The 121896-nt window shown below is 37.0% G+C and overlaps 6 protein-coding genes across 8 annotated transcripts in view; 2 read left to right on the top strand and 4 right to left on the bottom strand.

The window, feature by feature from the left end:
• Positions 1-7723: 7723 nt before the first annotated feature.
• LOC117405361 (potassium voltage-gated channel subfamily E member 2-like) lies at positions 7724-10117 on the top strand. Its single transcript, XM_059030551.1, has 2 exons — positions 7724-7943; positions 8892-10117. Exon 2 carries the CDS (start codon positions 8905-8907, stop codon positions 9232-9234), a length of 330 nt encoding a protein of 109 aa, XP_058886534.1. The 5' UTR covers positions 7724-7943; positions 8892-8904; the 3' UTR covers positions 9235-10117.
• A 16072-nt stretch (positions 10118-26189) lies between these two features.
• On the bottom strand, positions 26190-32866 carry timmdc1 (translocase of inner mitochondrial membrane domain containing 1). Its single transcript, XM_034007961.3, has 8 exons — positions 32776-32866; positions 31766-32029; positions 30958-31123; positions 30378-30466; positions 29224-29291; positions 28577-28655; positions 27377-27487; positions 26190-26968 (listed from the first exon to the last, which is right to left on the bottom strand). The coding sequence occupies exons 2-8, from the start codon at positions 32005-32007 to the stop codon at positions 26818-26820; spliced, it is 906 nt and encodes a 301-aa protein (XP_033863852.1). The 5' UTR covers positions 32008-32029; positions 32776-32866; the 3' UTR covers positions 26190-26817.
• Positions 32867-34430: 1564 nt separating this feature from the next.
• LOC117406369 (protein O-glucosyltransferase 1-like) lies at positions 34431-39982 on the bottom strand. The gene is made up of 11 exons (XM_034010345.3): positions 39780-39982; positions 39017-39107; positions 38771-38914; positions 38415-38550; positions 37907-38028; positions 37652-37711; positions 36200-36299; positions 35833-35891; positions 35542-35709; positions 35166-35222; positions 34431-34869 (listed from the first exon to the last, which is right to left on the bottom strand). The coding sequence occupies exons 1-11, from the start codon at positions 39847-39849 to the stop codon at positions 34713-34715; spliced, it is 1164 nt and encodes a 387-aa protein (XP_033866236.3). The 5' UTR covers positions 39850-39982; the 3' UTR covers positions 34431-34712.
• A 5585-nt stretch (positions 39983-45567) lies between these two features.
• On the top strand, positions 45568-58611 carry LOC117405348 (calsequestrin-2-like). Its single transcript, XM_034008324.3, has 11 exons — positions 45568-46002; positions 48145-48229; positions 49294-49394; positions 50103-50214; positions 51604-51677; positions 52755-52885; positions 55032-55077; positions 55799-55853; positions 56190-56290; positions 56372-56446; positions 56938-58611. The coding sequence occupies exons 1-11, from the start codon at positions 45769-45771 to the stop codon at positions 57214-57216; spliced, it is 1293 nt and encodes a 430-aa protein (XP_033864215.3). The 5' UTR covers positions 45568-45768; the 3' UTR covers positions 57217-58611.
• An 11275-nt stretch (positions 58612-69886) lies between these two features.
• Positions 69887-102349, bottom strand: LOC117405819 (vang-like protein 1). 3 transcript variants are annotated; one of them, XM_034923372.2, is made up of 8 exons: positions 102160-102349; positions 90568-90832; positions 85570-85699; positions 77581-78188; positions 75216-75349; positions 73328-73460; positions 72406-72640; positions 69887-72177 (listed from the first exon to the last, which is right to left on the bottom strand). In XM_034923372.2, the coding sequence occupies exons 2-8, from the start codon at positions 90636-90638 to the stop codon at positions 71917-71919; spliced, it is 1572 nt and encodes a 523-aa protein (XP_034779263.1). In that variant the 5' UTR covers positions 90639-90832; positions 102160-102349; the 3' UTR covers positions 69887-71916. The 3 variants fall into 3 exon arrangements, with proteins under 3 accessions (XP_034779263.1, XP_058885961.1, XP_058885960.1); XM_059029978.1 differs by lacking the exon at positions 102160-102349 and adding an exon at positions 101566-101585; XM_059029977.1 differs by lacking the exon at positions 102160-102349 and adding an exon at positions 94654-94673.
• Positions 102350-119774: 17425 nt separating this feature from the next.
• Positions 119775-121896, bottom strand: part of LOC117972839 (helix-loop-helix protein 2-like) — a 3608-nt gene continuing 1486 nt past the window's right edge. The window contains exon 2 of the mRNA XM_034923169.2: positions 119775-121597. Within this exon, the coding sequence (XP_034779060.1) occupies positions 121201-121569 (369 nt within the window). The 5' untranslated portion in view covers positions 121570-121597 and the 3' untranslated portion in view covers positions 119775-121200. The remainder of the gene's footprint in view (positions 121598-121896) is intronic.

Raw genomic sequence — 121896 nt, 5'->3', positions numbered from 1 at the left:
GAGGTGCAGTTTATTTTGCTTTTAATCTGCTGTCTCCAGTAGAGGGTGTATTTCTCTATCAGGGCAGATCCTACAGCTTTTCTCAGTGCCCTCTGGCTGCTGGGATCAGTGTCAGGGCTATTGTGGATGTTGATGCTGGTGTGTGTGGACAGGGATGTGATGTAGGACTGTAGCAAAGGTTTAGCTGTACTGCCCTGGGATGATTCAAGGGCTTGGAAGTGGAGGGAGTTTGGGCTGCTGTGTCTCAGGTGGAGCCAGAACTGGGTGATTATTTTCTGGATGGGGATCAGCAGAGGCCCTCTCCCTAGTCTGTTGTTGGGGGCTTCTCTGTGTCAGTGCAGTAGCTCTTTACAGAAGCGCAGGTGTGTGGTTTCTGTTGTAGTCTTGTCCCACTGTGTGTACTCTGTAATCAGGGTTGGGTCACAGACTTCACTCCCATAGAGCAGAGTTGGCTGTATGATGTTGTCAAACAGCTTTAGTAATAATTTGGTTGGGGATTAAATGCGGCCAGTTGTTTTTTTTAATAGTGTAGTACGTTCTGAGCGCTTTCTCTTTTAGTGTTTTGATTGCCAGTTTAAAGCTGCCTGATGCACTTAATGTGAGTCACAATTTTTGTTTTATTCAGATTAACCTCCAGGGCCCATGTTTCACAGTATGTCTCCAGCAGTGTCAGGCTGTGTGTGGGATAGGATGACTAAGTCATCTGCCTACAGTAGGCTCTTCACTGTGGTGTGGCCCAGGCATAGGGCTGGTGTGGGCGCTTGCTCTAACAGACCAGGCAGATCATTGATATAAATGTTGAAGAGAGTGGGGCTGAGGCTGCAGCCCTGTTGCACTCTTTTCTGTTGCACAGAAAACTGCATAGAAGTAGTTGCTCTGTGCATTAATGATTCAGACAATTGCTTGCATCATCAATGATGAAGGTTACATAACGAAGACGTGGAGTTCGGTGATTTCAAATCAGATAATAGAGATTCCGCAGTCTGATTGATTGCGCTTTCCTGTTTTTACACGACTTCTTACAGAGAATATGTAAAGCCATTTATTTTAGTGGACCGAATTTTTCACGTGTTTATATATTTTTTAAATGTAGATACTTTTATTTTAGCATTTTTCATGATGTGCTTTTGCACTGCACACTGCAGCTTTAAAGTTTAATGTTTGTTTTGTGAAAAGATTTGAACTAACAAAACAGAAGACATACTGCAGCAGCTTTGAGTTGTATTTCACCAGTCATTAAATACAGTATGTTAAGTGCACTGGAATATCATTTATTTATTTTTTTTTTAAATTAAGCAAAGCGATGATTCTGACAGGGAACTCACTTTAACTTTAGATGAAATCATGTAAATATTAAGCATATTTAGGCACGTCCAATACCAGACTAAATCGGCAATCAAATAGCTGTTTTGTCTAATATGTCCAATATGTCCAATATGTCCAATATGTCCAAAGATTGGCAAGTAGAGGATTTAAATCTTACCTTAATCCGTCCCCGCTCCTCACCAGAGTTCGCCTCCTTCTCCTCAGCCTCCACCTGTTTTTTTGGCTTTGTCTAATGGGGATGTCAGCTATCCTGTCTCCTGGCCATGGCTTCCCTATGGCCAGCCTCCCCACTTATCTGCAAGCTAATTTATTGACAGGGATACCTCAAAAGACGAGGCCAAAGGTCAAAGAATGTTGTGTAAAATATGTATATTGTAGTAGTTTTGTTTAGTCTTTTTCAATAAATAATCTATTGCATGAGTTTTCAGACTGAACCACAGATGACCTGCTTAAATAATGCAAAGTCTTCTTTCACTTAGACTAAAAGCAGGTGGTTACAGGTGTTGTGCTGCTAGCTTCAACTGAACAGAACAGACATGTGTCTGCAACCATTTACATCAGCAGTGTATTGAAAAAAATTAAAAAATGAAATCAACATGTACAACTTTAAAACAAAAAAAACTTCCAGTCTAGCAGTCAGACTATGAAAAAGACGCATCTCAAAATGGTTGACTTCTAAGGTCTCTTTGAGTGTTTTTGTTTTTTGTGCAGACTCTGTACTTTGTGTAACGCCTAGTACTGCTGATATCTCACAAAACCTTTGAGCCGACAACTACATGCATGCTTTCAGGGTTCTGGAAACCGCACCCTTCACTTCGACCTGCTAACTTGTGTGACCGCTGGCAAATTTTAAGTAGTATAGAAATATATACAGTATAAGCAAGTTTTGGTCCAAGGATTTCAATAATATATTATAGATAAATATAATATGACTTTTATGTGGGAATTGATTTTTTTTTAATAAGGACAATTTTGCTGGATTTCAAATATGTTGTATTTATAAACTGAATTTTATGATACAATAGAAAAAAAAACCCCAAAAAAACACCTTATATTAAACAGGCAGCATACACCAGCGCTGGTAGGTGTTGAAATGTCTATCAGAGATCCTGGAAAGAGAGACAGAAACGTACACAAGCAGGCATTAACATTGCGATGTGGCCTTATTTTCAGATTTGAATTGAAGTTGAAAACATGGTTCAATTAATGCTGTAGGCAACAAGTGTCATTTAAAATATATATTTGTATAACTGGTTTAATGTCTGTTTAGATCATCTCAGTAAACAGAGAAGAGAAAACAGTTAATAGCTATCACTGGGGAGTATGTGTATAGCATACACACCCACTTTTTACCTGAAACAAATTACATGACATAAGTAGGTATTTGCCAACATGTGATTGAAAAAATCTGCTTTATGTGCATTTAGAAACACTTCTTAAAATTACTGTACACACTCATAAACGAGAACACAAACCTATAAACAAACATTCTAACATGTATATAATAGTTCTAATCTATAAAATCTACAAGCTAAAAAAAAAAGTGATATATTACGGATAAAAAAAGAACAGACGTACTTGATAGCCATTATACACTGCTGTATATAAAAATAAAAACAAAAACAAATATATCTAAACATTTGATTCAGAGACATTGACAAGCTTTGACTTTTGAGTACATTCTTATTTTTTTGTTTCAATTTTAATTAATTACAATCTGGAGTATAAGCTTTGAAAATGTTCACCACAGGTAGGAAACTAACAGAAAGCCACAGATAGGAATCTGACAGTGAAGGTCTGACATGGCTCCCTAGTTTAACCTTCAGAGCCCAAGATAGACTTTAGGTGAAGAAGGCTAATCAAGCAAAACTTGACTGACTGTTGTCTTGTCACTGCTTCAACAGCCAGAAATTGTCTGGGATTGAATTCCCTGACAACCCCTTTCATTGGCACCCTCGAAATACCTGTGTGGAAAGTGACCTTATTTGTTCATGCATGCAAAATTAGGCAAAGAAACCCCAATGAACTCAATTTACCTTGAACTCTCTTTCAGCAAACTGCACAGAAAAAACATGGAATCCTGAGAACTTGGCCAGACATCTGAGCCCATTTATATGAAACCCGCACTAACCACAGACTGAATGTTTGGATGTCAATAACACATTTTATATAAACTTGTTAAAAAGAAAAAAAAAGAAACCTTGGCTTTATATACACTGGCTGCTTTTCTTTTGCAATCACAAGACTTGACTGCTCAAAGCAAAAAGTTAACATGTTCAAACAGAACACACGCGGTCCTCTTACAAGACTTGTTTTCACACATCTCCCCTCAAATGACTGGACTCAATAAACAATGTAGGTGCGGGCATACTGAGCATTTTATATATCCCCATATAGACTTTACCATGGGAAATTTGCAATGCAGTGTCCCCTGCTTATGCTATTTATTGATGTGCTTTGGCATAGTTTACCAATATTACCAAACATTATCATACCTTTTCTGTATAAAGGTTAACACCTGGGTTGTTTATTTATAGTTTAGCTATAATACATCATCAAGAGGAATGTTAGAGATGAATGTCTTTACCCAGCTACCTGGTAGGGCATGTGGTAGTTATTTTAATATAGATTTTACAGTCAACACCTGCTGTAATTAAGCATTACATTAAATATTCAGTTTTTTATTTCATTTTTTTTTATTCTTGTTAATGTGAATGAAACTGGTTCATTGGCACAGGCACGAGCCAAATTGCCTGTCTACATGACTTTGTGAAATTTGAGGTGGATTTGCTGAAGTGAATAAATATGTATTTGTTTATTCATTTGTTTATATCCAGGTAGACACAGTCAAGACTGGAACAATAAATCACAATCTCCCCAGCCATCCACTTTGAAGGATAAGAGAGGACTTTCAATTACAGAAGAAATTACTGCTGAAAATTCAATGGGCAGTATGACAAAACGGAATGTACTGCATGGTAAAATGAGAGCAACATGCTCAAACATCGACCATAACACCAATGAAGGCTCTAGAACCTTGATTTAGGATTTACTGCAAGCATTTAAAAAAATGTAATCTCAAGGACATCTTCTGAGACTGTTACAAAAAATTAAACGTATACATACATACATAATGTACAAACAAAATATTCAAACTGGGAAGACAGTTCAGTGTTGAATTCCTATCACTTGCCTGGCAGTCTGCAGACATGGTCTACAATGCTACCTTTACAACAGAAACATGTTACTGATTATGTCTGCCAAGCTTTGCATTCCTGCATCCACCCGTCCAGCTATCTGTCGATCCATCAACTTGCCTGCCTAGTCAGTCGGATTGACTAATGCATATCACATAAACTGACGATTAAAAAACAAACAAACAAAGAAAAACTGAAACGTACAGGGATTACAGAAAAACATTTCTTACAACTTTCAGGTAAATTTTCTTGGCAATAATCTGGCGCCATCTAGTGGAGATCTGTAAAATAAAATATTGCAGGTTACCTATACAACATGCTGGATTGTAGCTCTCCAGGACCAGGGTTGGCCACCCCTGAGCTAATGCGTTAAATAAAGTTTCATGTTTGTAAAACTAGTCTTTGTTGTTGTTAAACACCTAAGAAATAATAAAATCCATGTTGGAGCCAAAACTGCGACCACAGGAAAGTTTGGAACGCTCGGTTTCATAAGTTTTGATTTTCTATATAATACGACACTAATGATATGCAAATATCTTAGTATTGCTGTATCACTGTCTAATACAGTTTTGTTTTTACAAAGTTAATTAGCTAATTTAGCTACTGCCTTATTCTCTGCTGAACAAAATCCTGGTAATATGCTCCAGTCCAATACACTGTGAATAACATACTCAAATTTGCAAACCATACATTAGTACTAATCTACAATGTATGTCACGAGTTACATACACGGTTAACCCATGCATTTATTTAGAAGATGGAAAGTCACGGTACCTTTGCAGGGTGTGCTTGTCTGTGGTCGGTGATGTGATGTATGAAACTGTAGTGACTAAAGCTTAATGTTCATAATGCCTTTTTTTTTTGGTTCAGAACAACTCACTGGATTTGCCATTCATATTTTGTCCCCCAAAAGGTAAGCAGATATTATTATTATTATTATTATTATTATTATTATTATTATTATTATTATTATTATTATTATTATTATTAATTCATACCACAATATGTGTGTCGTATATGTTACAGTTATTCAAATAACACAATTTAAATCATGTTAAAAAAGAATGCCAACTTTAACAGTACAATATAAAATGCATGTTTCTAATTTAAAATGATACACTCACAAAGGCTCTGAAAAATACATTCAAATTTGCTCTTTGTTAATTTTATCCTACCTTATAGTTATATTTTTGGTAGGAAAATACTACTGCACATAAAAACACAACACTGTCTTTGTTCATAACGTCTGACAAGGTATTTTAAATACTATAAGGGTTAGTCATGTTGATGTTACAAAATTAAAATTAAAAACACATTGATTGTGCTTAAGAGAACTTTAAATATAAAACATCATTGTGTTTTTCTAGTTTTGTAAAATATTAACCAGCGTTTTACCTTAAAAATAGGAGTTTTAAAGAATGTAGTAAACGCTTTGGAAAGATGGCTCTGAGCCTATAATTGTAGTTTTCAGGATTCATGGTAATTTGTTTGTTAGTGAATATGATTTAAAATAATAGTGTTAACCAATTTTAGAAAACAGAAGAAAAAACCCCACAGATTCTAAGGAACACTGTTTAGTACACCCTGAAGTCTGTCCCAAGGATTACATTTGAAATATAGCGCCTTCATCCTTATAGTGGCCTTTTTGTTTACAAAAACATTAACAGTTGTAAATTTTATGTTTGCAATAAATAAATACAAAAGAGTTATCATAGCTTTTGTTATTTGGTACTATTTTTAGTGGCATCATAACTAAAATTGAATCTTCCGGTATGTTAATAGATTTGCACCAACCTAAAACCCTAAATGCACACATTGAAAAATAGAGACACAAACCGCAGACAGATTAATTTGTTAAATAAAATTTGTTGGACGAATGGCATCGCAACGTCAGGGCCAGTTAAGAGGCCCTGAGCCAGACCCTTGAGACCCAGGAGTGTCATGGCTCTGATCTGTACGTGGTGTTGTTCATGGGAATCCTCTCCTTCTTCATCATGGTCACGCTGGTGAGTGCGGTCAAGTCCAAAAGGAGTGAGCATTTGGAGGATCCCTACCACAACTACATCGAAACGGACTTGGGTGTCAAGAGCTATGTTCTGTACCTGGGGGATCTCAGCTGTCACATCCAGGAAAACAAAGGAGCTCAGGAATGTAATGATGTTGGAACCCCTTCTCCATAGCATGCATGTGCTTTCCTTAGCTTCAGTGTCCAATTCTTACTGTTGATATTTCCTCCCCTGTTACATGTGACTGTAATATATAACAGTTTTATGAACTTTATCAACACTGTAACCTACTTGTTTACCTCATTTGGGATTTCAAACATTGTATATGGATAATATGGTAGATTTTAAAATATTTCACAGAGAAGACTGAAACATTGGTTTTCAAGTGCAACATGGAAGAGACAGTGTCCATTTTCCAGTACTGTATTAAGCCATTTTGTCTGAACATGCCATGTAACTCATAGGAGAGAACGGACAGAACAGGGTTAAGGACAAACACACTTTGAGAATATTTTACCAAGTGGAAGCAGCTGTGCCGTTTCCCAATCTTCATCAACCATGGTCATTAATGGTCAAACAACATATTTTAACATATGGTGACTGTAACTTCATAGGGGTCATGTAATGGATGGAAATAAGGAAAATAAATATGATTTTGAGTAGGCTTTGTTAAAATTGACATTTTCAACACAACCATATTGGGCCACTTTCAGTGTTCTGGAGTGTATATAAATATATATTATAGATGATGCTGTAACTGCTGCTCCTTCTACACAGAACCCTGCAAGGTGCCCCTCAGCTTATCAGACAGTGAGATACCACACTGTGAGGGTGAGGTGAGTCAGTGTGTTTTAGAAAAGGATAAGTGGGTAAGTGCTTTATATTGTAGAAAAGAAAACACTCATTAAAAACCTAAAACGAAAACTCTGAAGTTCCATGTTGCCTGACTCCAAGTGTGGCCATAACTCTTTACACACAATCCTAAATATGAGGGAGCAATGAGTCGTATTTAAATTTAAAATCAAATGAAGAGAAACATTTTGATGCAATTGAAAATGACAACCATTTAAGCATGTTAAGTTTGTTTTATTCGTTTTCTTTTTTGGGCATGTGATAGAGCATTGTTCAGACAATCTTTATCAGAATTGTAACCTTGAAAAATCTTTGTTGCAACATACCTAACAGGTTTCAACACTCTGAGAACAAAGCCACTGACCAATAATACCTTTTCTGTGTGACATATAAGTAAACAATGCCTACGAGATAAACGAAGAGCCATACAAACGAACCATTCAAACTGCGGGATACAGTACATTACTGCTTTCATAGGGAATAGGTCACCACATTCCTTGCTGCTGTTATACTGAACTTCCCGGTGGGTCTTAAGTATTCTAAGTTGTTGTTGCATTTAAAGGTAAGATTGAGCCATTGCCGATGACTACAAAGTATTACGTTTTTAGTGCATGCTTTTGATAGGTGTTTAGGCTTTTGTTTAAATCTTAAACTTATGTTAAAATTCAATTGCAGGAAGTCATTTTATTAGTAAATGTATAGGAGAGATAGGATGATGGACAGCTCAACATATTATTTTTTTTTTAAGATATATTTTTTTAAAATCATACATTGAATTGAAATGTAAATGCCATGAATGCTATGTGTTGAATAATCTTTTAATTATAGTTCCAGATTAAGAGCAGTTCTAGCAGCATATACTAGTCTAATCCACTTTTATGCAACCGGCTCCTGGACTTTGCTTTATCTATGTGTCAGATTATTCTATTAAAATAATTATTAAAAAACCTCATGATTCCGATAAGCTTTACTGCTTCTGAAAACTTAATTTAGAAAAGACATATCTAAAGCTGCATTTATGTGTAGATGTACTCCACAAACATCTTTTGTAAGCTTGTGGGGTTGTTTATAAAATAACCAATTCCATCACTCATAGTGTAACCCAGGGCAAGTTGCTTGATCTTCTTGTCCCACTCCTTCTGCAATACTGAGTAGAATCAGGGCCAGTTCTTGAACGCCATTAGCTGGATTTTCCATCGTCCCATCATTAAGTTGCATTGATCATTTTAGGTAAATCACCCAGTTAAATGTATATGCAATAAGAAAAATGCATGTATTTTAAGACTCAAAGGAACATACTGTGTGTAGCAAGTGTAATTACAGCAAGTGTGATTATAGCATCATATGTGACCTTGCTAAAGTAAATAAGACATGCCTTATCTTCATAACACAAATGTGTACCAATGTTCCTTTTGGGCTGATAAATAACTGATTGTGAAAATACATTTAAATAAACTCCCTTGGAGAGCTGTTAGAAACTGCTGTAAATAAATTAATTGTCTCTGTGCAGAACTTCCTGAAAGATGTCAGATTTTGCTAATCTCACGCAGACCTTGGAAGATGCCTTTAAGAAGGTCTTTACCAACTACATGAACAGCTGGCACATGAATGAAACAAAGGCAGAGAAGGCCCTGAGCGACAGACTGGCAGCAGAGAATTTCAACAATGTTGTCTGGTACCTGATGGTCATGATTGGCATGTTTTCCTTCATCATTGTGGCAATCCTGGTGAGCACGGTGAAATCCAAACGGAGGGAGCATTCCGACGACCCTTACCACAGGTACATTGAGGAGGACTGGACTGCCAAGCTGAAGAATCAGATCTTGATCATGGAAAACCCAATGGCGAACTGAGAGCACTGAGAATCAATAATACAAAATAAAGATTGAAATGTACATCCATTTAAAAAAAAAAACACACTATGTGGTATTGTATATTTCTGCAGAACCCAAGAATTACAAACCTGCTGTACAACAAACTGTACTGTAATGGAGAGGGCATGTAGTATTTATCCAATATTTATATGTCTTCCATGACTCTATCCTTGCCAAACATGACAAAGGTGGCCTGGTGTATGTGAGCTTAAACACATAACATGTGATTTTAAATGTCATAAAGATAATGTGCTTAATTTAATTGATCTACACAGTGCTGGATCTAAATACAGACACTGCAATCATTGAAATGTGTGTATCAAGGTTTTGAAATTCAAGCATCTTATCAGTGCAAGTTACATATTTCTGCTCTTTTGGTTGACTAGGCTCCTTTTTCTTTGGATGTCCAATGTGTTTTCATTTTCTGTAATCGTAAATACAACTCCTAATGATTCAGATGTTGAAAATTCAGCAAGGACTCCCATTATACTCTGTCTGGAACATTTTAATGTGGTGATAATACGCAGAACGGGACAATCAGTAAGTGAGTGACTGGCAATTGACTTTGTATCAGAGTTTGGAAACATAATGATTACAAAAAAATATTGTAATAGCATTTAATTTAAATAATCCATTATGGATATAATATTGTTACTTATATGAAAGGGGTATATGTGACAATTGGCCTTTTATTTGTATGTTGCTCTTATTGTATTACTTGTATTGTAACACTTGAAATGTATTTGCTTACGATTGTAAGTCGCCCTGGATAAGGGCGTCTGCTAAGAAATAAATAATAATAATAATAATAATAAATATAGAGGACTATAATAAACAACAGCCTTTTATCTTGCTATCAAAATGTCTGGTGTTTATATACCTTTATTGCCATCAATAAAGCAACAGTAAATGGTTCAGACTGCAATGCATTTATAGTTTATGAATACAGACCTACATCTGCATAATTAACCTTTTTAATTACTGTACATGCAAGGTCTTAGCAGTAGATTAGAACATTTCATTGCACGTAAGCAGAACGTGACCTTCATTGTGTTGTCCTTTCCAAATGTAATGCTGAAAGTCATTTTAAAAATCGAGAATGTTTACATATACCAAGTACATTCTTACAACTTATGTGTTATTGCTTCATCTGATGCAGAGAGTGCAAACACTAAGCTGGCCTAATGTTTGTTCTTCATTTCAAACTGTGATCTTGCATTAGCTCAATGTCTGGTTTCATTATAAAATACAATACCCAACAGGACTGCCTTGACCTTTTAAAGAAATCAGTGCCCCCTTTACAGTAGCGGACAGTATTTATAAGACATATACATTCAACCCCTACATGTGAAACTTTATCACAACATTTCTGCCAGCTTTCTTCTAAATAATATCAAATTGAACAAAAAATGCCCAATTTACCAAAGGCATATTTTGTAAAAAGGAAGAAAATTATTTGCTAGAAATCCAAGCCAGCCTTTAAGACACCTGTTTCCATCTGGTGATCCCCCAGTACAATCTTGTGATCCTCCTTTGTAAGCAGGTGAGGAGTTTCACATCCTCCAGGGCTATCCGGTCACCCCCCCTGGAATGGAATGGTTTATTTTGTGTGCACAGTAATATGATTAGTAAGAAAGAGAGGGAGGGATGGTCAATGAGTGTGGAAAGGAGTAGTTTCTAATCATTTTTCCCCCATGGCTATTTTATGAAGTTAGAAATCATTCTGATTGGTCCATGTTTTATTTATTTATTTATTTAGCTCCAAATTGAGTTAGCACTTTTTTCTCTAAGTCTGCCTTTACCTTTCTTTGAGCTTGTCTGGGGAACCAGATAAGAACATTAGAAATGTTGTACAGCAATGACTTTTGCTGGGCAATAGAGACTGCTCTTTCACAAGAGGCCACAGAGCATCCAGTACCAGGCAAGCTGAGGAAAAGAACGGGTCCATTTGAATGAATCACAGCTGCTTAACTGGAGCAACATACAAATTAAAATACATTCTGGTCATTAATATTACACAATACTTAAAAGTACAGACAGTACACCAGAACATATCCCCTGAATACAAAAGATACAAACAACCATGCTAAATTAACACCTGTTTTTTTCTAACAAGAAAAGAAAAGGCTGATTATAAAGTTAATTTTATAAGCTCCTACATGCACTTTAATTGTTTTTTGCAACTTCTGTAACCTAGCAGTTTGATTTTTGCTTTCCAAAAAGGGGTGCCAACTTAGTAGGGTGGAAAATGCATTGTGAATATGGCTTCATCTTTTAAACTGTGTGGCCATCTTGGCTCTACGCTGCTCCTCCACACCTGAGCCAAGATGGTGCACCAGCCACAAAACACATATCTTTATGTGTGCAGGGCCTCTGCTCAGCCACAAAACACATATCTTCATGTGTGCAGGGCCTCTGCCCAGTCACAAAGCCCTTCTAATAATAGTAACACTGAACAAAACTTAACCACAGCAGCAAAAATTCTATCTATGCACACTGTAATATAATATACTGTACATTGGTGTGTCCACATCCCATCCCTTACAACAAAAATAAAACTTTTAACAAGCTAATGTGTTTTAAAGGAGTCATGGAATAAAGCAGGACTGTTTTTTATTAAGAACGCAACGAAAACAATAATACTGTATATTGTATTTATTTAAATGCATATGAATTGTTTTAAATCAGCAATTGCACAAAGTAGATACATAACAAAAAGTACTGACTTACCTGCGGGGTTGGAGGAGTCCGCGGGTGGACGCCAGGATAGGAAAAAAGAAAGACAAACAGAAACAAAAAGTTATTTTAAAGCGGTGCTGAATGCTCAGTGGGTGTTTCCCCGTGAAGGTGTACATTCACAGGGAAGTGCGTAGTTTGTTATTCAGTAACCTAAATTGTCTATACAAGTAAAACTGAATTAAAATAGAGATTAAAAGCAAATACCATTTTGTTAATGGCGTTTGCAGGGCTCTATGTTTAGATTTTTAACTACCGGCCTCTTGGGCCACTGAGCTAGTGTTTTTACTGGCCCGGATGCAATTTTATCTGGCCCAGCATATTTATATATTTTTTCATGATGGTTTTTATTTTCAGTATGTTTCTAACTGTGTATGGTAACCAAAGAGAGCCCACGTCTCAAAAGAAAGTGGCTAAACGAAGCCTTCAATATATGTTACTTCAGCCATTTAACATACACATATTTGTGTGCTTGTCGGAAAATGAAAATACTGTATTCAAGATTTGAAAATGTATGTGTACAAATTATACAGATTTTTCCACAAACAAACATGCAACTGAGCTGTTACCATATGGTCACAGCAATGCTAAAACTGAATTATAATAATCCTAATTAGGAATCCGTGGGTCAGTGTAGTCAAATACACGAGTACACGAAAATAAACTATTTGAATAGCATATTACATATTCGAGTACACAAAAAAGCCTTATACATTAACTACTAGTAGAAGCAAACACGTCTTTCTTTTATTTATTTTTTAATGCTGATGCTTAACAAGTGTTATGTCAGTCTTAAATCTGTTGTTATTTGCATATTAAACGTAAGGACCCTAATTAATTATGCAATGCTTGTAATAGCAACATTCTACAGTAATCGTATTCTGTTTGAAATTGTTGCCAATTTTATTGCCTTGTTTTTAGCTAGTATTAACAGATCCTTGCATGAGTTCCGCTGTAATGACTGTACACAGCAGCTTCTGCAGCTGTTGCTAGCCAGTCATGAAACAGCTTCTGGGAGCATGGCACCAGTGAACTTTGAATGTGTGATCTAAAGTAAAATAATGTATATTATTATTTATTTCTTAGCAGACGCCCTTATCCAGGGCGACTTACAATTGTTACAAGATATCACATTATTTTTACATACAATTACCCATTTATAGAGTTTTTACTGGAGCAATTTAGGAAAGTACCTTGCTCAAGGGTACAGCAGCAGTGTCCCATACCAGGGATTGAACCCACAACCCTCCGGTCAAGAGTCCAGAGCCCTAACCACTACACCACACTGCTGCCCTCGAGTAACATTGAAATTAGAGAGGTAATTTAACTTTATGATGAATATAAAGACACTGTTAAAGGTGGGATGCAATGATTTTTCTTTTTTTTTAAGAATTCACTTGTATAGTACTATTGGTAGGTCAATAAAAGTATCTGTGTAGTTTTAATGTATAGGTTTTAACGCTAAGTGTATAAAAAACAACTCTGAAGTTCACACCAACTGAGTGATACCAACAAGGCCTGGAAAGATTGTGAATGGCATTTTTGACCTGAACACATCGAATCCCAAATCAAAAAGTTAGACAATTCGATCGTGTATCTTGGTGTCGATGAGACTGGATATGATGAAAAGTTGAATTCACAACAAATAAAGCTGCTGTTTTATCTGCAAGTCTGGGAAACTGATGCCAAACAAGGCAAAACATTACTTTTTTTCACTATCATAATGAAGCCTCATGAAGCCTCCACTCTAAATGTTCATCTTCATTTTTTTTCATAATTACTTTCTTTATGATTTATTGATTTCAGCGCTTTCCTTTGGCTTATTGGTTGCTTAGTTGTAGAAAACCCTATTTGTAAAAGATTTGCCATGTCGCGGGAACAAGTACCATCAACACAGCACTTCGGTACGTACTCTCAGATTCTTACTGTACAACAATTATGGTTTGTAAAAAAATGGTTTGTAAATTAGTTTTCAGCATTTTTGGCACACTGGCCCATTTTCCTGTATTCATGACACAGAAGCCATGTGCACTATATATATATATATATATATATATATATATATATATATATATATATATATATATATATATATATATATATACACACACATATATATATATATATATATATATATATATATATATATATATATATATATATATATATATATATATATATATATATATATATTATACTAGTTTAATGTAACTGGCCCAGTCAGGCCTGTGGTGCTTCGTAACTACAGGCTAAACTGCGATCTCTACCAGCTCCATGCATCAGTGTGGTGCATAGTCGGCGCCATGTTTGTGCGAGCAGAGCAGTACAATAAGGCGCAATGTTTGTGAGGGGCAGATCATACCTCAGTTGTACCATAAAGCCTGCTTGCAATGTGCAAGCCAAATTGAACGTTACGTTATATAACTTTGTGATATATTTATATAATAGTTGCTAACTGTATGTAAATGGTTTTAAAAAGTTAATTGTTTTTATTTTGGTTTCTTCTAAGGGGAGTAGTGATTTCAGCCTCAGTATAAAGGGAGGCTGTGATAGAGTAATAGGAAGAAGGGTTTAGAGAAAGATGGGTGCTGCATGAGTGTCCAGGCTAGACATAGCAATATATATATCTTTGCTGTTTTACTGCCAAAAACAGTTTAATCATCTGCACTTAGGATTTTTTTACTTTTATTTTGTAAAAGGTTATTTATTTTCTTTGAAAATTTGTTGTGTTATGATTTTGTTCTGTTCAGTTCTTGAAACTTTAAAAAAATAAAAAATAAAATCGAAAGTTTGCAAACGAAACTTCTGTTGTCCGTGTGCTAGCCTGCAATAACATCTTTGGCCACTTGGCACATCCTAACAATAGTGTCAGAGTGGGATTTCCAGTGGCCAGCAGGGGGGCTGAAATACCATCTCAACACAAGTAATGTTGCAGTGGAAAAGGACAGCAGTGAAACATGGCACTCAAACATCCCTGAGGAGCGCTGGCAGAGGAGAGTGATGGTGGGGCGATGGCGGCAGACAGTGAGACTGAAGAGGTCTGAACTCTGAGGCTAACTACACCTGGCAGCAGAGATCCATTAGTGATAGAGCTGACCAATATGTTCCAATCTTACCCCCATGTACAAGAGAGGCGAGAAGAAAGGATGGAACGGGAAGGAACTAGACAGGAGCAACGCTGGAAGGCAATGCAACACCAGTTCACCCAGCTACAAGAGGAGGTGCAGCAGAGTTACCAGGTAAAGGGAGATGGGGAGAAGGTAAATAGCCCCAATACCTGTACTGAGCAGTTGGCAGAGCCATGGTGAAGCTTGTCTATCGGCTGGAGGGAACTGGTACTGCAGAGGCTGGAAGCAACTGATGACATCGGACAATACCTAACTACCTTTGAACACATAGCAACCGCATATACTTGGGAAGGCAAGCTGGGCTATCAAGCTAGTACCTTTACTTACCAGCAAGGCATGCAGCTCTTGGCTATGATTACAGAGGAGACCATGGATTATGAAAAAGTGAAAGAGGCGGTGTTGAAAAAATATGAAATAAACAGGGACACTTATAGACAGCATTTTATGTCTGTTTGAGAGATTTACATAAGAAGTGGATCAAACAAGACAAGCACACTAAGCAGGAGATCAGACAGCTACTCATACTGGAGCAATATCTGCACATGGTGAACCATGTACGTGTCTGGATTAAGGAGCACAATCCCTCTTCTGCCCTAGAAGCTGCCAGACTGGATGGAGACGTTTGTTACTGCTCGAAGACCTACTACTACAGTCGAGGGACGCGCGCACCAGCTTGGGGTAAGTCGGTTTGGGAAGGGTGTTGGTCATGTAACGGAGCTACCATACTATACTAAACTCAGGAATTTGGTACAGCAGTCCAAGCCCTGTAGTCTGATGATTACTAGGTCTAAAAGTAGTCAGTGCCAGGACGAAGAGCATACTCTAAAGGACATGCCATTTTTTAGTGAAGAGCTGGAGGGAGGTCTTGTTAAATCCTGTAAGAGTAGGAGGGAGAGACGTCGGGAGCGAATAGGAAGCACAGTGAAGAAGAATCAGGAAATAGAAATGCTCAGTGAGTCTGTGGGAGCTGAAGAATTTGATGTACCAGGCAATATAGAGGATTTGCAAAGGGCTGATGGCACATTACAGCATCTCTATGAGAAAGTAGAAGAAATTGAAGGGGAGGTGCAGGAAGGTGGTGTGAACCTGAAATAAGAGCACTATGTGATGACTGGGGGCCTTCTGTGTAGGAAGACAAGGGAAGAAACTCAGTTAGTGATACCCCAAGTACTAAGGAGTACAATTCTAAATGTTGGACATACTGTGCCATGGGCCGGGCATTTGGGAAAGCATAAAACGCTTGCTCGAATTCCAGCTAGATTTTTTTGGCCTGGTTTATATTCTGAAGTGAGTGACTATATTAAATCATGCCCAGAGTGTCGGTTAGCTTGTTCAGGAGGGAAGGTAGGAAAAGCTCCATTGATCCCCTTACCGATTATTGACATACCTTTTGAGAGGATAGCGATGGATGTGGTAGGACCTCTTGAGAAAAGCAGATCAGGTAACCGTTTTATGTTAGTTATCTGTGATTATGCAACCCGTTATCCAGAGGCTTTTCCCTTGAGAAATGTGAAGGTAGCTACTGCTTTACTGAAATTATTCTCTAGGGTAGGAATACAGAGAGAGGTTTACCAGTTGTTGGGAATGAAGGTCATAAAGACCACACCTTACCATCCTCAGACCAACGGGCTAGTTGAGCGTTATAACAGGACTTTGAAGAGTATGCTATGCAATTTTGTGGCCGATACTGTCTCAGACTGGGACTAGTGGATTCCATATCTACTCTTTGCTTATCATGAAGTTCAAAATCAGACTAGCATCTCATCTGTACAACACCAGACACAATTTAAAAGCACGTACATCTTTAATCACACATTTTAGGGAGACTGGCCTAGACTACCTACTGATGAAAAGAGGTGGAATTACACCACTAGGAATACATTAAATAAATCTTCCTAGAACCTCAACAACATGTTTATGGTAAAGTGGAGAACTAATGTATTTCCTATTTTCAATAACCAAATTTAAACACCAATCTTAAAACACCAATCAAAACCTACTTAAATAAATAAAGGGGAATTACACAATCACATGTGGACTGGCCAGTGCCACCCATTTAATCAAACCCATAATCAAACCTAACCCTAACCCTAACCCCTACCCTATCTGTAAATCTAACCCTAATCAAACCCAACCCTAACCCCTACCCTATCTGTAAATCTAACCCTAATCAAACCCAACCCTAACCCCTACCTTATCTGTAAATCTAACCCTAATCAAACCCAACCCTAACCCCTACCCTATCTGTAAATCTAACCCTAATCAAACCCAACCCTCACCCTAACCTCTACCCTATCTGTAAATCTAACCCTAATCAAACCCAACCCTAACCCCTACCCTATCTGTAAATCTAACCCTAATCAAACCCAACCCTAACCCCTACCCTATCTGTAAATCTAACCCTAATCAAACCCAACCCTAACCTCTACCCTATCTGTAAATCTAACCCTAATCAAACCCAACCCTCACCCTAACCCCTACCCTATCTGTAAATCTAACCCTAATCAAACCCAACCCTAACCCTAACCTCTACCCTATCTGTAATCTAACCCTAATCAAACCCAACCCTAACCCTAACCTCTACCCTATCTGTAAATCTAACCCTAATCAAACCCAACCCTCACCCTAACCTCTACCCTATCTGTAAATCTAACCCTAATCAAACCCAACCCTCACCCTAACCTCTACCCTATCTGTAAATCTAACCCTAATCAAACCCAACCCTCACCCTAACCTCTACCCTATCTGTAAATCTAACCCTAATCAAACCCAACCCTCACCCTAACCTCTACCCTATCTGTAAATCTAACCCTAATCAAACCCAACCCTCACCCTAACCTCTACCCTATCTGTAAATCTAACCCTAATCAAACCCAACCCTCACCCTAACCCCTATCCTATCTGTAAATCTAACCCTAATCAAACCCAACCCTAACCCCTACCCTATCTGTAAATCTAACCCTAATCAAACCCAACCCTAACCCCTACCCTATCTGTAAATCTAACCCTAATCAAACCCAACCCTAACCCCTACCCTATCTGTAAATATAACCCTAATCAAACCCAACCCTAACCCTAACCTCTACCCTATCTGTAAATCTAACCCTAATCAAACCCAACCCTAACCCCTACCCTATCTGTAAATCTAACCCTAATCAAACCCAACCCTAACCCCTACCCTATCTGTAAATCTAACCCTAATCAAACCCAACCCTAACCTCTACCCTATCTGTAAATCTAACCCTAATCAAACCCAACCCTAACCCCTACCCTATCTGTAAATCTAACCCTAATCAAACCCAACCCTAACCCCTACCCTATCTGTAAATCTAACCCTAATCAAACCCAACCCTAACCCCTACCCTATCTGTAAATATAACCCTAATCAAACCCAACCCTAACCCTAACCTCTACCCTATCTGTAAATCTAACCCTAATCAAACCCAACCCTCACCCTAACCTCTACCCTATCTGTAAATCTAACCCTAATCAAACCCAACCCTCACCCTAACCTCTACCCTATCTGTAAATCTAACCCTAATCAAACCCAACCCTCACCCTAACCTCTACCCTATCTGTAAATCTAACCCTAATCAAACCCAACCCTCACCCTAACCCCTACCCTATCTGTAATCTAACCCTAATCAAACCCAACCCTCACCCTAACCTCTACCCTATCTGTAAATCTAACCCTAATCAAACCCAACCCTCACCCTAACCTCTACCCTATCTGTAAATCTAACCCTAATCAAACCCAACCCTAACCCTAACCCTAACCTTGATGATGGAGGAGGGTGATGTGGTCTGTGTCTGCTGCCAAATAGTGTTAGATAGTATTGAAGGTTGCTCTTGAGGAGTCTCACAGGTCTTAGATACACTCCTTGTAATGTCTGAAATATGAAACTCAGAATTCATTGCTGTGGTGTTGCAATGAAGCCTGGATCCAAAGAAAAGTTTTGTATTCGTGGCCTACCAGCAGATGGTAGCAGAGGACATGAATAACAGTACTGTTACTGGTAGCACTGCCAGTACAAAGAGTATGCCAGGCTGACAATGTGTTTTGTTAGCATAGATTTAAATCCCTGAAAAGTAGGTGGGAGCATCGATACTGATGCATTCCAGTTCAGGTCTGTTCTGATGACACAATAAGGTCACTCCATTTCAAGACCTTCTAAACACCATCTGAACATGAAAAAGGCTATAGAAACCTGTAAAACCTATAAATTATAGCAATTTAAACCAATGTTGAATACTTAGAGTCGTTTAAAGTATCTATAGGGTCCTGTCCTATTCACGAAGATTTAACTAATTTATTGTGCAACATTTAAAGACTGCTTTAGATTCATTGTTATCAAATCTCCATAATCCACGTGTGGACTGCAGTTTATCAACAGTAAACGATATTGCTTTGGAAACCGCTATAGAATACGTTAACTACAGGTTGTACTTATTTTATTTTAAATAAATGTATCATAAAATAGTTAATGACTAGCTAACTCAGAGAGTATCTTGGTTTTGGATTTGGACATACTCTTTGTCCACACAGTGGTTGGCAGCCTTAGACCGGAGACAGCTGGATAGACCTGTCGCTCCTGCCATTGATATACAGACAGATGGTCAAGATACTAGCAATAGTGAATACTGCAAATGATTTCATGAATTATTGAGAAGATGTGACCAAACTCTTCACAAACATTCTTAAATGATTGTCATTATTTGGATCTGTTAATGTGATGCAAACCACAGCTTTAAAAACGATTTTCTTACCTCTTATTAGTTTGATTAACTTCATTACTGGCACCACTTTTTATTGTGCTGACAATCTTTTGGTTGAGAATAGGAACCTACAGTAAGTGGGGGATTCAAATCAGTAGCCCACCTACGCCACTACCAGTTCTACATCGGTAGAACTCAAATAAATTTGGATAACACACCAATTAAGTCACTTTATATTGCACACAGGTTCATTTTATACGGCAGTGGTGGGTAACTGGGGTACAATGAGTGGAGAAAAGACACAAAGACAAGAATGAAAAGTCAAAATGTTTGTTAAGATCATGGACACCAAAGGTAGGAGGGTCAGTCCAAGTAAGATAGAAAAGTTTATATAATCAGCTATTTACTATGAACAATCAGCAGCAGCTTCAAGAGATCCAGCAAATCCAGCAATGCAGTAGTGTGCTGTCCTGGATAGTACAGAAAGTATAAGAAAACTTGGAGCTCAATGTCAAGCATTAGTAAAGTTAATGCAACCCGCCCCAGGTGCTTTGATCTGTACATACAGTATGTGATCATTAAATTATAATCTCTATTAACAGCTTTAGGGGGGTCTAAATCTCCAACAAAATCTATTCTCTTGAATGGCCAACTTTAACATTTTTTTCATCAGCCTTACATTATCTCTTATGGAAATGCTGTCATGTAAACCAAGCAAGAAACCGACTTGCCTAATACAATATATTGAGCAATACTCATCAGAAAATTTACACAAGTGTGTATGATACACATACCCAGTATTTCTTTTTTCCCCAACCCTTGTATATATTCACATTTTATATTCATGCAACAGTGTGGAGTAGTGGTTAGGGCTCTGGACTCTTGACCAGAGGGTTGTGGGTTTAATCCCCAGTGGGGGACACTGCTGTTGTATCCTTGAGCAAGGTACTTTACCTAGATTGCTCCAGTAAAAACCCAACTGTATAAATGGGTAATTGTATGTGAAATAATGTATAATGTGATATCTTGTAATAATTGTAAGTCGCCCTGGATAAGGGCGTCTGCTAAGAAATAAATAATAATAATTTATTTTTTTTTACATGAATTACATGGTGAATTTTGAACTACTTCTACCCAACATTTTAATGTAATAGTAAAAGCAAAAACCAAAAAGTTTATGGGGCACTTTGTTCTTCAAAGCTTCAATCGACTCTTTGCGATGCTGACCAATGGCTTGTTTGAAGATCCACTTTTTCAATCATCTGTTTAAAAAAAAGAGAACTGTATAACTCAATCCACTTTGCACTTACTGTACTTAACCCTTGTTTTCTGGCAGGCAATCACCTGTGGATGGGTTAGTCGGACTGGTGTGTGTGTTATATATATATATATATATATATATATATATATATATATATATATATATATATATATATATATATATACAGTGCCTTGCGAAAGTATTCGGCCCCCTTGAACTTTGCGACCTTTTGCCACATTTCAGGCTTCAAACATAAAGATATGAAACTGTAATTTTTTGTGAAGAATCAACAACAAGTGGGACACAATCATGAAGTGGAACGAAATTTATTGGATATTTCAAACTTTTTTAACAAATAAAAAACTGAAAAATTGGGCGTGCAAAATTATTCAGCCCCTTTACTTTCAGTGCAGCAAACTCTCTCCAGAAGTTCAGTGAGGATCTCTGAATGATCCAATGTTGACCTAAATGACTAATGATGATAAATAGAATCCACCTGTGTGTAATCAAGTCTCCATATAAATGCACCTGCACTGTGATAGTCTCAGAGGTCCGTTTAAAGCGCAGAGAGCATCATGAAGAACAAGGAACACACCAGGCAGGTCCGAGATACTGTTGGAGAAGTTTAAAGCCGGATTTGGATACAAAAAGATTTCCCAAGCTTTAAACATCCCAAGGAGCACTGTGCAAGCGATAATATTGAAATGGAAGGAGTATCAGACCACTGCAAATCTACCAAGACCTGGCCGTCCCTCTAAACTTTCAGCTCATACAAGGAGAAGACTGATCAGAGATGCAGCCAAGAGGCCCATGATCACTCTGGATGAACTGCAGAGATCTACAGCTGAGGTGGGAGACTCTGTCCATAGGACAACAATCAGTCGTATACTGCACAAATCTGGCCTTTATGGAAGAGTGGCAAGAAGAAAGCCATTTCTTAAAGATATCCATAAAAAGTGTCGTTTACAGTTTGCCACAAGCCACCTGGGAGACACACCAAACATGTGGAAGAAGGTGCTCTGGTCAGATGAAACCAAAATCGAACTTTTTGGCAACAATGCAAAACGTTATGTTTGGCGTAAAAGCAACACAGCTCATCACCCTGAACACACCATCCCCACTGTCAAACATGGTGGTGGCAGCATCATGGTTTGGGCCTGCTTTTCTTCAGCAGGGACAGGGAAGATGGTTAAAATTGATGGGAAGATGGATGGAGCCAAATACAGGACCATTCTGGAAGAAAACCTGATGGAGTCTGCAAAAGACCTGAGACTGGGACGGAGATTTGTCTTCCAACAAGACAATGATCCAAAACATAAAGCAAAATCTACAATGGAATGGTTCACAAATAAACATATCCAGGTGTTAGAATGGCCAAGTCAAAGTCCAGACCTGAATCCAATCGAGAATCTGTGGAAAGAACTGAAAACTACTGTTCACAAATGCTCTCCATCCAACCTCACTGAGCTCGAGCTGTTTTGCAAGGAGGAATGGGCAAAAATTTCAGTCTCTCGATGTGCAAAACTGATAGAGACATACCCCAAGCGACTTACAGCTGTAATCGCAGCAAAAGGTGGCGCTACAAAGTATTAACTTAAGGGGGCTGAATAATTTTGCACGCCCAATTTTTCAGTTTTTTATTTGTTAAAAAAGTTTGAAATATCCAATAAATTTCGTTCCACTTCATGATTGTGTCCCACTTGTTGTTGATTCTTCACAAAAAATTACAGTTTCATATCTTTATGTTTGAAGCCTGAAATGTGGCAAAAGGTCGCAAAGTTCAAGGGGGCCGAATACTTTCGCAAGGCACTGTATATATATAAAGAGATAGTGAGAGAGAATAAGGTTTTTCATATTATGTGGGGTATTATTTATCAATAATAATTATTACTTAATTTCAATTCTCTAGGAAACTATGTCATATGTAATTGTGTCATCCATGAGTATCTGTTTGTAACAGTGTATACTATTTTAAATAAAAGAAGTGCACTGAAGATGGACTACAAGCTGTCTTAGGCTTTTTATGGTATTTTAAAAAGTGTAAAGTGTAGTCAACAGATATAGGCGACACCAAACAATACTCTGCTAATAGATTTTAATTCCCACTTCATGCTCTTGTTACAAGGATAATTGTATCCATTGCAATCATGCAACATTATAATTTAAGGTTAAAAAATATATTTTTAAAGTTGCATGTATTTTTTAATGATAAGCATTTTCCCTTTTCCCCCTGCCCTAATTTAGAGGGACATTTATGACACACACACAAAAAAAAAAAACAACTGATTGAAGTCAAAGAAATGTTTTTTAATATTGCATGTTTAAGCTGTGGTGTAATAAACACATAGATAAGAGATATTGTATATACTCACCCAAAATGTTTCAGTGTGTAGAATAAAGTATACTGTTGTTGAGAACTGCATGAGGACAACAACGTAGAAAAATGTGCCCTGTACATTCAGGTGCTGGCATTTAATTAATTGAAGTGTTCAGTAGGTTGGGGCTTCATTGTTCATTGGAATGCACAATTAGTATCCAATCACAATAGGCAAAAAATCCTCAAAGTGAGATATAATAAGCATAGTAACATGATAGTTTGGGAAACTTTGTTTTTTCTGAATACAGGTACGTTTTTCACCATTGATTAATTTTCTCGATAAAAGTATTAAAGTAAAATAGGCAAGTGAAGGGATACTTTTTACAGAGTGGTCTCACAGATCCAAAATATCAAACAGGTCCTCAAACAGCTGCTGAAAGTAAGAAGCTATACTCCAGTGTACTTCAAAGAATAAAAGTCAATCTTAGTGTTTAAAACATAAATGAAACTACTCTTTATTTGGAAAATGAACAGGTGTTTTTATCCTTTCAAGTTTTATAGATTGGAGTAAAACTTTGATACATTGGGCAGCAGTGTGGAGTAGTGGTTAGGGCTCTGGACTCCTAACCAGAGGGTTGTGGGTTCAATCCCCAGTGGGGGACACTGCTGTTGTACCCTTGAGCAAGCTACTTTACCTAGATTGCTCCAGTAAAAACCCAACTGTATAAATGGGTAATTGTATGTAAAAATAATGTGAAATAATGTATAATGTGATATCTTGTAACAATTGTAAGTCGCCCTGGATAAGGGCGTCTGCTAAGAAATAAATAATAATAATAATAATAATAATACAGGCCCACAGGTACTGCATCTGACAAGTTATCCATATATGCAGTTTGTTATTGTGCAAGCCTACAGTATATATCTTCAAATGCAGTGTACTAGAATGCTGTGATAGTATTGCATGCTGGGTGTTAAGCCACAGTCTTTCCTCAATGATTATTCAGTAATGAGAGTAGAACTGTAAGAGGGATTTACACACAAGCAAACACATTAGAACATTCCGTAGATGTAGGTGTTGTTCCAAACCAAACATCTTGGTGAAATGAAGTTACATTGGTTGCATTCTCCCAGCTTATTAATAACATGTGACGTGATTAAAAACATCCACATATGAAAAGCACCTGCTGTCTTTTCAAAACAGCCTCAGTTTAAGGGGCATTTTCTTTTTAATCTGCCTGCTTTTCAGGATGAAGAAATCTCTTTGCAAGCCTTCTTTCCTGTTATTACCAGCCTGCTGTTTCCCCTACTGACTGACATGCTTTGCAACTAGTAACATACATGGCACCAAAGACACTGCTCAGGGGAAATGACCTAGGACGAGAAACAGTACCAGACTTCCTGAGTCTAAAGGCAAGAAAGCAGAGAACTTTATTTAACACACTGTAGTACGAGGCATCATGTTTTTAAATGAACATGCATGCTGTTTGCTTAACATGTGTTACTCTAAAAAACGTACATTGGAGACCTGTGCAGCTAATTGAAGGGTACAGCACAGAGGTTCAGGATTCTTTTATTTGACACAACGACTTTAAAAGACCTGTGCTGAAAATTGCAGTGTCCCAAGTGCATTACTCTGGTACCATACCGTACTTTAAGGATGGGGATGTGGTACCCAAAGTGGTTGAAAAGTCTTTCTACTGCTCATAGATGGCATGGCTGGATGATAATTTACATACTGTACCTATTTATATGGTCCTTGTTAAATGGCTATTGGAAATTATGTGTTCACATATGGAGTAATGGAAAAATAAAAATGAAATGGACATTTTAAAATAAGGACCTACTTCTCTCCATAAAGTGTTATCCAAGTATAAAAGTCCTGTTGTTTTCATTAAGCTACATTATATGCTTTAGCCAAAAGGAAGGAGACTGAAAAAGATGTTCTGCATCATGTGCCTTGAAGGCTATTGGCTTTCATTTCACCATACAACTAATTTCATGGGTTATAATATTTCTGTACCTTGTACACATCATCAAGCAATATATGATGGACAAAAGGCATTCTTTGTCAAATGTTTAGAGAAATTAGAGCAACATGGGCTGGATATATGTCAATGTTTGTTCAGATACTTGTCCAAACACTGCTTGAAACGGCGGATTCTGTTGAGATGGTGACCCAACCACAGCATGAGCTTTGAAAGTCACGAGTAAAAATCAACATTCAAAACCTACTTCCAATTACTTTCACTATAACATTATCAGAATACCAACCCTAAAAGTACGATTTATTTGGCCAGTTGAATTACCGTATAGATTCCTCCTTCTTGGTTCAGTTGTGCAAACTTGCATTACAATAGTCCCATTAGATTTCAATATCAGAATTTTGACGGCATTTTATTGCAGTGCCAATCTACATTGAGGACTTGGTCAAACTCACACCATCAGTAAACTTCCATGGTGCCCGTTGTATCATTTTTAATCTCTCACTGAAAACATTGTTCTTTTTTGTTCCAGGACAATCTTAAATTCTCTCGCAGGGTTTTCCATTTTTAGTAATTTAATTTCAGAATATTTGAGAGGGAGGAAGTTGATGCTGTATCACAAAGTTAAGATATGTCATGTCTTTCTCTGTAGACCATATCATGTTTTCCTAGAAGTCATGGACCTCATCTGGTAAAACTCTTCTATGATTTTAAAACACCCTTCCTCTTCCTGAACCACACTGTCCTGCTACTGATTTCTGAATTAAACAAACATAAAAAGAACCCTTCGCTTTTTCTTGCAAATGATTTATTTGTTATGAATAATGCCTACCAAGACGCAATTTACTGGCTAAAGCTTCAACCAAGTTATGACAGATATGAAGGGTCTCCATCAAAATGTATTACTATTATTATTACAACCCCTCCTAGTTATGATGAATTGCGTTCTTCAGGTTGCACTTGTGTGCCAGAGGGTCAAACCTTTCTAATCAAAGGGATTTGATGAATTAAGTATTAGTCCATATTGACAAGCTTTTCATAACAGATGATGGTTTTGTTTAAGAAGTTAGGGAGATATATTTGAATGGCCATATCTGAGCAACAAAAGATGAATCCTCTAGTTACAGCCATGTGACACATACTTGGGATTTATCCTTTTAAGGTCCTGGATTTAAAAAAAAAAAAAAAAAACAATGACAAATTAACTCTCTTTCGTTCAGCATATTACTTCAAAAGAATGAGTTGTTAGTCATCGTCAGGTTGTGTGCTATGAATGAGAGCCTATGTGACATCTGTTTATCAAAACTGTACCGTGTCGTGACAGTGTTATGACAGATTCCACTTGTCATAAAATTAAACAGCCCCATGTAACCGGCTTCATTTCTGATGTAACCGGCTTCATTTCTGATGTAACCAGCTTCATTTCTTGCCAGAGTCCCCAGGTAGTTCTTGATTTCTTGGAAGGTTTAAAAGTTCCTCAATTGTTTCCAGGTCTGACTCTGTTGAATTCTCCTCTATTTTACTGTCCATTTCATCAATGAGTCCTTCTGTTACATGAAGCCTGGCACTCCTATGAGAAACACAAGAGGCAAGTGCTGAATCACATAGTTAAGTAGTGATACAGTCATTACTTTTGAGCTAATTAAATTGTCCTTGATGCGTGTAAAAAAAAAAAAAAAATGATACTAACTTCAATACAACCCATCTCTTCCAATTTATCTGATAAAACTGCGCCTGAAAATTAAACTGTCTATCAGCTTCTTTGGAGAGCGATCCAGGTAGTTATCTGTGGTACTGCAGGTAAATGTTAAAAAATTGCAATAAAAAGGTGTTTTCATTTTAAATGCAGACATACTTATTCCCATTGTTGGCACATAAGGTGTCTTAATACAGGTCTGTGTCCTGTGTCACTATCAGAAAGCATGTTATTAATTGTAATGGTTTTTATAATCTGTTTAGCATTACTCCAGTCGCTTACCATTCAGCAAGCTTCAGCTCATACATCTCTCTCTGCTCCCTCCTCTTTCTCTCTCGAAGGGTTTCGCCAGCAGCCTTCTGCATTGCCATCATTAGCACTCCAGCTGGAATACTACAGGGCGCAGTAAGAACAGAGAAGTAGGTCAGACACTCCAGCAGCCAGCTTTCATATGTGCTCAGTTTTAAAACACATACTGCCACTGGAAAAGACACATTGCTTGAAGAGACAAGACAGAGACCAGAAAAGAAGTGGTTTCACTGTTATGACTGTGCGTACTAGCTTAGATAGTGCGGAGTAAAAGGGAAGGTGACTTTGGCAGATGAGAGACTGAAAAACAAATTCTCTTTTACAGCTTTTACAGTCATTAGGGTCTGGTGTGCAGGTGTACCCAAGTTTCTGTATGCCAATTTGGGGTCAACTTTAATGATTTGATTTAAAAGATGTTTGTGAAACAAAACTCATTGAATTGACTGACCTTCCGCTGAATGACTGAGTGAAAGAGGATTAAAGCTATGTATAAAATCTTGTTTAACAGATAAATAAAGATCAAATCCACAAGGATCAGGAAAATGAAATGAAAGTTAAATGAAAGCTTACGAAAGCCCACAAACGTATTTGAGCAAGTCACTATGTCAATGACATAGTACATATGCATTCCCAACAGAGTCTATCAGTTTCAAAAGGAAGGAGAATACGTTTACTTAGTGCTCCTGCAGTTTAAATTGACAATGAACATTTTGGCACAGATGAAACCTTTTCAGCTTTACGTACTGGCTGTTTATATATCTGCAGCTGCTGTTTCCCGGATTTTGCCCTTCTGCGTTGCAGATGGGCTACTTTGAGCAGACTGCCCTGAAGATGAGGACTTGCTTGCCTCAAAACATCCGCAGACAACTGCTTCATTTGCTGACTGGGGGCAGGAGATTTGACTCCACACTGCAGGGCCTGGAGTCCACCTGAGAGCCAGAAGGGGCAGGGAGAGCAGCTGGCTTCCAGGAAGCTAGCAGCTATTCTTTTCTCAGGGAAGGCATCTGTGAGTGGCAGCGTGTTTGAGCAGTGAGCACTTGTGCTGAGATATGAGGAGTAGAATCCAGAACACCCAGAGTCTGAACCCCACGTTGTTCTATTCCCTTTTGAACAAACAGAGGAACTAATGAATTTTATGTTGAGCTACTAGTAATCTATGGAAAAAACACTTACCCTAGTACTGCTCCGATGGCTGTGCCGGCTAACATGCCACCTAACCCCAAGTTCACTCTAAACAATCCCCCTGTAATGGCTACAAATAATAATGATATTAATAAAGATACAACACCTGTAAAATGTCTATAAAGGAAAATATTACTGACAGCTTCACATAACAAACTACTCACAGATAAAAACTCTGTAACACAAAGTACTGATGGTAATAAAAGCTGAATCGTTAATTAGTCTCATTCACTGGAAGACTGTATAATAGTTTATGATTTCTTTAAGATTTTTTAAATAATACACACTATAACATGTTGTGACATTTACCTTTATCTGTCACAGAAAGGATGATGCTAAATCTGATCATTCACTGCAGTAATGGAAAATAATGTATATGTTCAAAATCAATGGTGCCACAAACTGGTTTAATAGAAGAAAACATCAACCGCGTACACTGTAAAAAGAATTGCATACTCACAGGTAATGTATCTATTACTAAGCACCTTCAATTAAGTTTTCAATAACAGTCAATGCTGGAGTTAAAGTCGGTGTCTAGTTATATGGAGAGCTTAATACTCAAAGCACTACCATATGAGATCATACATACACCCTACTATAAAAATGACATGAATGTAAATACAGTAAAGCATTCTCACCTCCTGCTGCAGAGTAGTGACTAAGCACGTACTTATCTCTGTACACAGACAGACCAGTGCTCATAGAACTGAAATTAACAAAAAAGAAAAGGGAAACTGAATTATATCCTTAATCTAGTGGTCTACCACATTTACAAATATTTGTAACTGCAGTAAACGTGACTGCAGTTTACACTTAGATACATATTGATTGTAACAAAGGACATAAATATCATACTGAATGAATTTAGTGCCAGACATCTCGAGTTTAATTTAACTGCTGATTTCTCAGATCCCCATTAGTGCTAATTTTGGAATATCTAATGTCATCTCAGGTAAGGTGGTGTGGGTATGTGAAACCAGAGATAAATGTTTAGTGAATTGTTAAAGGTTTAACAGTAATATACTAAACTGAACAGTCATATCCGATATAACTGGTTTCAGGGGTCCATAGGATATGTAAAGATATTGTATCTCAGTGGGAGTTGTTATACTGCATTGTACTTGCTTTATAAACGTCTGGGAATTATAAATGAACAACATCAGGTGTGTCAGTGTGTCTAAAACACCAAAGTACGGTACTTTGTGTTTACAGTACTATACAAAACAATTACTGAAAATTACTGCAAAACAAAGCACTGTAATAGAGTACTTGGCAATTTACAAAACAGCATTCCAAAAAGCACTTCCAGTACTCTATGCCAAAGTAATCCGACAAGGTTTTTTTTCAGCGTGCGTGATAACCCGAGACAAAAACAAGAAGAACGTGCGCACACAAACACAGACTGGCTTTGGAGGTCAGCAAAAAAAAAAATGGTTTCAGCTTTTAAAGGTACAGAAATTATATTAATCCTTGCTTTCTTGTTTTCTTTTATTTAACATGGTTAAACTGGGCATTTAAAAAAAAATCTGCAACTCAATCCATTCTGTCCTGCTAAGACAGAATTTACTGTTTTAGATCCATAATAAAATGTGCACTGATCAGTTTCCATCAGTATTGTTCAGTTGGTAGCAACATGTGTGAATGACACACGCCAGAGGTCCCTTGGTTAATAGAGGGTGTCGGATCCTCCAGGATTGGATATGACAGGCTCTACTGTATGCTTCCATCATTCTTGACAATGGTTTTGATAAATGGTTGTATTTTGCGAGCGCAACCTTCATAACCTGCTTACTTGAACAATGTGACAAAAGCAGCCACCCTCCAACTCCAACGCCAGCCGTACCGTATGAACCCTCGGATTGCAGCGTTGTGTGCCGACCTCTAATAAAACAGAACACACTTATAAGCAGTCTATAACAGTGCTATACGCGTATCATTTGCAATTTGTATATAGAAGAAAATGACATACAGTAATACACTGTCATGTAAAGAAACTTTTACAGTTAGAAAAATGTTTTGGTTTGAAAAAACAAAACAAACAAACAAAACAGTACTTTGACAGGAGGACCAGTTTTGCAAATGTGTCTATTTCAAAAAGGCCAATATTTCCTGGAGTGATTATGAGATTGTGGAAAAATTGCTTTTATAGTGATCTTCAAAAGTATCTTTGCTCTTGACCTTCAGAATAATAATAGCATACAGTTACCAAATAAAAAGCCACTATCTCAAAGTGTATGGTCTTTAACATATGGAAACCAAATTACTGCAATGTATCAGCCACATTATGTGACATATCAAAGTCAATGGTACCTTTATTAAATCACAATTGATTGATACATGGTTGGGGTACAGACATGCCCAACTGAACTCACCACAGCCTCTACGCGGTGCCGGAACACCTCTGCCTGGCTCTGCTGGATAAAACGTTCTCTGGCAGCTCTTGCAGCTGGTAACCCGCCGTACATCATCCCTACTGCAGCTGCCATTACTGCACTCTTTACAATGTTGGTGACCTCCTCTGAATAAGTCTGCATCTCACTTTGAAACAAATTATAAAACGGTTTATACATATATACATATCCCTCACCAACGATTTAAACAACACACATGACTAGGATTATCATGTGACTCCATATTCACTGGGACAGTTCAAGCTTTTTAACTCACACCTCAATGCATTCTGGTAAGTGTAGTCCTGCTTTTTCTTTTTTTTAATAAAAGAAAAGAAACAAGTGAAAGATACCTGAGACAGTTAAAATGCTGCGAGCTGAAAAGCCTGAACTGTCCCAGTGAATGTGCATTTATATGGTAACCCTAAGTGACATGACTTAAATCATTAGCATGTAGAATAGCTTCTTATACACAGCTTAATCAAAAACATACAATTGGTGCCCATGATAATGCCTTCAGTGAATCAGCCAGTACTGTGTAGTTGTCACTGTTTCCTACACTGACAGCATGAGGAATTGGACATAAACATTTTCATTAAATTTGAGAAAGCTATCCATATAAAGTTCTACTATAGTCCCTACAAAAACTAAAAAGGTATGTGTTAGATACAGCAAGCTGCAACTTATTCTGTATAAAGAAAGTCAAATGCTGACCCAGAAAAGCAGCACACCTCATTACAGTACATTTCTTTACAGGTTATATCATGCATGTAGTATTTAGAGCACCCACTCTCTATCAAACAGCTCTTTAATCCGCTCCCAGCCGTGTTCTGGAAGCTCTGGTTTGCCGATGTATCGTGGCAGCGGACCCAGATTCTCTGTGGGCACATCTGAGACCGTGCTGTCAGCTGCAAAGACACATGGGAAGGGGGCAAAACCCCAGAGGACTCTGGTGCAGAAGGGTCCCGTTGGGTGTTTAACTGATCTTTGACATCCTGATTTAATTGCTGCCGTCCTTTCTGGATACATCATGCATCACTGAGCTCAAATCACCCTGCAAAAAACAAACAAAACAAAAAAAAGAATTAGTATTAAAAATGGATCAGTCATTTTTTTTCCTTGAATACAAAAAACAAAACCCTTTCTTTTATATACCGCAATAGCTGCCTCAAATGCTCTACAGAACTCTGCCACATTACTGTAAATGCTAATATGTGGAATCATATGGAATATGTGATGAACATATTGTACAAAGCATGGTCCTGACACTGGTGGTGGGCAGTGTTTATCAGCACACCTGGCTTGTTTGTAAAAATAAATAAATAAATATTGTTGTTAAAGGCAACTGTTCCCCTACATTTCAGCAATAGGTTTTATTGAACTATTCTCTTCAGTCCCGATAATTTAAATTCAGGTTTTAATTTATAAATTACACACGCGATGTCTAATTGAAAAGGGTTCTAAAAACACATAAACATTAACGCATACAGATTGCAAATCCAACCAGATAGGTAAAACTGACTGTCGAGTAAACCACATTACATAAACAGACGCCTGCAAGGTCAGTTTATAGTACATTGTTGGTAATTAGTACCGTATATTCTTAAACCGCTGTGTAGATGTGAATGCATAACATATTTATTATCCAAGTTACGATACAAGCAATATACACGACAACACCAGATACTAATTAACATTATATTTTATTTGAATTATTTGAATGCAGTTAACACATGTCTGACTGAATTTGACTGAGTATCTTGAGTGTTCCATCTGCCACTGTCACAAAACCTTCCCTACCTGATCAACACAGCACTAACACAGCGTCCTCCAATGTCAACTACCTCATGTTTTCAACGAGACGCTGAGCTACACAGCAAGAGCAATCATTAGAGCAATAGAACGTGTAGCGGTATTTTAGAGCAGCACCTATTGGAGGATGACCGAAATGCAATATTATTATACGTTTCATCTGGTTTATGCTTGTTCTGCAAAAGCATACGGTTAACCGATCTGAACTACTTTTTTGATTGATCTGAAAATTTGAATACGGTTGGGGTTTTTTATTTATACAAAATCGTTATCACAAAACATCGTAAAAACCCACCCGCTGATTTTCATTAGCGGTCATTTCTGTTTTTATTTATTTTAATGTCTGGATTTTTACGGTACCGTTATTTAAAACATGTGGTGCCTGCTATCTATTGTACCATTTTAAAATGTATACAAAATACAAAAACAAAACAAAATAAAACAAAAAACCGTCATGTTTTATTGCATAGAGAAACATTGGGGAGTGTCTTTGTGACACTCCCATATGATATTTATAATGCAGCAGTGTGGAGTAGTGGTTAGGACTCTGGACTCTTGACCGGAGGGTCGTGGGTTCAATCCCAGGTAGGGGACACTGCTGCTGTACCCTTGAGCAAGGTACTTTACCTAGATTGCCCCAGTAAAAACCCAACTGTATAAATGGGTACTTGTATGTAAAAATAATGTGTAAAAAATTATGTAATTATGTAAAAATAATGTGATATCTTGTAACAATTGTAAGTTGCCCTGGATAAGGGTGTCTGCTAAGAAATAAATAATAATATTAACCCTAATACTACTGATATGTTACTATATATAAATGGTTTCTGAATACTTAACTGCTAAACCTTAGCAAAGGAATGAAAACCAATTTATGGGGAATGCAACACAAATAAAATAAAAACAAACAAGTATATTGTATAAAAAAAGTTCTAAGGATGGCTAATTGGGAATATTTTGTCTACAATGATCATGGTAGCCAGAACAAGTTGAAAAGAAAAGCTGGAACAAACCCACCCAGACCAGATTGTAATGCACCTGTTCCACCTCCAACAACATGTTTTAGGGCTAAACGAAAAGATGGTCTAGCTTATTTTCAGTCATTCCCAATGGCTTCTAGATGCCTTTCGATTTTTACACATGCTTCTAAAAAGACGACTGCACTGGCATGCGGATATGTTTGATAATACATGACTGATAATAACCATTACTAATAACGCTTACTCAAGCACCACAGATGTAGTATTATACAAAATATATAGGTCGTTTAGTTTATAATTTATTCACCTTGTGCTTGCAGGGCGAGCACCGGTACATCTACACAAAACTTAACTATATAAAATATATACATTGTTACAAGGCATTTCTATGGAGCCCGGGGTAGTAAGACATGACCACGAGATATATATTTTTTATATTATGTCCCCTCCCGGGCTCCATATATTTCCATACACATACAAATATGTTCTGCAATAAACATATTTAAAGAAGAAAATGTAATTATTCCAATCAAATAAACAAAATACACACATGGTGTACATTTCCCAAAAGACAGCAAACACACCACACTCCCTAAAAGCAACAAAAATAATGCAGGCTGTGTTTGTTTTAAAAAAACGTTATTTTATTAAAAACTTGAATTATTTTAATACAAATTATGGAAAAAAACTTTATACTTATTTTTTTCTGAAAATTCAAAAATTTAAGCCATGGTACACTTAAGTTAGTTCCACTGCACAGCAATGACAATTTGACAGAAGAATCAATTAAAGCCAGTCACAACTAACACCTCTTTGCAGTCAGTCACCACCTGAAGCTTAAAGAAAAAAGCTAAAAAATGGTCAATGGTGAATCCTACAAAAATATTAAAATGCTAGACAATAGAACAATCACTTCTGTATAACAAAAAATGCTCTTGAACAAGATCACAGTTCTGTTTTCCCCTGTTTTCGCGTGATCTGGATGTAGTTATTCTTCTTTTTTGGTTGATATGTGAGGAGTTTGGAGTATTCTGTCAGCAGTCTCTCCCAATAGCAAGTAACATCCTCTATTCGTAAATTATCTAATATAAATTGGTGCCCCCTGTGGGAAAACAAAAGAAAATGCACTGTATTAAAGTAACCACCGTTGCCAGTGCATAGAGGAGTATAGAGGGGTTTAGTCTCTCTACAATGGCCTGTTTTAAGGTATGTGTGCTTACATTACTGTATATAAAATAACATTCCAATAATGTTAATTTGCAAACAGAGATTTAACACTATACATTAATAATGTAAAACTTGTAATATTTATGCAAAACATAGGGATATAAAAGATACTTAGGATTCTGCTTGAAGCCAGAAATCGAGACTGATTGTTCAAAACATTTACAATTTTACCTCTTGGCTATTTTCTGTGCAAAGTTATCATTTTCTTTCACAAACTGGAGCAGCTCCCTGAAAAACATTGAAATTAAGTTAACAGAAAAGCACTTCTGTTCTATCTGAATAACATCAGTCGCTGCTTTATAGCGCCTTCAATAGCTTACAAAGTTTTATCATGAAAGGGCACATAATTGTATTATTAGTACACTGTTAACCAACTCAGTACAGTGTCAATACTGCTTGTTAAGAAACTCCATTCCTGATGCCCACCTATCTATCCCTTACTAATAAAGCTTCAGATATCAGGAATTTTTACCAATCCTGCTTAATTGTCAACATCTGGTCAGGCTGTAAAATTACTATTATGATTATAATAAAGAAATCTTTTTACCCGAGATCAGAAAGATCTTGTTTCACAGGTATGTAATGGACCCACGGTTTCAGCTGTGGGTAAAAGAATTCAAGCCACTCCTCTCCCACGTGGAAAACCAGCGAGCCACACAGAAACAGATGTTTCAACCGGAAACTGGCAGCCACACCTCGGAAATTAAACAGGTACCTAAAAAATGAGAAATACAGTATTCAAATGTTTCAGTTCTGGTCTAATTTCAAGTCCCTACTCAGAAATGTCATTTAAAATCAATGCCTATAAAGTGAAATGGAGTATTACTGCAGGTCTTACTTGTATTTGCAGTGGTCTACTAATGGGACTTCTTTGGCTGGAGGCCTACCAAGCGTGTCCTGAGAGTAACAAAAAAAGCTTTTATATACTTTCAGAAATTTCATTTTACAAAAATAAATAAAAACAACATTCCTATCTTTAGTATAGAACACAACAGCAAAATGATATAGCCCCGAACACACTAAACAAAGATTGTTTGGCATAGTCTTCACAGTAATTATTTTAGCTTTTATCTCCACAGTTGAATCAATATCCAATATAGACCACCACAACCTTAATTTCTCTGCTGTTTGATGCAGTATGATATTCTTCAACAGAAAAGCAATATACAAGATTGTTTTTGTACAAGAAAGCACACACGTTATACCTTTTCTGACTTCCAGGCTTGGTTTTTAGTGTACTCAGCATCCACCAGTTCTGGATCCTCTCTTGATAACAGAATAAGGGGGTCTCTCTCTGCACTTGTTCTGTTTTGAAAGGGAAATTATATATATACAGACGTGCTCAAATTTGTTGGTACCCTTACAGCTCATTGAAATAATGATTCATTCCTCCTGAAAAGTCATGAAATTAAAAGCTATTTTATCATGTATACTTGCATGCCTTTGGTATGTCATAGAATAAAGCAAAGAAGCTGTGAAAAGAGATGAATTATTGCTTATTCTACAAAGATATTCTAAAATGGCCTGGACACATTTGTTGGTACCCCTTAGAAAAGATAATAAATAATTGGATTATAGTGATATTTCAAACTAATTAGTTTCTTTAATTAGTATCACACATGTCTCCAATCTTGTAATCAGTCATTCAGCCTATTTAAATGGATAAAGGTAGTCACTGTGCTGTTTGGTATCATTATGTGCACCACACTGAACATGGACCAGAGAAAGCAAAGGAGAGAGTTGTCCGAGGAGATAAAACAACACCATACCTACAGTGAAACATGGAGGAGGCTCGGTTATGTTTTGGGGCTGCTTTGCTGCGCCTGGCACAGGGTGCCTTGAATCTGTACAGGGCACAATGAAATCTCAAGACTATCAAGGCATTCTGGAGCGAAACGTACTGCCCAGTGTCAGAAAGCTCTGTCTCAGTCGCAGGTCATGGGTCCTCCAACAGGATAATGACCCAAAACACACAGCTAAAAGCACCCAAGAATGGATAAGAACAAAACATTGGACTATTCTGAAGTGGCCTTCTATGAGTCCTGATCTGAATCCTATCGAACATCTATGGAAAGAGCTGAAACTTGCAGTCTGGAGAAGGCACCCATCAAACCTGAGACAGCTGGAGCAGTTTGCTCAGGAAGAGTGGGCCAAACTACCTGTTAACAGGTGCAGAAGTCTCATTGAGAGCTACAGAAAACGTTTGATTGCAGTAATTGCCTCTAAAGGTTGTGCAACAAAATATTAGGTTAGCGGTCCCATCATTTTTGTCCATGCCATTTTCATTTGTTTTCTTATTTACAATATTATGTTGAATAAAAAATCAAAAGCAAAGTCTGATTTCTATTAAATATGGAATAAACAATGGTGGATGCCAATTAACTTGAAACTGACAAAAGTATTTCAGAGAAAATTGTGCATTCTTCATTTTTTGTGGAGGGGTACCAACAAATTTGAGCACGTCTGTATATACATATATATATATATATATATATATATAAATAAAGAACCAAAGCACAATCTCTAATGTTTAAATAAATACAATATTTTGACAGAATACAAACTGCACACAAGAGAGACAACTATTTCCAGGTAAATATGGTGATATTCATTAACTTGATATATTAAAGTTACATATATAAAAAAAAAAAACTAACCTTGATCCTCTGAAAAATCCCTTGTGGAGCTTCTTCCCCCAAGGCCAATTTCTTGCAGCTCTGATACAGAAAATAAATACAATTAAGAATACAATTTAAGAAATCAGAAAGAAACAAAGAAAGACAGCCAACACACATGGTAAAGCAGCATCATGGGCATACAGATATTCACACACAAAACAGAAGCATTTACAACCTCCAGTGAAACGCTTTTATTTTTAAAATGAGACATTAACATTGTATTTGTTTTCCTACTTTTCTAGATCATCTCTCATGAGATCCCAGCGTCCTAAACCAGTGGGGTAGATCGGCCACACTGCAGGGCCTCCTTCCCAAAACGTCCATGCTGGATACATGATATCTTGGTATTCAGATGTCTGTAAATACAAAATATTGTATACTTTTTATGTTTTTTTTTTTTTTACATTTTAAACTGAATAACAGTCTTTGGCTGGCAGAAATGTACCAAATTCCAAAAAACTGTAATGAAGACAATTTTCATGAAGTTAAAAATGTTATGATAAAACTGCAAACATTTGTTCCACTGATTTTTGGAACTTCTTTAAAGCCACTATAGCAAATGGGGCTTAATATACACATTCTACAGCCACAACATATCCTTCCATTGAAGACTGCCTGAAAATCAGAATGCTGTGAGGTGAGCTTGACAGGGCAGTCTCCTTTTCTGATTCTGACCTAGTTTTTTTTCACAGGTACTCACACCTCCATTTTAACATGTGTTCAGCATTGTTACACTTTTCACCTTGCTAAAAGAGAAGACTGGCTGGATCGGCTTCATCCATCTGGGCACTTGTGGATAATCCCGGACATTGATCACAAGCTCTGTATCAGGCAACCTGTCAATCACCTCCAAAATAAAATGCTCCACTCCGCTACACCTAAGCAGAGAGAGAACACAATACATGTACATATATAAGCAAGCATCGTGAATGCAAGATGTATCCCTTTAATTTCAATTACACATGCGCAACAAGTTGCCCTGTAAAAATAAGACGTAACCTTTTCTGTGCTCTTAAAGTTGCCCCTACTGTCCCAGAAAAAAAGGAAATGTCTGTCTAAGCAGACAAAGTTATTATTGTGTTACAGTACCCTTCTTACCTGGCTGGAAACATGCAGTTACCCTCCCGGTACAGTTTGTTCTTGATGACTTGGTAGTGTGTACCAACCCCGCGATTAACAGTGTCCCAAAGCAGAGCCTGAGAGACCCCCCCTCGGAAAGGCAAGAGGTCATTCTCCAAAACTCTACAGGAATCAAGCACACAGAACGAAGACACATCATTTCTCGGATAACTACTTGTGTTTGAAATGTAGGCAGTTCAACTTTAAAGAACCAATCTCTCATACCTGTAATAGCAGCTACAGTTGCGTTGTTCACAGGGCTGATAGTTCTGAACACCTTCAGTGATTTTATTAATGTAGGTCTTCCACCTCGCATCTAGAAAATCAGAGACGGTGATAAGACAGAATTGCATCATAAACGTAGTCGTTTGTTGAACAATAATGTATTTTTCCAAGCAATCGTGGCTGTTACTTCCAACTTAAAAAATAAAAGTATTGTATTTGCATACTGTGGCAATGGGAGTACGGACAGACACTTTGAAAATGGTATGACCCAATGATTACTCAAAACTCAGTCAGTAGCACAGTCACCATTATTCCTAGACACACACATACAAGGTGCACAACAAATATTGTGAGGACAAACTGTATACAAAAAATAAAGTGACACACATCCCAAGTGGAGACAGACATCCCAAACACGTACAATATAATGTGACGGAATCTTTACTCGTTTCACAGACCCCGATTAGCACCAATCTTAGACTACTCTGTGCTCATTAGGTAAATTAATTCAAGAATACAGCTTTACAAAAAATGAAGAGAAATAAGTGTTGGTAGTAACATACGGAAAATGATTTAGTTACACGTTTGTTAAAATAGTGTTCCCAAAAAAACATTTACCAAATCATTAGAAATCTGAAAATCGGAACTGCGTTTTACAGACGTCGTAACCAGCACAATGAATGAAAAGAGTGTTACTGCACTCATCGCATGCCGAAGTGCATATTGTTTCATTGTAACACAATTATCCTGAAAGATGCGTTACCTGACTCGCTGAAACCAAACTTGAAAATCTCAAACACCAAAATAACCACCAGAAACCTTATAGCATCCATATTTATTCGATAATTTAGTTATGACTGCCCGAATCTACCAGCACCTAGTAAGGTCTGGAAAGTCCCCGCCCCACATGGCATCTGCCTGGACGCCAAAGCTACAAACAGTCATGCCCCGAACAGTCATGGCTGCTTGTGTCAATTCTCTACTTTACAAAATATTTGATATTCGCGTTTTGTAGCCTCCCTGTTTCAATAATAATAATAATAATAATAATAATAATAATAATAATAATAATAATAATAATACCTTCATTTGGGAAATCTATCGTTAGCGAATGCAGTCGAGAAACAATATTAAAATAGACGTTTTTCACCTGTCATTGTAATTTTCCTTGAAGTGAACTTCTTATGAGCTCTACCTACTTAAATTTATTTCTAAAAATAATTAAATTGAACTAATCAGGTGTGATTTTTTTTTTTTTTTTTTTTTTTTTTTTGCAATTCCAACATCAAGATGATAAATTAGCCATTAGATGGTGCTAGTAAACTGGTAGATTTACCGTACATTTAAAAAAAAAAAAAAAAAAAACACAAGCCAATATGTCAGAACGGCCAAGTCGATTTCTGCACTGCTATAGTGCCTTAAAACATGGTGGTATTTGCAATGTTTACTAAGCTGTCAATTAACAACAATTCCAGAACATCTTATTTAGCCTTTTGCATTAAAATAAAATTAAAATAAAATAAAAATCTAAAGAGTGGTGCACTTTTTAACACAAACCTACGTGCTGATATTCTTTTAAGGAGAGATGATTTAAACTGATAATAATGATTTATAACTGCTGGCTTAGCTATCATGATGATCATAGAGCAGGCTTGTTTATTCTGTGCTGCCAATCCACTACCCTTTAGCACTAAAATTATAAGGCAAGTCTATTAAGTCAAATTAATAGTTTTACCTTAAAATTTAGATTGTGTTTTGAAGCTATGTTTGGGTACCGAAATAAATATAAAAGTGTGTTAATTTGCAGTCCTACAAAATAATAATAATAATAATAATAATAATAATAATAATAATAATAATAATAATAATAATTGTTACCAGAATTACATCTCAGAAGCCTTTTAACTAACAGGTCTACATTTGGAATACAAAGCCAAGAGAATCTCTCGCACTATGCTTAATTCTGGGGATGATTCCAAGCCATTGGTGCCCTTGTGGCAAAATAAGTCTTATTTTATCTTTGGAACTGAGAATTTAATCCCAGAGCCTACCTGTCTAGAGCTTCCCTAAACAACATGCTTAAAAATGTACTTGGGAAGTCTTCAATGCAAACCTAAATGAATGTATGGATATTTAAAAATCCCAAATGTTGCAATAACATGCATTGATTATGTGACTGAGTGTAAAAAGGACAAGGAATTATGGTCTGTAATTATTTGGAATGTCTCATAGTACATACAAGAAAAAAAACACGTGTTCAAATGAAGGCATAACAACCTAGCTGGTTTTCCCTCCTTAGCCCGGGTTAGCACAAATACTAATGCAGCACTCCCTATGGGACCCCAGCCAAGGTCAGCAGTGTAGCTACATTAGAATTTGAAATTGGGAGCTCTGGATTGTATCTCACACTCAACATGGCAGTTTACCAAATGGAGTTCATTCTCATTAGCTCCTGTTTTTTGAAAACATGCCAGTTTTATTTCTTGGTAATGATGACAGATTTTTTTCCCCTTTAAAAATATATATTTTTTTTCTATAAACTACTCAAATTCATACTGTTGACAGTATCTTGCAATATTGGGATTAGAATGTGTAGAATGTGTAATATTATCATTTTATATATATATATATATATATATATATATATATATATATATATATATATATATTTTACTGTGCCCACAAAGGGGTTATTTTTGAAACTAGGTAAGAGAATTTGGACTTGCGTTCATCAATTTCAAAAGCATAAATCTGCTTAGCTTGTGTATTTCAGTTTAATTATACAGACGTGCTCAAATTTGTTGGTACCCCTCCACAAAAAATGAAGAATGCACAATTTTCTCTGAAATAACTTGAAACTGACAAAAGTAATTGGCATCCACCATTGTTTATTCCATATTTAATAGAAATCAGACTTTGCTTTTGATTTTTTATTCAACATAATATTGTAAATAATAAAACAAATGAAAATGGCATGGACAAAAATGATGGGACCACTAACCTAATATTTTGTTGCACAACCTTTAGAGGCAATCACTGCAATCAAACGTTTTCTGTAGCTCTCAATGAGACTTCTGCACCTGTTAACAGGTAGTTTGGCCCACTCTTCCTGAGCAAACTGCTCCAGCTGTCTCAGGTTTGATGGGTGCCTTCTCCAGACTGCAAGTTTCAGCTGTTTCCATAGATGTTCGAGAGGATTCAGATCAGGACTCATAGAAGGCCACTTCAGAATAGTCCAATGTTTTGTTCTTATCCATTCTTGGGTGCTTTTAGCTGTGTGTTTTGGGTCATTATCCTGTTGGAGGACCCATGACCTGCGACTGAGACAGAGCTTTCTGACACTGGGCAGTACGTTTTGCTCCAGAATGCCTTGATAGTCTTGAGATTTCATTGTGCCTTGCACAGATTCAAGGCACCCTGTGCCAGGCGCAGCAAAGCAGCCCCAAAACAAAACCGAGCCTCCTCCATGTTTCACTGTAGGTATGGTGTTCTTTTCTTTGAAAGCTTCATTTTTTCGTCTGTGAACATAGAGCTGATGTGACTTGCCAAAAAGCTCCAGTTTTGACTCATCTGTCCAAAGGACATTCTCCCAGAAGGATTTTGGCTTGTCAATATGCATTTTAGCAAATTCCAGTCTGGCTTTTTTATGTTTTTCTGTCAAAAGTGGAGTCCTCCTGGGTCTTCTTCCAAGGAGCCCACTTTCGCTCAAAAAGCGACGGATGGTGCGATCAGAAACTGACGTACCTTCACCTTGGAGTTCAGCTTGTATCTCTTTGGCAGTTATCCTTGGTTCTTTTTCTACCATTCGCACTATCCTTCTGTTCAATCTGGGGTCGATTTTCCTCTTGCGGCCGCGCCCAGGGAGGTTGGCTACAGTTCCATGGACCTTAAACTTCTTAATAATATTTGCAACTGTTGTCACAGGAACATCAAGCTGCTTGGAGATGGTCTCGTAGCCTTTACCTTTACCATGCTTGTCTATTATTTTCTTTCTGATCTCCTCAGACAACTCTCTCCTTTGCTTTCTCTTGTCCATGTTCAGTGTGGTGCACACAATGATACCAAACAGCACAGTGACTACTTTTCTCCATTTAAATAGGCTGAATGACTGATTACAAGATTGGAGACATGTGTGATACTAATTAAAGAAACTAATTAGTTTGAAATATCACTATAATCCAATTATTTATTATCTTTTCTAAGGGGTACCAACAAATGTGTCCAGGCCATTTTAGAGTATATTTGTAGAATAAGCAGTAATTCATCTCTTTTCACAGCTTCTTTGCTTTATTCTATGACATACCAAAGGCATGCAAGTATACATGATAAAATAGCTTTTAATTTCATGACTTTTCAGGAGGAATGAATCATTATTTCAATGAGCTGTAAGGGTACCAACAAATTTGAGCACGTCTGTATGTTCTGCTTTTCGTAAGACGTTTAAGTAAAATATAGCACAAAATACGGTATTCTTTTTTAGCTCCACGTTTTACTCAACACACTTTGAAAATCACCCCTCTAAATCTACTGTGTCAAAAATGTTTAAGAAAAATGAATACTGAAAAAATCAGTTGTAAAGAGCAGTTTTGCAGGTAATCCAGATTAACTGGTCACATTGCACTTACAGTGAGGTCTGCATGAACTGAATGCAACAGCTGTTCAGGACAGGACTGAAGTACAAGGAGGTCAGACAGTTAGAGACTTGGGATTCCAAGCCCTGTGTTACCAGCATGGTTTCACATCACATTAAGGCACTAATCATGCTCCAGAGCCACTTTATACTCCTTCTTAACCTTTTTTCCAGACCTTTGTTAATCTATTAACACCTTTTTAATGGAGTACCTGAAAAGTACTGTGTGTAAGCAAAAATGTGAAAAGATACAGGGTAATGATGCAGTTATTATTATTATTATTATTATTATTATTATTATTATTATTATTATTATTATTATTATTATTATTTATTTCTTAGCAGACGCCCTTATCCAGGGCGACTTACAATCGTAAGCAAATACATTTCAAGTGTTACAATACAAGTAATACAATAAGAGCAAGAGTAATACAATAAGAGCAAGTCCAGTATATTTGTACTATTATTATTTAGCTGAAAGTATATTTTGCTCTACTAATTAAAATACAACAGCAAAAATAAATTCCTGCTTTAAACAAATTAGTATCCCATATTATATTTGACCATGGTAAATGTGTACTGTAATTCTGCTTCCCAGGCCTAAACTACATACAGTATGTACTCTGTCTTTGCAATTTTTTATTGTACGATTTGTTCACTGATAATTTCACTAAACAGTGCTAAGCACTTACCACATAATACTACAATAAACTTTTATAATTGCTCTTTCAAAACGTTTTTCAGTGGCAAACATCATTTTGTTTCTGTGGTGGTAATGTCCAATATACAAAAAGGAAATACAAAACTGTTCTACTGGAATAAACAACGTGGTTGTACTTAAGTAATTTATAAGAACATTTTGAGGTATTTATTTGCAGTGTCTTTTTATATATAAATACTATTATAAGAAATGCTTTTGTGTGTGTGTATGGGGGGGGGGGGTCAGGTTATATGGCATGACTAATTTGTCACTGTCAGTGAAGGGCCTCATGGTTTAAAACCTGCCTATATTAGCAGTAACAATCCAATGCTCTATAATGCACTCTTGCAGTTACGAGGTCAGTGGTTCAACTCTTAGTCAGCACACAAGTACATTTTATACAAGTGTATAGAGAGATGCCTTATACTCCATGATGCATTAGTATATAAGGAAGGGCCTTTATTTTCACATTTTTACCTGGAAACCTGGCCCACTCAAGCATGTAGGAATGTTGATCTTGAAGGTACCCAAGAGCTTATCTCATATCTCAAGAAATGACATCACTGAGTGCTCATCTGTAGAGTGTAGTTCACGCTTCATGAATCTGGTGTGGCTGTCAGATGCATTGGTGGTCCAATGACTTTAGTTGGGAGATAATATTAGTTCCCACTTTTAGTGATAAGTTGAAAAACTACTTGATTGTGATACCCCCAAGCTTGTGACATTTATATACCAGTGATATACCACAATCTCTTTGTGCTATTTTAAACAAGAACAGCTTTGATCCTACATAAGGAATGGATAGTAGGACATATCAGCTGTGTCACTTTAGCTTTCGTTTATGCACAGCTGTACACAAAGTCTCTCCAGAATCTAGATATCTAATGTCCAGTTGTCTTTTATTTTACTGTTTTAGACTTGATGCACACACATATTCCAAAATACATCTGATGCTTAATGGCAACTGTATTCCCATTTCCCTCCCAGACCTCATTTTAATTAATTAATCAACTAATTTCCGTTTTATCTTTTCTTACAACTGGTTCTTTGGTTTAGCTGATAGAGAGGCTTGGTGAATCCCTCATGGTGTAATCTCTGTCCTCTTTTCATTGCTTGGTTTATTTTTAGCCTGAAACAACTGCTTCCTAAAAATGGTTTTGAATTGGCTGGGGAGTGGGGACAGCTATGTAAGATATCCAGGGTTCAGCCTTGCAGATTCCTACTGCCTTTTTTTGTCTTTCTCTTTGTCTTGGGCAGAGAACTACAGCGGCAGGCTGGCTTTCTCTGTTATGAAGAGCATCCAGTAAAACTTAAACTGAGGAGATAAAACTATAGGGACGCACTGCCGCTCCTGTCTGTGTCTTACTGCCCTTTAATTTAATTTGAATTGCATTTTATTATTTCTCTCTAGCAATTGCAAACATGCGGATCATTTGGTTCTTGTTGCCGTGTCTTTATCTAATCTCATTTTGCATTGCGGAAGAAGGGCTTGAATTTCCCACTTACGATGGAAAGGACCGGGTGATAGACATTGATGCAAAAAATTACAAGAAGGCGCTGAAGAAGTATGACATGCTGTGTCTCCTCTACCATGAGCCCATTCCTTCCAGCAAGGAGTTGCAGAAGCAGTTTCAAATGACCGAGCTGGTGTTGGAGGTAAGGGTGGAAATTGCAAAAACAGATTTGCCAAAGCGTGCAAACAAAGGGGCCTTTTTTTTTAGAACTGAATCCACCAAAAAGTTCAAGGCAGCTCACAGTGGGTTGTTTTCAAGGTCAGGCATTGCATGGGCTGCAACAGCGCTGTACTCCTTAATTGCTGACCTGCTTGCAGTCATTTATGACAGTTGTTATCTTACAAAGGTGCAACCTTTGAAAAATGCTGTATTGTAGGCTTCTACGACCACGATGTGGGACCTTCTAGAAGTATAATTAGAAACTGAAATACATTAGAAATACATACAAAGGTTGCATATAAAATACATTATTCTAACTGACCAGCTTTGCTGTTTGGTGTGTTTTCATTATTATAGCAAATTGATACAAATTGGGAATAAAGCAGATACAGGGAACTTGTCAGTTTGGGTTCAGAATGTAGGACAGACACAAAATCCATATTTAATTAACCAAACAATATAGTTTAGTTTACTGAAAAACTGAGTGTAGCATTAACCACACTCAACACAGTACTTCAGTAGTTTTCTGCATCTGTTCAAACATCAATTTTGCTGCATTTGACTATGTATGCTTCTACCTACGAGTACAGATTGTCATGGGTCTGCTAATCTCATACAGTACTGTAGTCATGAATTAAGGAGCAAGAGAATATCATCACAACATGAACACTACAAATTAAAGCAAGGTACAGTAGTTAGAGAATAAGATAGAAATAGATATTAATTTCATTTCAACCCTTGTGCCTACAGTGTCAGGAAAGCTGATCGCTTTATTATTAGATTTGGAAATTGACTTCTGGCCTTCTGTGAAGGCCCAAATACCACACATGGTCTTTCTGTCATCATGTCACAGGACAAGTGTGCATTGCACTTTCATTCTGTGTGTTCCCAGAACAGCTATTGTAGGACAGGATATAGGAATCATATTTGTTTTCTTGAATTGAATTGAAAAAAAAACATGATTTATATGTTACTCTTTTTGTGAGTTTTGTCCAGTTGTTCTGCTGGGATGTTGGTGTCTGACGCACTGGTCATGTAATTTGGGTTACCAGATTTGCAGAGTAAAAAACTAGGACGTTCTTTTTTCTCTTCAAGTCACTGACGTACCAACTCCGAAGCCGTATTTAACACAGTAATAAACAATTAAACATCTCAAGTGCATTTATTGCAGATGATAACAACTCATTATATTGTAATCTCAAACCATGTTACATGTGCAAAAAACCAGATTAAAAAAAGAGACCAGCTATTAATATTACCCTTTCGCAGTCAGCATTGCTCGTTGCATTAGTGAAGGTTACTATGGCGATCACCCCTCTGTCATCATAAGTCACGTGAACGGGACCTGAGTGACTTTCAGTTCTTTTGCTTAAATAATAACCAGACAACCAGAAAATACTTAAAATACAAAGAAACAACGATGTAGCCTAAACAATCGTTTTGATAAGTCGAAATGTTTTTACCGGTACGCAGTACTGTGCCGTACCGGCTTACTTTCACCTCTGGCCCCTTGGTAATGGGACATACATCAGCAAATTAGCATCTTTAAAAGTTGTGTCTACTCACAGCAATCTTGCAGATTCGACTTTACACAATGCCCCAATAAACATTACTGTTTATATTATACCAGAAGACATCTAAAGAAATCCTCTCCAGTGTTATTATATGTGTAGCACTGTGACTGCCACCAAGGCACTCACTTTCACCGATATACAAAATGACATACAGCTACTAACAACCGACCATAATAACTGAAAAGATTTAAACTTGTTCAAATGATTAAATAAATGCTACATTGATTTTTTTATAGCAGGTTTAAAACATCAGGTCATCAAGGAGATATACATTATGTCAAATATAATATGTTTATTATTAAATAAATTGTTTAAAAATTAGAAATATTTCATAAAATGGTATGAATAATTATTAAAAACTTTTACTGTATTAAAGTAACACAGAAAGACACACGGCACCTATTTGCAGGAGTTAACTAAATTCCTGTGAACTGCAATGCTATTAAAGCCATCTTAGGGAACTTCAGTACACGATCATACTTTTTAAGACTAAATGGAGACACCTGACTGCATTGAGGCACTTCTCTGAAACTCTTTTTGGTTTTCTTCAGCTTGCTGCCCAGGTTCTGGAAGATAAACACATTGGGTTTGGAATGGTAGATTCAAAGAAAGATGCCAAAGTGGCCAAAAAACTTGGTAAGGCAAAAAAAGAAATGTTTATAATTATTAAACATCCATTTCCTTCAATGTTCATTTTCAGATGTTTGTGGCTGTAGCATATTGATTGTGTCATCTATAAGTAACTATATAACTCAATAAAATGAATTGCTTCAAAACACACTTACTAGTTCAATAGGACTGGGTGTATGGTAGTGTTAATGTCAGGCATTTGTTAATTCTAAAATATCTATTCACAATGGGACTAATGCTACAATTGTGATATATATAAGAAGGCTCATTGTAAAACAAGTACCTCATCCAATTAGGATGACATGTTCAAGAGCAGCCATTTATGAACCTCCCTCTCCTAACTTTTGTAGTGAGTGATTTCTATTTTTGCAGTAAATAAATATAATACTTTGAAACAGTCATTTTTGTGGTGGTTGTTTATAGGTTGGTTTTTATGAAAATCTTTTTTTTTGTGGTCTCCATTATTGTTGTAAATTAAGCAAATAAAGTAATCTTTGTTAAAGATCTTATGGTGGTAAGTATTTTTTTTCCCAAATAATTATTATGTATTTATTTTGGACAACTTTGGAAAAATAAGTAGTTTGTACATAGTTGTTTATATACACTGCAGTGGATTATCTGGAATTATCAGAGCAAGCTTCACTTACAGACATGTCTACTGTTTGAATGTAGCCCAGAGAACAGATGTACCTGTGTTTTCTGGGAATTGGCTGGAAGCCTTTAAACCAAAATATTGAATGCCTAATTTTATTAAATCAAATCAATATGCTTTTGTCAGAAGTTTGCTTTAAAAAAAAAAAGTCTAATTTTCATATAGAACCGAATAGGATTAAATGAAGTAGTTAGGAACAGTTATTTTAATAATGAGGTAGGCATGTCAATTGTAAAACCAGCGATGTCATCTGTAGGTTCCCATGTGACAAAGCTGTGTTGCTACTGACCAGTAGTGGTACAGATCCAGTTGGTTACAAATACACAGATTTTAAACTAAGCAAAGTAATAAATATTTATGCATGGAACAGCTGGTCTGTTATTCAGTCAGTGGCATTTCATGTTTCTTATTTTTCTAGATCTGAACGAGGAAGGCAGTGTCTATGTGTTCAAAGCTGAACGTGTCATTGAGTTTGATGGAGAACTCGCTGCAGACGTCCTGGTTGAATTTCTGTTAGATGTAAGTACAAAAGTACAAAAGAGAAATAAGGAACTTTTTTCTCCATAACTTAAAGAGTCCCCTTAAGGGGTCCCCGAATGGCTCACCTGGTAAAAGCACTGCCACGTGGTTTGCAGGGTGAGTCATACAAACAGAGATTGCAGGTTCAAATCCTGGTTGTGCGAGGCGGGCCAGTCTTCACTGGGGACTCTGGGGGGAGGGGGCACCGCATTGGCCTTGCCGCTCCCAGGGTTGGGGGAGGTGGGATCCAGCTTAGAGCTTGGGGACAGAGATTTGCTGGGCTAGTCTTGTCCTCCAGAGGCCCCTTAACATTTTTTTAGGATGTTTGCGATTATTCTGAATTTAAAGCACCTTTTACACAGAAAAAAATTGTAAAAAAAAAAAAAAAGACAATATTCGAGTAATTGCAATAACCACAAAAAAAGACAAGGGGTAGAAAAATACTTTGAAAATTGATTTTGAAGCTACAGTACTTACTCACAAAGCAGGCAATGAAAACTACAAGATCTTATTCACTGTTCCTTTACTCCAGAGCCATGTACTGTACTATTGATTTGTTTTTTGATATACTTAATTCACGAGGGACTTCATCTTTAAAATAAACTGAATGAGTAATAAATCTGATAGCCAAAAGTTACAGTGGAGAATTAGAATAGTAATATTATTATTTTTAAAATAATGAAATGATATGTTTTGCTTGAAAACAAGCTGATGGAAGAACCAGTGGAGTTCATCAGCAACCCCTCAGAACTCCGAGCTTTTGACAACATCAACCAGGAGAACAAACTCATTGGCTATTTCAAAAACGAAGATTCAGAACGTGAGTCTCAACATTGGATCCCTGCTATTTGGGGCTGCCATTTTATTTGTGTTTCTTTTTAACTGTTTACTGTGTAATCTGTAACATCTGCATTGGCAACCATGCTCAGGTTTCAGTTTCATTCTAAAAGTAAAACTAAATGCACAATTTCAAGAAATACTGCATGTTCTGATCTTCAAGTGAATAAAACACATTACTGTATATTGAATGCACAGTTTTTAGCATAAGGTGGCACAGGCACATGCTGACAAAAAAAAGCATTTAGCGTAGTCTGCAATGGTGCTTGGGAGAGCTGAGGTGTGATTTAAACAGATGTAATGGAAACACCTACAGACCCTGGACCGAGATGTGTTCCAGTGTGAACAGAGCAGAATTCATTGGAAATGCACACATGCAGTACCATTAGGAAAAACTCCCAGAGTATTAATAATCTTTTCATTTTGTATTGTTGTCTGTAGAATTGAGACTGACCTGGTTTCAGCCAATATTTTCAAATGTCATTTTGGGCCACGGTCCCTTCCAGTCATTAATCCCCACGTCTCACTCGTTATCGTCATAACCTGGCCCATTTATAGCTGTGCATGACTTCAGTAAACTCGCCCCCTATGATTGTGAGGTTTTAAATAGCTTCTTCTCCTGCTCAAATAAATCACAGACACATCATTCTGCCCTTTACAAATAGAGCATGGTGAAGTCATCTTTTTTTTAATAACTGCACTTTCTATAGTAGAGTTTGTGGAAGACAAGATTGACTTGCAAAGACAGCATGGATTCTAGCTATCAAAATGTGTAATTGATAAATTGATAAAGGTTTACAGGACATGTCATGCATTGACAAGAGTTGCTTTTTCTGCCTATGCATTCTCTGACAGCTGCAGGGAAAGGTCAAGTAGATGTTGTGGTGACTGCATGTACAGCACTGTAATGGCATTGTATGTGCTAAATACATTTCAAAAACACATTCAGGGCCTTATTCTGAAGCAAGTGAAGATCAGAGTGGAATAATTTGAATGGCATAAAACTGGAAACTGCTGAATGTAACTTGCTAGTTTTATACTGTTACTGTTTTATTTCTCTCAGATTATATTTGCCTTTACATTTGCTTCAAAATAACAGAGTGAGCCTTTTAGATCAATGTAACTTGTATCCACTGATACTGTTATCATTCTGTCATATGGGGGTGAGGTTAACATGGTAAACAGAAAACTTTTACAATGTTAAATTCAAGTGCCATAGGAAATGACTCCACCAAAACATTCATGGCCTGGGTATAAGAAATGATCAGGTCAAATAAGATAGGCCTAGCCTTGTGAGCTGATGAAATCACTGAGAATTGCATATAGCAGACAAATGGTACACAAAGATAATCCTGACATCTTATACTTTTAGATTTCCATGCTTTTGAAGAGGCATCTGAGCACTTCCAGCCATACATTAAATTCTTCGCAACATTCGACAAAGGAGTAAGTATCCATTTTGTTAGACTGCAAAGTGGTTTAAATGGCAGGATTAAGCACTAATTAAGCAGATGAATAATGACTTCATCATCCATCCATCTTTCAGTCTGGTATTTATTTGGTTTTCTGATCTTCCTCCACCTCTCCAGCCACCAGCTATAATGTGACTTCCCTCTTTTGTGAAGATTAGTGGGTAGTGCTTTGCACAGTTCTGTTTAATTATTAACAGCCAGAGAGTGTTAAGCACTTAAATGCTAGAGGTTGAGCACAGAGGATTCCACCTACTCAAGACATTTAGGATTTCAGATCATGTTTTTACATTAACCCTGCTATGAAATGTTTATCTTTTTGTACACCCATTGAGTCATTCTTGACACAAAATATTTATTTGGCTTTAAAACTGGAGAAAGGGAAAGATGAAAATGGGTGTTGAAACTAATGGGCATAATTACAGTAAAATTTATGTTACTTTTAATTTATAAGCCTCTGCCTGCTGTTTAACTCAAGCATTGTACTTCATTTAAAAAGCTTGGTAGATTACGATTGAACGATGCATTACTCTAAATGAGATGATATATTTTCCTGCTAGCTTGATCCTTTACAGAAAATAGTTAAGAATGAAAAATGAATAATGAATGAATAGATTATGGCATGGTAAAAAAAAAATGTAACATCTTGGTTAGTGCACAACGTCATGTGATCTTTGTATTGGCATACATATGAAAAATAGAGGCAAAACACAGATTTGGATTAGAGTACTCTTCATCTTGATAAATTAACAGACAAGCAGTTTGATACACATACATTTCTTTTAACAAAAGCATTTTTCAACAAATATTTTGTTCCTTTTGTTTAAACGAAGCACAAGGTTTATAGAGTAGCAGGAAACCTAATAAAACTGCCTGCTATCTTCTTCTTCTTCTTCTTCTTCTTCTTCTTCTTCTTCTTCTTCTCCTTCTCCTTCTTAGTATTAATATTATCGTTAATGTCTGTCCTTGAACAGTGACAGGTCCTATCTCATGAATGAGGATCTTCACATAGAAACACATAGATTGCCTCCAAATCTTGTTCTTTACACCGTAGGTTGCAAAGAAACTTACTTTGAAAATGAATGAGGTGGACTTTTATGAAGCTTTCATGGAAGACCCAGTTACCATTCCTGGAAAGACACACACTGAAGAGGAAATTGTGGAGTATGTGAATGAACACAAAAGGTAAATCACACCTAAATTAATCTAGTGAAGACCTCCATGTAGAAATCTTGACTGACCATTTGTAACAACATCACATACTTTGAATACACAAATCCAGTGCCAAACAACAGTATATATATATTTTTTTAATTTAGTGGTCGCTAACTATTTTTATTGTTTTCTCCCTAATTTAGTAATGTCCAATTATTTTTAGGCTCAGTCCACCGCTACTACCCCTGTGCTGACTCAGGAACGGCGAAGACGGGCACACGCTGTCCTCCGAAGCGTGTGCCGTCAACTGACCGCTTCTTTTACACACTGCAGACTCACCATGCAGTCACCCAGAGCTATAGCGTTGGAGGACAACGCAGCTCTGGGCAGCTTACAGGCAAGCCCGCAGGTGCCCAGTCAGACTACAGGGGTCGCTGGTGCGCGGTGAGCCGAGGACACCCTGGCCGACCTAATCCTCCCTCCCCCGAGCGGCGCTCGGCCAATTGAGCGCCGCCCTCTGGGAGCTCCCGTCCTCGGTCGGCAAAGGAATAGCCTGGACTCGAACTCGCAACGTCCAGACTATAGGGCACATCCTGCACTCCACGCAGAGCGCCTTTACTGGATGCGCCACTCGGGAGCCCAAACAACAGTGTATTTTAAATACATCCCAAATTCAAATTTATGCCACATCATCAAGATTTTTATCCAAACAACTGACATACTGGTTAAACCTCTATCTTGCACGGCAGTGGGATTGTATATTGTGTTGGCAGGGAGAGCAATTGACATATAAACATGGAAGAATGTGCAAGTGATTGACATAGACCCTGGTCAGCCACCAGATGACCTAATTCACTGGGGCTCATTGATGTGGTACTTTTCCTTATTCATGATTCTCTTGTCTGCTTCTGCTCACTAAAGACCATGTGCTATTACAGTACTTGTATAGTCCTTGAGAGCTGGCCAGAACAATGGGAACTGGCATGTGTGGGGTTTTAGTTTTAAGCTGCTTTTCTGTGAGCGGATTGGTTCCTATTTAAAGACAATGAATACTGCTTATCTTTGCCCATTCTTGTTCTAGGGGGGTATGTTTCAGATTTCAGCTTAATGGAAGAGAAAGCATAGACTTATTGTGGATCCATGAAAATCAAAAAACAAAAATCATTGTATGAACTTGGCCCTATATTGTGTGTTGCTTTACAATTAATTAAACAGCGGTGGGGACTCGCCTCCTGATCCACTTAGATCTCTGAGAATGGTCAAGGAAGCAGACATTTTGTTTTTCCACCCCTTTAGAACAAGCTTCAGGACTGTATCACAGTGTTATGCAGCACTGCACAATGCTGACGTTATCCCTTGTAATTAATGTACTTGTATCAAACATTGGACAGTAACATAATCCTCACAGCTGTTTTTATTAAAAGTAAAGTGCATTCTTCTGAATCCAAAGGTTAGTGACTCTAAGAAAGCCACTAGTGTGCACCTGCTTGACCTTGTCATTGAAAGTTTGAGCACAGCTAGCCTTCAGAACAAAGTTTAAGAAGGCCTTGTTCACAAAGCTTCAACTCATTACTTAATATTTTGATGAATGATTATTAAGTCTTTTTTTTTAATCAATAACTGTTGTAGACGGTTGCCTTCCTTAACAACATTATAGTAATAGGCAAATGTATGTTCGTATGACAGTTGATATTTCAGTTTTTATTTATATTCAGGTCTTTTGGACTTTTAAACAGGGAAGGACAACAACACAAGCAGACAGCAGACATAAACAAATACATACACTGTGCATAACAATAATAATACAGTTAATTACAAAAACTTTAAACCATAAGTGATCATTTGTACAAAGTTTAATCATAATCAGCAAGCTGTAGAATCTAAACTTTGATAGGATTTTTAAAAAAAAAACACTGAAAGAAAATAAAGTAAACTGCTTTACATTTGATACCATGTACATGGGAGCCAATAAAATGGGCACCCATATGTGTACATATTCTGTGAATGTCCCTGGCCTTCACATTAAACTCAAAGCAGTATTGATAAAGGAACTGTCATTGTAGCCGATGATATTAACTGGGTACCATTTTATTTATTGTGTACAGTGGTAGTTTTTATTCATGGCTTTCAAAGTATAAATGCACTCTGGTTTATTTCTGCTTTGCTACTTTTTCAGAGCTACTCTTAGAAAGTTGCGTGCACAAGACATGTTTGAGACCTGGGTAAGAAGAACTCTGATTTTGATATTCCCAGTATTTGCAGAGTTAGCATGTGTTTAAGTCAATAATAGTTTTCTGCTGCATTCTATACATTCAAATACCAGCTTAACCAAGATCAGGCTCATGATATAGACTATGCCACACACATATATTAAGCCTATACATATTTTTGCTTTTGTCAAGGTAATTTATTGATATTCCTGGACTAAAGCAATGGGGAAAAAAAACACTTTTATATATTCTGGAGCCAGTTCCCCAGTTTATCAATGCAGAAATGGCATAATTTTGTGAAAATGATACAAAACAAAACTAGTGAGAAACATCTCAGAAGGATGAGTTAAGGACACAGGGGTAACAGTAGACATGTTTGAGAAACAGGGGTTAATGTGTTGTGCACTATATTTGCAGGTATTGCACAGCATAGCCATTCTACTGCACTGTATGACACATGTATCCATTCAGAGATTTAATGAAAATCATCTATTCCAAGGTCTAGTAGATAACATACTAATAGTAACAGTAATGTTGTGCCAAATGAGAATTTTTTTGGCCTGTCTTACCATATGTCTTTCTGTCCATATGATGTACTGCATCTTTTTGTTTATTGCTGAGTTTCCATATACATATGCTTTTTTTGATAGTATTAGATTATATTGAATTACATTTAAATATCATCATTTTTGTTAAATACGGATGCACTTTTTCTTCAATGGTTACTGTGCAGGAGGACGATTTGGATGGATTCCACATTGTTGCCTTTGCTGAAGAGGAAGACCCTGGTGAGTCTTTTGAAAACCATAGCAACTTGTGTGTGGTAATTTGGGATTCATACCACCAGCTTTAATGTTTAATTAAATATATGTGGTACATCACATTCTTGTTAAGGATTATAGTAGAATATGAAATACATGTTTCCAGTTGATTCCTTTGTTGCCTGAAATGTGACAGAATGTTAACAGTCCTTTCAGGAAGTTACAATAAAACTCATTTGTAGTTTATATTTGTTTTTATTATTAAGGTACATTGTCTGAGCACAAACTTTAATATATCTGTAATTAGTGAGCTGTAGAAATGATTGTATTATAAAATAACATATATTCCATTCTCCGTTTTAGATGGTTTTGAGTTCCTGGAGATTCTGAAAGAAGTGGCCAGAGACAACACCAACAACCCTGACCTCAGTATTTTGTGGATTGACCCAGATGACTTTCCATTGGTGGGCAGAAGTAGAGTCCCTTTGTCATAAGATCTATAAAAGATGTTCTCTATATTAAGCCATTTCCTGTTCTAATTTCAGTTGATCGCTTATTGGGAGAAAACCTTCAAAATTGACCTCTATAAACCCCAAATTGGAGTGGTGAATGTTACTGATGTAAGTTTCACAACTCATGTGCCTCTTGATAATGTTTACTGGTTCAGGAACGTGAAACCAAACTGCATGATTTGGGAACTACTTGAAATGATTCAAATGATTTATAAATTCTTTGGAAATTAGTTCTCAAAGCTAAACAGGGCTTTTGTATTCACTGAGTTTGGATGAATGGAGACTAGATTAATATTTTTTGGAATGCTGCTGAATGTTATCTACCATATATGTATTCATTTTTAAATGTATTGCATGCATCCACAGTCCAGCAGCAATACTAGAAATTAACTTTGGATTTGAAGCCTCTGTTAATGTATTCTGCAAGGATTTCTTCTTATATCGAGTGAATATTGTAAGTAGTTCATCCATAACGTTAAATGCTAAGATTTACAGTAGATACAATACACAACAAACATTTTTGACTAGTCTCTGTCAAGGTTGTTTATGTTATGTCCTTTTGATCCACAATGCTAATTATTGTTCAATTCTACCTGAAGGCTGATAGCGTGTGGATGGATATCACAGATGATGAAGACCTGCCCACAGCTCAGGAGCTGGAAGACTGGATTGAGGATGTGCTGTCTGGGAAAGTAAACACTGAGGATGATGATGATGAGGATGATGATGATGATGGTGACAATGATGATGATGATGACAATGATGATGATGAAGATGACGACGATGATGAAGATGATGATGATGATGACGACGATGATGATGACGATGATGACGATGATGATGATGATGATGATGATGACGATGACGATGATGATTAATTTATTAACTGTGTATCTATGACAGAATCTTATCACAGGCATTATACAAATACTTAGACTTACAGTTTGTGCTGGATTCTGCTGCTAAAAAAAGGATTCCTCTGCCAGTGGCAGCAAGTTCAGGAGAAATTCCACCTTGAATGATTTTATAGATAAAACAGTTTTGTACATTTTGTACTTTCACTATTTTATCCTATTATTGTTTATATTTTTTTCTTTAAATCCATTTTTCAAAAGTCAAAAACAAATAACATCTCGTTTACTGAAGTAACAAAAAAATTACCAGTTAAAACATAGGGTTTCAGAATCAGAAATGTAATTATGTCAATAACACGTGAAAAAAAACCCATTATTTTATATTTTACTAATGTAAAATACATGTTTGAGAATTAGACTTTTTAACTTACTTTGTTTTGCTGAAAACCTACCATTTGCTTGTATAAGGTCATTACAAATAGTTTGAGAATCTAACCCATAGTGGTTTAAACATGGAATATACAAAACCAAATCTCTTTAACTACTTTACTTTACCATTGTCAACATACGTGGCTTTCAAAAAGCAAAATCTCTCTTTGGACCAGAGATAGTAGATATGAAACTTTAGAAAAAATGTCTTTAGGGACAAATGTCTTGAGTTGGTCATGTCTATGACAGTTGAATAATGTAATAATGAATTCTATCAAGGCTATAGTGCATATTTAATTTTGAACTCTCAGAATGGCGTGGTGTGCTATAAAAATGCACAGAATGACACTGGTAAATCAACAATGATTAGCGCAATCGTTTTTACAATGTACTGTAATATCGACTTCTACTTGTTTATGCCCATCGCAAAAGGCAACTACAGAGTAAACAGTAAAAGTTTTCTGCATATGACACATTAGAGTTAAATACTTTAGGGTTAAAATACATATCACATCTGTATGTCACACATACTTAAATAAGTTTTTTTTTTTTTTTTTTTTTTTTAGTAAAATAAGGTTTGATATTCATGTTTGAGAGGTAGTTGTTAAAGTAGTCATGAGTATCAAACTGTATTTTATTCATTAAAAAATCTTTAAATACCTCATGTGAATAGGGCCTAGTCGCAGTCAAAAAACATTTATGCCATTTTCTGACCAGAGATGCTTATTTTGAATGTCTAGTAAAACAATGTATTTTCAAAGGCAAGTCAAACAGCATCAGTACAATATATACCTATATTATTGTTCTGTTGACATTTATAACTAAATAAATCATGTGAATGGAGCTTCCTACCTTGTATTCTACTCACAGGGATTTGACTCCTGTGAAACGCTATTATCTCCCTTTCATGGTGAAGTCATGCTAGGGAAATTGGCCATCTATTGTCAGGAATGTACCTTAATAATTAATAAAAACAAATATAAACTACAATTGAGTTTTATTGTAACTTCCTGAAATGATTCCTCACATAATCTTCTGTGACATTTCAATATGGAAGAAAAGGTCATCTTATTTGACTTGCCATTTTCCACATAGGATGTCACTTTACCAGAGATTTTCTTACAGCAGACATTTTGAATAGATATTTGAAACAGATTTTAAGGTTATGTGTAAAACGTTGTCAGGATGGTAACAATGAAAAGAAAAATTACATTATTTAAACAGTTGTAGCAACAAGTGGGGACATATAACACTATATTTTATGGAACCACACTAATTAATCTCTAAGGGTTTTCCAATAGGACATTGTTCTCATTTCTTTCTAATTATCACATCAACAGGAAAATATGACTTGTTTTTCCATCCATACATTATCTGTAACCACTTAATCCTATAGAGGGTCGCGGTGAGCCAGAGCCTAATCCAGCAGACACAGGGCGCAAGGCAGGACTACACCCTGGATGGGACGCCAGTCCATCACAGAGTAACTAAGGGGCAATTTAGACTGTAGGAGGAAACCCACGCGAACACGGGGAGAACATGTAAACTCCAGACAGACAGACCCCTAAGGCCAGAACCCAGGACCCCGGAGCTGTGAGGCAGCAGCGCTAACCACTGTGCCACCGTGCAGCCCATTGACTTTTTTTTGCTAATTACAAAGGTGTATTTATTGATTGTCTAATTAAAAAATATTAGCATTCCCGGGAAACATTTAGTGAGTTTCAAACTCACTAAATATTTTTTCTTTCCTTCTGCCTCAGAGCTGGCAACACAAGCTGTAAGCTGAGCCCATTGTCTGTTCTGCTGCACTGTAAACCCATACATCAATCATTCAGTGCGGTGTCCGCTTTAGCAAGGTCATCAAGCTGCACCTTTCTTCGCTTCAATCAAGAGGAATATCATAGCCAAGAAATATTACACTCCTGCAAGGAAAACAGAACAGCAAACATAAATAGACACATACAGTAGAATTTTCCATCAATCTGGTAATTGCTTTACTCAATAAATTGTAAGCGCTTAACTTTGTTTAACCTGTCAAAACCCCAGCCCCTCACAGACAATTTCCGCCTGGGGGGCTGTGCCCTTAAATAAATCACAATATCTTCCAAAGTATAGACAGCACAGGCATGGTTCAGGGCTTGAATTCAAGGTAACCCCTTGGGCATCAAGACTAAAACCTCAGGTGTGATAAAAGTCTTACTCAGTACCACACTGGAAGGAGATATCCAGAAAAAATACATAAAAAAAACAACAAACGCTTTTCATTTTTTTATGTTCTATAATCATTTTTTCAACTTGTAGCACATGAAAAGAGCCAGATTTCTTTCCAGTGCTTCACCAACATGTCTAATATACTGGGTAAAAATTTGGAACTGTTTGAACAAAGGGATCAAATTCTACAGGAGTTTTTACAAAGCTAAGCCCAAGGGTCCCCAAACCTCTCCAAAAATAAACATTGTGTAAATCTTTATGTCAATTGATATACTAAGTTCTAAAAGGGATGTTATCTTCAGGCACCTCACAGGCTAGCCATTGCCACATGCATTTGCCTTTGAAAGGCTTTTTTTTCCCCCTTATGTGTTTGTTTGCACATCGATTACTCTGTGATGGATTGGGTTACAAACAAAGTAAAGGCATGAATGGAAAGCTTGTGACCTCCCCTACAACATGATCAAGGAGACTTCATCGTCATCAAGGTTGTAAGACCAGAGCAGCAAAACGCAAGCTAGTCGATTGCTTTTGTTTTGAATGCAAGGGGGTACTAGACACATTGTGAATGGGATATCTCAGCGGTAAAATGACGGATTCAAAAAATTCCTTCGCTGTTTGACGGTAGGAAAACAATGATTTTGATATCGAGTCAGCTTTTTTTCTCTTTTGCTTTTGTAATAATATTAAAAATGAGTTATGAAATATAATATTTACGTGCAGTTCCGTGTTCCGCCCATGGGACTAGAGGGCGTAAGAGGTAATTGTATCCATTATTAACCCCACTGGAGAAATCCCCTTACAAAGGGGATATTGTAGAGGCTACATAAGCACATATGGTATTAAAATGATTTGACATAAGTTGTTTAGAATATCAAATTCTAGTGATATAGTGGGGTCTGTCTCTCTGTACATCACTCCATCTGTATGTCACACTTACAGTGCCTTGCAGAAGTATTCACCCCTCTTGGACTTTTCCACATTTTGTAGTGTTACAACCTGGAATTAAAATGGATTTAATTGGGATTTTTACCATTTGATTTACACAACATACTTAACACTTTGAAGGTGCAAAATATGTTTTTTTATTGTGACACAAAAGTTAATTAAACAAAAAAAAAGACATTTGTTGGTTGCATAAGTATTCACCCCCCTGAGTCAATACTTGGTAGAAGCACCTTTGGCAGCAATTACAGCTGTGAGTCTTTTTGGGCAAGTCTCTACCAGCTTTGTACATCTGGATCCTGCAATTTTTGCCCATTATTCTTGGCAAAATTGCTCAAGCTCTGTCAAGTTGGATGGGCAATTTTCAAGTCTTGCCACAGATTCTCAATCGGATTGAGGTCTGGATTTTGACTGGGCCATTCTAAGACATTCAGGTTCTTGTTTTTAAACCACTCCAGTGTAGCTTTGGCTGTGTGTTTAGGGTCATTGTCCTGCTGGAAGGTGAACCTCCGCCCCAGACCCAGGTCTCTTGCAGACTGAAACAGGTTTTCCTCTAGAATTTCCCTGTATTTGGCGCCATCCATCTTGCCCTCAATCAGTTTCCCAGCCTGCCGATGAAAAGCATCCCCATAACATGATGTTGCCACCACCATGCTTCACCGTGGGGATGGTGTTCTCAGGGTGATGAGCAGTGTTGGCTTTGCGCCACACATAGCATTTTGCGCTAAGGCCAAAAAGTTCAATTCTGGTCTCATCAGACCAGAGAACCTTTTTCCACGTTTGCTGTGTCTCCCACATGCCTTTTGGCAAAATCCAAACAGGATTTGATATGGGTTTTTTTCAGCAAAGGCTTTCTTCTCACCACTCTTCCATAAAGCCCAGCTTTGTGGAGCGTCCTGGTTATAGTTGTCCCATGGACGATTTCTCCCATCTCAGCTGTCGATCTCTCCAGCTCCTTCAGAGTTACCATTGGCCTCTTGGTTGCTTCTCTGACTAATGCACTCCTTACCTGGTCACTGAGTTTTGGTGGACGGCCTTCTCTAGGCAGTCGCGGTTGTGCCATATTCTTTCCATTTTTTAATAATGGATTTAACGGTGCTCCGGGGGATGTTCAAAGTTTGGGATATTTTTTTATAACCCAACCTGATTGGTGCTTCTCCAGAACTTTATCCCGGACTTGTTTTGATAGCTCCTTGGTCTTCATGATGCTGTTTGTTTAGATATGCTCTCTAACAAACTCTGGGGCCTTCCAGAAACAAGTGTATTTAATCTGAGATCATGTGACACTTTAATTGCACACAGGTGGACTCCATTCAACTAATTATGTGACTTCTGAAGGCAATTGGTTGCACCAGAGCTTATTTAGGGGTGTCACAGCAAAGGGGGAGAATACTTATGCAATCAAGACTTTTCAGTTTTTTATTTGTAAATAATTTTGAAAAATGTGTAGATTTTTCCCCCCACTTTGACATTATGGACTATTTTGTGTAGATCAGTGACAAAAAATCCTAATTAAATCCATTTTAATTCCAGGTTGTAACACTACAAAATGTGGAAAAGTCCAAGGGGGGTGAATATATATGCAAGGCACTGTATCCAGAGAGGCGCTTATTACATTGTCTTGAAGCTTGGTAATAAAATTATTTAGCTAAAGCAATTGAGAATAACAGATGCTGAGGATATAGGGGGTGTCCTCTCTGTCTGTTCATCCATTTTTGATTATTTGTTTATTTAGCAGACGCCTTTATCCAAGGCAACTTACAGAGACTCGGGTGTGTGAACTATGCATCAGCTGCAGAGTCACTTACAATTACGTCTCACCTGAAAGACAGAGCACAAGGAGGTTAAGTGACTTGCTCAGGGTCACACAATGAGTCAGTGGCTGAGCCGGGATTTGAACCGGGGACCTTCTGGTTACAAGCCCTTGTCTTTAACCACTGGACCACACAGCATCCATCCACCTGTATATCACACTTGACATATTTCTGAATAAAAGGTTTATACAATTGTCATAAAACTTGGTATTAACTTTATTTAACATATGTTACTGAGTTTAAAGTTTCAGGGATATGGGGGATGTCTGTATGTCACACATTTTTGCATATACACATACCAGATTGTAATGAATGGATCTTATGGAGTAATGTTTATCAAGAAAAAAAAAAAAGCTTCTATGTTGCGTATTTCCATCATATAAACTTTGCAGTGGTTAGTTTTTCTATATACTGTAGGTACAGTAAAACTACTACAATTTTTCTATCGTGTCTGCTTGTTACTGTTATAGTGACAGAGGCACTAATAGGATTGGCTGACAGATGCACGCTAATCTTTGCGTTTGGAAGATCTTTGTGTTGTGATTGGATACAGTTAAGATACAGATTTGTTATGTTGTTATTTAATTTCTTAAATAAAGTCAAACACACAACTAATAGATATAATCATTTGATGGTCTGAGTCACAGCAGCAAAGCAGATGTGGGCTTACACTGGGGCACAGGAACCATGCACGGAAGGTTTTCTTCCAGCTTCTGAACTCTTCTGTACTCGCAGCAAGACTGAGCTGCATGCTTTTCAGAAAGGTGATTAGCTTGCTTTAAATCTTGAACACCATTTCAGTAACCATCTTCATATATTTAGTAGAAGGCTTTTTGTTAGTGTCATATTCCTTCTGTTAAACAAAAATAGAGCCATTACTTCTTTCATACTATCAAGTGTAATTGTTTAAATCTGCACACTGGTCTTACCCCTGTCATCACATTTTGTTATTCTATAATAAAAATAAACAAATATATAACAAACATCCCTAACAAATATATAGAGATAAACATTTTAAACATATTCCTATTTAAATAAATAAAATGCTGCTTTCAAACAAATGCTGCATATCATAATTTCAAATTATTCAGATGTGGTTCAGCTATTACATCAATGATGTACATTCCAGTATTAGCAACACTGGTTAACTGACTGTGACATCAGGGACATTAAGCATCACAATTGGATGAACATTACTTGAAATATACTCTCATAAACATTCTAGTTTTTATTAATGAGTTTTGGGGGAATGAATGCTCATTAATATTTCCATTTAGAGCACAATACAGGGCAGGATCTTACTCAGGGTGTCATGGGTTTAACTGTCTTAAAATACATCATGAGCAGAAGAAGCCGCTTAGCCAAGGTGATAAAGTGAGGGCTCCATTCCTGCACCAGTCTTCTCAGCACAAACTTGGTCCAGTGGGGAGGACAAACAAGACTGGGATGACTTCCAAATCCTCTGGAAGGAGTTAAAACCCCACACTGGCCCTGGAGAAGGACAAGACAGACAAACAGGCACATCCATTGTAGCAGTGCAAGGAAGAGATGTTTGTCAGGGGAGGTGCCAGAGATGCATTCTCAACACGTTTGACCCATATTTGTCTAGATTTGTAAGATCTTGTAATATCTTCTGATGTAATTTGGACAAGATTGTTTGAAATCAAAATGGTGACACTATCAAATCAGAATCACAGTTGATTGAGAATAGGTTTATTGGACTATTTTGTCCATAGATAACTTTTGCATATTTGCTTCTAGTAAAATAGTTATATATGTGCATTACTCTATGTTTAACAGCCTAAGTACACTCTCCATTTAAAAACATCCACGTTATACTAGCTGTTTAACCTCATCTCACTCTGAAAGCACTTTAATTGAAGTTAACAATGTCTGGCAGCTGTGGCATGCAGTGCAAAATAAAAAGTAATGCAAAACCATAGGCTCCAGACAGTACGTCTTAGCCTGAATTCTAAGCTGCAGGCAAGTGAGGCTCACTTTTCACAGTGCACAATTGGACACTTCAATATTTATGTTGACAATTTATTTGCGTGTGTGTTGATCAAGTGCAGACCAGACTGTTCAACCAAACAACCAGGACATTTTCCACAGTAGCAATCAGTTTGTCCAGGTCTAAATACACATAAGACCCTTAGTTGGTGGGGGAGGCTGGGGGATGGCCATTGTTTCAGAGGTGGTAACCTAAGTAGGCTCAATGATTACAGTAGTGCTTAGAAATGGTCATAAACTAGCATGGCAAGCTTTTATATTCAAATCTTAATTATCCTGACATCTTTTGCAAAGATCCTCAGTGATGATGCATTTATAATTTCCTCACTCTGTATTGGGTAAGAATTTAAATCTGGTCCAATCTGTTGTTATTATTTGTTCATTTAGCAGACGCCTTTATCCAAGGCGACTTACAAAGACTAGGGTGTGTGAACTATGCATCAGCTGCAGAGTCACTTACAATTACATCTCACCCGAAAGACGGAGCACAAGGAGGTTAAGTGACTTGCTCAGGGTCACACAATGAGTCAGTGGCTGAGGTGGGATTCGAACCGGGGACCTCCTGCTTACAAGCCCTTTTCTTTAACCACTGGACCACACAACCACTAACTGAAAATACCCAGCCAGTACGTTAAAGCCCTCTGAAATGTTGACAAAATGTTGTGTGCAACTTCTCTGCAAGTGGTAGTTTGCAGATGTCCTCTACAAAAACCAAAAATCCTAGCAAAGCTATTGTATCAATGTGACTTGTAACTTGTTTTCTCTCATTATCTAAAGCTGCTAATAGGATGATGCAAATAAAAACTATGCAGTATTATATTTGTATTAAAATTACTTTACCAGGTTTTGGGTTAGATGCAGTTTTTGGCAGTAACTTGCCTTGAAAGCTGTAGCTTCACAGCAGTGTCACATATGCAAGTTAGAGGAACAAAACAGTAACCGCACCAGCAATGTTTGCTGACAAGGAAAATTCACTGACAGCTGTAATTGCTACCAAAGGTGCTTCCACCAGGTATTAACTCGGGGGGGTTGGAGACTTATCCAATTATGATCTTTCAGTTTTGTATTTTTAATATATAACTTTTTTCCCCTTAACAGTGTGGAGTATGGTGTGTAGATAAGTGGGAAAAAAAATAATTTAAATGCATGAAACTCTGAGGCACTGACACAACAAAATGTGAAAAAAGTTCAAGGGGGTGTAGACTTTCTATAGGCACTGTATGTACAGTGCCGTGAAAAAGTATTTGCCCCGTCTGATTTTCTGCATTTTTGCAGTTTTCACATTGTATTTAGTCAGATTTTTTTGTGGGTTGTAGTAGTATATAGAGGGAGTCTGAGAGAAAAGTTTGGTGCTTCTTTCATTTGTTTGGTGTGCAAGGTAATCAAACATGCAATCTTCAGGTGTGAAAAAGTTATTGCCCCCCCTCCCTAGTTAACTCAACCCAATTAAAGGGATAATTAGGGTCAGCTGTTTGAGTACTTTGGTTAACAACCAGGTCTGATTTGGGCCAGACCTGCCCAATATAAATCTGACTAACTTTGCCCCTTACCATCAGAGTGAAGTTGTCGGCACACAGGTTCTAGAGGCACATCATGCCACTAACAAAGAAATTCCTGAAGACCTCCGGAAAAAAGTTGTTGATGCCTATCAGTCTGGAAAGGGTTACAAAGCCATTTCTAAGGCTCTGGGGCTCCACCGAACCACAGTGAGAGCCATATTGTCCAAATGGTGAAAGTTTGGGACAGTAGTGAATCTATCCCAGGAGTGGCCGTCCTGCCAAAATCTCTCCAAGAGCAAGGCGTAAAATCGTCCAGGAAGTCACAAAGAACCCTAGAACAACATCCAGGGATCTGCAGGCCTCTCTCGCCTCGGTTAAGGTCAGTGTCCATGACTCTACCATCAGAAAGACACTGGGCAAAAATGGGATTCATGGCAGAGTAGCAAGGCGGATACCATTGCTCACTAAGAAGAACATGAATGCTTGTATTGTTTGCCAAAAAGCACCTGGATGATCCTCATGAGTTCTGAAACAATGTTCTATGGACAGATGAGTCAAAAGTGGAACTTTTTGGCCGACATGGGCCCAGTTATGTCTGGTGAAAACCAAACACTGCATTCCACAGTACGAACCTCATACCAATGGTCAAGCATGGTGGTGGTAGTGTCATGGTTTGGGGATGCTTTGCTGCATCATTGAAGGAACCATGAATTCTGCTCTGTACCAGAATTCTACAGGAGAATGTAAGACCATCCATCCGTGAGCTGAAGCTGAAGCGCAGCTGGGTCATGCAGCAAGACAATGATCCGAAACACACAAGCAAGTCTACATCAGAATGGTTGAAGAAAAAGAAATTTAAAGTTTTGGAATGGCCTAATCAAACCAAACCTAAACCCCATTGAGATGTTGTGGCAGGACCTGAAACGAGCAGTTCATGCTCGAAAACCCACAAATGTCACCGAGTTGAAGCAGTTCTGCATGGAGGAGTGAGCCAAAATTCCTCCACAGCGCTGTGAGAGACTAATCAATAACTACAGGAAGCATTTGGTTGCAGTTATTGCTGCTAAAGGTGGCGTAACCAGTTATTGAGTCTATGGGGGCGATTACTTTTTCACACGGGGGCATTGGATGTTGCATAACTTTCTTTAATAAATAAATGAAATATGTATCAAATGTTTGTATTATTTGTTCACTCAGGGTCCCTTTTATCTAATATTAGGTTTTGGTTGAAGATCTGATAACATTCAGTGTCAAAAATATGCAAAAATGCAGAAAATCAGACCGGGGGCAAATACTTTTTCACAACACTGTATGTATGATAAACAACCAGCCCAGTTCTTGTGGAAAATATGCAAAGAACTTAGTAAAATTAAAAAGAACAGAAATTTGTCAACACAATAAAAGTGCATTTAATTTTCAGACAATATACAAATGAATAAAACAAGATTTATCTTGAGTGTTTAAAAAAATATTAATATGTATTACACAGAATAGAATGCATACAGAACAGATATAAAAAACGACACATTAAGAAAATGTACAAAGTAGATTTAAGGGTTGAAGAAGTCAATATCCTGGCAAAAACACAGATGACAAGGGATGTTTTTTTTTCCTGACCGCTGTAGTGCTTTAATAATAATGATAGAGACGATACAACTGGTTTTCAATTTATTTTTCATGTACAAAATCTGCAGTGTGTAAAACAGTTCCGATACAAAAAAAAAGTCAAATTCAGATTAACACATTTCCAAACAGAATAATTTACTACTCTACACACACATTGTTAGTTTCAAATACCTCTGCTGTATAGTTTTTTTTCTGTTTAATTTAACAAATAGAAAACAGAACAAAGAAATCTGTGATTTGTTAAAAGTGATATGTGCAGATAGAAGAAAAATATAAAAGAAGAGAGGCTGGCTAGTGTTACCTTGTCATTATTTATATATATATATATATATATATATATATATATATATATATATATATATATATATATATATATATATATATATATATATATATATATTACACACACACATACACACACAAAAACAGAATTATTATTATTTTTTACAAAGCAACTAGAGATCTTAATTTCAGATCTTTACGGTACACAGTGATCGAAAGATACAGAACGATAAGTGATCAAGACCCCCCCCCCCCCCAGCACAAACGGTTGCTGAAATACAGTAACTACAGGACCACAAGATGACCTTGGTTTCATATCCAAAAGCATAGGCCAGTATTGCATCATTTGCTAGTATTTAAACTACAAATGTAATGCTTCATGCACATTTTTTAAAACAAGTAATAATGCTTTGTAACTAGGAATTTAGGGGAAATGCATGGAGGTTAGATTCAGTGGGTTTAGTTTTGTATTTTTCCACCAAAGCTCCTGGGAATATGAAACCTTCATGTTTTAATACTCACTGTCAAATAGCATGTACATTAACTAAACTGGAATGTCACAGCACATTTTTTGGTTATTGAAATAAAAGTTTTGAGATGACCAGGGGGCTTCAAAGCATCCCCAGGTTCATATAAACCAATTATAAAAACAATATGAAAATAAGCCAACAATAGCTGAATGATCACAAACAAAGTTTTAGTTACTAACTAGATCAAATGTGTTTCTCAAATTCAGTGGCCAGGAGGGTATATACAGTAGTTCCAAGAACACTTGTAGATAGTCGTCATTTCCAGTTATACAAATCAGTGAAAATGTGGCATGTAAGCACCGATATCAGTTTGAATCACCTGGCACAGCATAGCCACAACCACATAATGCATAAAAAAAGACAAAGACATTCAGGCAGGCTCATTGTTATGCCATTATATAAACAGGAATGAAGTACGTAGTTGGCTTAGCCAGAACATTGGAAGCAGACATTTTTATTGCTGCAAATTTTTCTCTTCAGCAATATTACTTCTTTATGTGCACTTTGTCACTTGTCAGAAATATTGTGGTTGGGACTACAATCAAGGTTTCCTTAAAAAACAGATTATATACAGTACAATTTATATATATATATATATATATATATATATATATATATATATATATATATATATACACACACATACACACACACACACACACACAGAGGTATATGGCACTGTTCTTGTTTTATCCTGACACACAAAACCAGCACTCTATAGTGTAATTTAGTAATCTTAATACCATGTCCTATAAACCACTTCCAACATATATGCAAATGTACCGACACACACTGTACACAACTAGAAAACATCTTGGGAGAAAGGAGGGGGATACATAAAGGTTTAGTGACATGTTAAGGAACATGGATTTCATTAGTTGAAAATGAGGAATGGCTATAAAACCTTATAGATATTCACATTGCGAGAGGTATGTACATGGGACAGAGTTCACAATGGTTAAGCATGCTTCACAAAACGTTCTGTAACACAGTGCCACTTTTTTATATATTGTTTATAAACAGAACAATTTAAAATAAAATAAAAAAAAAGTTACTGGTATGTCTGTCTTTCCTGTCCTATCTTTTTTTGATGGAATGCAGATTGGATATTTTACATGCAACTGAATTTGTAAAAATAAAAAAGCATTGCCACCTTATTCAGTATATATATATATATATATATATATATATATATATATATATATATATATATATATATATATATAGAGAGAGAGAGAGAGAGAGAGAGAGAGAGAGAGAGAGAGAGAGAGAGAGAGAGAGAGAGAGAGAGAGAGAGAGAGAGAGAGAGAGAGAGAGAGAGAGAGAGAGAGAGAGAGAGAGAGAGAGAGAGAGAGAGAGAGAGAGAGAGAGAGAGAGAGAGAGAGAGAGAGAGAGAGAGAGGACAGAGACACACACACAGGCTAACTTCACTATAACAAACCCTTCTTATAACAAACACCCGTTTAACGATCCCAACAGCAAGAACCGATTTTTCCAATGCAAATTAGCCCTATTAGAACGATCATGTACAGGATCCACCTGGATACAACGATCTCAGTACTGACTGACACTGAACTTTCTCCAGTGTCAAGTGTGTTATTCTCTCAGTGAAAACAAAGACCACAGTTGACTAATTCAAAGATAACGCCAATTCAAAGATGACCTATCGTAGTACGAATCATGCATGACGAATGCAATCGTTGCCTGTCCGTCATCTTCACACAAACTGCAACCAGGCAACAGGCGTGAGGAGCAATCTACGCTGGATAGGTTTTTCAAGAGAAAGGACATGTACTTACTGTATTCAGCATGCAAGTGTACATTCTTTCCTTTTTCATTTCTTTACTGTTTTCTTTTAAACATACCACAGTGGGGAATTAGTGTTGGTGTAATTTATATGTGGAAACAGGTTTGTTTTGTGTGCCATTTGGAGTTATGTTTGTCTGTCTTGTATGTGTCCTCTGTGCCATCGTTGGTAGCATCACAAATTATATATATATATATATATATATATATATATATATATATATATATATATATATATATATATATATATATCTTTTAGTGCGTCTGCGTGTTCTTGGAGATTGTTCAGTTTCTTACAAAATTACAGTTTAAACCCGCTGACCACTCACACTTACAGTTTAAACCCACTCTTCAAAAGAATATACAGGAATGATCTTGCTTTGTCCTTTCATCTTCTGCTTCAGGTAGCATTGACCTTTCGGTTTAGATATGAAAACTGATGTTTTAAACTGGTTTTAGCTTTGTGTGTGTTTTCCAGTTTAATGTAAATTAGATTTATATATACACACTTAAGTTACAGCAATGCTTCTTTAAAAAATTGTTGTGAGCATTCAAACTCTGTGCACGCTGATTAAGCACTACTCTGTATTAGTCTGCTAACCATGCCAATACATCCTTTTCTGAAAGTAACAAGTAGCAAACCCCTAGCCACTGGAAACGTTGGACTAGAATGCCAATATAAATACACAGCTTTATCAACTCAAGGAACTCTTCTAAATATCCTTTACCAAGAGCTTGGCACATGGAAACAAAAGTAGCTCACTGCGGCTGAAATATTTTTTGTTTCAGCTAATGAATGGTGTGAAAAAAATACGTTATCACTGGGAATAGATAGATCTCTTTTTTCTTTTAGCCTACACAGCAAAGCAGTCCTTACAAGTTTTGACGACACCCGTTTATACTTATACATGCTACAATTAACTCAGCCGATAACCATGGGCACTGAACAAAAAGCCAAGCCAAGAATTCTGTTACAGGCCTAAAATACTTCTCTTGCAATTGATGTTAAAAAGAGACTGCTGTGCATTATGCTGTTAAAACAGCTGTAAAAACACAACACATCTTACAGTTTCCATATAAGTGATTCGCTTACAATGTATGTATGAGTTAAAATAATACTAAAAACTGTAACAAGATTGTCTCCAAAGCAGGTAACGAGTTGCAGGCCAATTCCATATTATAAAGTCAACAAAAAACTAAAAAAAAACCTAATAACATAAATCAAGGACGCTGCACTGCCAAAGTTACTGCAATGTTGTGGGGAGGGTGGTTACTTCTGTAGTGGTCCTTTGTGATGAGCCTTATTGCTCATACCAGTGTCATTTACTACTACCTATGAACAATTAAAAGCTGGTTCCCCCAAGTTTACTGGTGTCCAAATAAATTGATTTTATACATGGTTAGACTTATTCGTTCAAAGAAAATGCAGATGGTCACTACAAGTTCATCATCTGCTTTATATATATACACACATACATACATACACACATCATTTTTGCTTATTTCAATTTTTATGAAAAAAATTCTAAAAAAAAACAAACAAACAATCAAACCTGTGAATTCTGCAACAAGACCCTAGACGGATGTTTCAGATTGTAATCGGAGCACAAACTTGTGTGACTTGGGGTCGATGAATTCCTCAGAGAGTTTGATGAAGGGGATTTTCTTAACAGTCACAACAAGGCTAAAGTCTGTGCACTTGAGGACAAAGACCACCCCATCGTTTAGGCCGTTTGTAACAGCTTTCTCGCTGACGAGAGTCCACTGACGGGCAAACCAGCGGTTTTGACTGTACTGCAGTGTGGGTCCTGGGTTCAGATAACTCTCTAGGAAGGCCTAGAAGAAAAAAGGGGGAGAAACATACAAACAAAAACATCAAAATCAATCAAATAAATCAAATTTAATTAATTATCCTAGGAGATATCCATCATCTTTGATAAAGGCTCCTGCCAAATAAATAAATAAATAAATAAATAAATAAATAAATAAATAAATAAATAATCTTAGCACAAACCACTACCAAATATTGTTGATTACACAGCTTAGTATTTAAAAAAAAAATACCTTCGGTGTCATATTGTTTGTGATGCAGAAAGCCAAGTGCTGCTGGATGCTCTCCATTGTATGGCAGTGGTGCTGCCTAGTGGTGCGGAGGTATTTCTGCAGCGCCCTGGCCATGGAAGGGAATATGGCCTGTGCTGCTTCACGGGGATCCATCACCTCCCCTGGGGCCTTCTTCTGCTCCTCCTCCTGCATGCGCTTGATGTGGGTGAACGCCTCCTCCACTGCCACCACCAGCCTACAGACAGGAGCAAGTTTAAGTTTTATTTCACTCGTTCTTTGTTTTAAATCGCAGTATTTCATTATTGATTACCAGGGATCCTAGGAATCCGTTTGCTGTGGAAAAACACAGATTTTCTATGCTGGCAGAGAATTTTTAGTTTTACACTTGGGGCGGGGCAAAAAACATGCAAGGCTTTTTTTTGTTTGTTTGAGAACTAAATCAATACACTGATTATATATAATCATCAACACAGGCAATTTTGCTTTAAATTTACATAAACATACTTATTCAATAAAACTGCTTCTGGCATACAGAGGTCAAGGTTGAACGAGACGCACTAAGTCTTACATTCATGTCGAAATGTAGCTGCAGTTTACTTCAGTATCCAGTGCGTTACTACTGAACAAGCTGCTTAAAGATGCCGAAAACAATACAAAAATCACCCCTAAAGATCAGGCAAGAAGTTTGACAATAGCCATCCAGGTGACAAAGACTAACTTGGAGATAAACTAAACTATTTTTTGGTTTGTATTATTACTACACAGAAGTATTTGTAATGTTTAAAGTAAAATGGTAAGTTTGTTTATATTATTGATTGATGGCACTGATGAGCTTGTAACTTCCTTAGAATTTAAAAGTGTACTAAAATACTTCCTTTGTTAACTTATTAAGCAGTACTGTTTGTATATCTCATCAAGTCACCTTGATTTGCGTTTCTTTACTCGTCGGTCATGGTCTGCCTCTTCATAGTACAGATCATTGTGACTGGTGTCTCTCCGCCTGGCAGCGGCAGTGATCATGGCTCGGGACTGCCCTGGAGCATTGTTCTCTGGACCTGCAAACACAAAACACAACATGCTAGGTTTGCAAGCATCACCTTACAGTCTGAACACTCGCTGCAGCACGCTAAAAGTTTTACAATATATTGTATACAGTTGCTACCGTCTAAGCTGCACTTACTAGAGTTTAACTGTGTTTTAGTAAAGAGAACGGTGATAGTTTTGACATGTTTGTTTTGATAATTTGAATGTGCGACACCTCTGCCAACACCATTATGAGCTTGAATGATTTTGAAATCTATTGGTATTTCCATTAGTATCATGAAAAAGTAAAATTACCAAGAACTACGTCCACCGTATGCACATATAAAGCTTGTAAAGATGGTTGACATTCAGTTAGTTGCCTCCATGAACTCCCAGATTCTGAATCTCAACAGCATTTGTTAAAGAATGTCCCAAGCAAGATTCATCTCAGCTGGAGAAGCGGTTCTCTAGATATGTAAACACGTGCCACACACACACACACACACACACACACACACACACGCCTGATGAGTTAATAATAAATAAAGCAGCATAGGACACGTACTGACCTCTCGAGATTGCTTAGTCGAATGGTAAGACGTCTTTAAACTGTGAGTTTATTGGTTCGCAAACAGCCCTTGTCTTTCCAGGTAATTCAATGGGAAGAGATGCCAAGCCATGATGATAGACAGACAACCTCAATACCACCCGATTATGATACAAATCAAGGACCTTTGCTAAAGGTCTTAAGCAAGTTTCATCACAGCTGTCGCCCTAAATACAAGTGTGATGTGTACCACCTCCAAGAATATGCATCCACAGTCTAAATGGCATGGTGGTGATAATGTGTGTCCTACTACTTCATATGGTGGCAACAAACACACACTACCAATGCACCTGGATGTTAACAGAATAAGCTATATCTGCTGACTTTAATCCATATGGCACAGTTAGTAGTTTATTGACTTATATAATGTCTCGGTGGTTCAAGGTTTTATCTGGTACAGCATGTTGATGTTTTTAGAATGAGTTAGGATAGATAATTGGTTTTAGATTAATACACTGAAACCCTCAAATAAGGAGAAACTTGACATTGGAGAAATGTGACAATGTTAGCAAGCAGGTGTAATCCTGATTTAAGTCAGATAACAGTGCCCTCTCAATTAAACTGTATCAAAGATATCCTAGCCAGGACTCACTATATGCGATTTCAATTTACAGCAACCAGCATTTAAAATATCCTTTAACAGGAAAGGAGCCTCCTCTTTTTTTTTTTTTACCAGTGTCTGTTGCAATGTATATAGCAAGATTTTGGGACACATTGAATGCCAAAAAAAGGAATTTCAGAGGCTGGAAGTTCAAACGCTAAAAGAAGCCAAATATTTTGGTGAAAGTATTTACTTACTGTCCATAAAGTAAACTTTAGTTTAGTTCTAAGGGCAGCTGGAAGAGAAGTACAAAAACAAGAGAGATACATGCAGGAAGAGAAAGTCACAATGCACCAAGACACACAGAAACACACACAAGAACAGACAAGAGTTGACAAAAACATTGAAGCAATGATCTGACCCTCCACCCGCCCTCATCTCCTACTTTAAAATTCTAAGTATAGTTTTATGGGGGGTCTCCTGCCTTGTCCTATGGCCAGGTAGGGGATCTTCAAGCCAAGCAGGTATTATGCCAAATTGTTATTCTTGGTTCATTTGCTTCATGTGAGCAGTCTATATATACACTGGACTCAGGTGGTTCTTCCCACAATAACTTCGGTTTATTTCAGCTGCACTTACCATCCACATTATACACCTTCAGTCCTGCCATGTGCTTGGCTGCTCGCGATTTGGAGGCTGTCAACAATGCAGGATTGTGCACAGAGAAATCTTTGTAATAATTCTCCAAAATTACCACAGCAGCTCGCTGAATGCTGCGAAAACATAGATATTGTTAATATTGGATTTTTTTTTAATCTTCAAAAGAAAAGTGGGTCAACAGTGAGGGTACATTTTTTACATCCTGCTACACAGAACATTTCAAAATACATTAAAGTCAAAGCAAATCTTTGGTTCTATTTCTAATTATAAATCAGCATTTTTTATTGAATAAAAGGAAAATGCCATATCAAATTGAATGGTTTGTAAACATGTTGTAAAATGAGGTTAAAGCAACCAGGCAGTGAAACCTTTTACACAACAGCTGCTTTTAGAGAATCATAGAATACAGCTGTGCATCAACAGTGAAGACAATCTCAAAGAACGTGGTTTATATCATTCCTATGACAAGCGATAAAAAAACAGTGGGTCACTAATTTCCTTTACCTGTAATGAAACTGGATTGAATAAAAAAAAAAAAAGAAATCCTAGAGTACTGTAAATCTTCTAGCAATTCTAAATCCAATTCCAACACACCAACCCTTATGTTCAAATCGCGGGATTTTAACACCAGATTAACAATTGCTTCAAATGCTCATTAGTTTTGTAATGTCAAATTGAAAACTGAAAAAAAGCTGAACCTTCAAACTCATTTAATTTGTTTACACAGTTATTTGAATTCAAGACAAGGGTGTCCAAATGGGAAAGTGTAGCTCATTAACCCACTTCCCAGCTATCCGTCAAAATATACATTTTTAAAAGGTAAGGCAGGTCAGGGACGGAAATAAGACTCCCACTGCATAGCAATTTGATCCATTCCTGGTTTTACGCAACACATCTGAGCTTTTTACCTATAAACTGTAGCTAATGTATCTTATAGTAAAACCTGGAATGGGCGAAATTGCTATGCAATTGGAGTCTTATTTCCATCGCCACACCCACACCACCAACATGAAGTTTTATTAAGAAGTCTGTGGAGTATTTATTTGAAGAGATTCAACATTTCAGGATCAAACATGTTAGTAGCCTGGGGGTGGGGAGTCCAAAAATGAAGTCAACATAAAACACTGCAATACATCTTAATTAAAATAGTAGTGTTAAAATAATCAAATTGTGATCATCCCTAAGAAAAAAAAATAAATGAATGCGTGTGCCTTTGAGAAAACAGCAAAAGCAGTTAAATTGAAACAGACTATTTGTTTGACAAGCACAAACCTCTCACCACCACATGACTTAAAACCCATTCCGAGAATAGTTTTTCAAAACATGTCCCTGGGTCAGCTGGGTAATTTGTTAAGTAGCAGTAACTTAATTGCTTGCCGGCACCACATGGTTTTATATACAGCAGCATGTGGTTCGGATTCTCAAGGACAGCTTAAAATGCTTTTAAATTTAAAACCTGGATCCAGCCAAGAAAGTTAAATCCAGCAGCTAATGTAGCATTTCGTCAGATACATTTCAGAATAGCAAGCTTTAAGGTAAATACCCATAAACCCCAGCCACCCCAGTGCAATAATGTTTTTTTTCACTGATATTATTTGTGTCCAATAACTGTTTTCATAAAATGTCATGAAGGTCTTTTGGCCAACACGAAACTACTTCATCAGAATGTCTTGCAAGGACTTGGTCCGAAATAAATGTGTCTATTGCCAACTTGTTTTAAGTTAATGGCCTGCATAATGAATGCAAAATTACTTAAAATACTGACAAAAAGTGTGGCTGATGAATAAGAAAAAAGCTCTTCCCTTTAAAATCTGCATTACAATAACTTGTTACTGTGACTATTCTACAGAAGAGAAAAAGAAGAAAAAAAGACTAGGTATCATTCAAATGGAAGATTGATCCACTGAAATATGCTCCGCTGGGCTGTTTCTTTGATAAAATATTTTCTCTCCAGACTACGATCAAAAAGATTAAAGCTGTAAAAGAGTACCTTCGATATACTGCAAAATTTCTCTAACTTGTTGCCAGGGGAGACACATTTCTTGTTAAAACTACCTACTATATGGACCCTTGTCTTGATTTCTGTATGTTGCTCTTAACAGCACATGCATCTCCAGACTTATTTGTTAGGTGACAGAAATATGCACACCTGGCAAAATACAAACACAGTAGTAACAATACTGTACAGAAATTAAGCAATATTCTGGCGATATACTCTAAAGCTTCAAACTTTATTACTGAACCGCAGTTCCAGGCAAGTTAGACTAAATTACATTTTTAAACAAAACGGGGACACAAACACACATCCACAATGAAATGAATGTAGAAATAAAAATGCCATTACCTCAGGTGACCCAGGTTATAGAAGTACGTCTCCCCATCAGTGGAGCGGGTGGCTTTGACCGAGAACATGGGCTGCAGCTGACGCATCTCCAGCAGCACAATGGCCAAGTAGTGGATAAAGAGCAAGGCGTCCACCAGTGAGACGGCATACTGCACGATACCCTGGTAGTTACTGTCTTTCGTTTCCAGGATGCGCACGCCATAGAACAACCAGTAAGAGACAACAAACAGGAAGATGAGCACCATGAGCAGGACTCTGAAGACGAAGACACGGGGCATGCCAGCCCGGGGAGGACGGAAGAAGAGCGCCCAAGTGCCCAGCAGCAGAATGAGTAGCTTGAAGGCCACCGAGATGAAGAGGCCCTCACAGGCTGTGCCGCAGGGCTCCAGCTTGTCCCTCCACAGCACCTGCGGCAGGATTAGGAAGGCTATGGGCGTCAGAAACACGAGTAGCCCCAGAACTGCTGCCACTGTCAGCCCCAGGTAGCGTTTGCAGTCCAGTCCCACGCTGTCCTCCATGTCTTTGCTGATCCGTGCAATGTCCTCCTGGGAGATGCTGTGCTCTGACGTCCCTGTGACTGCTGTCGTGGTCTCACCCCAGTTGTCATCCTACGGGAAGAACCAGAGCAGAGAAACAAGCAGGATTAATAAGGGAAGCCTACTTCACAAAGGTACAACACAGGACTGAGTAGGATACTTTGGCGAGAGAAATACCTTACAATACTTATCGCTAATAACATGAATACTGTGTGTAGCTTACTGTAAATCATCTCTAATTTAAACCATAAAAAATACTTCAAGGTAACTATTTGAATTTTTTTTTAATTTTATTTTTAATAAAGTCACTTGAGGACTTGTATCTCACTAAAACAGGATTGACAATCTTGCTTACTGAAGTGCAGAAATCATGCCTTATACAAGCATCGTATGCACTTGCTTTTACTAGATAAAAGATAAAGTCTTGCTTTCAGAGAATTCACATGTAGACAAAGAATGGCTGACATGATGTAAAAACCTGCAGCAAAGCCATTGTCTGTCACGTAATACCACTGAACCTGTCAAAGTGTGTGTCTTAAAACTACTGGAGCAACGGACTTGTGATTGTGTGGAGTTTGAAGTCAGTTTGTTGCTAAAGTTGTAAATGGTATTCAACTGAACTACAACATAGAATTTAAAATACGACTGGAATGAGTTCCTAAAATCACATTCCAGTAAATACAATCTGCAGCCTTCAGTAAATAAGGCACAGTTGTTTTTTTTTTTTGTAGTTTTCTGCCAAAAAATGATTCTCTTATCACCTAGTAGTAATATTTATACACTCCTTTCATTTCAGCAGCCTAAAGGAAGGGTTACTCAAGACTGATATATACAGTTCTCAATCCAGACGGATGCATGGGATATAAATATGGTTTTAGAATAAGGAATAAGTGGATAATAAATCTGAATACACATTGCCATTTTTGCATTGGGCAATAAATGCAGCCCATCACCCAGCCGAATGAGTTTTATTGCAGTATATTATAGCCAAATGGGATATTCTGTCAGTTGATAACATTTTTAAATGCCTGGAATAGTGCTGGAATAATTTATCACCAGATATGCAAAACCCCGATTAAAATGCCCTTGGTAAGTTATGTGTGTGTGTGGTCTGCGCTTTTAGTTGCTTTACTTGTGATGAATGCTAAATGTCCCAATGTCTAACAGTACAGTGTTATCTAAGGCTTGCACCAGCAGGACCCCTGAAACGGAGTGTTAAGAATTGTGCATAATGCAAGGCAATACATCATTCCCTGGTCTTCAATCTAGTAATGTTTCTTTCTTTCTTATTTATTTATTTATTTATGTTTGTTTGTTTGTTGGAGTGAAGGGCATTCACAAATCAAAGCTGACAACTAAAAACTTTTAATTCTTCAGTTACACAACAGAGCAGGACCACATGCTGAACAAGGCTGGTGAACTGAGACTATCTGTAGCCTATACAGTAACATCCAGACAGATTTACTGGGAAACTAGAATGTCTATTGGACTGGAATTTGGTCAAGATGCTGCAGTTTGTAACCGTGCTCTTGTAATTAAATCATTAAAAAATACAAATTCAGAATTGTGTTTATTAAAAGACATACATGTGAAATATAGATGTTGGCCTCTGTGTTTGTAGTAACTATACAGTTTATGGTAATTTATTTAATTTTCAGTATTTATTCATTGACTATTCCACATGTACCCATGCATTCTTATATACAACAACAATGTTGTCATTTATGTAAACTTAACATTCCAAACATGTAAAAGTTTAATCATTCAAACAAATTCTTGAAAAATGTATGTGTGAAGCCAACAAGCTGTGTATACTGTTCAGGGTCAGTACAGAGAAAGAAAACTCCTTGGGTGAAGCCCTGTTTCACTAATAGCAGGGAACAGACTAAAGAAAACTAAGCTTTGTTTATCCTAGCACTGTCTGAGCCTAAAGATCTGGCACAGGCAAGCAGGTGTAATCTCAGCTGTGCCCATAATAAATACCATAAGAGATGTTTAAGGAATCCCAGGACTTCAGACTGCTGCTGCTACAAAGCAAACAAGACTAGATCATTTTATAGCATGTTGTTAAGGAGCACACACAGTCGTCCTAGATAACATGAACAACATTACAACAAACCACTGGCCTTGTGGTTTGTATCTTTATCTCAAAAGATTGGAACAGCAGCAGTAACCTAGATAAATGGAAAGCCCTTTTTTTATATATACATGCATTTTATTTCTGAAGAGCTTAACTCACAAAAAGATAAAAATGTGATAATCTGGCATTAACCACAGCTAACATTTTATAGATATCTTAACAGGGACTAAAAGTGACAAAATGTTTGCAAAAACAGGACTATCAAAAGCACAATCTGTTCTATGATTACCGACACTGAGGCTTTTCCCCAACAAATTTCACTAATAACCCACCTATCGTGTGCATTCTACCCAAAGGCACTGTACAGTCATTAGCAATCATTAGCACTATTTCAGGTCAAACTAATAGCCATTATAAATCAGTGTTTTCAAATGGTAGGAGACAGATTTATGAATTCCAGAGACTGGGGTTATGACACATGACTTCTAACAGTAGGAATTGGAAGCAAATTTCAGACCTCAGGGAGTCGGGGCATGGAGACACCAAGCCACAAAACCAGTCAGTCTCTAAGAATTTTAAAGCTTTCGGCCAGACACTTAGCTACAAAACTTATTTCTTCACCATATGTCGTCAAAAAACAAAAACAAAAAAAAACAAACAAAAAAAAAAAACACTATCTGTTCCACCATGGATTCAGTCATAATGGTGTTTCTTTTAACTGTCCATTATATAAAAGCAATTTTACGATTTCAAAAACTGTAATGTACTCCACCCGACAAGAAAGGAAAACTCCCCTTTTGCCTTAAGGGGTAATGTACAACCATACTTTCATGCTGCATTTTTTAAACATGAAAGCCTGCTGTCTGCAGTGAGTCACTTCACACAGAGGTGTGGTTAGCATATGACAATTAGAAAATGCTTTTCCGGTTCGTAACACCGTGAAATCTAAAAGGGATTGGGTGACAAAAAGACGAGAGATTACAACAGGAGCACACAATACAGGGCCTCAATTTACAACTTGCTAACAATTCAAATGTCAGTCTCAGTCTTTGTATGATTCGTATCCTTACAATATTCTGTCATATCCTGGGGATATAGAAAAGACGGCATGGATTGAAGTAAGTTTGGTCAGTATGTCAGGTGCACATTTCGTAACTCACCAGAAACTTCATTAATACAACCCTTTTTAAATAGTATTTATACATAGACAATCAGTGAAGGGTAGATTTTAAATCAGTAAACAATTTAAAAAAATAAAAGCATTTGAAATTAGACACAAAAAATGTGTCTGTGACGCCACTGGAATGTTACATTTATACATCATCACTCCAGCTCTTCAAGCTTCTCCTGCCAGAACAACTGATTTTACAATGAATTAAACAATATTTGTTTAGTTCACAATAATGATATAGAAAGCAGGCTTGATTAGGTTTGAAACTACAGCAAGTGGCTCTCAATAGGGATGCTTCCTTTCTGTAGTTTACAGATTCAAGATTAAAAGACTTGTTTATTTTCTTAATACAATACATTAACAGATACTGAAGTGGCATAATGCATTTAAAGCTCTTCCTGCTGAAATGAAGTGCAGCTCTCCAGTACCATAAGTTTATATCTCAGTAGGGGGCTAAAAACCGGATATTCTGGGTCTCATTCAGTGTGCTTGATTGGCAGGAGGGGAAAGGAGGGGAAATCGCTTTCAGTGGGCAGCAGAACTCAACCCTGCTTTTTCAATGGAGCTTTGCAATTCAAATAATAGAAGACCAGATCAATTTGAAACAGATTCCTGAAAAAAAGTGGACAAAGATCAGACACTTTTCCTAAAATAGTATTGTTTCCTGCTGTACTTTTAAACCTCTCTAGACCTGATCATTTGCTCTAAAAACATCACTGGGAAACAGGGGCTTAAAACCTCTCAGACAGGTGAAACCTTGACATCTTACATTTATACACAGAAGCTGTTAAATTTACAGCACACACAGTCACATTTCCTCTCTTCTGCTATAAATTATGATGCATACAAAACCTAGAAGGGAGAATCTGGTCAAAAATGACCCCAGGTTAGAGGTCTTCACAGGTCCAAATTAATCAACCCAACCCGACCATGAACTGACAACTATTTACCCGACCCGACTTAACAATTCTTGTTATTAGATCCGGATCCGACCCGGCCCCGAAAAAACAGTGGAATGTTTTTCCTTTCCCGAGCTTAGTATATGCACTGACTAGATACAGTATTAAAAGCAGTGTTTTTCCAGTCAACCTGGAAATCTGGTTGAACTACAGTGTTTATTCCATCATGAACCTACACAGAGGGCTGTAAAATGAAATATATGTTTGTGTAAAAGATAAAAAGATAAATACATATTATCTGAAAATCTAATTAACTGAAGTACAATCTCGTAAATGATTTTATTACAAACTTAACACAACAGAAAATGGAATTCAGATGCAATATTTGTTTTGTAAAACAAATAAGAATACTAAATGTATTATTTAAGAACACAACTGCAGTCCGCAAAGGGGCAAACGCAAGTCAAGTGAAATATAACATTTGTGTTTTTAAAAAACAAACAAAAAATATTAAATGTACTATTGAAGTACACAACACAATACCACAGTTCCAGCAATGTCTACTCTAAAAGCTCAATTTTACTTTTTCAAACTTTAAGTATTAAAGTTGTAAACTAAACACTTGCCTTTCATGTCATATTGCTATTCAAAAACAATAAACTATTGACAACTTGTTTTCCTTCTTTGTCCACAATAACAACAAATGATTCCCACACCGCAGACTTGCATTTTTCTGTGAGCTTTTGTTCATGGAATTTGTTTTTAAGTTTTTATTTCATGTCCTTCATAAACAAATCCATTACTCTGACTTAAGAATGATCTAAAAGAAACACCCTCGATATGTGTCACGTGTCTGCTGCTGCGCTCTGCAAGCCATGTCATGCGCTACTGGGGGAAGCCAATCCACGCAACAGGAATTATAAGCAATGATTTTTAGTAACAAAGAGAGCAACGGCCATCTCTCTTTAATAGTAAATCGACAGTTTGTGTATTGCTGAGTAAACAAAATCTGACCCGACCCGAGTGTTGCGTGATAATTTTGCATTTCCACTGTTTTTCTGGCGTTTATTTGATACACACATTTTTTTTTTGTATCTGGGGTGTTTTACCGTTTAAAACTGAAAATCAAAATCCCTATGTATAATCCCCAAAGGTACTGACAATGTTGCTGCAGGGACTCCTCCAGCAGCAAAAATGTTTTGCCACCTGGTCACTCTGGCCTGTTAGCCAAAGACATGAATGCTGACATGCTCCATAACGGCTCAGGAAAAAAATGTCAATTAAAAAGGATTTGATGTCTTATAACTAAAGATAACGCACCATCTACAATATAGTCTGTTTGGTAACAAATTCAATCTTTGAACTGCAAGAGAAACTATAGTTTGATCAATAAAATCAGATACATACGCTTCTTTGGTACCCAGTCACAGGATTTCAGCACACCTTTTTTTTAGCAGTTACTTTATACATACAAATATAAAATCACCACAACTACTCATGCGTGTTTTTGAGTACATAAACAAAACATCCCCAGTAGTACACTTGATATTTACCACTGTTCTGTTTACCCTGCAAAATCTCACTCTACCCTCCCCATATAGTACATATTGCTATTTTATCAGCATGTATTCTTGCTGTAGCTGCTGGGATCGTCGTTCCCTTCACATTTTACAAAGTTTACTGCAGTGAGAAGTATAATCTGCATAATCCTCTCCCGCACCTCATACGCATATCAGCATGATTTCCTCAAGCACCTTTTCCTACCCCAAAGCTGTATTAGCCTTGCACATGTACAGTAAGCTTGTGTAGCTGGTCCATAATGATATAGTTACTTCATTCTGCATTTCTGGACAATCAGGATTAAGAGGTCTTTGTTTTTGACCAAGTGTTTTGCTAGAGGACCATTGAACAGGCAACCAAGTGTGTTGAAATAAGATTATATTTTTCGTGAACAATTTTTTAAAATTTTCAAAACCATAAATTGTACAAACATACGCATGAAAAATATGTATCGAAGTACATAGATGTTTCAGAAATAAACTGTTCTTTTTTGGGGGGAATTTCTGCAATAACCGACACTGCAGGTTAGTGCAGATGTTTTGTTTTTCTGATATCACACATGTATTCAGCCTACGTTTTTCCACAAACACTAAGATTAAATTCACTTCAACAGTGCCTTCAGTAGATAGGCAATTGTGTAATGTGTTGTGTCAGCAGTGTGGGTCACAAACACATTTATTTAAATCAATCAATGCTTAAAACAACAATTACAACCAGGACTTAAACTGTCGTCAGAATTTCGCCTTTGCAGGATTTAAGTATTTGTGTTGTTATTTTGGGAAACTGACATCACACCCTCCTTTTCTGTCCATAGAGTATGCAATCTAAAGGTTAATAGATGGTCATCTTGAAGTCCCATTGTAAAACTGCCATAAATAAATAAATACATAAATATATAAAGCATTTTTTTTTTTTTGATTGATCTTGTGTGGGTTTCAGTGCAAAACACAACTGTCAAACCGTAATAGTCTCGAGGGATACCTGGGAATGTTTTTATGGATCAAAAGAGTATGGCTCAAGGCTGAAGCATTTTGAGCACATTACTCAATCAACTGAAACCTTTACAGCCTACATCCACTGTAATATAATACTGAAACTACCAACAACTAATCCAAACCCTTACCCTGGGAACAAAACACATCAACACTACTCCCCAGTCACTCCATACCTGGCAGCATTTAACTTCAGCTGGTCAGTATGAAGAAGAAGATGAAGAAGAAGAAGAAGAAGAAGAAGAAGAAGAAGAAGAAGATGAAGATGAAGATGAAGATGAAGATGAAGATGAAGATGAAGATGAAGATGAAGATGAAGAAGAAACAACCATCCCTTTGGGTAACAATTGTACAGCTATGGCCAAATGCTTTGCATCACATGAAATTTTAGGATTGAGAATTTAAACATATGAAAAAAATTATATAGTACAGTAGTCTCAGCATATAAGAACACTTCAGCTTAGAAAATAACCTTATGGTGAAACAGCATTTTTCCCCACTTTAAATGTTCCACTTAAAGGAACAGGAACTATGTATTTGTATTTATTCAGTGATGCAAAACTTTTGCCCATAGCTGTATTCATTTCTTTGGGAAACAACAGCTATTCAAGTGATGCAGCTTTATTATGTGTTGCTCTATACTACTACTAGGCAATGGAGACAGGTGAAACTGGTGAAGTGCTATTAACGTTAACCCATGGTAGATGAAGTGTGTATATTTGGGCTCTGCAGTGCTCATGGAATGCGTTACCTGAACCTCTTCTCCATGGATGGACTCATCACCTAGAAGTGGCTCAGCTGGTGGCGCATTGATGGTCACAGATTTCTCAGAGCGGCTGCCATCTTTACTGCGAGATTTGTGCCGGTCCCGACTCCTCTCACTAAAAAAACAAAACAGTAAGCAGTGTTAAGAACATAAGAAAGTTTACAAACGAGAGGAGGCCATTCAGCCCATCTTGCTCGTTGGGTTGTTAGTAGCTTATTGATCCCAGAATCTCATCAAGCAGCTTCTTGAAGGATCCCAGGGTGTCGGCTTCAACAACATTACTGGGGAGCTGGTTCCAGACCCTCACAATTCTCTGTGTAAAAAAGTACCTCCTATTTTCTGTTCTGAATGCCCCTTTATCTAATCTCCATTTGAGACCCCTGGTCCTTGTTTCTTTTTTCAGGTCAAAGAAGTCCTCTGGGTCGACATTGTTTATACCTTTTAGGATTTTGAATGTTTGAATCAGATCGCCGCGTAGTCTTCTTTGTTCAAGACTGAATAGATTCAATTCTTTTAGCCTGTCTGCAAACGACATGCCTTTTAAACTCAGGATAATTCTGGTTGCTCTTCTTTGCACTCTTTCTATAGCAGCAATATCCTTTTTGTAATGAGGTGACCAGAACTGAACACAATATTCTAGGTGAGGTCTTACTAATGCATTGTAGAGTTTTAACATTACTTCCCTTGGTTTAAATTCACTTCTCACAATATATCCGAGCATCTTGTTGGCCTTTTTTATAGCTTCCCCACATTGTCTAGATGAAGACATTTCTGAGTCAACATAAACTCCTAGGTCTTTTTCATAGTTCCCTTCTTCAATTTCAGTATCTCCCTTATGATATTTATAATGCACATTTTTTATTGCCTGCATGCAATACTTTACACTTTTCTCTATTAAATTTCATTTGCCATGTGTCTGCCCAGTTCTGAATGCTGTCTAGATCATTTTGAATGACGTTTGCTGCTGCAACAGTGTTTGCCACGCCTCCTATTTTTGTGTTGTCTGCAAATTTAACAAGTTTGCTTACTATACCAGAATCTAAATCATTAATGTAGATTAGGAATAGCAGAGGACCTAATACTGATCCCTGTGGTACACCACTGGTTACCTCGCTCCATTTTGAGGTTTCTCTTCTAATCAGTACTTTCTGTTTTCTACATGTTAACCACTCCCTAATCCATGTGCATGCATTGCCTTGAATCCCTACTGCGTTCAGTTTGAGAATTAATCTTTTATGCGGGACTTTGTCAAAAGCTTTCTGGAAATCTAAATAGACATGTCGTATGCTTTGCAGTTATCCATTTTCAATGTTGCGTCCTCAAAAAGGTCAAGCAGGTTAGTTAGACACGCGAGTGCTCCGCTACCATGCGTAAATGTATACATGTGACTGTTTACAGTTACACACAAATGCAATTAGGCTGCCACCCCGACCCCAACGATAAGCTGAGTTCACTCTTGGGTACTGCTGTATGATCAGAACCTCTACACGAGCAATACTGAGCACAACTTGAATTAAAAAAATAAATAAACATCTCCAAAAACATTTGCAATACAATATCTGGTATTCATGTCAATTCTTAAGGGAGTTACACAGTACCATGTCAAACATGGCTATAGCACTGCAATACAAAAAAAACATGCCTCTACCCTAAATTTGTACTAAACTGAATAAACAAACAGCACTACCCCAAACAGCAAGCAGGAGCTATTTATTAACTGGAAACCAAGAGAACACAAAAATACCAAACCCAACCTGCTATAGTACTGTACCTTTCCACTCTCAGTGGGCAGCCAACAGGTTTTCAGATAAGATCAACTTTTAGCCTCTACCATTTATCATTTCCAGATTGAATTTCATGATATATAAAAAAAAAATATTAAAAGCAGTAACACTAAGTCCTGTTTGCTTCTGAGCAATAGTGCATTAAATTAAGTTGTGTTTAAAATAGGTCTGTGCCACACAGAAAAAGAGAAATCCTAATTAAAATAGAAGATGAAGATTAACCACATATTGTACTGTGGCACAGAAATGTTGTGTGTCTTTAATTCAAATCTTTTCCAATGGTTTGAAAAATGTACAACCCAAAGAACCCCATCCTCCCAATTTACATTTCCTTCCTCCCTCAAATACAAACTAACAATATTGTTATAGACCCCATTAGTTCTTCAAATTATTGGTTAATTTAAGTTTCCTATTAATAACAGTCAGAGAAATATGAAGATACTATATATATATATATATATATATATATATATATATATATATATATATATATATATACACACACACACATACATATACATCACATAATCAAAGAAACTACAAAATGACACCACAAAATTCTACCTGAAGCCATAATAGTAGTACAGTATTGCATGTTGGATTTCAAAATGTCACACTTTTCAATTTTTTGTCAGTTTTTTATTAAGTATATGGAAAACTACAAAGCGGTATGTAATTCAATATGTTAACGGAACATTATTCAGCAGGTTTCAACTGACTTTATGAAGTAAAATGTGTTAATTCTATAGGGTGATGCAAAACTATTCGCCATAGCTGCAAAGAGGTTTGTTGACATAAGATCATAGTGGTTGCTGATCACTTCCTACATTACATCACTATTCCAACAGATTTAGAGTGGTATTTGGTCTGGAAGACCCTCAGAATGGCTCAGGATTAAATGGGTTTAGAGAAGGACTCAATCCTACAGGGGTTACGTGGAGTCAGACTCAGCACTTTGGTTTCTATCCCAGGTGAACACAAAATGAACCAAACCATCTGAAGGAACACTGTCTGCATCAGCAAGTTATTGCAGCAGCAGCAGCTTGACAGTGCAAACCATACAAACAGAAATGCGATAATAAAAGATAACTGGGCCAAAATGAAATAAGAAATATTAACAAGTAAAAGGAAGCCCCCAAAAATGCTTGGCATTGGTTGCTCAGAAAATAACACCACAATAAGATTATATTGTGAGAAAGGCAGTAGCATACAATCACATCTTTCCACTTGTCTTATATAAAAACAAGCTTTCTTCTAAAGAGGTGTGCCATTTGGAAAAGTCATGCTTATTGGAAAAAGTAATCTTAATAACATTGATGCCAGAAACTGGCTGCCCAATAAGATTTGTGTGGCTCTGTTCCTGAGCATTTCACACCCAGTTATTTAATGTGTTTATCAGACTGTTCTACTTGTGGATATTTATTACATGTATGGTGCCACCAGAGAAATAATATATTATTATTATTATTATTATTATTATTATTATTTATTTCTCAGCAGACTATAGTATGCAAATAAGGCAACCAATACTTACCAATGGTACAATCACAGGGAGCACAATTTAAAACATTAGTGTCGATAAACCAGTGTGCCAGTATTACCATACAACAGCACAAATAGGTGCAGGCGTGGTTTTCTGTGAAAATGAATTTACTACTTTAGGTTTCTAATACTGAGGTTTGTGGCTATACAGAATTTGTATAAACACACTTTTAGTGGTGTGGCCCATTAAACAAACTGTACAGCACTTGGAGCACAGCAGTGCAAGGATACTAAATCCTTCAAAGAAGCTTATCTCCTTAGCATTCCAAGCATTGACTAATCACGACATTAAATGAGCAGTTACCATATGGTCAGAGCTCATTTAAAGGGTTAAAGGGTTAAAAGTCCCTGTCCATTGACAATGGGGTGCCCTTGAAAAGCATCAATAGAAATCTTGGAAAAATTAAGTTTCTCCACCAGCCTCCCAATTTACTAACATTCCAATACAACAGAAATGGATGAAGGCTTTTGGATTCATGCCAAGAACTGGTTAAACCCAGGGCATTAATTTTCCTTTCATCATCCTCTATGGCTTGATGTGCCAATTGGTCTTGCATGCCAACTTTAAAAGTATGTAATACTGGCAGACAGCCGTCTGGATCTCAAAACACCCCCTTTTAAGTGGCATTCCTGGGCAGTGGTCTGATTCCGCTACAGGATTCGAGTTTACCAAAGTACATTCCTGCAACAGCAGCACAAGTGCTGATTAGAGAAGATCCCAAACCTGATACAGGCTCTCTTCAGACACTACTGCTGCTAAAGAACCCCTGAACTGACCTGAAGAAAACATGTCAAAACATAGTCTGACGAAGGAAAATGAGTTATAGGAGATACATGAGCAACAACTGGTGCTCATAACAAGGGAGGCAGCAGAATGAAAGCAAGTTCACAAGGAGTGGCCCAGGGCTCTTGTCAGACCAGACCATAGGGTGAACTGGAGTGAGATTGTATAGCATGGTCAAAAAGTGACACAGTATCGACATACCAAGTGATTAACTGGGCACTCAAGAATCAGTATATCTAATACATACACGTTATCTATATGGGATATGTAAGGAAAGAGTTAAGTGCAATAATGTGTCTGCTTTGAAGACAATTAATTATTTAGAGAATACTGCAAGGCCATACTGATGCTGCAATAAAATAGGGCGATGGCCTTTGCAAAAGGAGGACACTTTGAAATTAAATATTTACTCCTGCTTTCAAATGATATTTTTTCTTTCTATGCTGTAAAATTTGCACATTGAGACTACCGAGGGACAAGGAGCCCAAAAGTTTTATTTTTATGTTCTAAATGCACGTATGCAAATTATATTTCAGAATTAATTTGCCAAACATTATTTTGCAATGCATCATTCTCATATTACGAACAATGACTAAAACGATTCTTGTTCTTAAAAAAAAAAAAAACTGATTGCAAAGAACACTAACAGCATTTCCTAATTTTTGTGATGAAGTCGTTTAAAGTCAATGCATTTCATAACTTATACATGACCACTTAAAACAGAACACCCAGACTGCTCCTTCACCACTTGTTTCTAGATAGACAGTTTTATTCCAGGGTAACACACAGCAGACTGATAATGACAGACAAATTGCAAGCCCCAGAATATTGTATTACTCTAACAGCCCTGGAGATTGGGTGGAAGGCCCTTACCCATGCCGGTGAGAGCCCCTGGAGCGGCTGGAGTAGTGGGAATATTCGGAGTAGGTGGACTCTGTATCCATGGCAACGGAATCCTGCCCCACTGAGTGATGGCGGGACCTCTGCAGGTTGCTAATTTTGGTGCTGGGCAGGCACAGTGGGAGCTTGTGTCCAGTCTTGTCCAGACAGCGTGGCTCAGTCAGCAGGTTAGAGGTTGCATACTGTGAGGCGTCTATTTTGAAGCCTACCTGGGGTATCCACCAAATGAAACATGAAGCTGTAGAGAAAAAAAATAAAATAAAGATAAAAGACACAATTAGAGAACCTTATACTAGTCACTGCATTTCCTCAGAGAATAGGGCTTGTACAACAAGGAACTTCACTTACAAGAAAACCTTTTTGGCACCGCTAGCGATTCGTTCACAACTGATACAGTACTGTTATTAACCTGATAACTCATCATCACCAAACTTAAATTCAAATGGTTTATTCAATCTTTTCAAATGGGACTTGTCATCGCGAGAGTGAGTGTCTCGAGGCACGCCGATTGGTTTATCCAATCTTTCTAGAACTGCTGTCATATCATTGCCTCGTTTTGTATTCTGACTTCCATTAGAGCACCTCATCGATACAAAATGGCATGTAAACAAACGCTGAAACGTGCTGCTGTTTCTCTTGCTACAAGAAGTTGTAATACTGTATTACCCCATTTTACTGCTAGGATGACAAGTGTGTAGTGAAACAAACTTCTGTCACAATTAAAGTGGCTGTTATCTTAAACTCTGAATTTATTAATATACTAGTTTGCTTCTTGAACTATAACACAGCTCAAATATGTCAATTTATGGTTGAAAGTAGTAGCAGAAACATCGCTTATAGATCAACATGTTGGCAAATACCATTGAAACCAATGATGACATAAATAATATTAGTTGAAACACTTGTCCATTTGACTTGTTTCTTGTAGTTTTAGAACAGTTGGGGACTGTAAACAAACAACTATGCTTTCTGATAATGTTCAAGAGGCTAAACTGCCCCAAAAGAAAGTGCCTAACCTACCGAGCTGCTCACCTTAAATCTGGATGACAGCGAGCAAGTCACTTCAACTTGGTGGGTATAGTATCTCTACTATTGTACTAGAGGGTCAATCCAGCACCTTTTGCAGAAATTGTGTACTTCTAGTAATGTGCAGATTCATCCACTGAAATATATTGTCTTGTGTATTCCAAGGACAAAAAGTACAGTAAATGCGACTCAAAATGATATGGAGAGAATGCTCAACAAATCTACATGGGAGTACTTTCCTTATTTCACGAATGAGGATGGGCAAATCTCAGACAAAAGCTGACTACACTTTAAAAAGGTAGTTTTCGGGGCCCTCGTTAAAAAAAAAAAAAAAAAGGAGGCCCATATATGCAGATCTTTTCGGTATGTCATAAAGTTTTTATTTTTTTGTCATTGTAACTTTTAGTGCTATGCCTATGACCCATACGGTTTGTCGTTTTGCTGTTGGTCTGCTTCTTTTGTGCTGGCAGATTCCTTTGTTTTAAAAGGGGAAATCAGGCAGGGAGGTCTCATAAAAGGTTCTCAAGTCTTTCTTTGAGCTTCCTACTTAGAATGCACTGTATTTGTGGTGCTTGTTCTGTTAGCAGATTATAAAGCTAAAATAAAGAGAAATGGACCTCACACTGTGACAATCTATATAACAATGGTATCACCTTTTATCAAACAATAGGCAGTGGAACCTGCTGAACCCTCACTTCTTTAAGGATTCATACCAACAAGTCAGGATCATAGGCAGAGACACTGCAATCAGTGGTGGAACAGGAAAGGAAGGAAGGAATGTGCTTTCATAATCACAGCAGGACAAACCAAGGCAAAGGCGGCCAGTTCTTGAACCTTTGAAGCATGATTATGCTATACCAGTACCATGCTGTTGCAATGCTACAAAGCAGTGTATACAATTTAGAGTGGGTTTTAAAAATGTTTTATGGTTTTTTTTTAATCTGCTAAGCTATAATAATGTGTCCTGTTATTAACCATTTCATATATAATTTCTTTTGAGAACAAATTTCAGATCAAAAGGTATACCCGTTCTCACTTCATATAACTTAATGTAGTCTATATAATATCTGTTAGTGACCCTTTACAGGTTGTGTTAATGTTTTGCAGTCTGAAAGGCCCTATGCCCCGATTAATAAAACGGTAGTACAGAACCTAGGACTGTCAATATGGAACTGCAGACACACTAACAGTAGTTAAACTGTTTTAGGGAGGATCTTCAGAACAGTTACTACCAGGGATCCTAGGAATCCGTTTGTTGCGGAATAACACGGAAAAACGCAGATTTCCTACGATAACACGGAAAAATACAGATTTTGAAGATTTTTTAGTTTTACACTTGGGGAGGGGCAAAAAACATGCAAGGCTTTTTTTTAGTTTGTTTGATAATAACCAAATCAATACACATATAATATCTAAAACATTAACACAGGCTACTTTGCTTTAAATATACGTAAACATACCTATCTAATAAAACTGCTTCCGGTATTCAAGTTCAGTTTACTTCAGTATTCAGAGCTGTTCAAAGATGTCGAAAACAATAAAAATCACCCCTAAAGATCGGGTCAACGGGTTTGGCAAGGACGAATTTCACGTCAATGGTAATGTGCTGTTTTGTACTTTATGTAGCAAGGCTGTAGATTACACTCGCAGGCAGACCATTGTAGAACACATGGGAAGCGCTAAACATAAATTCTATGAAAGGAAACGTAAACAAGATGAGGCTGAAACAGCAGTTGAACTAACATGAGAATATATATATATATATATATATATATATATATATATATATATATATATATATATATATATATATATATATATATATTTTAAACCACACAGGGAACCATTTATAATATTTGAAGTAAAAAAAAAAGGTTGTTTTATTGATTAATGGCACTGGTAAGCTTGTAACTTGCTTAGAATTTGAAAGTGTAACCATTTTTTGTTTCATTTATTTATTTATTTAGTAGACACATTTATCCAAAGCGACTTACACGGGTTACAATGTAATACAAGGTTACAGTTCAAGAATAATTAAAGTTATAAACTAAAATACAAAATAAAAGAGACACAACAAGTGTAACAAGGGCAACAATAAATATTTCCTGTGTCAACTGTTACCCAATAGTACTGTTTGTGTGTCTTATAATTAGGGCTTCTGTTTTTGAGGTTTTATTAATTGTATTTTTCGGTGCTTATTTTGAGCTGTTTGAGTTTTGTTTTTTTTCGGGGGTTTCGTTTTTGATACACTGTATGAAATTAGTGTTTTCGGTTACTTTCCAAAATGCTTGAGCGTTTTTTTTGTGTCAAAATATGTGTTTTAACTCGACAGTACTTGCACACTTAAGTTGTATCTTCTTTCCTTTGCTGTCTTCCACAATGAAATCACTATGGTCACGGGCACATTCTTCTGGGATTTTTGTGTGTAGGCATTTTTGTACATTTCACCACAATTCCGTACCTTAACTGTAATACAGCTTTAAATCCCGCTAGCAAGCCTCAATCCTGATTGTAATCTTGTTTTAAATCTTGCAAGTGGAGTCTCAAATAGAAATGTAGGAATGTGCTGTCACTCAGTAGTTGGAGCGGGTTTAAAGTATTCAGAACAAATCAATGATAGATACAAGTCAGGAAGGCGGGACATTGCCGAGCAGCACTGGGAAATGTATCTATTAATATTTTTGTAGTAAGTTTTACTTTTTTAACGCCTCGAATCGTGTTTTTTTTTAAGTTGAGCACAGATACTGTACTGCTGATTAGAGTGTGATCCTGAAGCCACTTCACTAATCTTGTTCATTTCTTCACTTTTACAAGAGATTATTAAATTTATTTTCTGAATGAGCAGTTTCTATTTGGTAGAAATTAAGGACCGCCTCTAGAAACAATTTATTAAACTGGAATCTGTGGCATCACGTCAAATGTGTGTAAACCATTGCCGAGTGTAAAATAAAATACATGTACACACACACACAGTAGTACCACATTCTGCACAGTTTGGCAGAGACTACAACTAATATTTATATATACAAATACCTCAATTTGGCCTTCTATTCAGCAAACTTCATCCATAATGCAAACAAGTGGTGTTGTCAAACTGGACCTGGTTTACTGTACCTTAAAAGCAAGATAAACACTGTCTGACCAAGAGATATGCATCCTCCAGAGAGCCACTTACTGTAGTGGTTTCTCATACCTGCATTAGAAAAATGCAACCAGGACCTGGCTGACCACTTTGTTTCAGCTGAAGCCATTTGAGGATCATTTTCAGGAATTGGTTTCAAAACAGATTTTTGTTTTTTTAATTATCATGTACATAATGTATTTGGGCTTGTAGATTTCCGGATTCAATTAGTTTTGATTTAATATTAAATTCCAAAATCATTTAAATTCTAAATATTCTCGCAAAAATACATCCACTTATGTGCCAGAAAATACTTGATATAGTATGGAAGATGCGTCATGCATTAATGATGCCCTCTAAATAATAAATACAAGGAATTTCCAACTAAAACGATGTAATCAAATCTACTAGTTTAAGGAGGCAGTTCTGACCTTTACAGGGACTAAAGGTGTATGTACCGTATTCTTCACATTTCCAAAAGAGCTGGGTGACTGATTTACGAGTGTGTTTGTCCCTGGCCAAGAGAACACAGGAGCCTGCTTTTCAAGTTCCCGGTAACTGAAGTAATGCAAGAACAATCGCAACCCTGTCGTTTATAACGAGGCTTTGTGAATACCGGACGTGGCTGTCTATAGGCTGGGAGGGTTTTTTTTTTTTCTGTGAGCTAAACTGTAGGCATTTATTTTCCATGGTAACTGGAGAGCAATTGGCTGGCAAGGGATTGTCTAATTTTGAAATGCATATCCTTGCAGAATCGATTTACTGTACTGCAAGGGTTAATGTACTCCACACATTTTCTGACTGCTAAATTACAGCAGGGCATTTCATCTTAAAGAATATCTTTGTGCATTGAGCGTCACAATCAGGGTTGGAATCAATTCCTGTTTTTCAATTCCGATTCCACTTCCAATTCCTTTTAAATTCCCAATTCCATTCCTTTTAAATTCCCAATTCCAATTCCTTCAAAGGAATTGTAATTTATATTTTAGAGATATAATTGTTATGATTGCTCAACTGCTTTCATTTTAAGCTAATTTAAATGGACAAATCAGTGACTTCAATTTAAGTAATTTGTTGCCACTATGAGAAGCTCATTTTAACAAAGAATACTGCTAACTGAAATTTTGATCAAGGATGTGTCGAAATTGATTAAAAGGGAATGGGAATTTTAATTGTGGATTGATTTAAAAAAAAAAAAAAAAAAAGGAACTGGAAATTAAATTTGAATTGTAAAACAGGAATTGACCCAACCCTGGTTGAACAGTGAAAGATACAGTATCCCTGAAAATCAAAGTATATTTTTTGTCCAGCTGCGAGGTATTGTGCATGTGACTTACAAAATGTCAAAAGGTCACACAATCACAATGAACAGGAGGATTATTAATGTTTTTATGGCACTGGCATGTTTTCACCAGATTAGATTTATTAGAGATGCAGAGGCTTTATTCAGGGTTTAGCAGTAATGGGATTGCAAAAATAAATATGTGCAAAATTATTCACCATGTCTGTGATTTCTCCAGTGAAGGCTAGCGGTTTGTTTTTGTGATGATTTCAGTGAAAAATAAAACAGAACAGACTATAGCTTTTCCCACGCTGCCGTATCAACATGCCTCAAGCCTGCCCTTCAAGGACCACCCATCAAGAGATGAGAGTCTAGTAGTCTCCACTCATGATAAACCCTTGGCCTGTTAGATTGCCTGCAGAGGTAACAATTAGTGCTAATAGCAGTAGTGTTTTTCTTTTCTAAGATGTTAACGTCCTGTCAATTATATACTGAGCTGAGATGACTAGGGCAAATTTCACTAATGAGTAGGCACCCAAAATCAGATCGAAATTACTTTCAACCACTCATGACCTCTGGGCTGAAACTGAGCAAAGGGCATAGAGATAAGCCACTAAGCTTTAGAGGAACACTGCAGCTTTATTATCAATTGCTATAATGGAAACATGCAGCACTACAGTCAATGGAAACTCAGCAAATTAATAATAAAACAGATGGAAATGGAAATACAGTGACGCCCTTTACAGTACATAGCAGTTTGGGCTGTTCCAGGTTTAACTGCAAGCTCAAAAAAACAAATCAACTATGTAACTGATCTAATGATGCAGAGGTTTATTGAGGAGTAAGACGTGGGATAAAAAGGTAGAGCGAGTTTTAAAACATACAGTAGCAGGCATTATTGTTGTACTGAAAAGAGTGACAAATCAACAGACTTGCGGACACAGGTGAAGATTATCAGATACTGGATCTTACGTCGAGATTTTCTAGCAGTAGAACAAAAGTAAAAAAATAAAATAAAAATGGTTTAGTTGCGAGCGTCCTCACTAAGCTTGCCTGCTCCACACAAACCCAGCATACGATACACAGTGGAACCTCTTCTAAACAAGAATTCTCGGAAATCCATCATGTGTAAATAAAAACAAAGCAGATTAAAAACTGCATGGCTGAGTAGAATGGAGTCATGCTGGTATACCAGCAATGGCCAACATTTTAAGCCCTGGGTGCCAATTAAGATCACTAAGTGGCTACGGTTGCCAAGTGTCATTCCAGAACTTTAATCTTCAGCCAATAATTGTGCTGCAGGCAAGAAAAAGAAAGATGTGCTGCAATTAATGAACATTTGGATCATCACTGGAATCAAAACAGCAGTTTGGATGGAGTTGTCTCTTGATAACTGACTGAACAATAATCCTGTGCTGTACATGCTTCCAACTGAAACAAAAACAGATAGTAACAGACACTGCAGCAGCCTTACTCATGGCTACCATACTCAAATTCCTCTTAACTGTGTCAATGTAGCAACACTGGTGGCAACTAAGAAGTAAGACCCACCTGATGACTAGCTATGTCACCTGATGACTAGCTATAGCAGGCATAAAGGTTCACCCCTTCCTTGATTTAATAATGTATGTATACAAATAAACCTAGGCTATATATATATATATATATCTTTTTTTTTTTTTTTGGTGAAAACCACATACCACGAGTACATTTTTTTTTTCCTCAGTAAATAAAATAATTTAGTGCTGAAATCAAGTAATTGGATTTTCAAATACGCGTTTGGAGGTAAACATAACAAGGATTGTGTTCATCAATAGACATTTGTTACTGTTTATCAGAAAACACAATGCTTCTTCAAAGTGTGGTAAACATATCTCTTCTTTATTTTAAGCTAATTCAGTCACCCTTTCACTTTCAGATTGAATTACTAACAAGCATTTGAACACAAAGTATTTAAATCTCTGACGAATTAATCCAATGCACAGTATGTAATAGCATGGATGTGATATTAGTGTCACTTTATAAATATTATTCACAAAACACACATACTAAAAGCTAATCAAGTATGCGGTAACATGAGTGAGGGGAGCAGAAAGAAGAAACTGAAATGCAAACCTTTATAAAAAAAAAAATAATTAAAATAAATAAATAATTGCATATATATAGTCAAACTATAAAAGAGCCAGGGAGTACAGGACAAGCAAAAACTGAGTTGTTGCACTTTTTACACATTTGTATTCTGCAAAAAACACAAAGAAAACACATTTTCCACATACAGTACCAATCTGCCTTACAAACAGGCTTATATTAAACAATAAAGCTCTGGTTGTCATGCCTGCTCTCTCTAAATACTGCATAGCTCTCTCAAGAGCTGACAGCTCTAGGTTTCAGAAGTGTTGCAGAGGCTGTGTTCCTCAGGTAGATACTGGTTGCAGATACTGTTTTTGCAGACTTCCATGCACCTTATGTTGGTTCAATAGGCTTCCCTATTTATCCAAACCAGTCTAGGCAGTCCACCCACTGCTGATTGGGCTTCAAAACATGAATTCTCACCCAACCAGAATATGTTTGTGTTTAACTCAGCATGTGCACATCTGAGATGTCCCATCATACAATGTCCTGTTTTATTTGATATGTTGGACTGCTTCAACAGGGAACATACACTGTATATCACACTGTATTATACCCTTTCAAAATAATTGTCAAAAAATTATATACATGAAGAAGCGACAGTACTGCATTATTTATTAGCCAAGACACAGCCAGTCAGATTCTACAAATAATCACATTCGGTGACAGGACTTAAGGCTGTGGCGATGCCTAATTTTTCACTATCAATATATATAATTCTCCAAAAAAGCTGATGCATCGATTCATCAGCGTTATGAAAGGGTAAAAAAAACCCTGCAGAACAGCAATAATCTGTGGAGGTCCCATGTAGTGCACCAGCAGAACAGGGTTTTAGCTGTGAGAACAGAGGGCAGACCAGCAAACGCTGTCGTTTACGTGAGGTTCAGCTAAAACATGACAATTTCAAAGAAAGCTCCTGAGAATTATTAAGACTTTGATTTGGAAAGAGCATGAGTAATTTGACTTGGGTGCTAAAAGAAAAATTATAATAACTTTTAAACAGCAAAACTGTAAATAGTTCTGATGTTGGCAGCTACTCGCAGAGACATTGGTACATGTTCTACAATACTGATTTTTACGTCGTGAATGGGGGGGTGCGGGAGATTTTCAAAATAAATCGTTTTATGTCTATTTCTACTATCAGTACCGTTATTTATACTGTGTTCCGTTTTGCATGTTAACTTCGTTAATCTGAAACAGTTACACTGGAAAAAAATAATATAACTATGTTGATGTAAAAACACTGATGTTATGGTTGAAAACGCAGATTTTGAGATGGTATGCTTTTTACAAATGCACATTTTTAAAGGCTAGCGCGACCTCTGCATCTCATTAAGTGGAGGCTGTGTGGTCCAGTGGTTAAAGAAACAGGCTTGTAACCAGGAGATCCCCGGTTCAAATCCCACCTCAGCCACTGACTCATTGTGTGACCCTGAGCAAGTCACTTAATCTCCTTGTGCTCCGTCTTTCAGGTGAGACGTAGTTGTAAGTGACTCTGCAGCTGATGCATAGTTCACACACCCTAGTCTCTGTAAGTCGCCTTGGATAAAGGCGTCTGCTAAATAAACAAATAATAATTAAGTGGTCATGCAAATTAGTTGTGTTACCGGAGTATCCCAAACATCACTTTCTTTACTTTTCTTTCTTGCCGTCTTACTTTAGAAAATAATTGTCAAACATCGAAAGGCTTTGTCGCTCGGTCGATACAGTATTTGTAATTCTAGCACACGCTCTTAACTGTTACTTTGAAGACTCTGGCACAGATACCATCAGTAAACTCACAGGGGGCGGGGCAGGGGGGAGAAGATGAGCTCAGTCACATGCAGATTCAGAGAGTCAGACCTGAGAAGGTCTGTGCTTAATGCAAAAAATAATTGCAGATACCAAATTTAAATAATATATATATATATATATATATATATATATATATATATATATATATATATATATTCCTGTGTTAAAACCCTTTACACAAAAACGATGCACTGGCTTGGCTATCGATAGTTGTCAAACTATATAATGCATCGATATATCACCTCAGCCTTCAGGACGTATCACATAGCTAGAGACTGTACTTTACACCAGGGCTTAAAGGAATGCGTTATGAAGATAGGCTGAAAAAACGAAATATATTTAGCACAGAAAAAAAAGTTGTGGGGGGGGAGACCGATGTCTTTGAAATCTTAAAAGGCGTTGTCATAGTTAACTTTAACCAAATACTGAACAGAAACGAGGACCAGAGGAAACAGTTGGGAATTAAGAGCAGGTAGACTTAAGAAAGAGGGAAGGAGACACTGCTTCACACAGTGGTGAGGGTATGGAATGGGTTATCTAATCATGTTGCTGAAGCAGAATAACTTGGATATTTTATAACCCAACACGAAAGTTTTGATATCAGCTACACTACTAGGAACCAGACAAGCTAAAACAGGCTAATTTCTCTCATTCCTAAATTTTCTTAAATTCAAGAAAGGAAATAAAGCTACCAAACCCCAAAAACACGAGCATTCAATAAATATTGGATAGAAACTGTAAACTGGTTTATTTTTTTGCTCCACATTTAAAATATTGTTTCACCAAGACAAGTTGCACATAAGATAGAGCTTAAAAAGACCACTTGCAAACTTCCAGTTCTACCAGTCAAATGTTTCAACATAGTTCTTGATTCACATTCCATAGCTACCTACTCTAGTTGTGCCAGTACTGCACAGTTTTGTTAAACCCAGTCAGTGATCTGTATTTCTACATTTCTGCTTGTTCTAAAAAATAAAAAGAAAACCAGCCCTGATTTATCAAGGTTTTCCCACCATTTTTTTGTGTGAGGTAAAATCAAACTGTGTAAAAAAAACAATTAGGCCTACAAATAAAAGTACAAATACAGTACACAAAGTGTTACATTTACTTTTTTCTGTTGGCCTTCAAACCACGGAGTACAGTAGCCACAGCTTTGTTACTTTCTTAGCGTTCTGTATACATTTCCGCGCTATGACAATCATAAGCGTCTAACTTATTATCCTACACATCAAAGAGATACAGTATTTCCTTCATGCTTCTTTAGGCATCTGTGGAAGTACAGTTAAGCAAGCCTGTGAGTATAACAAGGTGTTGGCTTTTGAAGAAAAACTTTCATCCCATAAAGAAGAAAATCGGTCTGCTTTTAGAACACTGTTTTATGACAGGCTACCGTCGCTTTCTACATTTCTTGAAAAAACACTGTCAAAAACTGAATGTTCATCATTTTCACCTCGCTGCCCAACGCTTTTTAATTGCCTTCCTTCCTACCAGCAGTGAGCTCCGAGACGGACATTAGCAGGAAACTCCCCGGTTCTTTTTTGGCCTAGCTATAGTATCAATGTATCGTTACCGACATGGAAACCACCAACAGTTATATTTTAAAGAAATTAGATGTCACCTGAACCCCAGCATAGCAATGCGATGAGGCGAAGCTGTCAAGCTGAATACAGCGGAACGAAGGGGCCTTTTCTGACTTGATTTAAAGAAAAACACACGGTGTCGTTACATGCAAAAAAGCAATTGCTTGCAGAAAACCAATGAATGAATATATATATATATATATATATATATATATATATATATATATATATATATATATAGGTGGATTAAACGTAAAATATAAGTTTAATGTAGGGCTACTGTACTGTGACTGAAGCTCACAAGCAGGAAAGGCCTTTTCCAATGTACACGGTGTTGCTGTAGTTACATGAGAATGTTAAGCAACCATTCTGCAATAACTCAAAACAATTGCACTACGCGGCACATATAAAAAAGCAACGATTCAAAACCAATAATTGCTATAAAGGATTTTAAATAGCTATACTATAATAGGGTAAAAAGCAGCCCAGCCCACACACCGCAGATCAAACAGGAATATGTAAGTTTAACCCTCAAGCATATGCAACTACAGAAATAATAATTATAACAAAAAACAGTGTTTTGTGGAGCTGAAGATTACATTTAGCGCTAACACACGAAAACAGAAACTCACCTTTTTATGTAAACAACAAACACCAGTCCAGGACTTTATCTCTGTAAAATACACATACATTAAGCAGCTGGGGACACAGAAACTAACCCGGATAGAAACCGCAGGGATCGATTTTACACAGAAAATAGCAGGGGGCAGCACCAGTAACACAAAACGTGAGAAAAAGGTGTAGTGCTATTATGGCACAGTAGGGGGAGGTGTGTCGAGGTATTTCACAGAATAGTTTCGATGTTACGAGAAAATGTTACAGCTTTAAGAAAAATCCAAAATGCAACATGTAATGTACAGTATAATAGTTTCTGGTCTCATCTAAAATAATTAATATGTTTGTAAAATAAAATAAAACAGCTATCTTTTTATAAAATTACAGTCAGAAAAAAACTCACATCTTACTAATAAAATATTATTGTTTCTCATTTAAGTTTTACATTTTCAGCCATATCCTACAGTAAAATGTATTATTTAATGTATTATTTAACCAGAAAAGAAACATATTATGCCTAGCCTGCAAAGGCAAATAGACTAGTATTTGTCTTTTAGTAGATCTACATGGTCACTAAGAGGTTATAAAGGATTTGGCCACTTATAAAGTGGCCACAATGTGTCACATGGTCAGTCAAGTGTTACAGAACTCCCAAGTGGTTTCAGACAAGCCTTGTTATAAAACATAGGGATCAGATTATTCTACTTAAATCTTTAGGTAAACTAGGGGACCTTGCTGGCTGAGTAGTTTCTATGCTGGGTTTGTTTGGACGGCACAATATTTTTTTCCATTTTGTGCTGACAATTATAATCTCCTAAATGAAAATTAAACATTTAACTTATTTTATTATTTAGGGGGACATATTCAATTTGCATTACCAAGCTTTGTATGACCTTTCTGACAGTTATGACATGTACTGTAATTATTTTTTTTAACTTATGGAACAAAAGACAATAATAATAATAATAATAATAATAATAATAATAATAATAATAATAATAATGAAGTATGGTATTAATGATAGGTTCAGATTACAGCCAAGATTTGAAGAAAGCATATGTATATTTAAGAGCTCAGGTTAAAAGTGGAGCTTTAAGGTGCTAATTAAATCACAGACAGAGTGAAATAGAAGGCAGACTGTGGGAATGAATAACACAATGTAGTTTTCACACAAATAAGAGAACCTGGGGAGCTTTAGAGGTTCCCAGTACCTTGTAGTTGCTGGACGGTATCCCAGTTACTAATACTATGGTAGATAAGTGTGAAGAAGCTAAGAGTAAAATAGAAGGCAGATTTGTATGCTGCAGTGAAAGCACAGCTGTTGAGGGAACCAGGGGAGTATTAAGGATTGCAGAGAATGAGGGACTGTATCGGTTTGTTAAAATTAGAATTGGCTAGCTATTTAGTTCTCTGTGAGGTAAACATGCCTTTAAATTAAATAGAGTGGGAAGTGGTTTGAAAACTGATTGGAAATAGACAAGCATTCTCTTTGTTTGAGTATAGAAATATCTTAAATAAACCTTGCTTGATGAAAAAAAAAAGGGAAACCATTTACATAAACATGGGGGCTGAAATGTATTTTCACAGCAACTCACTTCAAACTGTAGATGTTTCTGTGGCAAGAAATGTTTGTGGTTTTTGGTCTCCTATTTAGATGTCCAATTATAACATGAGTGTTTTGAAGAAGCAAAATAAATACAACCAAATCATAATTTACTCAAACAGTGTGACTGCTGGGACTGGACTTTCCAAATGAGAAAAACGAACGACTTCTGAAACACATAAGCATGTCCTGTCTTTAATTAGCTTTTGTTTTATAAAGGAGAAAAGTCAGTTGTTGTTACAAAATAAGCAACAAACAACTTGAGAATGCTTAAGAGACATTCAAGTTTTGAACGTTTCAAAATATGCCCTATTTAGGCTGCTGTATTCTTGTGTGCATATGTTAAACAATGCCCTCTCCAGCAGGGGCAATTTTAAATTCTGGCTTCACCAGAAAACTGAACATACTCATCCGTCAGCAACCCAGCATGATGCGTGGAGCACTGCGTAGTCCTCCAGATGAGATATGTTAAAGAACAAAAGAAAATGTCACAGAAGAGCAAAGGCATTCACCCTAATGTCCCGGCAAGATTTTCCTGAGAAGCATCACTTCACCAACCAAGCATGAGGACGACAGGGCCTCTTAGGAAATAGACATCAATATCAAAGAGATTATAGAGCAGCCCTGTCCAGCTGTAGAAACCATGTGAGGTTAATTCAGAGGCCTTGAACTTGGTTTCAGAATTATAATCTTGCAATTGAATCTAAACCAGCTAAAAAGAGGACCAATAATCTTTAAAAATGAGTTACATGGGGCCTACATTAAACACAAATCGTGCAGAAAGAAAAATCCACATTCAGAGTTCTCAATTTCCCTTATAAAAGTTTCCCACAGTAAATTTGCACAGTAATTTTGCAGTTTTCACATACTTTCCCCACGTTTATACTATGCATTTATGGTACCATAGTTTATCATTGGTTTACCATGTTTTTTTTTCTCTCTGGGCTTTAGTGCTTACCTATACTTTCACTATGCTGTATTATACTTGGCTATGCTTTTAGTATGGGAAACTTTTATAAAGGTTAACATGGCTTTCATAGACATAATTATTCCAAAGCCCCAAACTATACCATCCCTGGTCTGCATGGGATTAATTACTTGTAATAGAAGCTTTCTGACAAAAATAGTAACCATGTGTTTTGTTGGCATGGGGTTTTAAGCTATTTGGCAATGCAATAGCACTTTGATATAGGTACTGTAAAAACATGAACAGTTGCACAAAATAGAATCTCAAGCAGTTAAATAAAGCAAACAAAAAATCTATAAGGGGAAATAGGTAGATTTCCCTCTGACTGAGCTGTGTGCTTTTGACATGAGTAATTGTGCAGTACTTATAGCTTAATTTACAGCCTCTTGACTTTTCAGTTGTGTTAAGAATTTTCCTAAAGCACTTAAACTCTAACGATCATTGGGTAGTTTTGTCCACATCTGGCACTGGCAGTAACTCAAAGAAAGACATGATTGAATGTGCACAGCCTTCCAGTTTAATAGAAACTGCACTTCCAAAAGATCAGTTTCACACAGGGATGTTGAACAAATTAAAACATCAAGCGCATGCTGATATACCGTTTGAAAGCAGTAGGCAGTCTGAAAGTGTAACAAAATGTTTTGATTTAGTCAGGTCAACTAAAAAAACAGTTTCTGACAGTCCAGCAATTGTCACTTCGGCTGGAACCCAAACACACATTTATCAAAATCCTACTTGTCTGACCAGTACCCTTTAAAAGATATCAAATGAGCAGTGAACGATCTGCAAAGATACCTGTTTCCACGCCCGGCCCTTCTTGTCTTCCGTACAGGAGCTGCTGAAAGAGACCCATAAATCATCAGCACATGCATCACACTGTCTGGCAGATCTGACTTGGATCCCAATTTAGTGAAGCACAGTGTCTGGGTGGTTAAAACTGAGAACCTGTTTTAAGTTTTAGCCCTTGTTGAAATTCAGAAAATGAGTACCTCAAGCTGTAAAAAATAGATTAATTAGAGTGAACGTTCTTAAAAAGGAAAAGAAAAATCATAATAGGTTTTGTTGTTGTTGTTGACGTCTTGTTTTCATTTGACAGAGTCACCTCCTTCTTTTTGTTTTCATAGGCTGCATGAAGAGTTCCCTTTAAAGAATTCATTTTGGATACTTCAGCAGCTTGTGCTAACCTGTCTTGTTCTGGCATGCCATGACATGTAAAGCAACAAGAAAACTCCTCTCACATATTAATTAAACAGGTTGTTGTGTCTGAGGAATTAGGAAAATCTGCTTCCCAAAAGGGAGCTAGCTGTGCTGGGCCATTGGGAGTCTTTGGAAATGTCAGAGAAATTCTCTTCTGTGTTATTGCATTAAATTGTATATCATGTTTGTGATTAATGTAGGCCTACTGGGTTTACCAGTAATTAGCAGTAGGCTTATAATAAAATGTTTAAGCACACATGAGCTCCAAAACATTGACATCAGTAAATACCACATTTCTTTAACAGCTGTTGTGCATGGCTATTAACAATTTTTGGGCTATAGGTATTGTAGGGTAATGTTGAATTCTGGTCCTGGCACAGACATGCAATGCTCATAGGGGGCGCTGTTCAAGCCCATATGTGCAAATCACATGGTTAATTAACTTTGAGCAGCTTTAAAGCTATGTGTTTGATGACTCAGACCATTCCTTCAGCGTTATACTAATCTGTCATGTTAACCCCATGGCTTGTTCAGTGCCAGTATCAAAAATCAAGAATTCAGCATAGGGCAAGAAAGGTGAGGACAAGGCCTGTTTTTTAACTGGATTTTTTAAACAAATCCGTGGTACTGCCAAACACAGATGATAATTAGAATAGAAAATATGAAACAGCAGCTAAAAGTTATAGATATAATTTAATTGCGAGCACATTTTAGCATTTTTTTTTTGGGGGGGGGGGGACGGGGGGGGGGGGGACGGACTTCTACATTGTATCAAGAAAAACATAGGGATTATTATCTTTAAAAAAGGAAATTGCAGATGTCTGTGAAAACTCAAATCCAGACAAAATGTTGTTGTTTTTTAATTGTATAATATTTAGCGGCATGGTTTTATATTACGTGCAATTTGACACACTTGCAATTACATATAGAAAGTAGTTATTATATAAAAAATAATATAATCAGTGACTCCTAAAAAGGGAATAAATCATCAAGTTTTATTCGTCTGGAGGACCACATGAAAATGAAAGACTAAGACTCCTGCGCCCACTTGTGGCCAGAGTTTCAAAATGCTCAGTACTGGTGTCACTTCATATACTGTTACTTAAATAGTAATGGAAGAGACATGCATAATGGGCACACAGACCAAATGACTGTCAAAATGAAAAACTGCTATTCTGGTTTCGATACCATCCCAAAATACTCAGATACACACACACACACACAAACACACACACACACACACACACACACACACACACACACACACACACACACACACACACACACACACACATCTAGCCTAGCCTATTTATTTCAACATGTCAATCATCTTCCCCTAATGTAATAAGAATCACAGTCTGGGTGTTAATATTGCCCAAATATAATAAGTGCTCTGAAATCCAGATTACTAATTTAAAATATAAACAAGCCTTTTGAGAGTGAATCATTAGGTGTAAAGTGGAAATGAATAAAATGAGGAAAAAAAACCCACAGCATTGTTAGCCACCAGAGGGCAATACAATGCCACAAGCCTACCTTCAACTGACCCTCGAAAAGTCATGATGAGTCATCTGTTCAAAACATATTTATTCTACATGAGATAAAGGCCACATTTCCTTCATTCACATTTCCCTCTTTGCTTTGAGATTCATCGTTCACACCGCTGTAGTTTTAACAAGTATGAAAGTGTCCCCTGTATATGAGTTAAAAGTAAAATAAAACATTTGTTTAATAAACATAAATGCTACATTAAATATACTACTACAACACAATTTACAAGTGCAAATATTCTGAGAGGAATAAAAATCATTGTAAAGGTGTAGTGGTAGAAACAACATACAGTAGTTGCAGGAATGATCTCTTTCAATTGTTGTTTAGGAAGTCATGCTAGCTGAATATTTTACTCCTGTCTAAAAAATAGTCTTTGCCTTTGCACTTGCTTCAAAGTAGGGCCCTACCGGCACTAAGTGATCTTGCTTTGTAAAATGGAATGAATTATTCATCTCTGGTAGTGACTTTATAGACAAAAAACTATGAACAGTCACCAAGAGCACAGGTGGCTGCAGTTCCAGAGAAGCCATTGCCAATCTTTTGTTTTGTAAAAGCCTGTGGCTCTACAAGACCCATTTCTCACTGAACATAATATATTAACTGGAACTTTGAATGCAGATATATTACGACGACTACTACTACGACTACTACTACTGGATCGATCTCTGGGGAATCCGTCTCCCCGAGCTGCCGGTCTTTTACCAGGACCTGCTCAGGACCCGGAGCATGTTCAACGTCGGCCGAGACGCCATTCCGACCGAGGGCGATGGATTCCTTCTGGAGTCCCTGCTGCACAACCCCCACCTAGGTGCGCAGGCGTTGGAGTCCCCCTCGGTGCGGCACGCGCTAATCTCGGCCAAGGTGACCAGAGTCTGGGATCTCCTGGATCGCGAGCGGTCAGAGTGGCTGACGCCCGAGTCGCTGGTCGCCAGGGCGGCTCGGGCAACCTTGCCCGATCTCGGGTTAAGTTAGAGCACGCCCACGCGGAGTCTGCTGGCGACATGACATCTTTTGTCGACCAATGGGCTCTGGGGGGCGTGCTCTGTTCCACCTCCCCTTTTGTTATAAAGATTTAATTTACAGACATTTTTACCGGTTCTTTCTTTAATTAGTTAAGGCCTAGTCTTTGTTGGCACCCCTATTTTAGGGGTGCTAAATTGAATCTTTTCTCCGGCCGCCTTTGGGCGGTCGGTGTAGTCCGGCCTACTAGGCATTAAATAGGACTACCACTACTACTACTACTACTACTACTACTACTACTACTAATAATAATAATAATAATAATAATAATAATAATAATAATAATAATAATAATAATGATGTGTGGGTACGTGTATGCGTGTTAGAGAGTGTGAGTAGACATTTATTTCATTATGGAAACCAAGTACCCAAAAACATTTTCATTCAAGTGGTAAAGGCTGTAGATAAACCCTTTTGATTCTACCATTTTGCTGAGCATTGCGATTATGACACTGTCGATCACAATGCTGGTGTATAAAAATAACGAAAAACAGCCAACAAATAAATTTAAAAAGTGAGTGATAAAATGAATATTGAATGCAGTGCATTGTATGGAGACTCTTCGTGATAATAGATTGAGTAAAAGAGTGAAATCATTCAGAGGCCAGCGGCATCAAACAGGCTGGGTGCTAGCTGAGGGAACAGACGTTAAAATGGAGCTGCTGTGCACTCCCGGGTTCATAAAGGGGCAGTAGCTCGCTTCACTCCGTATGGATTGAGAAGTCTGTTTTATCTGATACCTGCTGCTTTTAAGCCTTTAGGCCTTGTATACTGTCATGTTTTGGTTTATCCATGGCGGTTACATGTAGAAGCATTTCCTAATTTAATACATATCTTATTACAAGAGCTGTATATCAATCACAAAGGTGGATCTGATATAGAATCAATTTGTATATTATTTTCTGTTTTGTCATCACCTAGGTGATTCTGCCTCTCAAACATATCTTCACTCTAAGTAAAGCTAGTACACCAGAGTGTAACCATTAACCCGTCCCCCTACAACAATGCCCCAGAGGATGGAATTTTTCTTAATGATGTATTTTTTGCATCAACTACAGTAGAAGCAGGGTATTGCAGGGGAATAGGTTAATTGTTACACTTTGGCATACCAGCTGCTCTAGTTCAACTTTTTCATTTCTAATAACTTTGGTAATATTTTAAATTAATCTATTACTATTCTGTTTTCATTTTAAAGAGTTTCGCTGTACAGCACTGTGGAGCACGTTCTTTTTTATATTGGTCCCCATGTATCGTTGTCCCCTCAATATTGTGCTGTGGTAATGTCCCTTTCAGAGATAATATTTAACTTATTGTATGTGTCATTCACCTGCCATCACAGTATGGCATTTTACCTTCTGAGTCAAATTGATTAATAAGTGCAGTGAGATAGTATACAGGGCCTTCAGGACATAAATTGTTCTGGATATATCAACAGGGCTGAATGCAAAATGAATTACTTCAGAACTTAGAGGAAGTGCATAAGATATTCAGGTGTTATTCCTGTAGTATTTGAAGCCATTATTATTACATCCATTATATTCATCCTACAGAGGGTCGTGGTGAGCCGGAACCTAACCCGGCAGACACAGGGTGCAAGGCAGGACTACACCCCAGACGGGACGCCAGTCCATTGCAGGGCAACACACACACTCAGAGGGCAATTTAGAGAGACCAATCAACCTAACCAGCATGTCTTTGGACGATGGGAGGAAACCGGAGTGCCAGCAAAAACCCACGCGAACACGGGTAGAACATGCAAACTCCACACAGACAGACCCCCGAGCTGGGAATCGAACGCAGGACCCTGGAGCTGTAAGGCAGCAACGCTAACCACCATGCCACCGTGCCACCCTATTATTTATTTGTTTATTTGGCAGATGCCTTTATCCAAGGCGACTTGCTGATGTTACAGGGCAGTACAGGGTTACAATGCACAATTTAAACGCAGTATAGTTTACAGTAAGCGCAAATAATACTACTAAAATGCAATAGAAAACAGGATGCAACAAGTTAAGATGCAACAAGTTATATCTACAATGACATATGAGTGGTGCAATAGTGCAAGGATGGTGCATTAGCTGAGGATCCAGCAGTTTCACCATTAGGCTCAACTAAAATCCCAACCTTTGATAGTTGATTACATGCTACAAATTAGATACCTATCACAGTTATATTCCACCCAACCCCCCCCCCCCCCCCCCCCAGATTTGCTCAGACTAGGTAGTTTACAAGTCGTTGAAACGGTTAACTGCATCCACTTTAAACTTGGTCAGGGGTTACTATGGCTGTTCTGTTACATTCCATTACTGGTTGTTGATTTGCTTTTTTATGTATTTATATATAAATGTAAATGCTTTACAGTAACTTGCATTGAAATATATTGCATACATTCTCCTCTTGACCCTGATCTCTCTTCCCTGGCTCATTGCTGGGTGAGCTGGAATCTCCTTTATCCTGACAAAGATATCAAGAGGAGAGGTAGAGGCTTGAACCCAGTGAAAGGGGTTCTGGCAGAGACAAACAGCGCTACTCAGAATATGGTCACCATATTCCGAATTGAAATAAAAAAGGGGCAACTCTGCATGACAGGAGCAAGACCATATAAGGCATTGTAGGTCATTAATTAAACTTTTCTATTACGTCTTTACAGGGCTGACACTTCTGTATGTACTGTAACTTGAACCCTTTTGTAGATATCACATCTTTATATGGCTGGTCCTTTTCGTTGTAACATGACCATTTTTGTACATATGAAATGTGTTTGGAGAAATAACTCCCCTGCTTCAACACTGTGTTTCTGGATACTACCCAGTCATAAAACGGAACTTTTAAATACGGATTCATTTGAGCTCAAACTGTTGATCTTGGGGTTTTATGTAATTGTACCACCGATACTTTGTTTCTAACTTACTACAATGTACCAGTATTTTAAACCTTTACCACCAACTGGTTTGAATGGGTACTGTATATCAATTCAGGCATTTAATTGGCTGAATAATCAGAAACATGCAGTAAACTGTTTTCTTTGTGCCTTTTTTGTTGTTCTAGCCCATTTACATTATTTACATTTGTCATAATTTTTTGTTTCTGCTTTAAATCTTTTTTTCTTCTTTTTTTGTATGCAAGTAACGCATTTACCTTTATGTTAACCTTTGATTTTTTTTGTATTGACAGTCCACCCTTTGATAAGAAGTTTTACAATTACTCACAAAGAACAGGCGTTCAAGTTTTCAGTTAACAAAGACTTCAGTGACTTTGCATCAATGCCTTAAAAGAACATTCTATAGACAATACAATTCATCAGCTGTCCAATGCCCATCACGGCTCTGTTGTTGGAATTGGGTTACTTTATTTGTTTTGTTTTATTTGTATTGTGTGTATTTTATAAGAAGAGCACCAACTGGAAAGATACATCATCTGCTCTACAATATGTCACTGAATAAATCACCATAAAGTAATAAAAAGCAAACAAGGTTACAGAACAGGGTGTTAAAAAACAGATCAGACACAGGCTCTGTCTTATTCTGTTTAGGAGTTTTAAAATGTATTTAATACAGTCTCTGTGCAGATGGTCCCCATTCAAGCTGGTTCATGCTGGCTGTCTTGCTCCGAGTTAGAGTATTGAAATCATTCAATTTATTTGAGGAGATTGATGAATCTGTCCCTGTGGACGGGCATTAAATGAGTTTTGTATTTTTTCTCATATATCCATATATATATATATATATATATATATATATATATATATATATATATATATATATATATATATATATAAAATTTCTTTCCCCACCACTGGTGCAGATGGTCTCAGTATGAGCTGCTCCCTGTATCCAGTGTCGAGGTATTGTGAGGTTTGTGTTTGTTCAGTTTGAGAGTTAATGAGAACAGACTGACTCTTTTTTCCCCTTTCTCCCCATTTCCATCTGTTCCAGACAAAGGACTGTGAGGAGGAGAAAGCTGGGTCCCTGCTGGTGAAGAGGAGAGGAATAATACAACCCATCCTGGGGCTACATTACAACACATGGATCTGCTTTTATACTGAGCAAACCCTTTTAAACACAGAGCAGACCTAATAGGGAGACAGCAGCCTGAACACCTAACAGCACAGTAAAAAATACATCAGCCCTATCTGGCTATTGCAACAACATATGGCTATTTTTTTTTTTAAAGTACAATGTTAAAAAAAGGCGAGCTTTACATTCAAAATAAAAAAAAGACAAACTAGTCAAATAATAATCTGGAATCCTTTTGTATACATCACGGCATATGGTCAGTTGTTTGCTTTTACATAATATAATCCTTAGTGAAAGACTGAGCAATATGGCACTCTTTCACACACACACAGACATGTGTGTCTACCACTGTCCCTCCTGTTCCAATCTGCTTGAACATTATTTATTTTAAAAGATTTAAACAATCGGTAAAGCAAAAACAACTTTAAATATAAAGTTGTAGCTTTTCAATATTGTCTTCATGTGTAATCAATAATTATTTTCTTGTGATTTATTTGTGCTCCATATATATATATATATATATATATATATATATATATATATATATATATATATATATATATATATATATATATATTAGGACTGTCACTCGATTACAATTTTTGATAGGTTAATTTATGGGCATTAGTTGATTTGACTGGTAGATTAAGCAATGCACATTTTTAATAAAGGTAACGATCTTATAGCTGCTGTCCTGCATAATAATACTTAAAAAATCAATAAAATCTAAATCTACTGTTTTTATTTTAGTAAATGTAACAATTTTTCACAGAACAACCATTCTTTTGGGTCACTGTCACATACCTGAAAACACAAGACAGCTGAGCTGCGTTTCCAACATCGGTTGTTTCATCTACATTACAGCTACGTACCGGCTTCCTGTACTTTTGCTTTTATTACATCGAGCAGAACCTGAGACACAGAAGAGATAAAGTCGTTCTGAATCTTTTTAGAGGTACCCAAGAATACTGTGGCTATTGAAAAGTGATTGCTTAACATGCTATCGTAGTCAAAAATCAGAAAAAGTGATTCCACATAATTACCTCTATTTGAGGAATTGGTGCCTTCATCGCGCCCTCTGAAAGACAGTTTTTGCTTGCCAAGGTAAACAACAGAATCAATCAAGCGTTTAAGAACCTCACATTTGTTTTCCCTACACTTGTATCCCTACGCTTCTGCTCATCAGGTTGAACATCAATCCAGGTTTGTCCAAAAGTTTTGAGTGTTACAGTGGCTCGCAAGTGACTTTGGGAACGCTCATGTTTTTGTGCTGACTTTGATGGATATCCTACATTGCTGTAGGCAGTGCTGTTCCATATCACCTTTTCTGTACTGAACAAAAGACAGTTCCAGCATTATTATTTTTTTAATTGACAGCTACCGGTAAGCCACGGATACCTTTAATAATTTGAATTTTGGAAGTGGCGAGTATATCCCTTCCCTTCCTGTGTCCCGTTTTTTGTGTATACCTCCCTTTTTTAACGATCTCCAATTTTTTTTCTGAGAAAGTTCTTATTGAAAATGTATTCGTAACCAAATCGACTACGATGTCTCCGTTTAGTGTTCATGTTTTATTTTTAACACGTTGCAGTCCTATGTCAGACGAGGTCTGACATTACAACGTTTCCTTTCCAGTGCGGAAAGCCATCAAAAAGGCGTTAATCACAGGTCCCCTTAGTTTTTCTCCGAAAAAAGCAAAGAAAAGCTTTCAATGGCCGAGAGATGCCGAGAGAAGCAGATAGAAGCCAGAAAAAGGCGAACCTGAGCAATATGCATAGTCCTTTCACCACAGACATAACATGGACATAAAGAAACAAGATAGCTGCTTCCGCATCCAGCCCTCAAAGAAAATCACGGACATTTGCCAAGATTTTGAGATGTTATAGTAATAAAATAATGACTTGGATCGCATTATTGAGGAGTTTGGTGATAAATCGATTCGGAGATGATTTATCAGTATGCACGACTATGAAAAGGTATGTGATAAATACAGTGAACAAGGGGTGGGGCAGGGCTGGAGATGCAGTACGGAGTGTCCTGTTGATATGCAGTGCCTTTTAAACCTGTTTTACTGTAAAAAAAAAAAAACCCAAAACTTTTAAACAGCATGTGTAAAATAAACAGCTTGTGTGAAAATAAATGAGACCTGACGTGCCTGACAGGCGCTGAATAAATGGTTAATTTGTAAAAAGTAATTTGAAATTTTACTTCGAAGTTCTCTATATAATTCTCAATAACGGTCTCTATAATAGCTATATTGCGCGAAATTCGCTATTCTTACACCGTTTACCCTAGCATATTTATGTCCCGCCTCTGCTCACTATTGATTGGACAGCTACAAAACCAAGCAGATATTTGACTTTCCCATTGGTTAACTCCCAGATCGTCAACTGAAACGAAGAATGCCTTCAACGGTTTATGTCCTGCCTCTGCTCACTCATGATTGGACACTTGCATAACAAGGGGCAGATCTTTGACTCTCCCATTGGTTAAACTTACTAAAGCCCTTCAGCTGAGGCAGAGAATACCTTCAACTTTTTATGTCCAGCCTCCGCTCACTGCCGCGGAGAAAATGCAGATCTTCTATGGGTTGATTTTATTTTATATAAAAAACAATATGAACATAATTTAGACCTTTTATTTAACATCATGTAATCAAAGAAACTACAAAATGATACAGCAAAAGTCTACCAGTAGCCATAATAGTAGTACAGAATTTAATGTTAGATTTCAAAATGTTGGTGATGAACATGTTAGTATCCTTACATTAACCTTGTTATAGTTAACTGTTTCTTGCTATTTTTGTCAAATCTTTAGAAGCTATACATTGAGATGCTAATACACAGAATCCAGAACTTATCAAAGCCCCATTGTTCCTGTATTAAAACCCTCCACCAATTTTAAACCAAAAAAACACTCGTCCTACAAATTGAGTCTTGTTTAGCTTGGTAGTTTTCTATATATGACAATGTCCTGCTGGGTTTCATATAAAAATAGGCCTAGAGATTACACTACAGACATGGTATATTATTGAGCAATACCAAATTAAAAAGTAACTTTTCAAACAAAAATAACTAAACACATCTGAAAACAGTATTATAGATTGGTTTCTGGTGTACAACACAAGTTTGAGCATATCTTAGGCAATCCAGGTAACCACCCAACAACACTATTTACTGTATAGGGTCTGCTGAGTCGGTCCCATACCCGATTTCTTGTAAATATAAGGAGTAAAAGTAATACAATTAAAATAAAGTTTTAATTCTCAGAATGGCCCTAACTCATGAAATATCAAGATATACAGTTAAGTATTAATTCATGCATCCATTAACAAATTAGACCAGGGAATGACTAGGTGAAACACACAGTTCAGAATTACGCACCATTGCTAAGCAGATGCAGAGTATCTGAACTGAGCTGTTTATTTTAGGGTTAGACTTTCTTTTCCATCCATTGTCCTTGTTATATTAACTGAATACTCCATGAAACTCAATACTGCTGTTTTGTTAAACAGATACAAAGCTTGATATAATCAAACTTATTCCATTAATTCAGCTGCTTAATTTTGGTTTAATCATACTTTCTCTGCATACATTGTTCTTGCTGACATCATTAATTAATTAATCAGGATAAAGATGACTTGTACAAAAAAATGTATAAAACCAAATACCAGTGAAAGGTGTGCAAAACAGGAACCTTGTGTGTCTGAAGAAGGCTATCTGTTTCTTTTACAGAACCATGTGTCAAGGTCCCGTAAAAATGAAAAATACCACCTCGAGCATAAAGATTAATAGTAGCCAGAAGAAATTGTCAGAATGTGAGACACCTTACACATCTCAAATACGTGGTGCATTAGCATTAACAGCAGTGTCTGCAAACCCTGTTTAACTGAAACCTTAAACAGGTAAAAACGACAGGACGTCTTGCCAGAGTGTTGGTTTGGAGCCATTTCTTACAAGATACCTTCAGTGCTGAAGCATTTTTTTCTGGAAACTCTTGATATGGTTTCAGTTATTCCACGTGGCAGTCACACCCATGTATGAAGAAAGAGACATAAAGCATAATAATCTCCAGTTGGTTGAAAGTGTGCAGTACCTAAAACTTGGTCTAACCAGGCCCAATGTACAATGTATACTTTTCCATTGGTGGTGTTGGGCTTTACTATGATGAAAATCTAACCTGTAGTCACCGAAATGCTTTTCCATTGTTAGTGTGCATCAATTGCTGCACTTTGTAATTTCAGTATATTTCGTACTATGTGCTGTTTGGCTGTAAACTGAAGCACAGTTTGATTGTTCGCAGTTTGGTAGGTTTTAAGGATGTTTTGTGCATTGCCAGTGCATTGTGATGCATTGCATTTACTGATTCTTTCCCTTGATGGTGAGATGAGATTAGAAGCTCTATATTCATGAATGCAGACTGGCTTACCTGCACAGTGGTTAAGATTCTCGCTTGCAGCGTGTGCATGATCGCCAGTTTGCACTCCTCCACCCTGTTACTCCAATTTTTGGGAATGGATATCTTTACTGAAACAAGTATCAAATATATCCCCTGTCATGGATATAAAGAAAGTGTTATATATGTGTTTATTTGTACTGCTATATCTCCTGAACAATTCTTTTGGATAAGTATTTCTCTGGATATAAGTAACTGAGTGCAACATACATTTTTACAGTTATGAATTGGATAAGTGGATAAGTGGCGCTGGAGGAAGGCAATAGCAGCTTGGAGTATACCAGAACAGGCAATTTTCATAGACTGTTGCCAAAATGAGTGAAGCTTGGTTTATTCATGCATTTGCAAGAGTAGTATGTTCAAAAGTTGTCAGAAGATGCCTGTAAGCTTTGGTACTTCAGAACCTCATGAATTCTGTAAAAAGGTGTAATAATATTATCCACAATACAGTTAATTATGGGGACACAAAGCTGGAGTGGGCTTTGAATTGCCTCTGTATGTTTTTTTTCCATTACAGAAAACAAAGCAATCTTATACCCAACTGGGAAATGTAATTTCTATTAAATATATTCAAATTAGCCACAAAACGGTCAAGGTGATTTTGCATTAAAAATGCACTGCATAACACTGAACGCATAATTAAGTGTACTTATGATCCCAAATTACTGTTATTAATATTAGTAATAATCATGCTCATCATGAGCAAAAGGGAAAGAAGTGTAGAGTGGGGGTTTTGAAAATATTAGTTAGTGTTTAGGCCACAATATATAACACATTAATGCTTTGGACATTGCTCATGTTTCCTTTATAAAAAAAAAAACATAGGGTATTTGATAACCTCACTTTTCATTGATGCATTTATTTCTACTTCAAAAAACAAACAGATGCATGTAATCAAAGTGTTTGTGCATAGGTATGCTGCATACAGTATAAGCATTATAATATTTGTTAACTTTTTAGCATGCATCACTTATCAATGTATAAATTGATAAGTGTGGAGTAGTGGTTAGGGCTCTGGACTCTTGACTGGAGGGTTGTGGGTTCAATCCCTGGTGAGGACACTGCTGCTGTACCCTTGAGCAAGGTACTTTACCTAGATTGCTCCAGTAAAAACACAACTGTATAAATGGGGAATTGTATGTAAAAATAATGTGATATCTGCTAACAGTTGTAAGTCGCCCTGGATAAGGATGTCTGCTAAGAAATAAATAATAATAATAATAATATAACAGTATGTTTTTATGTTTATATAATAAGCATTGCATAATGTGGGTTTTTTTAAAACTTCATATTAGATCAAATTCCCTGTTTTGTCAAATGTGACAACTGTGCGAGAATCATCCTTTAAATACAAAGGTAGCAGGTGGACGAAGAAGCCTATTAAGGGTCTGTAGCACTGCATCAACATCTTTCACTTTCTTCATGGTTCTCATCAGAGAATATATGAAAGAAATGGCTGCCATCTCTCTCTCTCTCTCTCTCTCTCTCTCTCTCTCTCTCTCTCTCTCTCTCTCGCTCTCTCTTCACATTTCTCATACCCCAGGGGCAAAAGAATGAGGGTTTCCTGGATACAACATGCATTGCAAATCAGAATACAGTGTCATTTGCTTTGTGCTTATGTATTTCAGATTCACTTCAGTTTTTATTACAACTCGAGTTTTAAAAGCTCTCTTTCTCCTTTCTTTTATTTAATACTCTTAAGATATTACACCCCAAAACTTATGCAACACCCCACATGTGCACAATCACATTTAATGTATCACATTTGGAGTTAAACTGTTATTTTCTTATGTTACTTATGCAAGTTAAAGGTTCGGTAACAGTTAATGTGTTGATTTCTTCATTGTACAATATTTCTCCTGCATACTCAGTAATACTGGATGACTTGCTTTGCTTATAATTTTCCATCTCGTTTTTCCCACGGGAGGTGACAGACGGCCAGTAATTTGGTTGTCTTGGTTCGTCTGGAGTAACACCTGCGCCCTCCCTGGGGAAAGAACATTTTCAGCCAAAAATTAAAAAAATAAAAAGAGAACACAGCCATTGACAATGACCATATAGTCTAAAAACAAAATTTGTCATATACTTATCCTGTAAATAGTGTCAATTTCAGTGGCCCACAACACAACCAGTAGCTTAAAAGACAACAAATTAATAATAATAATAATAATAATAATAATAATAATAATAATAATAATAATAATAATAATGTGTAGTCTTTGAAATTAGCAAAAAGGGAAACCACCCACTGCCTAAACAAATTTATGTAATATAGATATTCATCGAATTACAAAAATAAACTGAAATCCACACTTTCAAATAAAATGTTATATTTAAAATCAGCAAAGTAAAACTGTTGACTTCATAGCCAGTGTCAATTTGTTCAATGGATTTCACAAATAGTAGCGCTGTCCAACAGCTATTCCAAATAGCAGTCCCCAAATATTCAAACTATACGTTACAACACCCTTTTCTCTACAATTAAAACAAAACTTTCGACGAAGTTTTAACAAAATCAGAATACAATTGAATATTGGCATATTGAAGAAGAAATAAGTGGCTTCAACTGAGCTAAATATAAGGGATATATAATTAATTATATAATATACGCCCTATATAAAATTATATAATTGAGTTAAATGTAAACGTAAATTTCGCTCAAGGTTTGGAGAAAGTGCATAGATTCGTTTAATATTTTAACATGATGCTTTATGTGCAGCATTATGTGCAAAAACACTTTTAGACAACCTAATGGTAACTTTTTGCATTTTGTAACTGTAACTATTGGAAAAAGTTAAACACAAAAACAAGAGAGACAGTATATATTTTTTTATATATTTATTTTCAAAACAGCTCGCCATTAAGGATATGAAAAACTGTGTTCATTAGAAACCAGCTTAATATAGCTACCTCACTACAAAATATCATGTGCTATAAAGCAACGAAGACACAGTAAAACCCCTGAAGACAAAAAAATCTTTGGCTAGCAGATATGTCGTTTTTTTCCTATATAAAAATCAGTTATTGTGTTAAGAGGTTCACATCAGAGACGCCGACAATAAATAAACACATAAATACAAATAACATTTGAAAACTCCTATTTTTGGTCGCAGCAAAACAAAGGCTGCCTGGAATTTTTCTTTAACATGACACGCGTGTTTTTCAAAGTGGCATATATTAAATAAATAAGTCGCAATTTATTTATTTATTTATTTAGGATTCTTATTTATTTATTTTAAAAGAGCCAAATAAAAATCTAAATTTGTTACCACTTTTTGGACAATTTAAAGGTGGTGATTAAATGACATACATATGGTATGCACACCCTTTTCAAAACATGCTGAAAATGTCATTAAATTCCAAGAAACCTTAAAACGTTTGCAATAAAAACTACATTTCCAGACACTGCTGATATCAACAAGTATTCTAAGGGTTCTGCCCAAAGTGAAGTGCTAATCGTAGAAGAAAATAATTCCTTAAGAGACAATTCAATTTACAAAATATCTTAAACAGAAACGGACCACTTACAAGTGCAATAGAAGAGCAAAATATCACTTTTATACCCCAAAAAACACGGACTAAAAATATAAATAATTATGCAATAGACATTTAAAAATGTAAACAATGGACTGTAAAAACATATTGGCACAAATTATTATTTTTTAAATACCAGCACAACAAGACACAACTATAAATAAATAAATAAATAAATAAATAATACATTAAATAAATAAATAACAGAAATAAAATATAAAATATTAAGGTCACAAATTTATGTTTTTGGAAAGAAGTGGCACTTAGCTTGGAAAATATCTGATGTTTCTTTTTGTTTTTTTCCCCTTTATGGATCTTTGCCAGATTCTCCCCCTCCCCCCATTAAATATAATATTAAGGTCACAAACATAAAACAGTATATGCGACAAGTTCAAGTTGCATTTGACAGCCTGCAAAGAATTACTGTGTTCAAGTTAAACAAGATTATTTCTGTGTTTTTTTTTCCTTTTTTTTCTTATTGCATTATATGCGTGTTTCATTTTATTTCATGTTTTCGTTTGTCAACATAAGAAACCCCACAGAAAAGAATCATTTGCAATGGCCGGGGATGTATTTGTCGTTCTTCTTCGGTTTCTTTAAGTTCCACACTGCATAGGCCTACTGCAGGAGTCAAACGCATTTTTCTTCTAAAATAAATCTTAAGGTTTTGCGATATTCCCACCTTTAAAATATATGTATTCTATACCATTCCTCTCTACACGTCCAGAACATGGTTGAGATAAGAGATGTAGCAGATTGCCAGCCTGAGGATTTCAATTTTTGACAGCTTCTTGTCAGGGGGAAGGGTCGGCAGTAATTTTCTCAATTCTGCAAATGCCACGTTGAAAGCCTCCACGCGGATCCTCTCCCGCGTAGCGTGTGCCGAACGGTATTTGGCTGTGGCTCTTCGTCTCCTGCGCTTCTCTTCCCGGGTAAGGTTCTGTGTAGCAATCGTTCTGATCCTTCCCTCTCCATCTCCCGGGTCGTCTGAAATGCAGCCTACTTTCATATCATTTAGCACAGATTCAGCGTCAGACTGAGCCCACGGGTGGTCAGAGTCCGTCTGGTCAGGGCTTAGCATCATATTCAGCGTTTTAAGTAACAAATATAGCCTAGAAACAATGGTGGATGAAAACGAAAATAAGAATACTGTTAATATAGCAATGGTGTAGATAGATAGATAGATAGATAGATAGATAGATAGATAGATAGATAGATAGATAGATAGACATTTTGCATATTGCATTGAGTTGAACACCTTCTAGTTACATTTAGTTGTTAAACTAAGCGAATTTAAGTGTAATGAATTAAAGGGATGTTAAAATGGATCTGTTGCAAACTAGTTTGGGGAAAGTTTTCAAATTCAGTCCTACAGCAAAATACGTCAGTTACACATTATTGTATTCTTCAA

Source organism: Acipenser ruthenus, chromosome 9, assembly GCF_902713425.1.
Source record: "Acipenser ruthenus chromosome 9, fAciRut3.2 maternal haplotype, whole genome shotgun sequence".
Classification (NCBI taxonomy): Eukaryota; Metazoa; Chordata; class Actinopteri; order Acipenseriformes; family Acipenseridae; genus Acipenser; species Acipenser ruthenus.
This window is presented reverse-complemented; position numbering and strand designations above follow the sequence as displayed.

Coding starts and splice junctions, on each gene's coding strand:
- LOC117405361 (XM_059030551.1), top strand. CDS start 8,905: ATGTCAGATTTTGCTAATCTCACGCAGACCTTGGAAGATGCCTTTAAG.
- timmdc1 (XM_034007961.3), bottom strand. CDS start 32,007: ATGATGTATCCAGAAAGGACGGCAGCAATTAAATCAGGATGTCAAAGA. Junction 30,467..30,957: donor GGCACCGCGTAGAGGCTGTG/GTGAGTTCAGTT, acceptor CTGTTTTATTAG/AGGTCGGCACACAACGCTGC. Junction 27,488..28,576: donor GCCATCGGAGCAGTACTAGG/GTAAGTGTTTTT, acceptor TGCGCCCTGTAG/TATTCCAGCTGGAGTGCTAA.
- LOC117406369 (XM_034010345.3), bottom strand. CDS start 39,849: ATGGATGCTATAAGGTTTCTGGTGGTTATTTTGGTGTTTGAGATTTTC. Junction 39,108..39,779: donor GTTTGGTTTCAGCGAGTCAG/GTAACGCATCTT, acceptor CTGATTTTCTAG/ATGCGAGGTGGAAGACCTAC. Junction 36,300..37,651: donor GGATTTTTCAGAGGATCAAG/GTTAGTTTTTTT, acceptor CTTTCAAAACAG/AACAAGTGCAGAGAGAGACC.
- LOC117405348 (XM_034008324.3), top strand. CDS start 45,769: ATGCGGATCATTTGGTTCTTGTTGCCGTGTCTTTATCTAATCTCATTT. Junction 48,230..49,293: donor CAAAGTGGCCAAAAAACTTG/GTAAGGCAAAAA, acceptor TTATTTTTCTAG/ATCTGAACGAGGAAGGCAGT. Junction 55,078..55,798: donor AAGACATGTTTGAGACCTGG/GTAAGAAGAACT, acceptor GTTACTGTGCAG/GAGGACGATTTGGATGGATT.
- LOC117405819 (XM_034923372.2), bottom strand. CDS start 90,638: ATGGATACAGAGTCCACCTACTCCGAATATTCCCACTACTCCAGCCGC. Junction 78,189..85,569: donor TCCATGGAGAAGAGGTTCAG/GTAACGCATTCC, acceptor TTCTTCCCGTAG/GATGACAACTGGGGTGAGAC. Junction 73,461..75,215: donor GAAGGTGTATAATGTGGATG/GTAAGTGCAGCT, acceptor TTGTGTTTGCAG/GTCCAGAGAACAATGCTCCA.